Below are 121,896 nucleotides of genomic sequence, written 5' to 3'. Positions count from 1 at the left end.
ATGGGTGGGCAACCTGTGGATCTCCAATTGTTACTGAGGCTTGAAGCAGCCACCATGGTGAACAGTCAGGGAGCTATAAACCAGGTGTGAGGAACTTTCAGCCCTCCAGTTGTTGCTGAACTACAACTCCCATCGGCGCCCAACAAGTAGGGCCAGTGGCCAGGGATGATGGGAGTTGTAGTTCAGCAACACCTGGAGGGCCAAAGGTTTCCTACACCTGATGTACTCCATCAATATCTGGTGGTCCACAAGTTTGCCACCCTGGTCTTACACTTGTGATTTCTACATAAAGCCAAGAGTGGTACCTGTTCTCTTGATGGCACATTGCGAGAGGAAATGCCTAAGGTGTGACCACAAAAGCCAACAGCTCCTAAGAGCCCCACACAATATTTTTAAAAGTGCATACCCAGAGTTTTTCTTTCATTAAAAAAAAAGTTTTAAAAGTGCTTTGGAGAGAGAGAGAGGATAATAGATTTAAGAAACCCTTCACCACCCTCCTCCTTCTGGTTTAATGGCATTAAAAAAAAATCAAATATCCACCAAGTCCAACTTGGTCTGTACAGTCTTGCACCCCTTGTTGGAGTAGATCCGTTCGTCCTTTGGGAAGAAAGTCATCTCATTGGCCACCTTCTGGACCACTGACTCGTCAACAGGGTTGCCGCGGGAGACTATCTCTGCCCGGATACACATTTTCACATGCTTGTACTCCAAGGGAAGGAATGGCACGAAGTAATCAATGAGGTTCCGGTCGATAAGACTGCTGTGCCAGAGGCCGCCTGGGAAAGGGCAAAATTGAGAAGGTGAGTGGATTTGGGAACTAGGAGATATAACTGAACCGTGAGTCCTGCCTAGCAGGGGGGTTGCACTAGAGGACCCTCTGAGTCCCTTCCAACTCTATATATTTTTACAAAAATTCTGAGGTCTCAAATATAAATTAAATGTACAAGGCAAACACATACATAAGTATATAAACCATGTGTCTGAAACAGTACAGAAGAGGAATCCTGAAGCCATTTTCACTCTCCCAAATTGACCTCAAATATTTCTCTGCAAGGAGGAAGGAAATGGGAAATCCTTCCTATTGTCTTTTGCTTGCAAATCCTGCCTTAAGGGCCTATTTGTGACATGGGACTCAGGAACTAAACTATTAACCATCACAAAAGAATGGCCAGACTGCCCAGGTAATGCAATCAGTGACCATTATCAGGTATCCTGGCAGACAGGATTTCTGCTGTGTAGACCACCTCCTTCTGTGGTGTATGCATGTTTTTTTTTGGGGGGGGGGGTCTTTGGCTACAAGGTGGGCAATTTCAGAAGTCTATATAAGGGCTTGTGCACCATTGTTTAGGGTTCTTCTCCCTCCTGCGTGTGGTGAGTGGGGACCCTGTTGCAACAGTTTAATAAAGATCAGGCTTACTAGCCACTTTGCTTCTCAATATACTCTGGTTAGCTAATGGTTGACTGCTTATTTGTTTTTGTTTTTAAACTGAGAAGTATATAAATTCTAAAGAATACATCTAGCTCAGGATTGCCTACAATGACCGGCAGTGGCTCTCTAGGCATGGGCAGCCACTGCGGTGCCCTCAAAATGTTGTTGGACTTCAACTCCAATCGTGCCTGACCACTTCCCATGCTGGTTGCAGGGGCTTATGGGAGTTGGAGTCTGACAACAGTGCAAAGGGCTACAGATGGGATTCAGAACTTTGAGTTAGGAAGAATTTAAAAAAATCCCTTGCTTGATGAGGCAAAGAACAGCCAACGAAACTCACTGTTCTTGTTGTTGAAGACGCCCACGGATAACACAGGCTCCAGGTCCTTCAGCTGGATCTCCTCCCTGTCCTGCCCATTGCGCCAGAAGTCTAAGGTCACTCTGGTGATGAGGTCTCCCCCAGCATTACTGTCAGAAAAGCCAAAGGGGTGGGTGGGAGACATGTTAGGAATCCATATGCTTCATAATAGAACCAGCAATATGCATCCTGATTTTGTAGGAAACCAATCTATCTTAAACTTTGGAACTCGCTGCCTATTGACATCAGTCAGATGCTTTGGGTGCGTGCTAAAAACATTAAAAAAAAAAATCAGGCAAAGCCTATCTAGACATGTAGAATGCTGATATGTGGTGAGCCCCCCAACCCCACTTGAGGAATGTATGAAAAAGTGGTGAAGAGGGAAAATGCTAGAAATCATTAGGAAAGGGTTTGAAAATAAAAACCACCGGTATCGTAAAGCCACTAAATTAATTGATGGTGCAACCCTGCATGGAGTAGCGTGAACAGTTCTGGTTGCCTTGCTTCAAAAAGGATACTGGAAAAGCTTCAGAAAAGGGCAGCCAAAAGGGGATGGAGTGATTCCCCTATATGACGGATGCATTTGGGACGTTCTAGTTTAGAGAAAAGGTCAGTAAGAGGTAACATGGCGGAAATTTATAAAATTGTGCCTGGCACAGAGAAAGAGGATATAAAACAGCTTTTCTCCCTTTCTCCTGAAATTCAATCTTGTGGACATCCCATGAAGATGAATGTCAGGAGATTCAGGACAGATAAAAGAAAGTCCTTCTTCATGCAGCACATAAGTAAACCCAGGGATCTCACTCCCACAGGGGGTAGTGATGGCCACCAACTTGGACAGCTTTGAAACAGGATTAGGAGAAGGTAATGCTGTTGGTGGCTATGTTCTGCCTTCACTGTCAGAGGCAGAGTGCCTCTGAATGCCAGCTGCTGGAAACCACAGGAGGGGAGAGCTGCTGTTGTACTCAGCTGCTTCTGAGCTTCCCACTGGGGCATCTGGTTTAATCAGTTTAAAAGACTAGATGGGCCTCTGATGACCTGATCCAGCGCGACTCGTCTAATTTCAAATGTGACTGCAGGCAAAGAGATTCCCAACCTGAGAAAAATGAAGATTGCCCTCCTGTAGGAGACACCGTCAATCTGCTCGTAGTAGTCGAGAAAAGGCTTGATGGCATCTATGAGTCCTGGGTGAAGCTTGTCCATTTCATCAAATATGAATACCGACTTGGCGCAGGCACTGACGTTACCCCGGATCCACTTCTGCAATTGCTCCTGGACCAAAGCAGTAAGAAGAATAAAAGGTTCATCATACAGTTCTTCAGCATCAACCCAATTATGGAGGATGCTCTTATTTTAACATTTAAAAACCCTGGCACCCTACTTGAGTAATTTACCAATGAAACAAAGCAACAGTCAGACAGAGTGATCCTTGAGTCTAGGAGAGTGGTGGGATTTATGCCAGCTTAATGTAAACTGGTGTAAATTACCCTCATTACAAACTGCGCTCAGGAGGAGGGCTACTGCTGGCCCAAGCCTGGCAGAGGGTAAAACCACCCTTTAAAACAGAGTTTGACTTGCAACACACTTTTTTCACAGGATCACAGAACTGTAGAGTAACAACGTTAAATTGGTTTGCAAAAAAGATAAAACCATAAAAACAGGGGGGATATGCAATACATTATGATACACAATAAGTTAGGTAAAAGGACCCCTGACCATCAGGTCCAGTCGTGTCTGACTCTGGGGTTGCGGCGCTCATCTCGCGTTACTGGCCAAGGGAGCCGGCGTACAGCTTCCGGGTCATGTGGCCAGCATGACAAGCCGCTTCTGGCGAACCAGAGCAGCACACGGAAACGCCGTTTACCTTCCCGCCGGAGCAGTACCTATTTATAGAATAGAATAGAATAATAATTTTTCAATATACTTGGAATTTGCTTTGGCTACATTACAATGTAAAATACATTATACAAACAATAGTAATTTACAGAGCAAGAGCCGAGGCTGCCCTTCTCGGCACCCCTTAAGCTGTGTTGGTGAGTGTAGGCCCGCCTCCTAGGACCGATGGAGTTGGCCGGAGGAGGGAGCGGTCTTCCCAGACACTCACAGCATCAGCACTTTCACTACTTGCACTTTGACGTGCTTTCGAACTGCTAGGTTGGCAGGAGCAGGAACCGAGCAATGGGAGCTCACCCCGTCGCAGGGATTCAAACCGCCGACCTTCTGATCAGCAAGCCCTAGGCTCTGTGGTTTAACCCACAGTGCCACCTGGGTCCCAATAAGTTAACTAAAATTACACAATAAAATTAATACAATAAGTTAACTAAAATTAAAATCCACATCAACTTTCCAAGCATGTGAGCAGGTTTGGCTGAACAGGAATGTTTTTAGGAGGCATTGAAAAGAGTCTAGTGAAGGTGCCTGCCTGATATCAAGAGGCAGGGAGTTCCAAAGTGCAGGTGCTGAGCCACTAAATGATCAAGTTCTTTAAAATGTGGAATGGGTCTTACATGGCACCCGTAGTAGTGCCAATCCAGCTGATCAAAGCAGTCAAGTAGGCACATGTGGGGTAAGGTGATGTAGATAAAGTGGTCCCAAATTGTAACACTTTGAACATGGCCCGGTAGCAAATAAGCGACCAGTGCAGATCTCTGAGCACGTGTGTTATAATGCTGGCGAGGCCTCACTCCTGTCAGCAATTGTGCTGCAGCATCCTGAACTAACTGAAGCTTCTGGATCATGCATGAGGGAAGCTCCACACAGGGCAAACTGATGTAATTCGGTCTTGAAGCAACCAACCCATGAACTCCTGTGTCAAGACTTTCCTGGTCCAGGGATGGCCATAGCTATTGAACTGTCCACTGAAGTTGGCTGAGCCTCCAGTGACAGAACCGGATGCAGAAGCACCCCCAAACTGAGAACTTTCTCCTTCGGGGAAGAATGTAACCCCATCCAGGGTAGGCAACTAACCAATTTCTCAGACACGGGGGCTTCTTAACCACAGTCATATAAGGCAGCTCCTTCCATTCCTAAAAAAGGAAGCAGCTCCACAAAATCTCAGCTTTCACTTTCCATTCTTCTCCTATATTAACTCCTTTTACTGGAAGGCAAATGACCACTACTACTGGTTTTCGAGAGTGCTCAAAAGGCCATAGCAATAGGATCCAAAAAATCCAAAGTTTTATTTTTCTGGGTGGTTCTTCTCCTGCCCTTCTAGAATATTGAAAGCATTTCCAAATGAAGAACAAAGTCTCTACCTGGCGCAAGTCCCAGAGACCTCAGTTTCCCTCTGCAAGCTAGGATTCCCCACAAGCTTACTGTTTAGCATGCCGTGTACAACCCAGTGTTCCTGAGAACCCCTGTTTCATTTGAGTACCTTTTAAGTTTCTAACGCTCATGGATGCAAAAGTCAGGAAAAAAGCTTTCAATTAGTCAGGGGAATAGGGACACTGGAAAAGGAAGACAGGAAGCAGACCCTTGGTCCATCTAGCTCAGTACTGTCAACACTGACTGGCAGGGGCTTTCCAGGGTTTCAGGCAAGGACATTCCTAGACCTGGAGATGCCATTGGGGATTGAACCCGGGACCTTCTGCATACGAAGCAAGTGTTGTACCAGCGAGCTACAGCCCTCCCCCTTAACATAAAGTAAAATTCTAGTCTCAATAGATCTGATTAAAGAGCTGAATTCAATATTATCAATATTGCCCAGTATTGTCAACACTAACTGGTAGTGGTTATCTAGGCTTTCAGGCAAGGGAGATAATGGGGGTTGAACCTGGGACCTTCTGCATGCAAAAAAACTTAAGAATATAAGTGGAGTCTACAGGATGAGGCCAGTGGCCCACCTAGTCCAGCATCCCACCAGATGCCTGTGGGAGGTGCACCAGCAAGGTTTTTTTTTTTTTTAATTCAAAATATTTTATTTATAGGCTGTTCAACAAATATATACAACAAGCATTCCAACTTCAAATCATAATAAAAATGTTTCCAAAAAAGAAGAAACATTGTCGCTTATTGTTGTCAGTTTGTTAAGTTACTGTTCCTTTCCTTTCTGGTTACAAAAAGCAAAACTGCACTAATTTAAATGATGTTAGCCGTACATATCCTTTCATCAATCCATATATACATAACACCCAAAGGGAGAAAGAACAAAAAAACCAAAGAAAAAATAAAGAGAGAGAAAAAATCAAACACCCTCATCCCCCTCCCTCCCCCAAATACAACCTAAAAAAATAAAACAACAAGCATATTAGACCTGAGAAAAAAAACCATGTCAACCACAAAACTCAACCCTCTCGACTTCCTGTCAGTCCCACACGTAAAATTCTCTCTTACTCATGAGTGTGTATCAACATATCTCCTTATCTTTCTAAAACACTTTACTTCACTACCATCTCGACCAGTGCCCCCATTTCCCTTCAATCTCTTATTTTCTTTCTCCAAGGCTATTGAAAAGCTGGCATAGCTATCCTTCCCTTAGTGTACTTTTCAACATATATTTTATATCTCATCCAATTATCTAAAAATTTTTGCTTTGATCCCCCTCTTAAACTGTTAGTTATCTGGGCCATTTCGGCGAACTCTTGCAGTTTGTTATGCCACTCTATTAATGTAGGTGGCTCTTGTTCTTTCCACCTCTTTGAGCAAGGTCTGAGCACAACAGCAGCTCTCTGTCCTTGAGATTCCCAGCAGGTGGTATTTGGAGTGGAGGCAGCATGTGCTTCACCACTGAGTTTTATTATTCAGATATCTCAGTACTCTTGGCTATGCTGTACTACAGCCTTCACTAACCCAATGATAGCCAAATGCTTTCAACTACAGCCCCCATCAGCTCCAGCTGAAATTGAGAGCTGCCTCACTTGGCCCACTCTGTAAAACGGGGACAAAATAAGCCTAGAATCAGCAACACAAAGCCTTGCAAAAACACTCAACCAATTAAACTCTCACCTTATACAGTGCAATCTGGTGGTCGTGGGGGAAATGCAGTGTAGAAAGGAAAAGGTGGACATATTTGCTCTTCAGCCCAGCCTTGTGGATGTTTTCGGCAACAATCTGGCTGACAAAATTTTTGCCTGTCCCTGCCCAACCATGCAGGGAGAGCGCCAGGGGCTTCTTAGGGTTTGGGTTGTTGACGAAGCCAGTCACTGCCTTCAGGATCACGTCCTTCGCCAGGTGCTGTCCGAAAAGCTTATTGTCCAGATTCAGCCGGAGCGCTGCAGAGAAAGGCAAAGGTGGAGAGTGTTGATTTCAGAGAGGCACACTTGCGACCCTCAGTGTGGGTCCAGCGATTAAAGAGTGCCAGACTTGGGACCTGGGAGACCAGGGTTCAATTTCCCACTTGGCCTTGAAGCTCACCGGGTGACCTTGGGCCAGTCACAGCTTCTCAGTGTGACCTACCTCACGGGGTTGTTGTGAGGACTGAATTAGGAAGGGAGAACTGTGTATGCCACCTTGAGCTCTTTGGAGAAATATAAATGCAATAAATAAATAAACCTTGGGCATTATCCAGCTACAGTTGGGAATGTCCATCAGAAATCCAGGAGTGCTGCTGACCATCAGTCAGTGTAGATAATACTGTGCTAGATGGACCAAGAGTCTGACTCTTAAGGCAACTTCTTTCCTTAAACACACAGCACAACCAAATTGAACAACTCTATGGGGCCAAAACTACCTCCCTCCCTCCCTCCCTCTCTCTCTCTCTCTCTCCCCTCCCCCAACAAAAAACTGCAACTTCCCTATACCAGGGGGGTGTCCCTCTAGGGGGGCAGCCCTGCCTTATTTTTTGTCCTCTTTCCTTGCCTTTCTATGGTGGGGCTAGGGCTGCTACATCCTGCTTTTGCCCTCCCCCTATGGGGCCAGCCAAGCCCCCCTCCCTGCCTGCGGGTACCGGTGCCGTTGGGCCGCTCCTCCTCGCCGGGGCAGCACTCCACGAAGGCGCAGTAGAAGCGTGGCGAGGAGAGGTAACCGGTCAGCGCCGAGGCCGCCCCGATGGCGATGGTGGTGCTGATGGGCTCCAGCCCCGCCGATCCAGGCGGCCCCAAGGCGGCCACCAGCAGCAGGAGCAGCGCCGGCGGCTGCAAAAGCAGGCGGAGTCGAAGGCTCAGCAGCCGTTGCATGGTGGACGCCGCGCCGGCAAAAGGGCCGGCAATGCCCCGCGCTTTCAGCTACTGAAGCAAGTCCGGCCGCCCACCTTCGCAAGCACGGCGGCGGGGACTACAACTCCCAGCAGCCCCCGCACGGACCCCTTCCCTTTCCCGTAAGCCCCGGCGCCATCTTTGTTTGGGCGGAGTTTCCATCCTAGCAACCGCTAAGGACACGTGTTAAGCCAGTTTCATTGGCTGCTGCTTAGGGAGTTACTGAACGAGCACGTGGGTTGCTTGCTTTCGTGTGCATGTAAATACAATATATAATATAATAAAGCGTGTGTGTATAAGGTTAAAATATATAAACAGTGTAGTACAGTGCTTAAGAGTTGTTAAAGTCGGGGCGGGGGTTGTGACACCCCAGAAGTAGTGCCAAGTCCCCAGCACAGTCTCGACTCGAACTAAAGTCGGGACGATGATCCTGACCCTGCGCACAACCACGACACCTCCCCCAACTCCAACTCTTTCTTCTGAGAAATCAACTATTAAATGCATGCTCCAATGAAATACCATTGTTTTATTTGCAGGATGGGTTGAGCGCCCTCCTGCTGCCAGACTATGGAAGGAGGTTCATAAAATGTATCCATTCTGGTTTCGATTGCCTAGAAGTGTTACAAGGTCCATGAAACTCATGGGGTGGCCTTGCGGTGCAGTAGCTGCCTCTCAGTCTGACCTACTTCACAGGGTGGTCCTGGGGTGCGCAACAGAGAGGAGGTCCACATATGGCACCTTGAGCTCTCTGGAGATAAAATGGGATGTAAGTGTTACAAAGGAATAAATAAAACGATGTGTTGATAAACACTGTTACAACACAGACATTTTAAGTAAAAATGTGTGATATTTAAGGCATTATTAACATGCACATGTGTGTGCATCTCTGCATACTCTGTGTGTGAGTGAGAGACAGAGAAGAGTAATTGCTTTCAGATGCTTTTAATTGTAATAGTTTTAGAAGGTTTTTGCTTTGGGTTTAAATTTCCTACCTGTTCGCCATTGTTGGGCTCCTTGGAGAGGAAGGGATATAAAATCAATCAATAAGTAAATGAAACACATGATAAATAATGCTTTTTCTGGGGGTACTCAAGGGTACACAGTAGTGGTGCCTTTTTCCTATGTTGTAAGAAATTACGGTCTTTTATATATATATATATATATATATATATATATATATATATATATATATAATAATAATAAATGTTCGTAAGTGTTCCAAGCAAACAAGGCCACATGTCTGAGGCAGATAGGCCTCACACCATTTTGACTCTCAAAACTGACCAAATGTTACCAAATGGGTCTCTGCAAGGAAGAAGGTGTGAGAGAGTTGGGTTTTTTTTCCATTGTCCCAGGAATTAAAGGAGATTACCATCTCAAAGGAATGGCCAGGCTACTGAGAAGAGGCATCAGATAACGTCTTTTTCTGTGATGTATGTGTGAGGTTTCTGGGGGTGGGCTGGAGTCCTCCAAGAGGGATTTTGAAATGTCTTTATAAAAGCATGCCTGCATTGTTCTGGGTCTTTCCCCCTGAAAATCACCGCTATTGCAACAGCTTCAATAAAGATCAAGCTTACTAGCTGCTTTGCTTCTCAATCTTCTCTGGTTGGCCTCTGTTTTTTACTCCTACCAATGGAGAACCTGCAAAGGACTTTGCAAGGGCTCTTGTGTACCCCATAAGGAAATAAGGGCAGATTTTTTCTTATTACACCTAGATGAAAAGCACTGATGAAACACACACACAGAGAGAAATCTAATGTATTCTATTTGAATATATATGCCTGTGTATAATATATGTAGTATTTATGTGTGTGTTTATTAAACATATAATTTGCTAATATAAACACTATTAGCATGCATTGCAGACCATATATACACAGGATTGTATCCAAGCCCTCCCCAAAGCAGCCCCACTGAAATGATTCAAAATATTAATGTAATATTATTAATGATAATGTTTTTAGTGTTTCTTCCTTCATCTCACTGGGCCTGCTACCAAACCAGATGGAGCAAAGGTCCTGACCCCCCCCCCCCCCCAAGCACATTTCACCTTTAAGCTGTGTGCAAATTCTGCCATCCAAAAGCAAATATTGAGAAAGGCCTAAGTAAACTCTACTCAGGAAGCTCTCCAAAACAGCAGGGGCATTTGACAACCTCCCAAAGAAATACTACACTCGGAATGTAAAACCTAACCTGAAATAAAACCACCTTTCTTCACTCAGCAGGAAGGAGGAGGAGGGCAAAACAAGAATTAATTGCCATGGGCAGGCTCTAGCTCCATCGACATTTTGAGCTTTCAGCCACCATGGCTAACAGTGAAAAATGGCATCCCCGTCATCAATCTCACATGGAGGAAAGAGTTATCAACTGCTATCAGGTTCTTTCCCCACTCTCATCATTACCAGAAGTCATAGACATCCAATAAAGTTGAATGTTGAATGTTGGAGGATCCAGGTCAGATAAAAGGAAAGACATCTTCATGTCACACAAACTATGGAAACTCATTCCCATGGATATCCATTGATTGCCCTCTCCTCCTCCATGGATTTGTTCAATCCTCTTTCAAAGCCATCTGATTGGTGTCCATCACCACCTCCTGAGGATGGGAGTTCCATAGTTTTAACTCTGCACCTGTCAGGGACTGGGCAGAGGAGGAATGGTGGAGACTGCCTCCCCAGCCTGAGCCTTCTAGAGAAGAAGACAACCGTTCAGAATTACAACAGGGGTTTGAGGGAGGTCACAGCTCGGAGGCAGAAGAGGGGGAAAGCTGGGAAATAATGAGAGATGAGGAGGAAGAGGAAGCACTAGGAGGGCGACAGCTGATGGGCACAGTGTCTTTAGAAAGCATTCTGAACCCACACCCCTCCCAGAACCTGTCGAGCCTTGAAAGTAGGAGAGCAAAGAGCTCAGAAGCAGAGGGCCCTCAGAGCCACCTGTAGGGGAGATGATGATAATGACGAATGAGGAAGTGGGGGGAAAGGGGAGTGGAGAGTCATTCAGGACAACGCCATTATCCCAAGAGGCTATGTTCCAAGCATCTCTCTGTAAATACTGAATAAAAAGCAGGTGGTAATAACTTTTCCTTGTCTCGTATGTTCCTGGCAAACCGGCCGTGGGAGTTGCTTACTGCCACCTGACAGCACCACATGAAAAAGGACTTCACTTTCTTCACCCACACAAGGAAATTGCTGGCCCTCAACTAAACAAGGATAGGAATATCCTGGCATTTGCCACCAGGACAGGTCTTGTGCAAGAAGAGCACTAAGGCTAAAGTCCATTCTGCCCCGCATCGTCTCCTCACCCCCCCCCCAAATATTATCTGCCAGTCCTGACCCAAATGCTTCTGAGCAAAGAGCAATGCCCTCAGTGCCGTGAAGGGTCTGGGATGGATATGGATGGATTGGGGAGGGGGGCTGTTCTGTCTTCCAGCACTCTGGACAGCTCCCCATCTGTCACAATCTTTAGTGCATGTCCTGGGTCAGTACTGCGGAAAAGCTGCTTTGATGCCATCAGGACTGGACTTGGGGGGGCAGGACTGGACTTGGGGGGCACCCAACAGAATAAACAGGAAGGGTGGGGGTGGGCCCAAAGGCAACAAGTGCCAACACACCACAATTTGAAGCATGCATGATAATTTGGAAGGGGGCCTGTAAAACTGCTGGGGAGTGGCCATAGCTCAGTGGAGAAAAATTGTGTTGCGTTCAGAAGGTCCCAGGTTCAATCCCCACCATGGCTACTAGCTGTTGATAGCCTTCTCCTCCTACGTGAATATGTCCAGTCCTTTTTCACAGCCATTAATAATCAAGTGGTGGTCATCACTGATTCCTGTGGAAGGAAGTTCCACAGTTGGACTCTGCACTGCGTAAAGAAGTACTTTCTCTTATCTTATCTGAATCTCCCAACATTCTGCTTCATTAGATATCCACAAGTTCTAGTGTTACGAGAGGGGCAGAAAAAAACCCCTCTCTCCACTTTCTCCATTACATGCCTAATTTAATAAACTTCTATCATGTCACCTCTAACTCGTCTTTTCTCTACAGTCCCAAATCCCGCAACCTTTCCTCACAGGGGAGTCATTCCATCTCCTTGATAATTTCAGTTGCCCATTTCTGAACTTTTTTCAACTTTGCAATAGCCTTTTTGAGATAAGGCAACCTGAACCATGCACAGTATTTTATCAATGCGTTTTAATCAATGATTTTATGTTTAGTAGTTTGCTTAGGGTCTTTGAGTAACAAGTGAGTAATAATTATTGTTGTTGTTGTTGTATTGACGAAGAACTCCAGAGTCAGGTAAAATTACCTAACTTTACCACTGTTTCTTCAGTCCTCAGCACACTTCTTTTGGTTTCCTTGGTTCTGGGAAACTAATTTGAGTAGGCTCTGCTTTTCATGTTGCAAAGAAAGCTGATAGCTTGGAAATCAGATAGCATCACCCAGGCCAGGGATGCAAATCAGCGATCAGCTTACCTCTGGGCCATGCAGGTATATGAAGCAGCCGCCACTGCTTTTTCTGCGTGTTGAATGGATGCTGTGCTAAAGAGCCAGGTAAGAGGGAGGCAGAAGATGCTGCAGAAGCAACCAGGGGAAGGGGCACCTTAAATGCTTAAGACTTATTGGCGGAGGCTGGAATAATCTCAAAGCCAAGCCCCACAATGCCTGAAACCCTAGAGAGCCACTGCCAGTTGGTGTAGAGCAGGGGTAGGCAACCTAAGGCCCGGGGCCGGATGCGGCCCAATCGCCTTCTCAATCCGGCCCACAGGCGGTCCGGGAATCAGCGTGTTTTTACATGAGTAGAATGTGTGCTTTTATTTAAAATGCATCTTTGGGTTATTTGTGGGGCATAGGAATTCGTTCCTTCCCCCCCCCCCCAAAAAAATATAGTCTGGCCCACCACATGGTCTGAGGGACGGTGGACTGGCCCACAGCTTTAAAAAGGTTGCTGACCCCTGGCATAGACAGTACTGGGCTAGATTGACCAATTGTATTATTTGGTATAAGGCAGCTTTCCATGTCCCTGTTTAATTCTGTCCATGCACATTTATTAAGAACCATGGTGACTGGGATCTTTCTTCTTCTTTTAGAGGAAAGGCTGCTGCTGCTGGGTATTGGAGCATCAGCTTTGGACGCAGAAGATCCTAGCTCCAGTCCCCAGCATCTCAAGGCAAGGCTGGGAATGTCCCCTGCCTGAAACCCTGGAAAGCTTCTTCTGCCAGTCAGGGTAGACAACACTGAGCTAGGTGGACCAGAAGTCCAACTTGATATAAGGCAGCTTCCTACTTCCTATGTTCTCACAAACACCCCCCCCCCACTCTCTGTTTCTGCAGGTCTCCAAAGTGAATGGAGGCAGTGAGAGGAGGCTGCTCGCCACTGTGGTGCCAGCTTGACAGGCCAACCTTTTTCTGCCAGCATCACAGCTAACCTCCTCCTCAGCAGAGGGAGGAATTCTGTCTTGTGGGTTTAATCAGCCTGCCTACTTGGGTTTCAGGAAAAGGACAGCAACACACCAGGATAAAGTAACCAGTTTCTGATCTGTGCACCCTGGCTTCTAATTGCTACCTTGCTCTGTTTTGGCAGAGTGTGCCTGCTTCACCTCAGGAGAGGATCCAGGCTGTGGTGTCAAAGCAGATTTGTGCTGCAAAGTGACCTGGGGGTCTTGAGCAAAAGAGGCAGGTGAGAAGGAAGAGGAGGACATCAATAATGACACGGGATGGGGGGGCTTTGAAGAACTGCCCCCATGCCTTTGACGCCACATGCCTGGTCTGGAATCATCTCCACACAGTCATATAGGTTGGTGTGCATTCGCACGAGCTTTCCAGGCCTGGAAGGAGACCTTGGAGTCATAGAATCATAGAATTGTAGAGTTCAAAGGGACCCCCAAGGGTCCTCTAGTCCAACTTTGTGCAAGGCAAGAATCACAGCTGAAGAATCCCTGACAGATGGCCACCCAATCTCTGTTTCAAAACCTGCAGTGAAGGAAAGCCCACCATCTCCTGAGGGAGACTGTTCCATCATTAAAAAACAGTTACTACCAGAAAGTTCTTCCTGATGTTTGGTTGGAATCTACTTTCTTCTAAATTGAAGCTATTGGTTCAGGTCCCACCCTCCAGAGGATGAGAAAACAAGCTTGTTCCATCTTCCATGCAACAGCCCTTTATATATTTGAAGGTGGCTATCCTATCTCCTCTCTGTCTCCTCTTTTCCAGGATAAACATCCCAAACACCACCAACTGTTTCTCATAAGGCTTGGTTTCCAGACCCTTTCACATCTTGGTCACCCTCCTTTGCACACATTCCAGCTTGTCAATCTCCTTCATAAACTGAGGTGCCCAGAACTGGACACAGTACTCCAAGTGGAGTCTGACCAAGGCAGAATAGGGTGGCACTATCACTTCCCTTGCTTAGGACTCTATACCTCTGTTGATGCAGCATAAAATTGCATGAGCTTCTCTTGACTGGACCCATATAACTGCAAAGCGAGCACTGGGGACTTGGTCCCAGCTAGAGTCATCCCCCTAGGGAAAGCTGCTCACTCACTTTATAGCCCCCTAGGACCTCGTGATGGGCAGTGCCATCTGCTCCCCCTTGGTAGAAGTCTGGGATGTGACCAGCAAGCTGACGGTGGCCTCTGATTCCTTGGAACTCTCCAGTTTCTCCAAGGCCCAACCTCACTGTCACCACCCCACCTCCGAGGGGTTGCCCATTTCTTCATTCTCAGGTGGCTGCAAAGAAGAAGAAGAGGACTCTGTGGCTGAATCTCCTCTAGATGCTGCATCCACTACAACAGTGGCGAAGAGCAACATGACAGCCTAGTTCACAAGGGAGTAACAAAGACCCCTGCTGCTTGACTGAATCAAAAGGGCACCGATTTCATCCAGCATCCTCTTCTCACAGTTACCAACCAGATGCCCCAAAGGGAAGCCCACAAGCAAGGCACAAGCACAAGAGCCCTCACCTCTCCTGCAGTTTCCAGCAGGTGATATTCAGAAGCATTGCTGCCCCTGGCTGGGGAGGCAGAGCGAAGACTCTGTGGCTAGTAGCCAGCAATAGGCATCTAGCTTGGTGGTGTTGTAAGAATTTTAAGGTATTTTATTTATATATAATAATTGTTATTAATGTACCAAAACAAATAAGGCCACATGTCTGAAAACCAGCACAGGAAGACAGGCCTCACTCCCAACTGACCAAGTATTTCTTTGTCTCAGGAACAAAGGGGGGGGGGTTGCCCCTCCAGCTACTCAGCAGACCTCTGCCTGAGTGATAATCTCTGGCATCCTGATACCTGTGTCAGACAAAAGGGTGTGATTAACTTGGCTGGGAGATAGGGAAATGTATTTTTTTTATATATATATATGATTTTTATTATTTTTTACACTAAAATACTACAATAATCCTTAACAAACATTTTCATATATTTTCCATTTGGCTACCAAGCCGTGACTTCCGTCAGTCCCTTCAAATGGTTTTCTGAATTTTAACTTGATATTATACTTCTTTAATCAACCATTGCTTACATTTTCAAAAAAGAATTTCCCTTACTTTACTATCCTACTTACTTACATAGATAGGGAGATAGGGAAATGTAAATATCTTTTGTTTCACCTGATGGGTTTTTGGTGGAGGGTGAGAGGAGACAAGGGGGCAGGGTCCAATATGCTACCAGACCCTCCCAATTTGTGATGTAATTCTAATGTATGGAGGGGTGGTCTTGAGCTGGGGGGGGGGATTTCAAAAGTCTATATAGGAGCTTGCACACCTTTGTTCGTGGTCTTTTGCTTGCAAACACCCTGCTCCAGCAGTAATAAATAAAGGGCTACCGCCTTGCTTTGGGAGATTCTGTATCGTCTCTATTTATTCATAAGTGCTCTTGAGAGGAGGGGAGCCCTACTAAGGCTCTCTCTCCGGGTTCGTGGACTCCCTTCTGGGGTTGAACCTAATTTTTATTACAGTGGCCATCCAGGTTGGTGGCCATTACTGCCTCCTGGAGTTCCATAGTTTAACTCTATGCTTTGTGGAGGGCTTTTTAAAAACCTGTCCTCAATCTTCCAGCATTCCTCTGCATTGGATCTCCACCAGTTCTAGTGTTATCAGAGAGCGGGGGAAACCTTTTCTCTATTCACTTTTCCCACACCACACAGAATTTTATACACTTCTGTCATGTTGCCTTTTACTCACCTTTGCTCTAAACTAAAAAGTCCCAAATTCTGTTTCCTTTCCTCATAGGAGAGTCCCCCCAGCCCCTTGATCATTTTGTTTGCCCTTCTCTGAACATTTTCCAGCTCTGCAATATCCTTTTAAAGACAAGGCAAACAGAAGCAGCAAGATTCGAACCAGGGACTTATTGACGTGGAACTCGGTCTGTTCGCTGCTAAGCTATATCAACTCGGCTGGATGATTTTGGGCCTTGCTCTCCCATCCTCATGCAGCTGTGGTGAGGGGATAAACCCAGGCAAGGCTCTCCTGAATCTTGAGGTTCTGATTGCCTACTCTTTCCTTTTCTTAAGAGGTAGAAGCCAAAGTTACAGGTAGGTAGCCGTGTTGGTAGGTAGCCGTGTTGGTCTGCCATAGTCAAAACAAAATTTAAAAATAAAATAAAATTCCTTCCAGTAGCACCTTAGAGACCAACTAAGTTTGTTCTTGGTATGAGCTTTCGTGTGCATGCACACTTCTTCAGATACTTCTTCAGACACTTCGGTAGAATCCGAAGTGGATGCAATTTGAAAAGCAGGGCTTTCTCCAGCAGGTGGCAGCAGTAAGGAATGCAGTTTTAGGAACGGCCCCTCCTGTAGCTTAGTATTTTTTATTTTATTTTTTTGCAGCGTTGAAATCGATATCCATCATAATGCGATAATAAGGCATTCAAGAGAAGGGTTGGTAAAAGTAAGGCTTTTTGCTGAAAGCAAATTATCTATCCCTCTATTCATTCATCCTGCAATAGCCTGCCTTCCCTTGATATAAACACCAAGAGGGTGATTGTTCATTTCGTTAAAGATAAGCTAGAAAAACATGGTCCCAGGACAGGTTTAGCCAGGATTCAAAACAGTCACCAGCAGCTGCTGTGTGTGAAGCGGCAAGCACCATCCAGAAGGGGAGGGGCGGAAGTTAGATTGTGATCTACTGAGAGATGAGCAGATAAGGAAGCCGCTTTGTACTGAGTCAAACCCCCAGTCTGTTCAGCTGTTGAGCTCTGCATGCAGAAGCCCCAGGTTCAACTCTTAGACCTCTCCCAGCTTGGTTTGGAAGAACCCTCCCTGAGTTTGATGGACCAATATTCTGAATCGGTATCAGGTGGCTTCCTATGTGCCTATTCAATTCAGCCTTAGGTTCAGAAACATGAGGACTAAAATCTTGTTTTATTTTCTAAGTACTGTAGCTCAGTGGTGCAGCATAGCTTTTGCATACAAAATGTTCCAGGTTCAATCTCTGCAGTTTCAGGCAGGGATCATTCCCAGTCCTATTTGGAGATGTTGTCAGGAATTGAACCTGAGACTTTATGTACACCAAGCAGAAAGTCCTCATGGTTCAGATTTAAAGGCTGCTTTAAACAGGAGCACAGGAAGCTGCCTTACACAAAGTCGGACCATTTCCTCATCTATCGTAATATTACCTACACTGACTGGCAGGGGCTCTCCAGGTTTTCAGAGACGGTTCATTCCGAGTCCCACCTGGAAATGCTTTGGGTGCTGAACCTGGGGCTTCTGCGTGAACTATGCAAATGGGCGATACCCCAAACTGACTAGGGTTTGGGGGGCATCCCTGTGAAGAGGTAAATGTGAAATTTGCATGGCAAGCATCCCAGCAGCGCCCCTCCCTCTTCTTCTGTTTGGCTGGAGAAGAGGTACACGTGACAGCTTCCCACCCCTATATCAGAGCCTGCTATCAGAGCAGCTGGAGGAGTCCTTTGCTGAATGGCTGAGCTGTGTTTATCCTGAAGTAATCAGATATGTGGTTCTTCTTATAGGAAAGTTGCTGTCGTTCCTACTCTCAATCCATTCTAGTGGTAAGTGTGTTATTGGCTGTGATCCACTTGCTTCCCCCACCCCCACCCCCACCCCTCAGTCTTGGAATGCAACTTTTGTCTGGGAGCCAAGCATGAGGGATGCTTTCTCTGCTCCAGAATGTCACATCAGGAATTCATTTGCAAAACAAATTAGCATTCCATTCCAAGCCGGAAGCAAGGCAGTGTTTTCCAAAACGCTGCAATCTTGCAAACCCCCCCCCCCGTTTTATAACTGCCTTTTGTTTACCAGGGGCCACCCCCTATTTTCTGACTCCTCTCTCTTTTAGAGAGAGAAATTGTTCTTTATGTGTGTGTGTGAATTGTAAAGCTTCAGTGTTTTAGTTTACACCTTGGGGCCTCTGGAAGTTCAGTCTGGCAGTGGAGCTTTCCATTGTTGAACAACTGCCAAGTTCCCTGGGCTAGTTACGTGTTGCCCTGTTTACCTCTGGAACCACCTGCTGCTGTTGCTTGCCTCTTCCATCTCTTTGTCTGAGTGAAGGGAAAGGACTAAACATGTGGTCTATCTGTGCTATGCAAGTGGTATACGTTAAAGGCACGTGTTAAAAGTTTTACGGCTTATATTTCCACACTTTTCTTTGCTGCATGCTTGGCCATGTTAAACCTCTGCTGGGGTTCTCTCACCAAAGAGCACTTGCCCCAAACTTGGACCTTGGCCTTCCAATGGCTTTTTCCAATACCTGGCAGGGTTGGTGTGGGCATTAAATGAGGAGGGGGAGGACCATGGATGCCACCTCGAGCTCCTTGGAGGAACAGGTGGGATGTCTATGCATGCAATCAAGGAAGCTGGCCAGGTGTGGAAAGCACTCCTGCCCCTTTAACACCTAGGCAGAAGAGGACTTTTTTTCAGTAGGTGGGAAACCACACTTGCTGTAAGGTTTTCCTCCGCATACCTGTTAAAGGGGCAGGAGCTCTCTCAGCTGTTGGCTGCCAACCTACCACCGGCAGAACTGTAACTTTTAAGAACTGCCATCTAAGCTTGTCTTTTTCTTTCCCTCAATCCATATTCCCCCTTTCCTTATGTGTCATTTCCTTTTGGGATTAGCTGACTATATGACAGAACATGTCAGGATTGTATTGCCTGTTGGGTTCCTGCACCAAGTGAGGTTTGTGGTACTTGGGCCCTATGGGTGGGCTCTCTCCGAGGCTCTCTTGGTGCCCATCAGGACCAGTAGACTGGAAAGCAGGCAAGTGAGAAGAGTCAGAGCCAATGACAGGCAGAGTGGCTCCCTGATTGGTTGTAATTAAGGAGGCCGGCCAGTGCTGGCTGACAGAAGTTGATGGGGCAGAATGTTTCCCAGCTCTACCTGGAGATGCCACTGTGGACTGAAGCAGGGGCATTCCGCAAGCAAGGCAGGTGTTCTAGCGCAGAGCTGTGCACTTCCCCTTAAAAAAATAAAGTAAAATTCCAGTCCCTGTGGTTCTGAATAAAAATCTGAATCAGCACAGGAAGCTGAGTCAGATGGTTGGGTTCATCTAGCTCAGTATTGTCTACACAGACTGGCAGCAGCTGTCTAGGGTTTCAGGCAGATTTCTGGAATTACCTGGCAATGCCAGGGATTGAATCATGGACTTTATGCATGCGAGGCAGATACTATACCACAGAGCTATGGCTCTTTCCCATAAAATCATATTGTTGTCTGTTCCAGATCTCTGAGCGGCGAGAGACTCTGGGGGTACCACTGTTATGAGGACTAGAATCTTATTTTCATGGGAAAGGCCGTAGCTCAGTGGCAGATACAGTAATGTGTTTTGCATGCAGAAGGACCCAGGCTTAGGAGATACAGTACTATTGCCTGACATCCTGGTGAGCTGCTGGCTGTCACTGTTAGTACGCCCTGTTCAGCCCACGTTTTAAGGGTGTGCATGGGCTAGGCGACTGGAGCACCTTCACCAACCTTCCTATCACAGGAACGTAGACACAGCATTCCAGAGCTGTCAACCTTCCTTTTTTTTGCATTGGGAAACAGCGCTGGAATAAGGGAATTTCCTGTAAAAAAAGGGGAAAGTTGACAGCTATGCAGCATTCCCGGAGAACAGGTCCTGGTGCAGTGGACTCACATCTGCTCATTGTGAGCACCTCAAATGCAGCAGAGTAACGGAAGCAAAGCTGTGGAGGTTTTGAAGCATACCTAGTTTATTTCCAACAGTCACTACAAATCACTACAGACATGCATGAAAAGAGCAGCTCTCATACAGCCATATATAAGAGCGAAAACTTTCTGTACCAGAAATATTACAACATGTCTTGTCAGTTGCTTCAACAGCTGTACCTGTAACATAAGACAATAGAAACAGACCATTAATACATTTGGCATACAGAATAAGTTTGTTGTCTTGAAGTATTTTGCATTGAGACCTGGTGAAAACCACTCTAAAACCCTGAGGGGTAAGTTGAGAAACACTCAAAAGATTATCCTGAAGATGAGGAGCGTACAAGACATTCTTAATTGTAGCGTTAAGGCTCTTTAAAAACACAGTTCCATGAACCAAGCTTTTTTTAAAAAAAAAAAATTAAGAAAAATTTAAATCAATACATTTTGTCAATACTACAACCAATTACATTTTACCCCCTTTCTCCCCTCCCCTCCCCCCTCCTCCTCAGACTTCCCTCAGCTCACTTTTCTGATTTATTTATTCATATTGTTTCTGCATGTTATAAAAATTGTACAAATCCTTTCCCTGTTGGTTTATATTGTACTAATAATTTTTTGTGTGCATGTTTATTCAAAACCTGCCAGTGAGTCTGTCTCTTTGTTGCTTTTTCAAATAGTTTGTAAAAGGTTCCCATTCTTCGTTAAAGTCCCAGTTGTCCTTCTCACGTAATTTATATGTTAGTTTTGCCAGTTCCGCACAGTTCATCAGCTTTTCTTGCCATTGTTCCTTCGTTGGAATTTCTTCTTTCTTCCAGCCTTGTGCTAGCAAAACTCTTGCTGCAGTTGTAGCATACATTAATAGATTCTTTATTTTCTTTGGCAAATCTTTACCTAAAATCCCTAACAAAAATGCTTCCGGCTTTTTAACAAATGTCATTTAAAACTTTTTTTCCAATTCATTATATATCGTTTCCCAATATTTTTTTACTACTCTACATTCCCACCACATTTGATAAAAGGTCCCTTCTTTTTCTTTACTTTTCCAACATGTATTTGACCTGGTTTTGTACATTTTTGCCATTTTTACTAGTGTAATATACCATCTGTACATCATTTTCATGTAATTTTCCTTCAAAAGAGAACAGTCTGTGAATTTCAAATCTACCTTCCACAATTTTTCCCAGTCCTCAAATTGTATGTTATGTCCTATATCTTGCGCCCATTTGAACATAACTGATTTAACCTCCTCCTCTTTCATTTCCCATTCTAGCAGAATACTGTATGCTTTCTTCAATAGCTTCACGTCTTCCTCTTCAACCTCCTTTTGGAATCTAGAGATTGTATAACTAAACCCTTTTGTAATAATAATAATAATAATAATTAATACTTTATTTCAGCTATAAGCTCATACAAAACCCTTTTGTATTATCTTCCTTACACATCTCATTTAATTGTCTGTAATGCAAACAACTCTGAAAATATTCTTTAATTTCCTCATAATCTTTTAATTTCCATTTTCCATCTTGATCTCTCAGTAAGTCTCTATATGTAGGCCACTTTCCCTTTTTGCCAAGCGGTTTGAGTAACAAAGCTTCAATTGGTGATAGCCACCAAGGTGTTTTTTGTTCTATTGGGTCTTTGTATCTCTCCCACACTCACATTACTGATCTCCTAATTATATGGTTATAAAATCCTTTATGTACTTTCCCTTTCCCATACCATAAATATGCAGCCTCGCAGTACAATTTAAGATCTGGGAGGGGGGGGGCCTCGAAGCCTCCTCTTTCTTTTGTACCTGTAAGTATCTTACGTTTAATCCTTGGCCCACCCCAACAAACTTGGAAATATCATTTTGCCATCTTTTGAGGTAATCATCCTTAATCATTACTAGGACTGTCTGAAAAAGAAAGAGCATTTTCGGCAATACATTCATTTTTACTGCCAAAATTATTCCAAGTAGGGAAAGGTTCGTTCTACTCCATATTTCTAAATTCCTTTTTATCTCACACCATACTTTTTCATAATTATCTTCATACACATCTATATTTCTTGTTGTTAGCCACATCCCTAAATATTTTACTTTTTTGTGATTTTCTATCTCAATACTTTGCACCAAATCTTTTCTCTCTTCTTCTTTTAAATTTTCAACTAATAATTTAGTTTTATTTCTATTTAATTTGAATCCTGCTACTTCCCCAAATTCTTGAATTTTCTCTATTACCCTAGGGAGAGAATTTTTTGGATCCTCTACCGTGATTACTAAATAAGCAGCAAAGGCTTTCAATTTAAATTCCTTTTCCCCCAGTTTTTATCCCTATAATCTCTTTATCTGCTCTTATATTTCCTGCAAGTACTTCTGCTCCCTCCTTTCTCATAACATTAAAGTAAAACAAAAGATCAGTCGATTCTTGCAATGGGAGGGGTAAAAAAGCCAACGGTCACTGTAGGCCAGGTGTGGGCAGCAGCGGATCTAGGAGAGTGAAACCAGTTCAGCTGTATTGGGTGATGAAATTTGAGACCCCAAGGTCTGCCACTGGTGTTGGGACCCATGCCTGCTGGGGGTGATGGGAGTTGCGGTCCAGCAACGTATTTTGGGCCAGAGGTTCTCCATACCTTATATGCAGATTTATTTAAGGAACTTCCGTGTTGGCTGACTTTCTGGGAATCCTTTGCAAGCTGTTCCATTATAAGCCCTGTCTGTCAAAGAGCCCCCTAACCGCAGCCACGAAACCCCAATGCATTGCAGAGGATTTTCAGGCAGGGCAGTATAAGGCTAAGCTGTGACCCTCCAGGTGTCTTTGGACTCAAACTCCCATCATTCCTGGACTGTTTGCCATGCTGGCTGGGGCTGATGGGAGTTGGGGTCTAATGAATATGTGGTGGGCCACCCCTGACCTCAGGAGAGGCATCCCCCAACCCCATGAGGAGGGAATGCCTCTTAAATGCTCCTCCTTAGAAAAGGGACGGGGAGCATGGAGTCCCATCCACTTCTTGAGGTCTAAATGTTCCTTAGCTCTGTTAGAAGGCACATCTTGGGGTTGCTAACCTAATGTTGCTCTCTCTATGGGCATGATGTCATTGCCCATTGCCGCCCTCCATGGCCATGGCAGTGACAGATTTCAGAGAAATGTGACTTGGCCATGGCAGTGACAGATTTCAGAGAAATGTGACTTGTGTTAGGCATGTTTGCAGCCACCGCCTAGCCAGAAAGAATTTCACAAGTCTTGGTGATTAACCTGGAGTTTCTCCAAAAAAAGCCAAAAAAAAACACACCCCACAACATTCTTAAGAACATCACTGATTGCAAGCAACATGTTCATACCCTCCAACATTTCTCTGATGAAAATAGGGACATCCTATTCCATAAAAATAAGAAAAAGAGCTTTACTATTTATATTCCACGCATCTGACTGGGTTGCCAGTCGGGGTGGCTTTCAGCATATATAAAAACATAATTGAACATTAAACATTTTTAAAAATAAAAACCTTCCCTATACAGGGATGACTGGGAGGGTCAGATAGCTACATACCCTCCAACATTTCTCCGATGAAAATAGGGACATCCTAAGGAAAAGCGGGACATTCTGGGATCAAATCAGAAACCGGGACGGCTTCTGTAAATCTGGGATATCCCTGGAAAAGGGACACTTGGAAGGTGTGTATGTTACAGAACTCCCATGCTTCTAAATCTTGCCCGACCCCCTGACACTTAAAGGAGGTGGTGGTTAATCTTAAACCTGTGTGGTTTGTTTGCCTTAAGCAGTGATTCCCTGCTCTCTTTTCCTGATTTCCAGTCTATTTCTGGGCCCAAATCAAGGTGTTCACATTTGTGTTTAAAGTCCTAAACAACGTGGGCCACAAAGATCTGAGAGTTCTCGTCCTCCACCACCCTCTTGGGTGTTAAGATCAGCAGAGGGGGTCCTCATGGTAGTTCCACTGTCCTCAGGCATTCAGGATGGTTGCAGCCCCAGAGAGGAACTTATTTGTGGCAGCACCTAAGTTGTGGAACTTCACTCCCACAGAGGTGCATCTGGCATCTTCACTGGACAGTGTCCATCATATGTCAAAGACACCCCTCTTTACCCTAACTTTGGACACCTAAGAACATGAGAAGAGCCCTGCTGGATCAAGCCAATGGCCCATCTAGTCCAGCATCCTGTCCTCATAGTGACCAACCAAATGCCCATTATGGGATGTCCCAAAGCAAGACCTGAGTGCAACTGTTGTTCCCTATTATCTGGTATACAGAGATAGACTGTCTTTGAGCATGGAGGTTCTGCTATCACAATAGACTTCCATATGAGCAGCCTTACTAGATTAGGCCAATGGCCCATCTAGTCCAGCATCCAGTTCTCACAGTGGCCAGTGAGATGCCCCAATGGGAAACCTGCAGGCAGGATTAGAGAACAATAGCCCTATCTCTGCTCCTGTGTTATGAATAGCAACTGCTATTCATAAGCATTCCTGCCTCTGATCTTGGAAGCAGAGCATAGCCATCCTGGCTTGTAGCCATGGCATCTGGATTATAGGTTTTCAGGACCCACCCTCTTCTTGTGATTGTATCTTTTTAAAAACGGTTTGTAATACTGAATTTTAGGGACCCAGGTGGTGCTGTGGGTTAAACCACAGAGTCTAGGGCTTGCCAGTCAGAAGGTCGGCGGTTTGAATCCCTGTGACAGGGTGAGTTCCCATTGCTCGGTCCCAGCTCCTGCCCACCTAGCAGTTCGAAAGCACATCAAAGTGCAAGTAGATAAATAGGGACCGCTCCGGCGGGAAGGTAAACAGCATTTCCGTGCACTGCTCTGGTTCGCCAGAAGCGGCTTTGTCATGCTGGCCACATGACCCGGAAGCTGTCTGCGGACAAATGCCAGCTCCCTTGGCCTATAGAGTGAGATGAGCGCCACAACCCCAGAGTCGGACACGACTATACCTAATGGTCAGGGGCCCCTTTACCTTTAATACTGAATTTTAAATTCACCTGATGGTGAAGGGTGGGGAACAACAACTGCAGCAGCAGCAACAAATAAACAAATAATGTAACCTCTGAGTATAAATCCAAAGGGTTGCATGTTGCAATGCTGACTGGTACAGACTCCATCCAAAGAGTAGATCTGGTGATTAATGTTGATCCAACCCCTTTCTTACATGATATAATCTGGCACTAGTTTTCAGACCTCAGAAGGAAAACGAGCTCCAGATCTCTGTCTCTCTTTCTCTGTTTCTCTCTCTCTCTCTCTCTCTCTCCACCCCACCCCACTCTCTCAGGAAACAGCATCGATCCTTCACTTCCCATGCAGAAAATGATGGAGAATGAAGCCTTCGTGTCTTTCGTATTCTTTGGCACCCTTTTGGTCATAAAGATGTATGCTGTAGCCGTCATAACAGGGCAAGTGAGGCTTCGCAAAAAGGTAGGCAAGTCGTTCTTTTTGGCACTCGTGTGAGTGTAAAAGGAGTTTTTACTCTCCATGTGGCTTTTGAAAATGTCTGTCTTAACTTTTTGGTATTTTGCAGCAAGTTGTGATCTCATTTCATGCATTTAATAGGTGCTACTGTTTAACTTTCTCTGTCTTGCATCTGTTTACATTTTTTCCCAAACTGGGCTTTGAACACACTTTGCAAAAAAGAAAAAGGGAAACCAGAAACCAGGATGTGGAGTTTTATGAGAGACTTCCCAATAGGAATTTGATGGTTTGTTGTTTTTTTTTTTTTTTTTTTTGAGGTGTTAAGATAAAAAAAAACAGCTGATCCATCTTTCAGATTCCTCTATTTGAATATTTAAATCCTTGCTGTAGTAACTTTTAAGGCCCACCAAGGGACCAATGGTCAGTACCTGGAGTTCTTCATAAGTAATAGAGACCAGTGCTTTGCTTCTGTGACCTTGATTCAATTCAGTAAATTCAAAATTAGTCAGGGATCTAGTAGCAGGCATTTTAAGTGACTAATATGCCAATATATGGTGAAGTTGACACTCCTTGTAACTAATTTAGAACCAGGTCTCTTGTTTTTAATCTGATCTTTGTTCCATTGGAACAGGATTGCCAATAATGTAGAAGCCACACGATCCGAATGTGTTTTTGTGTTCACATGACAACTTTACGCAGAGATAAATCAGCCCCCTTAGAATGATGACCAAGGCGGAGTAGTGGTGAGCAGCCTGAAGAAAAGCATTGCTGAAAGCTCTTCCAAATCTTAAACGGGTCATATTTCTTCTGATTGGTGTGCAAAGTTAACTCCTTCAGCATCTGTGGCGTGCATTCTTTTCCCCCCAAGAAGGAGAATTTCAATTGCCTTTTGCAGTTGTAGTAATGATAACATCATTAGGAAATTTGCTGGGGAAATAATGACTGTCTACACATCATTCCACCTTATTAGTTGTTTTGCTATGCTTGCCCAGCATTATTATTGATGTTTGGAGGGGCACTCTTGAGTTATATAGCATTGACTGGGGATGAAGCAGTCTGGCCACCCTGAAACTTTTGCAGTGTTGAAAGCAGGATTGTGAATAACCACCTATGTACTATCCTGTGCACAGATCATAGAACCATGGAGACACCCCAAGTGTCATCTAGTCCAACCCCCAGCAATGCAGGACTTGCAGCCAAAGAAACCCTTGACAGATAGCCATCCAACCTCTGTTTAAAAACATCCAATGAAGGATTGTCCACCACCTTCCCAGGGAGTCCATTCCACCCTCAAACAGCTCTTGCCATCAGAAAGTTCTTCCTAATGTTTAGTTGGAATTGCCTTTCTCATCATTTGAATCCATTGGTTCAGGTCCTGCCCTCTGGAGCATCAGAAAACAAGCTTCAACCATTTTCCATGTGGCTGCCTTTCAGATACAGTGGTACCTCGTGTTACGTACTGTCCCCCTTATGAATGCTGCATTCTGCTAACCTGGAAGTAGATGCCCCTTGTTGCGACCTTTGCCCCGGAATGTGAGCGGAAGTTGTGCTCTGGTGGCATGGTGGGAGGCGCCATTAGAGAAAGCGCGCCCCATGTTACAAGCGGTTTCCTGTTACGAACGGACCTCCAGAATGGATTAAGTACATAGCACGAGGTACCACTGTATTTGAGGATAGCTATTGGGTCACTTCTCAGTCTTCTCTTCTCCAGGTTAAATATACCCAGCTTCCTCAATGTTCCTTGTAAGGCTTAGTTTCCAGATATTTTATCATCTTGGTCGCCCTCCTCTGCCTCATCTCCCAGCTTTTCAATATCATTCTGAAATTGTGGGCCCAGAACTGGGCACAGGATTCCAGTGGGAGCAGGGGAGATGACCAAGGCAGAATAGAGCAGTACTATTACTTTCCTTGATCTGGATACTAGACTTCTGTTGACGCAGCCTAGAATTGTTGCTGCCTCGCAGTGCAATATGTCTCTCTCTATATCAGTTGCTGGAAACCACAGGAGGGGAGAGTGCCTTTGTGCTCAGGTCCTGCTTGTAGGTTTCCCATAATGCACATATTTTGGCCACTGAGAGAGCGGGTGGCTGGACTAGATGGGCTACTAGCCTGATCCAGCCTGTAGTTCTTATGTTCTTAGAGGGACTTCTGCTTAGCAGAAGTTTGCGTGATGTTAAAAAAAAATGAGTTTGTTTTCTTTTTCTTTTTTTTAAAAAAGCTGTAGTTTCTTTCCTGTTCCCTAAAGGGAAGGAATGTCTTGTCAAGTACTTCTTGGAAATCTAGCTTTCACTTCTTGTTATTTGGGGGGGGGAAACTTGACTGATGTGTTCTGCAGTTACTGTATAGGTGGTTGTCTAGGATGCAATCAAACAAACCAGAACACAGCTGATCTCTTTTTGTACCCACTCCAGATGGTGCACAAACCTGCACTGTGTGTTGGGGGAGGGGGTGCATGGCCCCTGCCCACTTCCCAAATTACAAAGCGAATAGGGGGATTTTGTGGAGGTTTCTGCGTGCCGAAGTTGGATCGAGCCATTAACCAGGCATGGTGGCTCCCCAAGTTGTTTTGTAGAGTTGGGGGATAAAACAAATGTTCCATTTTTATGTGATGTCCGAATTTTAGTTTTTAGTTTTCAGTATAACAAAACCCAGCTAACTAGGGAAAGCTAACTGAGCTCAACCAGGATAGGAGTAGTGAAGTAGAAAACTGTTTGATGAACAGATCTAGATTTTAATCACAATGAACTATTTTCCAGGGCACTCTAATGATTTGGTGGAGGGATTAAAAATTATTCCCTCCCCCATGTGGATTATGCTGGGGGGGCAAGGTTCACCCCAACACCCCTTTCCCTATGCAAGTAAATGGAGAGACCTGTTTTCCAGGGAGAGGATGCAGAGTTCCCACAAAAATTCCACTGTGGAGAGTGGGCAGAAGCCCACCCTGCCAACAATCCTTGGGTTAACAGGGACATATCTGAGGAGCAGGTGACATTCCCCAGTCTTTCCTGACAATCTTTTCTATCTCCTGTTGTTCCTATTGCACCCGCTCCAAAACAATACAGTATTCATTGTGGGGGAACCATAAATCTGTATTGCTTTTGGGTGGGTGCTGAAGAGAGTGGTGTGTGTTTGCATATACAAGTCTCTGAAAATTGTGTGAGTTGAACCTAGGCTACTGTAGAAAGTCAGTCTCTGCACCCACTTTTCGCTCTGGCCAGGCCCACCAAAGGTATGCAGCCCACTGAAGATTGCCCAGGAGGGAATGTGACCTTCAGGCTGCAAAACATCACCCATCAGAGAGAAAGGGAAGTTTAAACTTCAGGGATTGTGGTCAATGCTAGTCCTAGAATCATAGAATCATAGAGTTGGAAGAGACCACAAGGGCCATCCAGTCCAACCCCCTGCCAAGCAGCAAACAACTTACTACTTAGAGTGGACTCATTGAAGATAATGGCCTACTTAGAGTAGACCCATTGAAGATAATGGCCATGACTAATTTAGATCTCTTAATTTCAGTGGGTCTGTTCTCAGTAGACTCTTTGTTTGATACCTGACCACTCCATCCAAGTTACAAGTGCTTTCCTGAAATGTTAGAAGTGATGCAAATTATCCATCAATAATTCACATTACAGTGGTACCTCAGGTTAAGAACTTAATTCGTTCTGGAGATCTGTTTTTAACCTGAAACTGTTCTTAACCTGAGGTACCACTTTAGCTAATGGGGCCTCCCGCTGCCACTGCGCTGCTGCTGCGCGATTTCTGTTCTCATCCTGAAGCAAAGTTCTTAACCTGAGGTACTATTTCTGGGTTAGCGGTGTGAGGGATCCTAATCCCCGATCCCTCCCTTTCGATATTTCCCCAACTGTGTCTCTCCCTAGGTTTCACTGACGACTAGAATGAATCCTAAAGTGTTCATATGGGAGATGTCTCTGGGGTACCTCAGTGCTTCACATTCGAAAACCTCTTGCCACCTATGGGATCTCCCTCCCCGGGTTCCCAACTACTGCAGTTTGCCTCACCTTTTTGGCAACTGCGTGGCACCTTTGGCTTCACTGCCCAGCCCTCTGTATGACAGTAGAATAAGCAAACCGTTTCCTCTTCCACAGGAAAACTTTGTTCTCTCCTCTTAGTCACACCTCTTAAGGCACTGATACACTGCCAGAGTCAATGAACGTTGAAACACATTTAACTTTATCGAGGTAACTTGAAAACATGGATGTCCAGGGTTATTACTGTTACAAATCTTCTTCTCATGTAATTCAGCTTTGTTACAACATAGCATTGGTAAAGACCTTTCCTCCCATTCCCCAAAGCCTAACCTCTCACGATCTCTCTCCAACCCTCTCACCCTCTAACCCTCCTGACCAACTGCCATTTCCCCCTTTAAAAGGGCGAAAAGCCCCGCCTCCTACGAGTGAGCCGCCAGTCACTTAGAGTGGATGTTAACTCCTAATACGCTGGGCTCCTGACCATACCCAGCCTAAGGGCTGATCCATTACAAGCGGAAGCGTCTGTAACCTGAGGTGTCTGTAACCCGAGGTGGTGTTGTTCAGTCGTGTCCGACTCTTCGTGACCCCATGGACCAGAGCACGCCAGGCACGCCTATCCTTCACTGCCTCTCGCATTCATAGAACTATTTGGTTACCGTATATGAATTGTTGCAAATAGTTGCAAAACAACTCCTTCAGCGATTTAAAGGGGGGGGTCTGGACAATTGTCAACCAGGGTTAGCTAATGGCCTTGGATAACTCCAGGCTTTCAAAATCATCCTTGTCATCATTCTTTTAAAAGAGCTTTCTCTTGGAGAGGAATTGAGATGCTTGTATTCAAAATAGTGAGCTGGCTTCCAATGGACACTTGCTAGTTTCCAAACAGTGTCTGTACATTCACCATTTTCAAAACAGATTGTTGCAACATCAAGGGCTAGGTGCTGGATCCTTTCAGGAATTGGAAGTGATCCAATGCCAAAACCTCTGCAATTGTGATGCTAGCAATGCCTGGAACTTTTAATGAAAAGGCAACCAGAAATAATCTAATCCTGACTATTTCAAATTAAGAAACCCAAAATGGTGGCTGTAAATGGAATACCAAAACAGGATGTTACTGCAGTTTCAGCTGTGGACTTATTGGAGGTGGTGGTTGTTTTAATATTCTTTTGGAATGTTTTAAAGAGCATGGCTTATGGAACCCCTTTCACAACCTGGGGTTTATTCATAAGAGAACTGCCACCTTGCATTAAGTGGTGCAACAAACCTGAGACAGTTGTGGGAAATCACCAGGCACAGACACAGCCATGCAGCCAGAGACGCTGGGTGGAATGTTTGACTAAATCTTCCAAAATGCTGATAAAAGCCTTCTGGAATGGGAATAAGCAGTCTTCGCTTTTTATTATACACTCTCTGTAAAGCTCATAATCTCCTGGAGTGGGGAAAATACTTTAAAACATCCGTCTTTGAACACAGTCTGAAGACATCTCACATCTTCTGTCTCTGAGGCTGAGTTACAAAATGAACAGAATTGAGGGCTAAAGCTTTGAGCTGGTTGGGGTTGCATATTTAGTTGCTCCCCCACCACACACACACACAGAGCCCCACACTTGTAGAAAGCTTGCAAACCAACTCAGCTTTTCCCCACATGTAGAATGCTAGAAAATAAGTCAGAGGCACCATCTGCATAAACTGGATCTTGCCGATTTGTAAAACCAGCTGGCGGTGTTTTTCGGAAATATGCTACTTCAACATGCAAGGGGCGGTGCAGGTTCACAGTAGGGATGGGAGAAAATTTCATTTCTGTTTGCATTTAAAAGCAAATCTACCTAATGTGTGTTTTACAAACAGTATGGGAACCAAAACACACCAGTCCTTTGAAATCTGCACATCTCTGCATTTTTGCAGTTTCCCAGCCAGGTAATCTGTCTGAAAATGCCCACATCTGGGGAAAACGTGCGAAAAATGCATATCTTCACAGAAATAATGTATCGAAATGTATCATATTGGGGGGGGAATATAAATATATGGGGAAATAAGCTTTGCAGAAAAGATAATGAGATTGACAAAGTTTCATGAAGAAATGTGTGTGTGGGGGGGAGGAATTCATATTAAAATGCCTGGGTTTTGAATTAGGCATACTTTTCTTCCAGTTAAAAAAAGGACAATAGAAACAAACATATTTGTTTGATGTTGTAATTCTGAAGTGGTTAGAAAGGATTTCTTGTACAGTTTTCCTTTTGGCTTCATGAAGCCTATTAAAAGTCCACGGGGGGGGGGGGATGCCGGGTTTTTTAAATGAGGGCTTTTAAAAGTAAATAAATAAATTGCTAGCTGATGTGTAAATGTGGAGAAGTGAGTTTAAGACAGGGGAAAAGAGAAACTTGGAGAAACCAACTATGGCATATTCACCCATCCCTTGTTGTTACAATTACAATTATTAATTAAATTTATTAGTCACTTTTTTGCCATGGCGAATCAAGGCAACTTACAATATTTGAAGCAAAAAACAACAACAACACGTGTATACATTCAAACTAGCATAAATTAAAAGACTTCTCATATTTAAAAAAATTCTGCACACTTGGCAAGCTGGCATATTGGTGGGGGGAAAGGTTCTGCCTCAGTCTCTCCCTGTTGCATGGAGATTGCCTTTCCATGTGGGGAGCGTTCGTGCACCAGCCTGCCTTCTCTTCTCTCCCCCATCCCTGCAATCATAAGGTGTGAGATCTGCAGAGGGCAATGCCAATCAGTGCTTTTGCACTCCCTGAAGGGGTTCTGCTGGGACTAGTTTGCTTCAAGTGTAAGCATTCCACAGTCTCCACCACTTCCTCAAGGAAGCTGGTAATTAATTTGAATGTTTTAGAGCTGAGATGACACTTATGACCCGAGGCTGCTCCTGGGAGGGGCTGGACCTTGGCACTTTCATGCCTGAAGTGTGAAGCTGCAGGCATCTTTTGTCAGATGTTCTGGAGCTGAGTTCATTCGCATAAAATCCTGCGAATAGGTTACAAGGCAGATTGCCAAATTGTGGTTTGGCACGCAAGAAACTAGTCCTCATGGTCTTGTAGGTCTTCCTTAGTAAACATAGGAAGCTACCAAATGCTAGGTAAAGATTATGCCTTGGCACCCTGAACAAACAGCAGCTCCCAGGATTCTTTGGAAGTGGAGAAGTCATGCTTTAAATGTATGGGTTTGTCGGAGCCCTCATCTACACCATTCATTTAAAGCAGTATCATATTATGTTAAACAGCCATGGTGTCCCCCAAAAGAAACCTGGGAACTGCTGTTTTTAAGGGTCTTAAAAGTTGTTAGGAGACCTCTATTTCCCCTCCCAGGATTTCTGCATCAATCTCTCTTCCCAGGGAACTTTGATAATTGTAAATCTGTGGGGTCTCCTGACGACTCATGGAATTGTAGCGTTGGAAGAGACACCAAGGGTCATCTAAGTCCTTGCATTGCAGAATACTGAGCTAGAGCATCCACAACAGATGGCCATCCAACCTCTGCTTAAAAACCTCCAAGGAAGGGGAGTCCCCACCTCTCCTGAGAGTCCTTTCCGCTGTTGAACAGCTCTTACTGCCAGAAAGTTATTCCTGATGTTTAGTTGGAACCTCCTTTCTTCTAATTTGAAGCCATTGGTTTGGATCCTACCCACCAGAACAGGAGAAAACAAGCTTGCTCCATCTTTCGTGGAACAACCATCCAGACACTTGAAGATGGCTATCATATTTCCTCTCAACACCCTTAACAGTTCCAAGGAGTCCTTAGGCAATGAAGCAAGATTTTAGTTCACGTGGCTGTGAATAAAGGGCTAGATTAAACAAGAGCCTAGGGAGCTGCCTTATGCCAAGTCAAACATGTTCCATCTAGCTCAGTATGGTCTACACTGGCTGGCAGCAACTGTCTGGGGTATCAGGGGTCTTTCCCAGCCCTACGTGGAGATGCCACGGGATTGAACCTAGGACCTTCTGCATGCAATGCAGATGCTCTGCCACTGAGCAGTGGCCCCTCTCCACAATTTGTGACATGAGCTCCTGGTTGGCTTGTGCAGGGACCCTTTTCTCCTGTGTGAACCTTGAGAGTTTTACTGATCCAGCAACCCTCCTTTGTGCCAATGGCTAGCCAGGCCACCCCAACTCTAGCCCAAAGACAGGATCCGCCCAAAGGGTTTTTGTTGCTCCAGGAAGTATGTGGTCTGTGGCCAGTGTGCATGGGGGAAGTAGCAAAGTAAAACAGAACCTTGCTCACCTTAGGGAAAGGCTCAGTGTAGCCAGAGATTTTTCTAACGGGTAGGCTTCACTCTTCATGGCTCCTCCATCGGAAAATGTATTTATTTATTTCCTGAAATGTATGCCCTGCTTGATTGTAAAACAAAACACAGTAATCTTAAAGCTATTTACAAAATAGACAAAGCAATAAGAAAAATTAATTTAAGACTTTTGAAAAAGTTAAAATAACAATAAACCAAAAGCAGGTTGAAATTTGCATCAGCTTTCGATTGTTTGTCTAAACAAAGCAAGTACAGATTCAGGTAGGTAGCCATGTTGGTATGATGCAGTCAAAATAAGTAAAAATAATAATTAATTTAATTTAAAAAATTATCCAGTAGCACCTTAGAGAACAACTCTAAGTACAGGAACCAAAACAAGTCCAGAAAAGGTGGCTGCCTGACATCAATAGGCAGGGAGTTCCAAAGTTTAAAGACAGGTATGACATGGTACCTGTAACAGGGCTAGTTCCTTAGATCAGGCACGTCCAACAGGTAGATCGTGATCTACCGGTAGATCACTGGATATCTGTGGTAGATCACTGGCAGATCACTGGCTCCCCCCAAAGAAGCCCAAAAAGTTTGGCTCCCCAAAAAAAAGCTCAAAATTTTTGCCCTGCACCCTCCAAAATGGGGCTTTCCTCCTCCCTAATAAAGTTCAGCAAATTTGACCTGAACCCCCAAAAAGGGGGTAGATCACTGCCAGTCTTTAACTCTGTGAGTAGATCGCAGTCTCTTGGAAATTGGCCACCCCTGCCTTAGATCAAAGCGGCTGAGTAGACGGATTTGGGGTAAGGTAATCTTGCAGGTGAACTGGCCGCAAGTTGTTAAGGGCTTTGTATACTGATAGTAACACCTTGACCTTGGCACAAGCGTGATATGCCAAAAGTGCCTTGCTTCTGTCAGCGATTGTGCTTTTAGCAAAACTGCTTACAATATGCGGGGAGATGCAGGGAGAAAGTTCTTACTATGAGCCTGTCACGAACTAATTAATCCTTGTCTTCCTCCAGGCATTTGCCAATCCGGAGGATGCTCTGAGGCACGGAGGTTTGCAATACCACAGGGAAGACCCTGATGTGGAGCGATGCCGCAGGTGAGTCTTAAAAATAAAAATAAAACTCCTCTTCGCACCATTAGGAGGCCATCTTTCCCTTGTACTTCAACAAATCAATTGCTGGCTCTGCTTTGCATGGCTAACCAGTGATGTAGATTTTGAAGCTGCTTTGTGTTGTTCCTTCCCTCTTCCCATTGGATTGGGTCCCCCTAGCATCACTGAGGACATATCATTGGTAACTTCACAGGCCACTCCAGAGATGTGGAGAAGTTTGGGGAAATGGGTGTGTGTGGGTTGGACAGATTCATGCATCCCGAGTGGAGATGGGGGTGAAAGTCATAGAATCATAGTATAATAGAATCATAGAATTGTAGACTTGGAAGGGGCCCTAAGGATCCTCTGGTCCAACCTCCTGCAATGCAGGATGTTCCAACTAAGCATTTAGTCACATCTAGTCACATTTAAAGTTTAGAATTCTGCCCTAGATGCAACAGATCACATCTCAATTTCCCTTAAGCACAGAAATTTTATATATCTGTTTCTATATCTACAGCATCTATCTATTTACAAACATACAAAGAATGCCAAAGGAACAATTCGCTGCTTGGCTTGACCAGGGAAAGACGCAGGTGGAACAGAACTAGTGTTCTTTTTCAGCAGGGGAAACCAGCAAATTAAATTGGCCGAAGGCAGGAGCACATCTTTAGTACTTAATGCCCAATTAAAAAACGCTTGCCACTTCTCAGAAATTGGATCTCTCATTCCTCCCAGAAAAGCTTCATTAGTTGTTGCCTTGAGGAGTGTATGGTTAATTCATCTACTAATCTACTTGAGGTTGATCAGCAGGGTTCCCATCCAATTTGGTGGCAGCTTTTTTAAAAAAAACAAAAAAAAACCTTTTTGTTCTTTTTTTAAAATAATAATAATAAAAAACCCAGTTACCATGAAAAACACAACTGTACCAGCACAGTGACACAGTCTTAGGGTGAAGAGAGCATAAAATATATAATGGTAAGGCTAAAACTATGTATTGTTTCAACCTACAGAACTTGTGGGTTGGTTCTGCTCAGAGTAGATCTGCTGAAACTTGTGGACCTAAGTTAGTTGTGCCCATTAACTTAAGTGGGTTTACTCTGAGTAAGACAAGCATTGGATACAACTACCTATATTTACACAGAGGTTATCTGGCATTTTTTGAGACAAAGAAAGAAAGAAAGAAAGAAAGAAAGAAAGAAAGAAAGAAAGAAAGAAAACAGATAATATTTTGGACTATTTTTCAAACCTTTTTTGGCTAGATTTATTTATTTAATTTGATTTATTGCCATTTATATCCTACCTCCCCCCCCCCAGGATCTCAAAGTGGCATATGTGGTTCTCTCCCTCCTCATTTAATCCCCACAACAACCCTGTATGGTAGGTTAGGTTAAGAGAGGCAGTGACTGGTCCAAGATAACACCCATTTTGCTTCCAGGTCAAGTGGGGATTCAATCCCTGGTCTTAGTCTGATACTGTAACCACTGCACCACGGTGGCTTTGGTTTGTACTGTTTTGCTGTTTGACTCCTGTCTCCAGATTGGTTTTATAGGTTATAATACAATAACACTTGGTAGTAAACAGAGGTTCCACTTGGGCTTGACCTCTCAAACTTAAACATTGATTTTTTTTTATCTCCCCCTTCACCCTAAGGTGGTCCCACAGCAGACTATAATAATTTAAACACTATATTAAAAAGGAATTACCGGTATATGTGATTTTACAATATAAAATCACAGATATAAATAAGGTGGGTCTCAAGTGTCTTAGTCCATAGACAGAGTCAGGGACTTCTTAAATTTGGAGAAAAGGCAAGTAAGAGGCAACATGATAGAAGTTTACAAAATTCTGTACAGCTTGGAGAAAGTGGGGAGAGAAAATCCCCCCTCCCCTCTCTCTCATAACACCACAACTCTGTGGGTATACAGTGAAGCTGAATGTTGGAAGACCCAGGACAGATGAAAATTACAGCACAGAGTTAAATTATGGAACTCCCTTCTGCAGGAGGCAGTGATGACCATCAGCTTGGATGTTTTAAAAAGAGGATTGGAGAAATGCATGGAGGAAAGGGCTATTGAGGGCTACTAGCCAAGAGGGCTGTGCTCCAATGCTTTTGAATACCAGTTGCTGGAAACCACAGGGGAAGGGGAGAGGGCTCTTGTGCTCGTATCCTGCTTGTTGCTTTCCTACAGGCATCAGGTTGGGCGACTGTGAGATGCTGGACTAGATGGGCCAATGGCCTGATGCAGCAGACTCTTCTTATATTTTTGACAAGCCGATGAAAGTGGCCTGAAGGACCCTCTTTGCCCACCCACCCCCCACAACAGACTCAAAGCGCTTGACACTTGCAGCCCTCGTTGTGTGATGGTTCAGTATCCAGACCTCTGAATCAAAATGCACTGCTGCAGGACTAGTCTGAACAGGAATATTAAGTGCCGGTGGTGTTCAGCTGGCCCTGAAATCCCCTTGAGAACATGTGATTGACTTGTTTCAAGCACCTGCGGGGTGAAGTCCTGTTTTGTTTCGTTTCTTTTGTAAAGGAAAAGAGGTGAAGCAGAGTTGACTGGGTAGGGAGGGCATAGCTAAGAGAGGGAAATGGTGCAAAAGCAGATTTGGGAGAGGGAGGAGCAGCTGGTCAAAGATGCAAAGGCTAATAAAGTTGTGGGCTTCCAATCCTACAGCCTTGGGAGAACAAGAAGGCTCAATGGCTCCATATAAAATTTCCCCCCTTAATCAAACTATGGCATTTGCAGCCACAAGACAGTGGTGATGCCAGTTGTTTTTTTAAGGCTGATGGACCCACTTGTGGAGGACACTGCTATTGGTGGCTACTAGCCATGATGGCCATATGCTACCTGCCTCTGAATGCCAGGTTGCTGGGGAACAAAACTGGGGAGAGTGTTGCTCAGGACTTGCTTATGGGCTTTCCATTGGGGCATCTGGTTGGCCACCGGGAGAACAAGGTGCTGGAACTAGGTGAGCCACTGGATTGTGGAGCTGGGAAGCACTGGGTCTCTTCACCCTGTGTTCAATGTGCTCCTAGCCACACTGAAAATTTGCTGGTCAGCCTAGGCAGCTGTCAATCCAGGCACCAAAAAGAAGCAGCAGCTTTGAGTCACCTAGTAGGTATATCACCTGTGGGCACTTTTGACAACTGTAGCAGCTGCCTAGCACCGTTAATTGATTTCTCTCTGTGTTGAGGAGGATTAAGTGCACCTTAAATACTTCCTGCTGCCAGGAACAGGCTGTCAAGAGTTGTGTCAGCTGGCTGACATCAATGGAGATCCTTCTGCTATGGATACTGTGCCTTTCCCTTTCATTGAGTGGTGATCCTCATCTGTCATGGAGAGGGGAAGGAAAAGCTCTGACCAAGTGAGGAGTGGCTGATTTATTTATTTTTAAAAGCTGGTAAAAGTTTCCTCCCCAGAACTATTGAACGTATGGTTATGAAGAGGAGAGGGTGTTTTGTGGCATAGGAAGGGCAGGAAAAGTGTTTCGGGTCTGGTGAGATTTACAACTCTCACTGTTTGCTTTGAGAATGAGAGCTGGCTTTGGAATGTAAGCAAAGGATTTGATGGGGCCTTTCACTTCCATAATCGGCAGGATACGACATGCTCTAGGCAATCACACTTCAAAGGAGTGGGCAGGGGTTCAGCTTTTCAGGAGGGTAACATGTAATTGCAAATAGCCCCCCTACCCCCTCCCAAAAAAAGACCCTTCATCCCCTTTAGGGATAGGGAAAGAAATTAGATTCGGTTTGCATGTAACGGCAGCTCTACCAAATTTTCACTGTCTGAAATACCACAGAATTAAAGAATTGTAGAATTGGAAAGGACCCCAAGGATCATCTAGTCCAACCCCCTGCAATGCAGGAATCATGCCTAAATAACCCCTGACATATAGCCATTCAAACTCTGCTTCAAAACCTTCAATGAAGGAGAGCCCACCACCTTCAGGAAATCTGTTCCACGGCTGAACAAGTGTTCCTCATGAGGCTTCCAGACCCTTGAGCATCTTGGCTGCCCTCTGCACACCTTCTAGCTTGTCAGTCTTCTTAAACACTATAGAATCATAGAACTGAAGAGCTGGAAGGGACCCAGAGGGCCATCTAGTCTAACCCCTTGTGATGCAGTAATCACAGCTAAAGAATCCCTGGCATTGGCCATCTAACCTCTAAAACTCTTCAGTGATATTATTATTATTATTATTATTATTATTATTATTATTATTATTATTATTATTTAATTACCTGCCATTCACCAGCAGGTCCCAGGGAGGGTTACAACACTTTAAGATTCAGAATTAAGACCATTAAAAACCTATTACAATTGCAGGATTGTCTGCCCTTTAAAATGTACACTTCTCAAGTTTTTGCAATGCCAGTTCCGCAGCCAAATAGTGTGAATTTAAACAATGCACATACAAAGGTAAATTGTGCTAAAATGAGTTGAATCAAGGGAAAATATAAATATGGCAGAAGTATGGTTTATAGACAGCAAGTATTGGCCAAAAATTGCATGTAATAACGTTCATATTAGGAAAAATTCACACTCCATTGCTGAGGACTTAAAAAGAAGGAAAAGCGTGTGCAAAATGAGGTGGAAATGTGGAGGGCAGCACTTAGGACTGGGGAAAAGAGAAACCAAAAGAAGGTGAAATTGACTGAATTCTCCTTCCTTGACCGGGGGGGGGGGGTTTACCGGTACATCTTTTGGAGAGCCACTGCTAGTCTGGGTAGACTGTACTGAACAAGAGGGGCCAGTGGTCTGACTCTGTAGAAGGCAGTGTCATATGTTCTTGTTTAATCTAGCTCCCTTTTCAGAACCATGAAAATTGGACTCATTCTTACTACATTTTTAAAGGACTCTGTTCAAACTGCAGCAGCATCTTCAGGAAGAGCCCCTGCCAGTCATTGTAGACAGTACTGAGCTTGATGGGCCAAAGCCTGGCTCCATATAAGGCAGTTTCTTATGGTTCCTGGACATTCATAATGTGTCTTGCATTCATTCATTCCTTGTCATGCAAGAGGGAAACGACCTCCTTGGTGACCCAGGGAGAGTTTTTAGTGACTGTTTCCCTTTAATTCTGTTGGCCCATTTCATTATGGATTTCGTTCCCCAGGGGGCTGTGTGCTTCCTGAAAGTTGTACCCTACAACCCAAGCCAACACATCAAAGGTTATTTTGCTGTTGTTGACTTTTAAAATAAACGTTCTAGACCCCCCCATCTCCCACCCCCACTGCAGCCCCAGACTTTGCCCTTAATCTGCACCGACCCTTGAAGGCAGGAAATTGTTCCATTGAGGTGTTATGGCTTGTGGCTTGACTTGTTTACGCATAATCCCATTAGCAGCCCTGGGTTGTGGCCAAGGTGTGTGCATACATAAATGCAGAAAGGCTGGGGGGGGGGGAAGAGAAAGGTGGGGGCTGAGGAGCCAGGAAATGGTGCAACCACGCCATTGCCATGGCAATGATCCCATCCATGTGCGTACATCTTGCCTTAATGAGGACACGGTGATTGGAGCCAGCTGCGAGGCTTGGGTTCCGTTGCCTGCTTTCCCTGAGATTTCTGCCACTGCAAATGACCACAAGCTTGTGTGCTATGTGCAGTTCTGTTCACCCTCACCCCCCCCCCCCCAACAAGGATATTGCAGGGTTGGAAAAGGTTCAGAAAGGGGCCACCGAAATGATCAAGGGGTTGAGCAACTCCTCTGTGAGGAAATCTTGCAGCATTCTGGGATTTTCAGCTTACATAAAATGTGAGTGAGAGGTGACACGATATAAGTTTATGAAATGATGCCTGGCATGGAGGAAGTGGGCAGAGAGAGGGGAAAAAGTTCTCCTCATCACACGAGAACTCATGGACATCCAAGGAAGCTGAATGTTGGGGGATTCAGGGCAGATAACAGAAAGTCCCTCATAGTTAACTGTTTTAAAGTCATCCACATTGCTGGCTGTGGAATGCAACTGAAAGCAATGCATCTGAATCCCAGTTGCTAGAAGCCACAGGAGGAGAGAGTGCTGTTGTGCTCAGGTTCTGCTTCCTGGTTTCCTGCTGGAGCCTCTGGTCAGCCACTGTGAGAACAGGATGCTGGAGCTAGATGGGCTATCCAGCAGCAGCCCCTCCTTAACGTTCTTAAACCCCACTCCATGGCCTCAATGGAGGCAGGAGGTTTGGGTGGGTGGGTTTGAGGGGAAAGAACTACTGAGGCAGTGCTGAAATGGGATGCAGCATAATTATATGTGCAACAGATTTTGCTACTCTCCTCCTCCTCACCACCACCAGCCAAAAAAAAGTTTGGGGAAATTGGCTCTTGTCTGTTTGCAGCACCAAATCAATTTATGGGAAGCCCATAAGCAGGACCTAAGTGATACAGCAACTCTCCCCACCTGTAATTCCCAGGCACTGGCATTCAGAGGCATATTGCCTCCAACAGTGGAGGGAGAACATAAAGACATAAACGGAACCCTGCTGGGTGCGGTTCTGAATGCATTTCCCTCAATGCAAACCTCCTGCCCGTGGGCCAATGGTGACCTACAAGGCCATTTGCCTCAATCCATGCCCACCTGCCAATCAGAAGACATCGCATGTAACATCATAAGGTGAGCCCTGCTGGATCATCCAGCCCAGGATCCTTTTCCCACAGTGGCCAGCCAGATTCACATTATGAGAAACCCACAAGCAGGACCTGAGTGCAGAAGAAACTCTTCCTGCTTGTGATTCCTGACTAACTGGGGTTCAGATGAATGCTGCCTCTGACACTGGAGGGAGGGAGAACGTAGCCATTGCGGCTAATAGCCCCGAAAGTCTTGTCCTCTGTGGTTTCATGTTTTCATTGTTGGGACTTAGTATGAACGTAGGAAAACAAGAAAAGCCAGCCAGGTGTGCCAAAGTGAAGCCCACAAACAGGACCCATGTGCAATAGCATCACTCTCCCCACTTGCAATTTCCAGCAACTGGAATTCAGAGGCATTGCTTCTTCTGACCAAGCTCACCCACTTCTGCCTTCTAGGCGACTGAAGATCATGCCAAGCCCCAGAGCATTCATTATCAGATTCCAAAAGCTTTGTAGACTACTAAGGTAGTCTACAAAGCTTTTGGAATCTGATAACGATTGAAGGAGATTTGAAAGATGACTCAGTTGAGGCAAGGTCTGAGCTGGTGACCTTCTTCTGGGGTGAAAAGTTGTGGTTTGGGAGTGGTGCCAGTAGAGGCTTTATTCCCGAACAGTCACTTGGGTGCGTCTTTTTTATTGTTATATAACCCTATTAAAACCAGCCTCGTGTTGTTCAACTGTACCTACCTAAGGTAGATTGTGCTGGAATTTCCCCCTTGTTCATAGAGCTTGTTTAGCATGTACCCACCAGTAGGCAGACATCTCTGGGTTGTTTCAGGGGGGAAATGGAACCTGCCCCCACCCATCTAGGCAGGTGTCAAATCCTCCCCCCCCCCAAAAAAAACCCCCAACATCTGAATGTTTTGTAAAATGTGTGCTGAGTTTTGTGGCTGCTGTTGAAAACACAATTGATATGAAGCCTAGATGGGCAAACATCTCTTCAAGATCGAGCTGGGAAAGGAGAGGGGGCCAGTTTACTCTCCAGCAAAAACTGGTGGTGAACATTCTTAAAAGAGGTTTTCCTGCTTCTTTTGTGGCCATAGCTCAGTGACAGAATATCTTCATTGTACCCAAGAGGTCCTGTGTTCAGTCCCCGGCATCTCCAGGTAGGGCTGGGAAAGACTCCATACCTGGAACTCTTGAGAGCTACTGCCAGTCAATGTACATAATACTGAGCTAGATGTACCAGTGGTCTGGTTTAATTTAAGGCAGCTCCCTATGTTGACACAGTGAGATGTTTCCTTCCCCACCCCCTACACTTTTTAAAAAGTGAGTGCAACCTTTTAAAAACGCTTGATAACTTTGCACTTCCGTTAGTACACGTTGTATACCTACTTCCACTAAAATAAGGATTCTGTATAATTTTCGGTGTCTCTCCCCCAAATTGTGCCCATGTTTGTAGACATAGACACATTAATCCAACTGATATCTGCATTCCAGACTTCAGTGAAATCCATCAAACAGGTCTGTTTGCTTTGAAAAGTGTCAATTTCTCCTCCCACCCTTAAGAATACAAGAAAATCCTGCTGAATCAGGCCGATAGACCACCACCTAACCCAGCATATTGTTCCCACATTGGCCAACCAGGTGCCCCAGTAGGCAGCCCACAAGCAGGATTCAAGCACAAGAGCAACTCTGCCCTCCTACGTTCCCAGCAACTGGAATTCAGAAGCACGACTGCCTCTGACTATGGAGGCAGAGCATAGCAACTGTGGCTAGGAGCCAGTGACAGCCTTCATGAATTTGTCCGATATCCTCTTTTAAAGTCATCCAAGTTGGTGACTATCATAGCCTCCTACAGGAACAAGTTCCATAGTTCAACTATCCACTGCATGAGTAAGTCCCTTCTTTTATCTGTCCTGGATCTTACAACATTCAGCTTCATGGGATCTCCACAAGTTCTGGTGTTACAAGAACTTTCTCCATGCCATGCCTAAAATTATATAAACTTATTTCTTCTCTTATGCACCTTTACTCTAAACTAAAAAGCCCCAAATGCCGTGATCTTCCCTCATAGGGGAATATCTCTATCCTCCACCTTGGATAATTTGGGTTGCCGTTTTCTGAACCTTTCCTGCTCCAAAATACCTAAATGATTATCTGGGTTCTCCCTCCCCCCTTTTTTTTGCAGGGCTCATCTCAACGACATGGAGAACATTTACCCCTTTCTCTTCCTCGGTGCGATCTACTCCCTTCTGGACCCCAACCCTACTGTGGCCCGGATCCACTTCTTGATCTTCTTCTTTGGCCGGATTGTCCACACCTTGGCTTACCTTTTGAAACTAAGGGCTCCCACACGTTCAGTGGCCTACAGCGTGGCCCAACTTCCCTGCATCTCTATGGCCCTACAGATCCTCTTTGCAGCTATCAAGTCCTGGTGATGGCTTTGATCTGAGACCTGAAATGGGTGGGAAATGAGATGGACAAGTGGCTTCGTTTGTAAGAGGTGGATAAGGCTCTTTCTTTTCCTTGCTATGGTCTGGTGATGTGCACTTCAACCTCAACCACTGCATCTCTTTGCCTGGATGGACTCTCAGTCATGTCATCTTCAGACTGGACAGTTTGCTTGGCGATCTCTCCTAGGAGGGGGAGGCAGCTTTCTGTTGCTGATGGGCGTGTGGTGCAGAGGTTCAGGTCCACAAAATGATAAATAAAAACACTTATTGCAGTAAAGAATATCTTGCTAGTCCCAAGCTGTCTATTTCAACTCTGGGGGATTTCACTTAGAACAGAACTTGGTGGACATGACTTCCAGAGGTGAGAGGTGGCACTCCAGAGCTCCTTATCTGGCCCTCCAGATTGTGTGGAGTACTGTGGGAAGGAGGGAGAACCCTGCTCTAGTTTGCATCTCGGGCTGTGTCTCTAGTTGATTCTTGGCACATTGTTTGGGGAATTAGACACAGCAGAACTTTGCTGGTAAGGAAGTTGTTCTGTGTTGAAGGGGAGATTAAAGGATAAGGAAACAGCCCCACCAAGGAGATACTGCAAGACTGAGCATATGGAATGCAATGTGAACTTAAATGCTTTCAGATTCAGCTGTGGGTGTAGATGATGCTCTGGCACACACAGGCTAATAGTATTAGTAGTCTAATAATAATAATAATGCAAAAAGTGATTGCACTAAGCACAAACCAGTACGTGTTTTAGAAAGTGAAAAGTGTGAAGTCTTTCCTTTTCTCTGTCCCAAATGCCCTCCGCAAACAGAAAAACCAACTTTCAGAGTGGGGACCTACAACAAGAGTAACACTATATGGGTAGATTTGACCAATCGGTTCTTAAGCCTCATTGCAAGGTCTTGAAAAGAGCTCTGCTGGTTCATGTGAAAGGAATGGGAATCCTGCAAACAGGACCGGAGTGCAATAGGAACTCTCAGTACTTGCAATTCTGAGCAACTGGCATTCAGGGGCATATTGCCCTCAGTGAATCAACCTTTCAGCCAGGGTCTGGTGCTCTTCAAATGTTTTGGGCTACAACTCCCATCAGTCTCAGTCAGCACAGCCATGTGATGCTGGGGCAGATTCATGCACAGCTGCGCAAACTAGGCGCTGATGGAAGCTGTAGTCAAAACAAGTTGGAAGGCAGCAAGTTGTCAGAGGCTGCCCTCTAGTGATACTTTGTGGTTATGTCAGGCAAATGCCTCCTCATTTTTGCTGTTCGCATCCATCTGTATTAGAAATCAAAGGACTACTCTTCCAGTTCCAGGGGTGAAACAAACCACTGCAGCACAGAAGTGACTCCCCTGGGGTTCAAAGCCTGGGCAATATGGTCCAAATGGAAGCAGAGCATTATTTTGGGCACCAGGAGTTGCCAGAAGGAGGCGTACAAGGGGCCATTCAATAGGGACTCCACTCCGGATTTGCGTAGGGTTTAATCCTTAGCCTTGTCTTCTCCCAAAAATATCCCGCAAGTTAGTGGAGGTTTAGGACCAGCATTTTCCTTCTCCAAGATGGGCTCCTTTCCCAGGTTGACGACGAGCCCCATCTGCCCCTCACTTGCCTCTACAGCACATGCAGAAACTGCCTTCTTGACCATGGGATGCACTATTGGTCTGGTGCACTAAATCTGCTGGAGCCTGTCTTTGCGTGCAGGGGAAGCCCCTAACACACTGAGGGTTTGAGACCCATGGGGTTGATGGGTCTCAGTGCCTCCTCATCTTTTAAAATACCTGTCCTGGAGCTCATCTTTCCAAGGAACTATTAACTGGTGTTTTTTTAAAAAAATTGTTCCAAACTGACCTGGGACGTGCTAGTGAAGGGCGAGTAGTAGTAGCAGTAGTAGTGGTGGTGGTGGTGGTGGTAGCAGCAGCAGCAGTAATAGATAGGGACGTGGGTGGCGCTGTGGTCTAAACCAAAAAGTCTAGGGCTTGCTGATCAGAAGGTTGGCAGTTCGAATCCCCGCAACGGGGTGAGCTCCCGTTGCTCCGTCCCTGCTCCTGCCAACCTAGCAGTTCGAAAGCACATCAAAGTGCAAGTAGATAAATAGGTACCACTCCGGCGGGAAGGTAAACGGCATTTCCATGCGCTGCTCTGGTTTCGCCAGAAGCAGCTTAGTCATGCTAGCCACATGACCTGGGAAAACTGTCCACAGACAAATGTCAGCTCCCTCGGCCAGTAAAGCGAGATGAGCGCCGCAACCCCAGTGTTGTTCGCGAATGGACTTAACTGTCAGGGGTCCTTTACCTTTACGGTGCAGTGATGGTGTAGAGAGTTGTAGCCATAGCTGTCAACCCTCCCTGCTGTTTCCCACTGCTATAATAAGGGAATTTTCCCCCCAAAAAGGGAAAGGTTGACAGCTATGAGTTGGACTAGGCCATGGGAAACCAGAGTTCAAATCCCCACTTGGTAATGACACTCATTGGGGGACCCTGGGCTAGTCACTGCCTCTCAGGGTTGTGGGGATTAAACAAGGAGGGGTGGAGAACCATGTACACCTCCTTGAGCTTACCTCCGAGGAAAATGGGGAGTATAGATGCAACAAATAAATAAAATTAATAATACTGCAGACAGGCCCCTTTCAGACTTTTCTTTGTGGGCCTACCAGTTATAATTTCCATTTGATTTTTTTAAAATATCAGCTTGCCTTTGAGTGGACTCCCCTGTCCAGGCTAAATGTGGCATCAGATATTGGCTCTGCCCTTCTCCATATAAATGCTCTCCAAGTTAGCGATATGAGTCACAACACAGTAGAAACACCAAATCACAGAGGTGGTTTGAATGTGGCATGTAGAAACCATCTGATATTTATTTTATAAGCATTGAATTAAAAACAAAACAAAAACAAAACAAACAAAAAAACAGATTTCACCAGCCACTATTATGTTCATGCCATCTCTGGCAGCCATTTTGAAACAAAGAGAGTTCCTTGAAACTCGTAGAGTTTGAAATAATTTGGAATCAAAACCACCCACATTTTGAGTTGGGGAGAAATTGCAGAACTGGGTTTCTTTCCTCTAGTTCTTCCTGGTCTGTGCTGCTTTGCAAATCTCTTCCACCACCACCACCACCCCCTTTTCCCCACCTGTTTTTTTTTTTTTTTTAATGCAAATGAAAATTTGACTTTTCATTATTTCATTTGTGAACATTTTCTTGAGTCTAGAAGTCTGGAAGCTCATCCTGGAAGCAAAAAAAAATCAGCTCATTACCAACCGGAATTTGCAAAGCTCAAACTCCTCAGTATCTCTTGCCCCTTACTTAGGCTCCTGCAGGCAGTGAGATTTCCCCCCTCTCCCTTCACTGGTAGGAGATTCTGTTCAAATTCTTTGGAGGAACAACCTGCATTTCCTCCTTATACACAATTCCATAGTCTCCAATTGCTACGAAAAAGCTGGGACCTTCACAAAAACCCTCAAGCTTCTCTCTGACACGCAGAGTCCCGAATTCCCCCAGCCAGCAAATGGGCACATGGACGGGGTATGAAATGGTTCAAAGAAAGTTGATTTGACCCATACCCCTTCTGCTTTTCTGTATCTCCTGTTGAGGGTCACACTGTTTCTCATTCGCCACCCAAGCCAGAGGTGAATGGCTGCGAGGCGACAAGGGCAGAGGCTGATTGGAAGGCAGGCTGGCATGTGCAAGTGGGACTCCACCTGTGCATAGCTGTCAACTTTTCCCTTTTTTTAAGGGTAATTCCCTTATTCCGAACAGGATTCCTCGCAAAGAAAAGGGAAAAGTTGACAACTATGCACCTGTGATTGGCAGGAATGAGGTGAGGGAGAGAGGCTGGTCATCATAAAGGGTGCCAGAGGCCTCTGGGAGAAGGTGGATTGGGGAGATAAGCTAAGTGAGAGAGAGGTGGAGCTGTGTTCACCCTGGAATAGTTTATAATGCAGGTCACTGGCAGCGCACTGCTAGGACCCTTCCACATTTCAGGGGTGCCTATCACCTCTCACCAGCTCCCCTATTTTGCACATCCTGCAGCCACTCTTACAACCACACAGTATACATACCATGTCAGCCACAAGTGTCTTTGTTTATTAAGGGTGACTAAGGCCAAAGCCGCACCATACATTGAAAGCACTATGAGACCACTCTAAGCAGCCACAGCTTTCCCCCGCCCCCAGCCAAGCAAACTAGGAGCTGTAGCTTGTAGCCACAAACCACTGCCACCAGGGAGCAGCATAGAGGACGGACAGCTTTTCTGTGGCAAACAGGTACACTCTGGTCTAGGGCTCCAAGATCTCTATGCATTTGAAGCAGTATTATACCACTTTAAAGTATCAAAGAGGGAATGACTGTTAAACCACTGGTTGATTGTATAGACCAGACCTAAAGAGGTTTTTCTGGAAATCACAAAAGGAATAGCATACCACCCAACATTCCTCAGGTGAAAATAGGGCTTCTCATTTTACATCTGTATACCAAATAGATTCTGACCTTCAATAATTTCCTGGGTTTAGCAGGTGGCTTCTCCCCTCCACCTTAGCATCCTTAAGTAATTTGAAATTATCAAGGTCTACCAACTGAGTTTAACAGCTAAAGGGGGGGGCAGGGAGTACCATGCACCACAATGTGCTTGAATGTTTCTTTATATTTTAGATTTCCTTATTTCAAATACATATCACTGATCATTTTTTTTTAATGGCTATCTGCTTTCTTGTTTATATTCAGTTTTCCTCTCCCTCCCTTTGCCTGAAGCAACACATCTTCCCCTTCTCACACATCTTTAGGTTAGGCTGGTTCTGCTATTAAATTGTTTACTTTGTATTGGTTCAGTTCTCTCTTCCTGGTTTGGGGCAGAATGGCTGCAGGCTGCTGACAGGGGGCTCCGGGGGCTTCATTCTTTGTGATGAGAGCTTTGGGGGTGCTTCTGCCTCCAGGGGTTGAATGTGGATAGAGGACAGTCTTGTGTCTTGGGGCACCCAATCCATTTAGCACTCCATGCCTCTGAGTCCTGTCCCTCCCTGGGACTCAACATCCCATCAACCCAATGCCATGCTCATCCTAAAGACACACACACACAAACATTTTTGAAAGCCAAAGGGCATGGACCTTCAAATGGCACACAACCTCTCTGGAAACCAGCAGAGTAAGCAGGGTATCTGATAATCTCTTACAGGATTCTGAGTTATTGTGAGTTCCCCTCTTATCTCCCAGAGGGTTTTTTTTTTTTTAAGGAATGGGGTGTGCGCATTTGAGCAAAAATGAAAAATGCAGCTTCTTTGTTACAGCAATGTTGAGTTGTTGTATACCCCCAAAATGTACACTTGTACCATGTGGGGCTGGATGAGTGAATACAGGTACAGCAGGGTTCAGAAACTTTCATCAAGTTCTTCTCTTTCAAAACTGCGGGTGAACAGCTCTGAACTTTTGATCTGCTGAGAAAAGAAAGGGTGAGGTAACTGCAGGGCGATTTGGCTTTACACTTCTCACATCTCCTCTGGAGGGTTTGATAGTTTCTCTTGGCCACCCCATCTGCTAAAATCAAACCCTGCCAGAGTGTCCCATTCCTTCATTCCTCAAAGCCAGTGAATTTACCAATTTGGGGAGAAATAAAGACATTGGAAACGCCTGTCTTCCAGAAAGGACGTGAAAGAGACAAAGGGCAGAGTAAGAGAGACAGACAACGTATGAAGGTGTTGGAGTTGCTGGAGCAAGAATCATCAAGGTCTTGGCTGCCCAGCGGGGCTGGACTTTGAAGCAGGCGGGGTGGAGATCCTGGCTGCAGGGGAACATGAGGCAGGCTTGCCTCTTCGGCACGACCCTGTGGTCAGTTCACAGTGGGCACCTGGTTCTGATGAAGGCTGAACTCTTTGGCTTTGAGGCGTAAGCTGGCAATGCTGTTGGCCATGTTGACCCCTTGGGTGGGCGTGGTGGGGCTGCTAGAAGTGTACGGAGGCACTGTGTTGCTGAGCCATGCGAGGTGGGGAGAGAGGGAAACAAAAGAGAGTTATAAGTCTTAACAGCAACTGTTGCTTGCTCAAGGCCACCCACCCTCTGCCCACGTCGCATCTCTCATCAGTCCTACTTCACATCAGATGTGTGGTGTTCCAGGGTTGGGGCAGGTGGGTAAAAAATGGGAGCTCTGTAGCCACTGATTCTTCTCACCCTTTGTGCTGTTTGGAACAAAAAATGCTGAAAGGAGGCAAGTTAGCCACTGTAGATGGGCTCTAGGGTTACTCTGGAGAAGGGGTGTGGGAAGCTCACCGAGGAGTCATTCTGTCTGCTCCAAAGCTAAGCATTTAGGAACACTGACAACACAACAGGCTTCTGTTTCAAGACGAAGGTGTGGAAGTTCTGTTACATTTTATGGAACTTCACAGAAAACTCTTAAGAAGATATTGGAGCACTCCAAACCATTTGAGCACATGTGTGCACAGAAAACAGCAGACCTAGCTGAAAGGCAACACATGGAGATCTGCAGTGATCAATGAAATGCACCCCTAATTATCATTATTGTACAATTACAACAGTAAAGGGGTGTGGCTGTGACTTTCTCACACTTCTGAATTTCCCCCTACACTACAGGTTCACACTTTCTTGAATGTTTTTGCTGGGCTGTAATATGTCTTGGATGAGCTCTGGTCATGGCTATTTGTTATCTAGGGGGAGGACACAGAGAGGTGTGTGACTGTATTTTTAGCAGTACCAGTAAAAAGATAAACCCCAAACTTGCTCCATGAGATCAGCATCTTTTTTCTGAATATGTTGTGGGAGGTTACGCATATCATCTCACACACTTTCATCTCAATCCATGTTGCATGACTCTGATTGTGTGCTTGCCTTCATTTGCAAGTTCAGTAACTGACAAAGCTATGCTGCTCTCTGAACTGAATTCCTCTACACTTCTAAATTCTGTTTCCCTTTGAAGTGGAGCAGCTGCATACTCTGATTTTAGACCATCTCTCTCCTCCTGCTCTCTTGCAAAATAAGCATTCTCTAGGCAACTGAAGCAACTTCAGTTTCCCTTCTTTTCTTGTCCCTGTTCTTGTTAGCACTTCTGTTTGAAAATGGGTGTGATTATATTGTTGCTAATCTGCTTCATAGGTCTGTGTAGGGAAATGGTCTGGGTTGTTTTCTGCACAGAAAGGAAAACTGAAGACTGCTCTGGACTTACCTGTATTGGGATGTTGTTGACCAGGAGAGATAGTCTGGGCTCAGGTTGGTTGGACGGGGGGCCATGGGTTGTTCGATGGCTGCATCTTGGCTGTAGGATTTGAGGAGTGATGCCGATCTGTTGGCAAGCATGGCCCTCTCATTTCGGCGAAATTTGGCCCTCCGGTTCTGAAACCATACCTGGCAGAGAGGAAGAATGCTAGGGTGTTATTTTAATCTGCAATTTAAGGAATATAATAATGAGTAAGAACACAAGTCCATTCAGCTCAATATTGTCAATACTGACTGGCAGCAGCAGCTCTCCGGGGTTTCAGGAAGGGGACATTCCCAGCCCTACCTGGAGATGCCAATGGGGGCTGAAGCTAGGACCTCCTGCATCCAAAGCAGATGCTCCAACACTGAGCTGCAGCCTTTCCTCTAAAAGAGGAATACCGGTAAATATTCCAGTCCTCATGGTTCTGAATAAATATGCATGGGCAGAATTAAACATGGAAATACTGAGTCAGACCCTTGGACTGTCTAGCTCAGTATGCTGGCAGTGGCTCTCTTGAGTTTCAGGCATAGTATTTTCTCAGCCCTACCTAGAGATGCTATCAGGAATAGAACCCGGGACCTTCTGAGAGCCAGTGTGGTGTAGTGGTTAAGAGCGGTAGACTCGTAATCTGGGGAACCGGGTTCGTGTCTGCACTCCTCCACATGCAGCTGCTGGGTGACCTTGGGCTAGTCACACTTCTCTGAAGTCTCTCAGCCCCACTCACCTCACAGAGTGTTTGTTGTGGGGGAGGAAGGGAAAGGAGAATGTTAGCCGCTTTGAGACTCCTTCGGGTAGTGAAAAGCGGGATATCAAATCCAAACTCTTCTTCTTCTTCTGCATGTACAGGAGATGCTCTACCACGGAGCTTGAACACCCACAACTTCATTCCGGTCCCTGTAGGTGTACATCTCTGGAGAAATGGTTGCCTTCAGCTATTCCCTTCTCCCTCTCACCTGCACTCTGGCCTCGCTAAGGCTGACTCTCCGTGCCAACTCCTCCCGGACAAAGGCATCAGGGTAGTGCGTCCTCTCAAAGACCCTCTCCAGAGCCTGGAGCTGGCTGCTGTTGAATGTGGTGCGGTTTCTCCTCTGCTTCTTCTTCCTCTTGGCAGAGCTGCGGGATGCACTCAAGCTCTCACCTGCTGGGGGACAAAAGAGAGGCAGTGATGACACCACAATGAAGCCACAAGAACAAAAGAAGAACCTGGTGGATCAGGCCAACAGTCTATTTCGTCCAGCATCCTTTTCTCACTGTGGCTGAACAGTTTCCTATGGAAAACCAGCAAGCAGGATCTGAGCTCAAGAGCCCTCTCCCCCAGTGCTATCAAGTATCCCGTTTTCCCCGGGATTCTCCCTTATTTTAAGCAGTTTCCCGCTGCTCTCCCTTATTTTTTATTTCCCTTAAATTTCCCATTTTTAATGGAAGCAGCTCCTCCCCTGTTGGCCAGGGACTGGGTGGGAAGACCTCGCCTACTTGGAGAGAAAAGCCTCAGCCCTCAAAGCAAGTGGGAGCCGTTTCCCGTGCTTACAGGGGGGTGTATTCCTCCCCCTGCATCAGCCCCTATCCGCTGCCGCCGAGCCCCTCAGCCGGCCAAAAGGGTTAGCTGGTGGGCGGAGCCTGGCTGCCTTTGAGCAGCTGCTGCTTCCTGTCCTGTTTTGATGGGATCAGACAAGAAGACGATGGGGCTTCATTGCGCGGAGCACATGGCTGCCCTCCTCTTTGCTGGCTGCCCTCCTCTTTGCTCTGCTCCAAGCCTGCTTGGAGTTTACATTGCTGCTCCTCCCACTTTTGCTTCTGGCTCCACCCACCACTGACATGTGACTGTCCCCGGGATAGGTGAGACTGCTGATCCCTTATTTTCAAATCCGAAACTTGACAGCTATGCTCTCCCCTCCTGTGGTTTCTGGCACTGGTATTCAGAAGCATTGCTGCCTCTGAATGTGGAGGTGGAGCATGGCTAGTAGCCATTGATAATCTATCCATACACATCACACCTGGGTGGGCACCTGGAGAAGAAAAAGCTTAGAGATGATATAATAGCCATCTGGAGGGCTATCACATGAAAGAAAGAATAGACTTGTTTCCTGCTGCTCCAGAGAGGAGGACTGTGGCAAACTGCAATCATGCCTCTCACCTGGAAGGCAATTAACTCCTTTATTCATTCTCCTATTTCACCACACGAGATAGGAAGTGCCTGAGCTTGCTCACTACAAGCTCAGACCACGTGCTTTTAAGTAGAGTTTGGATGGCCATCTGTCATGGATGCTTTAGCTGAGATTCCGGCATTGCAGAAGGGGGGTGGACTAGATTAGTCTTTGGTTCCCTTCCAGTTCTACTATCACATGATTCTATAAAATGCAGCCTAGGAAGGTGCAGTCCGCCAGAGAATGGTCCCTGGGCGTGTGTTTCAGTTTAAATTCTGTCCTGAAATCCTATACAGCAATTTTGCCTCCCGCTCTGTTATGCAAACATCTGGCTTCCATTTGTTCCCTAATGGCGGGAAAGAAAGTTATTTTGGAATTCACTTTAAAAAAAAAAAAAATGGAATAATTTTATGACAGCCCCTTTGATTTTCAGCAGGGTTGCCCCAGATTCTTCTGCTGTGTGTCAAATCTAAGTAGCTGTGATGTGGCAAAACGTTTTGCTTGCCTGGATTGCTCCCTAAGAGATGGGTTGGGATTGAGGGCACAAGAGACTCACTCTAAAACAGGAGGTGGGGGGCTCAGCCCTTGGGGGTGCATGCAGCCCCTCAGACCTCTCCACCTGGCCCTCAGAACCCTTCCCAGGCCACACCTTTCACTGCTTTGCATCCTCTCTGAGTGATTTTGTCCTGCAGGGATGTGTCTTTGAGCTGGTCATGCTTCTTGCCTGCCTGGATGGAGGATAGCATACCCCTCAGACATTCCTCAGATGAAAACAGGGACATTTCTCACTCTTCCGCCTCCCTAACTGAACCTACTCGACGCTCTGCCGGCAGAGCATTTCCACCACCCTGCACCTCAGAGCCATGCGTCACGTGAGGCTATGCCTCAGCATTGGTGGCACGTCTCTTCCTCCTCATCCGCTCTCCAGCAGCCGCTATGAGCTGCCCAAGAGAGGAGGCTGGCATTTAAGGCAGCCATGGAGAGGCAGCGGGGTGCTCCCTCACAGTCGCCACTGTCGCCCCAGGGCAAGAGCTGGGTCATGTTCACCCCCAAGCTCGGCGGCGGTGGTACTGATGGGAAATAGGGACATTCTGGGATCAAATCAGAAACTTTTGTAATTCCGGGCTGTCCCTGGGAAATCAGGACACTTGGAGAGTATGGGATAAAGAAAGGGGGATGCATGCAGAAACTAACCCACTGTGCAAAGGGCGAAATTCGTATTGGTTGCTCTGTCTGCTTTTGCCTCTGGCTCCTCCCACCACTGGCATGTGCATCCCCCCGACCAACCCACACCCTGGAAGGAAAATGTGGCCTTTGGACTGAAAAGGGTTTCCCACTCCTGCTCTAAAATAACTTGTTGATAATTTTCCTGCCTTCCAAAGCGAATAGCCAGTTCCAAGCTTGCCCGCCTGCCTTCCTGGGGGTGAGACTTTCCAACTCTACAGTTCTATTATTCCTCTGGCACCTCTGCTTTAACCCTTCCTTCTCCTCTTATTCGGCTTAGCTGAAGGGGTGGAAATAGCCTGGAGTGCATTAGCTGTACATACCACCAAAGAAAAATAAATGCAGCTCCTTTCTAGTTAGCTGTAACCTCTCTCTCCGAGAATTCCTTCCCCACCCCACCCCCTCGAAATAACAGTTATGGTAAAATGTGACCCAGAGGCTGCGGACATCTCTAAGCAAATAAATAGGCTTTATTAATTAACACAAGTTCTTAGCAGACGGAACCCCAGTTCGATTTCAGGTGGTCTGAATTAGCAAAAGCAAACAAGGTGCTTAACATGGATTTAACAAATTCACACTGACTCGGCCGGATTTGGAGGGATGTCCTTTGCCCAGAAATTGTTTGGAAAGGCAGGACCTGTCACTCACCCCTTCTCCCAGGTCAGTGGTCTCCTTCACAGCTGGGATGAGAAACCTGTGGCTCTTGAGACATTGCTCGACTCTTAATTCCCATCAGCCCCAGAGAAGCAGGGACAAGGATAGTGGGATATGTATCAAGATGAACCTTTCAATTTCATTTCTCTCTCTCTCTCTCTCCATTCTAAAGTTCAAGTTCTCCACATTTCCACTTCATGCAATTCGCCAGCATTTTAGTAATAATAATAAAAATATTTATGTATATATGCATGCATGCATGTATGTTTGTATTTATATGCTGCCCATCTGACTGGGTTGCCCCAGCCACTCTGAGCAGCTTCCAACAAATTGAAAACATTGAACACAGTCACACATTAAACATTAAAAAAACTTCCCCAAAAAGGGCTGTCTTCAGGTGTCTTCTAAAAGCCTGATAGTTGTTTATTTCCATGACATCTGATGGGAGTGTGAACTTACCCTAATATGCATTTTGTGTGTGTGTGTGTGTGTGATTTTGCCTAATGGGCACTTGTTTGCAAAGTGATTTTCTCTGATATAGTGCATATTTGCAAGCCATTTTCACAAATGAAGCCAGGCCGGTGAAGGGTGTGAGCTGAAGAGGCATCCCAGGGCCCAAACAGAGGTAGCTGGAGACCCCTCCAGGCCTGAGATTCTACACGCCTGCTCCAGCAATTTCCCATGGAAAAGGTGCCAGGACTGTTTCATGGTATATAGCTTTCCCCCGCTGCTTATGCTTGTGGAAAGGGAAAATACGTGTGATGTGCCACAGCTAACCTCAAGCGGCTCTAAGTGCTAAAGCTGGCTTTTGAGGGAAAGGAATTGGAAGTGCATAACAACTTGGACAGAAATCAGATACCTTTGCTCAGTAAAAAGAAAATAAACTCACAAACCCTGGTCTTCTTCCAAGTGTTACAATGGTTGTGCACCATCCCCAATCTCTGCCGAGCGGCAGAAAGATTTCGGGGGGTTCCAGGGTTGTGTTTCCATTGGGAAATCAAGGCACGGTGGAGACTAGTGTCTTTAAGAAATATGGTTTGTTGTTCACATATTTACACCTGGGTCTACTTTGGAGAGAGTTCAGAGTATTACGTGTCAAGAGGGGCTTGTTCCCCACAGCAGTCCAAGGCATCCTGCAAACCATCTCTGTGCCTCTGTCCCAGCCGGCCAAGATGGTTCTGCCCTCCACAGCACCCCCTTTCCCCCCCCCAACCTCTAAATTTCAAACAGACACATTTTTCCTGTAACTTCTCCCTCTCACCTCTACTCAAAGTTTAGGTAAAAGAGTGTCAGTGACTGGCCACTGTCAGATAATTGCACCTTGGACTCAGCTGCACCGGGAAAGAAAAAGCGCTTTATATGCGTTGCTTAAGCATGATAACACTGTGACAACAAATGGCGCTGTGGAGTTCCATTTTTGCTAACCCAGTTTCTCATGCAAAGCTTACAATGGCGTTTAACTGAAACGCTTCTTTGATGTGCTAGATCCAGCCCTTGATAGTCCTTCTCCCCAGGACTGCATTTTAAATCTAGTCTCTGGCATCTTCTCTTCTATGTTCTAAATATTATCTAAATGTTACCCATTCTCAAGTTTCTAACATTCCCTAACTCTAGCAGTTACAGGTATCCTTTCACCCCAAAACTCTTGCTACCCCAGATCTGTAACAAAAGTTTTGACCCATATGGCTACTTTCCATATGGCTACCTTACCAGATTTTTTTTCAATGAATCCAGGGACACTTTTCAACTTCAGTAGGAATGATAGGATTTTGTCGGGGGACTGATTTGTAAATCCGGAGACTGGTCGGGGGGGGGGGGACTTCTGGTAACCTTACTGTAGGGCAAAGGTGGGCAGTCTTCCCCCCACCCAGATCCATACCCAATGGTGGGCAAGACCAGAGCCGGAAGGGGGTGGAGACACACTCCTTTCCTCTATTTTTCTGCCACTTCCCTTCTCTCCCTCTTTTTTTCTGTTTCTGCCACTCCTTTTCTCTCTCACACATCCTTGCTGCCACCTCCCATCTATCTTGCTCACTTTCTTCACCGCCTCCTTTTTTCTCACACTCCCTTTCTGCCTCCCCCTTCTCTCTCACACTCAGGATAGGTTAAATTCCCTTCTCTGGTGCCAGGGCCCTAATCCAACTTCCCTCCCAGTGTCATGGGATCTAATCTCTGGCCTGACTCCTCTTATCTAGCTTGGCCCGTAATGAGCACACCAAGTCTCTAACGAAACATCTGTAAGAAATGTCATAGGTCTTTTATCTTCCTCTCTACCACCTAAATCCTGACCTTAATGTTCGTGGAGTGTTTTTTGTTGTTGTTGTTGTTGTTTTAATTGGTGAATTTGGAATGGGAAATATGTTCTTACAGGTTCTGGGTGCCAGAGTTTGTGGGTGTAAGTCACTCACAATTCTTGGGTTCAGTAAAAGTTAGAATTAATGAGGTTTGGCTAAATTATGCCCAACTCAATTTATGCTATTAAGCAGGCTAGTTTGGCAAAGATAGCTGGATGGGAGTCTTGGAAGAACAAATGCTGATGATGGCTGAACTGTTAACCCATTAACAGAGATTGGTGGAAATGGTGAAAGCCCCTCTGTGAACTGAGTAGTAAGCAGAGACAAAAGGCCAGCTTTTCAGGAGGAAGGGGGGAAATTGCACTGACATAAGTGTCATCTTTGCAAGCTGGGCGGTGGGGGAACCAGAGCAGGAGGTGAATGGTCTGTTTTATGCTGCAGAAAGGGTCAGATATGATGTTTGGGGTCTCTTGGAGTCCGAGGCTGCAGCATTGGGAGGAGGAGCACAACCCTCTTGGGATGTAAATGCTCTGCACTCTCTCCATCTAGATGCAGATTGTATGTTGTAGGTATCCATCTGTCTTGAGGTACAACGGAGTGGGCCTTGGGGGGGGGGTGTGAAGCCAAACTGCTGCATTAGCAGCACTGAAATGACCTCTCTGCAGCGCAAGCATGGCCAGAGTATACAGAGGTCCTAGGCTGACCAGACAACAAGACGGCACTCTCAGCTCCACTGATGTGGTCCAAAGGGAAGCAGAGCAATACATTTGGCACCAACTTGGCTACAGCAGTTTCCCAAAGGAGCCATACAAGGCGCCATCCAAACACCTTAGGGATTCTACTCTGGATTTGAGTAGGGTTTCCTCCTTAGCCCTTTCTCCTGAAGATGTCCCACAAGGCAGTGGAGGTTTGGGATCCGTTTTCCTTCTCCTAGAGGGGCTCCCTTCCCAGGTAGACAAGCCCCATCTGCCTCTCACTTACCTCTACAGGATATGCTGTATATATGTGTAAGTAATCCATATATCATAAGGACACTGCAGTCTGTGCTTTGCCTCTTTGTTCCAAAAAGTAACCCAGATCCTGACAAGTGCTCCTGGTACCCCTGGAATCTCACACTGCTCGGAGGTTGGGGTGGTGTGTCACACTGGTGTCAGAAGTGGGATCTGCGTTTTCTAGAGGAAAAGGGCTGAGGGCTAGATGTGCCTGAGCCGAAATGGAGGGAGAAACAGCAGCATTCATAGAGCAGGTCATGTTGGTGCTCCAGCAGCAGGTCCAGCAACAGATGCAGCAAGAAAACTAGCAGTTTTATAAAACAGAGCAGCAGCCGGCAAAGTGGCAGAGAAGCCTCAGTGGAGAGGAAAACATGACTCCAAGCAAGGCGAGTGCTCTGCCAGATGGAAAGATGCTACAAGTGCTGGAGGTGACCCAGGATTTAGGCACAAACTATTTTGAGCCTTGTATGAAAATGCTCAATCTAACTCAGGGTGGTCCTGGGGTATAGTATTATATTCCAAGAGAAATCACAGTACTACTTCTGGACATGGGGGGGGGGGGAAGCAAATTAATTCTCATTCTTTCTAGGTCAGATATCTGGCAAGGCGACGTTGTTTTGCCTGAAACCACATTCAGGCTGGAGCAGAGACAGACTCTCAGGTTTTCTTTTTCTTCACTTTATAGTTGTAAAGAATAGCTGCTTGTTGGGGTGGGATTCACTTGGTCTGTTTTTTATGGCGGACTGACTTCATCCAACATTCCCATACTGTACTTGTTTATGGATCTGAACATGCTTCCTGGTCAGATGACACTCCGCTCCTGATTTTGTGGTGTACTTTGAGCATGCAAAAAAGCCTGCACGAAAATATGTATTATTGCATAAAAGATGGACAGGAAGTGCATGGGTTTTTTTGTTTTGTTTTGTTTTACTGGCGAGTGCACCAGAAAGCATTGGAAAGTATGTTTTACATATAAACAGTACACAAAATGCACATGACAGAATGGCATGCAATGAAATGGGACAGAACAGGATGGAATGAGATGCAACAAAATAGAATGGGACAGTAAGAAAACATAATGGGTCAGGACATAATGTCCTACTACAAGATGCAACAGACCTATGTGTGCCATTGAGACCTAAACAGGATGGAATTAACTGCTCAGTCCATCCCTAACTGATTCTAGTATAGACAATCTTCTTACTTGGAAAAGAATATTCTCTTTCCGGGGGGGGGGGGGAGATCTACACTGATTGGGGGGGTGTTAAAAAAAACCCCGGTAATATAGCTCTCAATGTAATTTTCCATTGACGACAGATCACTGCTCTACAGCACCCTCTGGTGTCACATTTTTATAACACATTATTAATGTTTTAATTGACCATTGTAGATTAGTCCAATGTCTCCTCAAAAGTTAAGTCAGCATATAAATCAATATGGCTAACCTGATCCAAAACACCCACCCACTCCACTCACACATGAAAACAAAGACCACCATAGCCAACCACAAATGAAAAAACCACACCCTAGGCCAACCCCAACCTCTCTCACCACCAAAGGAACACAAGTGAACAGCAGAGAACCTGCACAAGCAATGCTGATATCAAACCCTACATATATTAAGTAAAATAGAAACATATATATTAAGTAAAAATAGAAACCCAACCCCACCCCCACCCATCTTCCCCCCTCCACCTTTCCACCCCTTTTCTTCCTAATGTCTCAACAAATGAAACTGATTTGTAAAAATGTTACATGGGGGAGGGAATACGAGAGAGAGAGAGACATTGCACATACTTTTGTAAATCAAGAAAATCTTTAATAAAAATACATTTAAAAAACAACAACAGGGCCTACTCCTAGGCAAATGGGTTTAAGAGTACTGCTGTCACTGAGGCTGGTAATGTGGAGCCTCAGGCCTGGAGGCCAGATGTGGCCATCCAACCCCCATCTATATGGTCCTCAGGACTCACTCCATCCCTTCCCCAGCCCAGCCCCCTCTCCCCCTTGCTGGCCTTGCTCTGCAAACCTCCTTGAGTGCTTTGGCTAGCTGGAAGGCATCCCTCAGTGGGATTACCGTATGCCTCTTGCTTGTCAGGATGGGGACGTGTGTTCATAGTAATGTCTGAATTCTCCATGACTTGAACAGTAGCCTATTTCACAAACTTAAAAGTAATGTTTGTTGCTCTACCTACAACTTTTTTTGCTTCTGGCTGGCTCCACCCACTACTGTCATGCAGCCCTCATAACGTTTCCCACATGGGAATGTGGCCCCCCCCAGTCTGAATTAAACAATTCCTCAACACTGATTTAGGAGCCCAACCAAAACAAAAAACTTTTCAATTTACCCAGGGATTTTAGCTGATCGTCTCTATCTTTTGGCCTTTCACATTTTATTTGCTGCTTGTTGACTTTGGATTGCTGTTGGGGGGTTTTATGCTTCACCCCCAATGCAATTATTCCTGCATTGCAGAAGTTAGACTGGATGGCCCCTGTTGTCCCTTCCAACTCTACAATTCTGTGATTCCATGTTTCCACCCATCCCCGGAATCTAAGCAGTTTCTCTAAATGCTTTCATGAAAGAAGAAGAAGAGTTTGGATTTGATATCCCGCTTTTCACTACCCGAAGGAGTCTCAAAGCGGCTAACATTCTCCTTTCCCTTCCTCCCCCACAACAAACACTCTGTGAGGTGAGTGGGGCTGAGAGACTTCAGAGAAGTGTGACTAGCCCAAGGTCACCCAGCAGCTGCATGTGGAGGAGTGGAGACACGAACCCGGTTCCCCAGATTACGAGTCTACTGCTCTTAACCACTACACCACACTAGCTCCCAATTATAATTATAAAAGGGATAATTATAATTATAATTATAAAAGGGATAATTATAATGACCTGTCTCCTGCTAAATAGTCCAGCAAGTTCATGCTACTGTGTTGAAAACCTGCTAAACCCACTAGTGCAGCAGAGGCAACTCTGCAGCCTGAGAAGTGGAGGCTTCCTTGAGTCAGGGAAGACAGAAGTTTTTTTATAAACAGCCCATTACTGGAAATCACCACTAGGAAGACTGACTTTACAGTAACGCCCTTCTTGTGGACTTCTCTGAAGAAGCATCTGGTTGGCCCCTGTGAGACTGAAGTGCTAGCCTAGACGAGCTCCTTTTGGACTGAACCCAGGGGCATGCCTTTTCCTCTGGATGTCTATTATGACAGCAGAACCTCCATGCCCAGAAGCAATCTATCCCCCAAATGCCAGTTGCTGGATTTCACAGGTGTTGCTGTTGTACTGAAGTCTTATTTGCAGGCTTCCCAATTGGGACATCTGGTTGGGTACTGTCAGGACAGGGTGCTGGGCTAGATGGGGCCCCATTCACCCTTATTCAGCAGCTAGGCTCTTCCCATGGAGGTCTATTGTGACAGCAGAACCTCCATGCCTGGAGGTAGCTTACCTCTGTATACCAGACGATGGGGAAGAACAACAACTGGATATTTTCTGCTGCACTTGGGTCTTGCTTAGGAGCTTCCCATAACAGACATCTGGTTGGCCACGGTCAGAGTAAGACTACATGGGCCCCACTTTGGCCTGATCAAACAACCAGCCTCTTCCTATATCCTTGCATTGCTGCCTTAATCTTGTGCCCATTCTGCCTACTAGGAGACGCCTAGCTTTCCTCTGTCCCATGCTTCATGCTTCCCCCTGACTTTGCTGCTCTGTGCTTCGTTGGAGGAGGGGGAGGAGGAAGCTCCCCACACACACACCCCGCCTGCAGCCCGCCCTCCACAACCCCGTGGCTTCCCATGTGCGTTCCAGTTTCCCTCGTGTGAGGCCTGGAGCAATTCAGATTCAGTGGCCGGGAAGGACGGCGCCTCTCCACATCTGGTTCAGCGCGAGAGGCTGGCGCCGGCCGTAGCCACAGACTTCAGTTGGGGAGAGAGAGACACAGACTTTAATAGGCTCGTACAATTCGCTTCCTCAGCTATCGCTGTGACTGAAAAGCTGCTTTGTTATATTTCAATTCTACACACACACACACACACACACACACACACTCCCTTTCGTGTATTGTGTGTGTGTGTGTGTGTGTGTGTGTGTAGATATATATATGTATGTACTATATATATATTCCAAGAAGGGTTGGAGGGAGAGAAACTGTGATGGCATTTCTGCAGGATGGATACAAGTTCCTGCTTTGAAAGGGGCAACAAGCATTATCATCTTAGCCTTCTCCAAGAAGATGGGAGGTGGGGGGGGGGGGTGTTGGCGGGGCGGGGGCGGGGGGGTGAGGGGACAGACACAAATGCCTCAGAATATTCTGCAGACGGAGAAGTTTCCCTAAAACCCATACCCTGCCAGGAGCCAAAGGCCACTTTAAAGGTACCAACTAGCAAAAATAGGGTTTGCTTCATCCGCTGTGCCCACACTGCTATCTGGACAATCCGTAGGAGAAATTAATTTATTTATTGCTTTTATGCCCCGCCTTTCTCTTCCATGAAGCTCCAAGTGGTGCACATGGTTCTCCCCTTCCTCATTTAATCCCCACAACAACCCTGTGAAGTAGGCCAGGCTGAGAGGCAGTAACTGGCTTCCAAGATCACCCAGTGGGAGCTTCAAGGCCAAGCGAGAATTGGAACCCTGGCCTCCCAGGTCCTGGTCTAACCATTGTGCCACTATACCACTATTCTAGCCACTATGCCACACTGCCTTTTATATATGGAGTGCTGAATATTGTTTACCTATGAACAGAGACATCAAAGAAGGCTTCAATCCGCTTGAATAGACACAGCAGAGTTCTGGCTGTTTCTAGGAAGTGGAGAAGGGAGCAGATTCTGTGCACCCTCAGAGGCATCAGTGACTCCTAGCCATTATGGTAGGGTTGCCAGGCCAGGGGCATCCTAGGCCCTGAAATTTCAGGGTCCAAACATGAGACCTAGCGATATCCTAGGTGATGGCATGGAGGTGGACTTTGGAGACTGTGGTTAATGGGGGGCAGCCCCCCCCCCAAATGCCTATGCTATAATTTGCAGCTCACTCCTGCATGCACAGTCTCAATAATTTATTAATTATTACTATTACTATTACAAAACACACTCTTGCCCATCTAGAGGTCAAGCCCCCCTCCCCCATGCTGCCATCTGGAGGGGGGGCAGGCGAACATGGAGACTTCAGGTGAAGCCTGGAGGTTTGGCAACCATATAAGATAGTCATGCTCTTCCTCCACAGTCAAGAGGCAATAAATGCTTCTGAATACCTGTTGCTGGAAACCACAAGAAGGGAGATGCTGCTCTTGCGTTCAAATTCTGCTTGTGTTACTCTTTTGCAAACCATGTTGCCTTTTGTTTGCTTTTTAAACAGCCAAGCCACATGTAAAATTTAATAAATAATTAAACTGAGATGAAAGCCTGCCGCTAAGGATGCCTAAGCTTACAAAAACTACAACTCCCATGGTTCCTTAGGGGAGCTACAGTTAATCTAGTTTGAGGCCTTCAACCTCAAAGTCCTAGGCTCCCTTACCATGTGACCACCCTGCTGGGCCAGTCTGTCTACCAGCCTAGGGGGGTTGAGAGGGTTAAAAAGTATACACCTGAACTTCCAGGAAAACAATGGCAGGTTTTATTATCCCCTGTTCTCGGTCCTGCAAGCTTTCCTTTCACCAAATGACTGCCCAACTCCCATTTTGGATTGGGAGGATGGGGGGGGGGGTTAGGGAACTTTTTCCACATGGTTTTAGACCCTCGTCTTTATTTTTCCAAATACGAGGTTCGTCAATGAAGCTGTCTGGAATCTTCGGATAATCTGGGTTTCTGTATTTTTAACTTCACACTCCTTCCTTTCTCCTGCCAATAATATCATGGCAATAAATTGTCCTGCCCAAATGAGCAGATGTTCAAACAAAAGAGTCCCACTCTGCTGGAACTCAACTTGGACGTTTCCTCCAGAAACAACCTAATCTTCCTGCCTCCTTTGATTTGCCCCTTTTTAATATTTTTTCTTCATTGTAGGGTGGGGTGAATTGTTCCCTTTGTCCATATTTTGTTTTTTTCAGAAGCCCCTTTTCTTTCAAATAAGTTTATTATGGCTATAGTTCATAGCTAACAATTAGTGATTCTGTCTTCCTCCAACCATCTCCAGGTTCTCATTGTGCAAAAAGAAAACTCTTTGTTCCCACCCTCCCTTCCTATCTGAACCAGGGGTGGAGAGCCTTTCTCAGCCCCAAGGGCCACATTCCTTTCCAAACAACCTTCCAGGGACCTCATAAAATCATGGAAACATAGAGTTGGAAGGGACCATGAGGGTCATCTAGTCCAACCCCCTGAAATACAGGAATCTTTTGCCCAACATAGGGCTCGAATCCACAACCCTGAGATTAAGACCCTCATGCTCTACATGCCAGTGGTGGCTGGTTTCAAGGATGCATTCCAGCAAGGAAAGAAACTACTCAAAGCAGGGCCAGTGAGAGTTGTGGTCTGAGAAGAGGGGACATGAAGAAGAAGAAGAAGAAGAGTTTGGATTTGATATCCCGCTTTATCACTACCCTAAGGAGTCTCAAAGCGGCTAACATTCTCCTTTCCCTTCCTGCCCCACAACAAACACTCTGTGAGGTGAGTGGGGCTGAGAGACTTCAGAGAAGTGTAACTAGCCCAATGTCACCCAGCAGCTGCATGTGGAGGAGCGGAGACGCGAACCCGGTTCCCCAGATTACGAGTCCACTGCTCTTAACCACTACACCACACTGACTATGTATTTGGATGCCTCTTATCATAACCAGATATGATAGTTCCTTAGGTCAATGAACTGGTTTCTGCCTGTGTTTAGGTACAAGCCAGTTAATAGGTCCTTTCAAACTGTGTTGATTTTGACCACTGATTTTGAAACAGCACAGACCTTTTGGGTTTCTTATAATTCCTGGGCGATGTTAGACGTAAAGCTGTTAGTATAAAATACTGTATAAAATCCTATAATCACTAGGGAAATAGAGAGGAAGACCTCTCTCTGATTGATACCTGGTAGAGCTACTGCCAGTCAAAGTAGGCAGCACTGGTTCAATGAACAAATAGTCTGATCTAGCACAAGTAAATGTCCTATGTTCCACACTGGACACTTCATATGAGTATGATTACAGTAAATGTCAAGCATGTGGTGAATGTTGACATTTGCTGGTTATTTTTGAGATGTTGAGGGATCCAGAAAGAGAAATCAGGACTTCAATGAAGGTCAAAGACAGCTTCATTTGGATCCCTTCTATGCCAAGGACATAAATGTCCAAAATAAGCTTTGTGGCACACCCATTTTTGACCTTTTTCACTGGTCCTATTACAATATATTGTTTAAAAAAAACCAAAAACAACAACAACAACAACAGCCAATGTCAACATCTCTGACTACAACTACAGTATATGGCAATTCCAGACAAATTCTGTTAACATCCAAAAACTCAGAGATACATAAATCAATGAATGCTGACATTCACCTAAATGTGACTTCATGAAAAGTGTGTAGGGATGGTCCTGTTCAGGGACATTCCATAAACAAGCCATGTACCAAGACTACTACAGTTTCAGTGCATGGTGAAGACCTTTTCGTTTCATTTATCCTGGGCAAATAACCTATATGAGTTTTAGGCTCTTGGTGTTCCAGATGATCATCAATATATATATGTTAATATTGTGTTTTGAAATTGCCAGCTCAATGAAAGGTTGCAGCTACAAGAACAACTCAGTGGTTTTCTTTTCTTAAAACCTAAATACAATGGACACTCACCTCAGAGTTCTATTAGAGGATCAAATACATACACATGTTCCAACTTTTCACTTCAAAGATCTGGCAAAATAGGCTCTTACCTATAGAAGCTCATGCAGCCATCAGTGAACAAGTGTGGTTCGTTGGTGCCCAGACAGACCAGCTGCCTGCCACTCTTGCCAGCCACTCGTTCACCTGCCCATCTGCTCAAGGATCTGGGCCAGATGCTACTGCCACTCACTCATCTGACCTCTGCCTCTTTCTGCTGCCTGCTCCTGGGCAGTGGCGAGGGCAAGAAGAAATGTGGTTTGGTCCACATTCTAATGTAAACCTTCATAATCCCCACAAAAACAGTATGTGAACCAACTTTTGAAAGTCGCACTCCAAATTCTGCAATGCAGCTCCTCACCCGAATAATATGTACAAAAAAGTGTTTGTTAAAATGCACATATTAGTGAAGATAACATCAAAACATACATTATGTGAAGGAAAATGGATGGCAGAGATGCATCTATCAGACAAATTTTCATGTGCAAAATGAGTACAGTAGGAGAAATTCACACTAAAATGCTGAACATAGTTAAAGAGTCCTTAGAACGATTCCTCAGCATTTTAGTGTGAATTTTGGAACTTGCTCCTGAAGGAGACAATGATGGTCACCAACTTTTAAAAGAGGATTAGAGAAATGCATAGAGGACATAAGGCTATCAATGGCTGCTAGCCTTCATGGTCAGAGGCAGTGAATGCTGCTGAATACTTGTTGCTGGATGCTGCAACAGGTCGGGTGTTGTTCTTGTGCTTGGGTCCTGCTTTGAGAACAGGATGCAGGACTAAATGGCACATTAACCTGATCCAGCAGGGCCCTTCTTATGTTCTTAACAACAACAACTCACAAACTGATGTGGGAATGTGAATAACTTAATTTAGAATGGGGGGGGGGGGAAACCAAGGGTAACTGAAATGGACCAACTTGCTGACAGCAGATTCAAAATAAATGTGGGGCAGCGTTTTGCTTTTTTTAGACCTTTGTGGGATTTCTCCTCCCCACCCCCAGCCACTGCTCACAAATGCACATGCACACACACAAACATTACTTTCATCTCTTGCACAGCCTATTGATTCTTGCCCATCCTAGGCATGCAACACTTGATTTCTGCTTCCTCTCTCTTCCTTGCAAATGACCTTGTTTGGCTTGGTTTGACTGTCCTTTGAACACAAGGGTCTCACTATTCACCTCTCTCTCTCTCCAAGGCAGGCTGGTGGGCCTCCTCCTTTTTCTCCTTTGTGATTAACTAGATCCATCTGTGGGGCTTTGCTGCTGCTGCTGCTGCTGCTGAGCTCTTAAATTCCACTGTGGTGATTGGAGGGGCTCAGGGTGGGGGGGGGGGAAGGAAATGGGTGATGGTGGGGCAAGGGGGTGGTGTGAAGATCTGCAAGCCCCCTTGGAAATCCAAAAGTTGTTTATGTCAACTAGTCTGGCATCTTAACCGCAGGAAATGAACTAAGCACACTTCGACTTCAAAATTCAACTGGGGTGGTTATATCTCATTCAAGAGTCATGAATTGGCTACTGCTGCATAATTTTAAGGACAATGCCAGGAGACATAGGAGCACAGTAAGCTGACGTCTACTGAGTCAAAACATTGGTCCATATAGGTTGGAACTGTCTGCACTGACTGGCAGTGGCTCTCTGAATGCAGGGGACATTCCCAGTCCTGCTTGGGGGTGGAACCTGGGGCCTCCTACGTGCAAAGCAGGAACGCTACTTCTGAGCACCTTCTCCCATAAAAACAAAACAAGACTCCAGTCCTCATGGTTCTGAATAAAGGGCTGATGTAAACAGGTGCATGAACAGACCATTGGATCCATCTAGCTTAGTGTTGTCTGCACTGACTAGAAACATGCAAGGCAGGTGCCATGGCCCTTTTAAAAAATATTGCCTTGGGGTGATTGTGCAGTGATTGCTGCTCAGCTGTTGCCAACTCTTGACAATCAATGCTTGTTTCCCCCAAAACCATTTCAAAGTACAAAAGCCTGGTTTGCATGGTAAAGTTTCCCCAACCCAACTCCTGTCTACCTATTATTGTCTGACTAAAGACCTGTGGGAGAACTGCCCACTTTGCCTTTTGGGTGCCCCCCAGACCACATTGCTTTTCAATATATTTCTGTCTCCTTGCTGACATCTTCAGCTGGAAGGCTGAGCCATCAAAAGCTTTCCAGGAGTTGCAGGTCAATCTGCAATTTAATCAAGTGCTCAATATTTATCCCTCTTAATACCTTATAACTTATTAAAGCCATAAAAAAAACCCTCCCCAGTTTTATTGGCCAGATGCTAACCTGAGAGAAAGCCAGATACAGGCAGGCCCTAATGCAAGGTTAAAGAGAGTAGATGATGTGTAAAAAGCCATGTTAATATTGAATTAATGTTTACAGCTCTCCTTATCTGCTGGAGTCTTTCTTGTTCTTTAGAAATTGGAAACAGATTGGATCTCAACTTCCTGTGTGCCGGAGGCCGCCAGGGGCTCAGACCTTCCCTCCCTTCTCCCCCAATATAATGCAATGGCTTCATTGTGTCCAGTTTCCTCTGCTCATGTATGGCAGGTGATGCGTTCAGATCCAGGGTTCAAGCTCACTCCCACAGGAAGCCTCAATGGCCACCAAGTTGGATGGCTTTAAAAGAGGATTGGAGAAATTTGTGGAGGAAGAGGCTATTGATAGGTAGTAGCCATGATGGAGGCTATGCTCTGCCTCCATGGTTGGAGTCAGTAATGTTTCTGAATGCCAGTTGCTGGAAACCACTGCTTGCTAGTTTCCAGTTGGGGCACTTGGATGGCCACTATGAGAATAGGATGCTGGCCTAGGTGGGTCCCCTTCGGCTTGATCCAGCAGGCTCTTGTGCTCATCTCTGCTGGAGCAAGCAGCTCACTTGGAGCTATCCGTGGTCCTGCGACCCATGACCTGCTTTGCTGTACTCCCTGGGGGCTCTGGCACCTGCACTACACCTCAGTTGAGCATGCATGCAGGGGGCAAATGGAGATGAGGAAATTCGTGCACTAGCCTGGAGTAGGTGCAGCTGTTGGGTCTGGATCAGGCCCAGTGCCTTCCTGCCATGATGTTTTGGACCAGCTTCTGGTCCAATGGACTGGCCCCTGCCTGCCCATTTCAGGGTTTTCAGCTGGATGCTACCGGTGAGTTCATTTGGCAGGTTAAAAGGAGAGTTCCATGCCAGTGGAGCACCACTGACATCACTATGCAGGCAAACCTCTGGTAGGGCCAGACAAAGGGGCATCTCTGCCCAGCTCAACCAACTGCTGAGCCCAAAAGCAGTTTGTTTTCCTCTGTTGGGGAAAGACAAACCAGTCAATTTCAGTTCCTCCCTTTGCTATGTTTCTGCACAGATTACAGTGAATAGATGTGAAAGTAGAATGGACTAGAGACAGATTCTCCATCTGTTCTTACCAAATTCCACCCTGCTGGAACAGGCCAATGGCATCCTGTCCTCACAGTGACCAGCCAGATGCCTATTATGGGAAACCTGCAAGCAGGATTCAAGCACAGGAATGCTCTCCCCTCCTGTGGTTTCCAGGAACTGGAAGCATTGGCTTCTTCCAACAGAGCACAGCCATTATGGCCAGTAGCCCTCATTATCCCTCTCCTCCTCCATAAATTTGTCTTACCCTCTTTTAATGCCATCTGGGTTGGTGACCATCACTTCCTCCTGTGGTTGTGAGTTCCACAGTTTAACTACGCCTCAAGAAGAAATCCCTTCTTTTCTCTGTTTTGAATCTTCCAACTTTCAGCTTCACTGAATGTCCATGAGCTCTAATGTTATGAGAGAGAGCATGTGTAGAAACTAGGCTATAATACACGGGTAAAATTTACTCAGCTGGCCGCTTTTGCTTCCAGCCCCACACACTATTGGCCTGAGGCCCTTGGAAGGTTATTCCAGAAAGAAATGTGGCCCTCAAGCTGGCCAAGCTTCTTTGCCCCTGATTGAAGACATAGAAAGTTTGTCTGTGGCTCGTGGGACATTGCTGTGGTCCCAGTTAGGCAAAGCTGTCTGAGATGCATAATGGGATAAGTGTATTGGGTGGTGGTAAGTGGTCAGGAGAACACATTGCTTAACCATCACTGTATAACAGGAGCTGTAAAATAATCTAATAAAGGATTTGTGTTGAGGGGGTGGTGAAGGCAAGTATGATGTCTAACAAGACTCTCTCTCTCTCTCTCTCTCTCTCTCTCTCTCTCTCTCTCTTACATGCTCCATATTTTCCTTCTGAAATTTATTTATTTTTTTCCTTTTCATAACCATTAGGCAATGAGGCAAACCCCAGCAGGCTATATTTTTAGCGGTTGCTGGTTTCATTAGCGCTCTCTCTCTCTCTCTCTCTCTCTCTCTCTCTCTATATATATATATATATATATATATATATATAAATGATTAAAAGCAGAAATCAAAATCTCTTCAATCCCTTGCACATGCTTTTCAATAAAATAATATATGTTCCAAACCGAAAGGACTGAGACTTAAAGAAGAGGAAGTCCAACAGGAAGGGCCACCACCTGGACTGGTTGTCAATAAGGAGGAAGGCAGGTGGGGGCTGGCTGAGGGCAGATTGAGGTTGGTGAGGCACTGCCCCACTTTTCCTAATGGACCAGCCTCCACTGGTAGATCAGATTAACAGTAGCACCAGAACAAGTGACAAGCAGAGCCAAAACTTGATTGGTTGTATCTAAGACGACAGGCAGGTGAGGGCTGGCTGAGGACAGACTGAGGTTAATGGGGCAGTGCTCCTTAGAGGAAATACACCAGTCTCCACTGTTCCTGTTTATTTGTCCTGAATCAATCGCCAATCAGTGGACCAGCCTCTCCACTTGTTCAAAAATAGGTCCATCAGCAAAATAGACCCCTCATACACCAGTGGACCCTTTCCCACCATTTTTAATCTTCCAGAAGAACCTGCTGCAGCTGTAGCTAATGATGCCCCTATACTGAGTGATAATGTTACATTTTCCCATGATGCTGAGGAGCACTCAATGTCCAGAGGGCTGTCCCTTTAAATTTCCCAGGGTGCCCCAGAGTGATGCTAGGCTGTGGTATCTGGGTACATTTCAGATGGCACAGGTGGCAGCCCTTTCCTCTCCTGTAGTTTCCAGTAACTGGTATTCAGAAGCATTGCTGCCTCTAACCATGGAGGTGGAGCCTAGACATTGTGGCAAGCAGCCATTGATAGCCTTATCCTCCATGAATCTGTCTGATTCAGTGTTAGAGCCATCCAAGCTGGTGGCCATCACTGCCTCCTGGGGAAGAGAGTTCCATAGCTTAATGATGTGCTTCATGAAGAAGGGACTTTCTTCCTGAAATCCTCCAACATTCAGCTTCTTTGGGTGTCCACTAGTTTCAGTGTTATGAGAAAGCATGCAAGGCAGATGCTCTGAGTCACTGAGTTATGGTCCTCCCTCTTCGTCTGCAGAGGGCCATCTCTTCATCTACTGATCCTGTCCATATACACTCATAATGGGAATGTTTTATTTAGTGCTGGGGGGGAAAGTCCCACAAATGCAAACGTTTGATGGTTAAAATAAATAAATGCTAAAAGTGGAAAGTTTCAGGGTATGTTTATTTGTAACCATCAAAGTCTCCACTTTTCTCCTACCCATTTTAAAAATGTTGGCGTGTTTGCATAAGATGCTAACTATAGCCGATTTGTCTGTGAGAGAGGGCTCATCCAGACTTCCTTTTGTGCCATGCTTTTCAGGCACAGGCCTGTGCTTTCCGGACCTAGGCCCCAGCAGCAGCTGGTGTTTAGAAGCATTACTGCCTCCCAACTTTGGAGGCAGAACATAGCCATTATGGCTAGTGGCCATGGAAAGCCCTCTCCACCATGAATTCATGAATTGGTATAATCCTTTTTTTTAAAGCCATGCATGTTGGTGGCCATCGGCGCCCTTCTGTAGCAGTGAGTTCCATTGTTTAACTATGTGCTGTATGAAAAAGCGCCTTTCTCTTTTCTATCCTGAATCTTCCAACATTCAGCCCCATTGGACAGCCACACGTTCTAGAGTTACGAGAGAGAGGAGGAAACATTTCTCTATCCACTTTCGCCATGTCATGCTTTATTTTATAAACTTATATCATGTCACCTATTACTTGCCTTTTCTCTTAAGCTGAAAAGCCTCAAATGCTACAAAATTTCCCCATAGGCTAGTCTACCCGCCCCGCCCGCCCCCATCATTTTGGTTGCTGTTTTCCAAACCTTTTCCCAACACACACACAGAAACACACACACACACACACAGAGAGAGAGAGAGAGAGAGAGAGAGAGAGAGAGAGAGAGAGAGATGGGCCGAATATCAGTGATAAAGATGAATGTATTGCCAATGATTTTGTTTTTATTTCAGGCCTTGCCAATTATCGATAAGACAGATTGTTTCAAAAGGTGGCAAAAGGACTTATCAAAATTTATCTGGCGGGGGGGGGACACCTTTTGAGGCTAAAGCTCATAAAAGAATAAATATGGAAGGCAATCGGCCAAGATATATTGATATTTTGGTTCAAGAAGGAGAAAATTATAAATTGAAATCATATGATCAGTTGAAAGGGAAAGTATCTGACTGGCTGCAATATTATCAGATTAATGAATTGTTTAAGTTGGATAAGAAGTATGGCTTTCAGTCAGAGAAATCCAAGTTGGAAACGGAATTGATAGAACCAAATCTATCCAGAATGTATAATCTATTGCTTGAGTGGCACACAAAAGATGAAATGGTAAAAACTGTAATGATTGATTGGGCAAAGGATGTAGGGTACAACATCATGTTAGAGGACTGGGAAAAACTATGGAAAACAGGAATAAAATTCTCAGCATGTAACAGTCTGAGAGAAAATGTCATGAAAATGATATATAGGTGGTAATTAACACCAGTTAAGCTGGCAAAAATTTATCATGGACAGTGTAATAAATGCTGGAAGTGTAAGCAAGTAGAAAGGACATTTTTTCATATGTGGTGGACGTGCCGTAAAGTAAAAGACTTCTGGGAAAGGATATATAATGAATTGAAAAAGGTGTTGAAAAACACATTTAGTAAAAAAAAACCAGAAGCCTTTTTACTGGGTATTTTAAACCATGAAATCCCAAGAGAAGGAGGAGTTTGGATTTGATATCCCGCTTTTCACTACCCGAAAGAGTCTCAAAGCGGCTAACATTCTCCTTTCCCTTCCTCCCCCACAACAAACACTCTGTGAGGTGAGTGGGGCTGAGAGACTTCAGAGAAGTTGCATGTGCATGTGGAGGAGTGCAGACACGAACCCGGTTCCCCAGATAACGAGTCTACCGCTCTTAACCACTACACCACACTGAGAAGATAGAACAGTCTTTATGTATGCCACAACAGCAGCAAGAATCCTACTAGCTAAAAACTGGAAGACAGAGGAACTACCAACGATTGAAGAATGGCAGATGAAAATGATGGACTATAAGGAGCTTGCTGAACTGACCGGGAAACTCCGAGACCAGAGGGATGAAGCGGTGGAGAAAGATTGGAAGAAATTTAAAGTATATTTAAAGAATCATGTTAAGATTTGTATATAAATATAAGCAGGAAGTTTAGATAGGCAGCAGATATAGAACTTAGATAAGATATAGTAACAGTTGAAGTAATGTTAAGGCTATTAGATAAGATAAGGTGACTAGATTATTAATATGAGAATAGAAAAAAAGTAAAGAAATTACTAAAGATGATTTGTAAGGAACGCAGAAGTAGAGGGCGGGAGGAAGTCAACCTACAATGATATAGGATAAAAAGGATAGAGAGAATTAAATATGTGTTTTTCTTTTTAGTGTATTGTGTTGTAGTGTTTTGTTTTTTGTTTTGTTTTTTTGATGTATGTAGTGTTTGTTATTGTACAATGTAATTGTTAAAAAGAACCAATTTTTTTTTTGAAAAACAAACAAACAATGCAACTGTGTTTTCTGCAGTGGATGGAGGAGATGGAGGAGGATTCCCTTCCAATGCCTCCATGTCAAATGCCAGTTTTTGGCTGGTTGTTTACCTTTCCCTCATCCTGACTATGAAAGGGAACAGCCCATAACAAATGCTAAGAGTGGGTCAGGGAAAGGTTGATCCTGACATCTGATGCTAATTTAAATATCCCAGGGGAATAATAAGTTGAGGCAGATGTCAAATGTGGAGAGTGGAGAGGTGCTCTGTGTTTGAGGGCTGTGGGGCTTAGGGCTAAGACGGGGGTCAGCAACCTGCGGCTCCGGAGCCGCATGCGGCTCTCTGACAGGTCTCCCGCGGCTCCGGCATGCCCCCTTTCAATGCCCTTTCAATAATAATTGGTTATCGGCAAAAAAGGGCCAAAAAAACCATGAATAATCCGTATCAACGTTGAACAGCTGGGCGGTCTTTCTCAGCCCTCTCGGGGTTCCCGAGGACAGACCCAAGATTGATGTCCACCTTGACCACTCCCAGAGAGAGGAAGCGACTTCTTCACACCAATAAGTGTGTGGGGAGGGCTGAGCTTTTACCACCTCGGCGTGCTGATTGGCAGGACAGATTGCCCGCCTTGGCGCATAGGCTCGGAGCCGGGGCCTTACCGCTGAGGTAGCCACTGAGGATGAAGGCGGGAGGCGGGCACGGGTGAGCGATGCTTCGTCCGGCCAATGAGCCGCCGGGATGCCTGTTCCTGTTTGAGGGGAACATGCCAATGAGGGTGGCGTTAGGGCGGGGAGAAGAAGGAGCTGGGCTTTGCGAGTTATCAAGAGAGAGAGAGAGAGAGAGAGAGAGAGAGAGAGAGAGAGAAGAGTCGGGATAATAAAGGCGGCGGGAGGTGGCGGCCCCTGTTCTGAGCGGCCCCTGTCCTGAGCGGCCCCTGTCGGGCGGAATCCTTTTCAAAGCGGCCGCGCGGAGGGCGGAGCAGGCGGGCCTGGCGTCGCCGTGACGGGAGGGCGGTGATGGTCGCCGACAGGATGAAGTAGAGCTGCTTTGGGGTGGCGGCGGCGAAAACGTCCGGGCTGCTTCTGAAACCTCCGCCAACCGGTGCTTCACCAGCGCTCGCTGCGGGCGGTGTACATGCCCAAGACGGCCCCAAGGGCGGCTCGGGGGCCCGGAGCCCCGAGGCCGGTGCGCTGCAGTGCCTGGCGTGATTTCCCCCCCAAAAAAACCTGTTTTTTGCTTTTTGGCTTTTTGCCTTGCTCTCCCACCCCCCTCTCTTTTTCTTCCTCCCCTCCTTTTTTAATCCAAGGGGAGAAATCCCATTTTTAAAACAAACGAAAAACAAACAAACACCCCCCACAGCTGCTGCAGCCACTCTATTTGAATTTTTATTATTACCCTTTTCTACCTCTATCCCCCATTTTTCTTTTCTCTTCCCCTTTTGTTTTTGTTTTCAAAAAAAAGGAAAAAGAAGAAAAAGATTTCCCCCCTTTATTTTTATTTTTTAAACTACTACATATTTTTAATAGATATTCACCCCACCCCACCCCCAATTTATATTTTTCCACCCCATTTTTCCATTCCCACCCCCCTTTTTCTTTCTTTATTAGTTCGCTTGCCAACCTATCTTAGAGAGGGACCACACCCCCCAAAAAACAACTTTGAGCTGAACCCCCAAAAACAGGGGTAATCACTGCTGAAAGTAGATCACAGTTTCTTGGGAGTTGGCCACCCCTGGTATAAGACATGTAACTAGAACAAAAATTTAAAAAAACCAAGCAAATAATTGTAATAACTACTGTAATAAAGCACTGCTATAATTATATATAATTTCCCTAAAATTTTGGTTTCATTCGCCTTTCTGTGCTGAAATGTCACAACCTGAACGACCATGGCTTGCCCCCCCCCTAGTTTTGATCCTGGGTACGGCCCTGAGTCAATGCAAAAAAGTAATAACTTATTCTTGTTGTTTTTACTAATTATACTTTGCATTGGCTCCTATACGTTATTTATTATTATTGCATTAAGGTAAGAAACAATATATGCAGCGTTATATTTGTTTTAAATGTCGCAATGGTTTTGCGGCTCCCAGTTGTTGTTTTTCCCTTTGGAAACGGGTCCAAGTGGCTCTTTGTGTCTTAAAGGTTGCAGACCCCTGGGCTAAGAGCAGGTCTTTATCAGCTGTCTTGGTACGGGTGGGTTGACAGGTGAGCAGGGATCAGCCTCAGAAGGCAACGGCTTTTCTGAATACTGGCTTAGCTCACCAGGGGCCCCTGGGGCTGGAGGTGGGCGGCTGCCATTTTAATTCCCCACAATGTCCCTTGTTGCTTTTGCAATGGCGCTGCCCAAGTGGAAAGTTCTGGTATTATTATTTTATTTATTTTATTTCACCCCAAAGGAGCCCAGGGCTGCAAACATATCTTTAACAATATCATTAGGAACCACAAGATGCAGTGATGGCCACCACCTTTTATTGCCCTATAAGCTGAGGCAAATTAATGGAGGGGAAGGTTATCCATGACTATCAACCCCAGAAGCTATGTTCTCCCTCCACTGCTGGGGGCAGTAAATGCTCCTGAATGCCAGATGCTGGGAACTGCAAGTGAGGAGTGAGTTGCAGTTGCGCTCAGGTCCTGCTTGTGGGTTTACCATTGGGGATTCTGGTTGGCCACTGTGAGAACTATGATGCCGGACAAGATGGGCCATATTGGCCTGATCTTGCAGCTAGATTCTTCTTATGTTCTACCTTTACTGTTGGAGACAGAAAGCCTCTGAATACCAGTTGCTGGGAACCACAAGTAGGGAGAGTTGCTGTTGCATTCAGGTCCTGCTTGGGTGCTTTCCACTGGGAGCATCTAGTCAGCCACCATGAGAACAGGATGCTAATGGTTTACTTAAGACGAAGAAGTTAAATCAGTGATGATACACTGGGCAAGAGATTTTGCTTATAATATACAAATTTCATCATGGGAAATGTTATGGAAAGAGGATTTGAAGTTTACGGCTTGCTGTTCGTTGAAAGAAAATTAAATGAGCATGATGTACCGTTGGTATTTAACACCGAGTAAGATTGCAAAAATGTATATAGAACCAGCTCAAATTTGTGCTGGAAATGTAAAATTAAAAAAATGGTACTTTTTATCTTATGTGGTGGTCCTGTGGAGTGGTAAAAGCTTTCTGGGAAATGATATATAATGAGTTAAAGAAAATGTTTAAGAAAAAAATATATTTAAAAAACAGAGGTTTTTCTGTTAGGTATAATATAATAGGAGGGGAAACTACCAAAAGAAAACAAAAGACTCTTTATGTACGCCATGAAGGCAGCGAGAATGCCTCTAGCCCAGAGATGGAAGTACCAACCAAAGAAGAGAAGCAGATCAAGCTGATGGAATACACAGAAATGGCAAGACTGATGGGAAAAATCAGAAACCAGGAAGACCAAGTATTTTTAAAAGACTGGAATAACTTTATAATATACTTAAAAGACCACTGTAGACAGTTAAAATCATTGGCAGGGATGCAATGACACTTGTAAAGTGAAATGAACTTTGGTTAATACGATTATATAATAGAGGGATAGGTAAAAGATGCGGGGGGGGGGGGAGAGAGAAAAAGATAAAATCTTTAGAATTGGAACCCACGGAGGGAGGGAAGGATGTCTGAAGGTTCTTCTATTTTTATGTTTTGGAATGGTTACAGTTACTGTGTATAATTTAATGTAAAACAAATTATAAAAATTATAAAAAAGAGAACAGGATACTGGACTAGATGAGCCACTGGCCTGCTCAAGCTGCTCTGGACACAAACCAGATTTCCCAAAGTTTACCTGGAGGAAATCTCCAATTTTGCAATTTGGGGAATGAAGTTGTTGACATCACCCAAGAAGGAAAATTCAGGTTTCTGTTAGGGAAGACTCTTCTTGCCTTTATGAGAGATCTTGTACGTTTATTCTGGAGTCTGTTGCTTAAGTGTGTGTCAGCCTTGTGCCACCTTTCATGTTAGGGAGGCCATGCCTCTAACTTGTACAAATAAATTTGGGGTGGTTGTGGTTGACAGCTAACCCTCCAGAACTCATGTGCTCTCAGAAGAAAGCATTTTCAGCTTGTTTTGCTAAGCTGATTTCTCAAGAATCTATTTCCATAGTGGTTTAAAATAAACACAAAGATCTAATTTTCTGCTCATTAAAGCACTGGGGGGTTTCCCCCTACCCCTTGCAAGGCATGCATAGTTGAGGTATGTGCTATTTTTCTAGGATGGTAGATAGGAAGGTTGCAAAGAAAAGATAGACAAGTTACAGATTTCTTGCTCTCTCTTGCATATCTCCAGAACGAGAGGTGTTGTAATGTGTTTGAGCATTGGAAAATTAAGGGCAGACAAAAGGAAGAACATCTTGACACAGTACTAGTTTCTGTGGAGAAATTGAATCCTGTTTGCTTTAAAAGAAGGTATGCAGGTGGCGCTGTGGTCTAAACCACAGAGCCTAGGGCTTGCCGATCAGAAGGTTGGCGGTTCGAATCCCCGCGACGGGATGAGCTCTTGTTGCTTGGAACCAGCTCCTGCCAACCTAGCAGTTCAAAAGCACATCAAGTGCAAGTAGATAAATAGGTACCGCTCCGGCGGGAAGGTAAACGGTGTGCACTGCTCAGGTTCGCCAGAAGCGGCTTAGTCATGCTGGCCACATGACCCGGAAGCTGTACGCCAGCTCCCTTGGCCAATAAAGCGAGATGAGCATCACAACCCCAGAGTCGTCCGCGACTGGACTTAACGGTCAGGGGTCCCTTTACCTTTACCTTTATGCAGTTTACACAAACTGAAAATTTGAAATCCTCTAAATTTTGCAGTGCAGTTCTCTGGCTAAGTAATATGCTTTTTTAAAAAAATGCATACTGTATATGGGTGGGGAGAAAGCATATTAAAATGCACTGCATTCTGTGGAATTATTTGTTTCTTTGCTTCAAAAACAAACAAACCTCAAAGTCGTTTACCAAAAGATGAAATAAAATAAATTACCAATAAGAAAAAAATGCAGTAATAACAATAATTTAAGACATATGGCAAAACAATAAAAATTATTAATAAACAATTAATACCAATAATTTAAGGCTTATGGAAAGTTAGAATAACAATAAACACATTAAAACTCACATCAATTTTCTAAATGCCCGGGTAAGCTTAGCTTTGAAAAAATGTTTTTAGCAGGTGCTGAGAAGAATACAGTGAAGGCACTTGCCTGCTGTCAAGTGGCAGGGAGTTCCCAAGTGTAAGTGCTGCCATTCTAAAAGACTGAGTTTTTACTAATGCAGAATAGGCACCGTGTGCCACCTGCAATAGTGCCAGTTCTGCCAATCAAAGTGGGCAAGAGGGCATATATGAGGTAAGACTCTCCCCCCAAAAATGCATATTAGGGGAAAGTGCATATGAGAAGAAATGTTCTCAATATCTGCCCAAATGAAACAAGAAGAAGTGGGCACTAGCAATTGAATGGCAATCATCCCCTTGTTGTTCCACACGATGGAGCTGTATCCAATGTGAATCCTTTTTCCCAGTAGACCCACTGAAATTAATGGACTCTCTAATCTGATACACCTGTTACAGTAGATAAATTATCTCGCTTTTCGTTTCCATATGGTCCTTGGAGGCCTTGGGTTCTCCCCCTGATCCCCAGCATCTAGGGTGGAGCACACCACTCTAGGCCTGGGTACAACTTTTAAAATAACAACAACAACAATATAAAAAACAACAACTAGCCACTGATATTCATTGCATCCCTATTAGAATGACTTTTCCTTCTAATAAACTGGGTCCAATAAATGGTCCAATTCAATGCAAAGGAACTATTTAGGACTAGGCTATTAGACTAGTGACTCTACACACACTCTTGCAAGTAAGGGCTCATCAACACTTTCACTTTACCTGTATTTTGATTGTATTGTGTCCCAGTTAATTCCTCTGTGTCCAAAAGCTTTCTTCGTTATTCCACGGCTATGTGCTTTGTGGAAATCCAATCTTGCCCACTGAAACGGACCTTATCAGATGCATTTAAAATCCAAGGAAATTTTGCTTAAACAAGCTTCAGTTCAGCTGGTATTAAAATCAGATTCTTGCAAGGCACAGCCACAGAACAATGAGAATTAACTGGGACACAATACAATCAAAATACAAGTAAAGTGAAAGTGTGGATGATCCCCGAATTTGACAAAGCACGAAGCACCAGATGCCCATAATGCTGTCAAGATGCCCCCTTAAAACCAGGCCAGAGTTTTGACCTCCCTCCCTCCTGGTCCCCCCCACCACCACCTGCATCCCACCTCCCCAGAGACGCTTGAGTAACAGCACTGGTTGAAAAAGGGCTCTCATGAAAAGCTGAGTCCCCCCTCCAGTGGCTAAAATTACCTTTCTGTTTTATCTTCTCAAGCAGTAAGGTCTGTTGCTAACAGATGGTTTGTGTTAAGTGTTATTTGTTAGTCTAATGAAAGGAGGTGAATAAGCTTTCAAGACCTCAACCCTTCTCCCCCTCCCACCCGCCTATAGGGTTTTTTTATATATATATACATGAGGGTTATTGCATTGTTCTGGGACTGAACAAGATCCTGGCCAGCAATGAATGGCGTTTCTGCTTTTGATTTCCTCCCCTTCACCCAGCAATCCCTGCACTATAATTTTTCAATCAAGTGAATTGCAGCAGCGAGTGAGCCTCTGTTTAATGTGCTGCACATCATTGGAGACGGAGGTAAAGGGGGAGAGACTTGAGTTCAAGCAAGTGAAACAGGACAATCATCATACATGTGGGGTTTAGCATAGGCACTCCATTTAAACAACAACAACAACAAAATTCATGGTCATTACTCATGAGGTCTATTTCTCCCACACCGCACCCTCCCACAAAATGCCTACTTAAGAACATAAGAAGGGCCTGCTGGATCAGGTCAATGGCCCATCTAGTCCAGCTTTGGATAAGTACAATGTCTGAGCAGAGCCTTTACCTCCATACTGATTTATGTGAGCACGCAGGAAGGGATCAAATTTGCCAATTAGCTCAAGCAATCCAAGAAAATTACCATTGTTTGGGGAACCAAATGTTTCATCTCCCCAAAATGTCAAACTGCATTCTGCCAAAAAGGGAAATCACTGCATCTACTCGCTGAAGTACTTGATTTGCTCTTCAAGTTTTGATGTGAGTGTTTGACCACAATTTTTTTGTTAAGTACCGGTATGTTAGCAGAATTCATACGATTTTTAGAGTTTCCGTGGGTCTGAAGAAGACAAGCACGATGCCAATCACTGAATCCAGTAGAAGCTAAAGCTGTGGTTGAGGTAGTTTGGTTAGAGAAAAGTTTGCACACAAAACAGTAGATTTTTTTCCTTTTGTGGGAGAATACACTAGCCATTCTCAAACTTAGTTTCTCCATTTACTTTGGTGGAATAGAATAAATCTAAGCGGAACCAGGCTTGGTTTTTGTATATTCGCTTTGAAGTGGTAAAAGATCCATCCATACCAATGCTGAAATTCCAATGGACCTTTCTCAATCCAGAATGATATTTCCTTGTTATTCATTATGGTCCATAAACATCTGTCATTATTGTCTCTGAAATCACTAGTAGCGTGAACAGTTGGTAATTTTGTGTCTGCGGTGCTGGGATCATTTGCTTTGTTTTCTAATTCTTGAAGACAGTAATGAACTTGAACTGCTTTTTTAGGGGTGTAACTATCTCACGGCATATTCCTTCAGTGCCTTGTGTTAGTTCTTTGACTGTAGGTCCTGTCACCTCATTGTCACTTTCTCCAGACATTTCTGTACCTGAACAGTTTTCCTTGAAGTTCTTGGGAGGCTGCATTTTGTAAATAAACTGGTTGTTCTTCCATCTGCTCAGACTGCTCCGTCTACTTGATTTTCTTCTTTTTGTAAACACAAATGTTCTGTATCTGAGGGGTTATGTACAGCTGTAGTTTGTTCCCACTCCTGAGAGTTTTTGGGAGACCCCTGCATTCCCCTCAAAGCGCTATAATTCCCAGAGTGGTTTAACAATCAATCCCTCTTCGTGGGGAGCCCTGGGAATTGTAGCTCAGGGAGTGTGAAATAGAGAGTCTCTCCGCTCAATTTTCAGTACTCTGAAAAACCAGTTTCTAGGATTCTTTGGGGGAAGCCATGACCCCTTGAAGTGATATGATACTGCTTCAAATACATAGTGTAGATGGAGCCTTGGAGAGCATCTCTTTGCCACAGACAAGCCAACTGTCCTTCATGCTGCTCCCTAATGAGCCTGAGCTTGTGACAGTGGCTTCTGCCAACATGGAGACACAGCCGCATTGTTGGCAAGTATCAAATAATGTCAACAGGGGCTTGGGCCCTGGATTTATAGGATCATGGGGTTAGAAGGGAACCCAAGGGTCATCTAGTCCCTGCAATTCAAGCTGGTGGCTCACTGGGTGGGGGCCTGAGGTGGGTGAAGGAGCAATAGAATCATAAAATTGTCACATTGGAAAGGACCCCAGGCATCATCTATTCTTCTAGCCCAACTCCCTGCAAGGCAGGAATCTCAGTGACCACCCATCATCTGCTTAAAAACCTCTAAGGAAGGAGAGTCCACAGCTTCCCAAGGGGGTCTGTTCCACTGTTGAACAGCTCTTACACTCAGAAAGTTCTTCCTGGTGTTTAGTTGGAATCTCCTTCCCTTTACTTGGATCCATTGGTTCGGGTCCTAGACTGTGGAGCAGGAGAAAACAAGCTTGCTCCATCTTCCATGTGACAATAATAAAGGTCATGCTTTTTTCTGGGGGTACGCAAGGGTACACATACCCCTAAACATTATGTGAATCTTTGTACTTTTGTCCATTTACTGTATTTATTTTTCCCGATTTGAACTATAAAATGGTGGTTTTCTTGAGTCAAAATGAGAGTGCCCCTAAACATTTTTTTTAGAGTTAAAAAAGCACTGAATAAAAGAATCATCCAAATATAGTCGTACCTTGCATCCCAAATGCTCCGGAACTCGGATGTTTTGGCTCCCGAATGCCACAAACCCAGAAGTGATTGTTCCGGTTTGCGAACGTTCTTTTGGAACTTGAACGTCCAACGGGGCTTCCACGGCTTCTGGTTTGCTGCAGGAGTTTCCTGCAGCCAATCAGAAGCTGCGATTTGGTTTCTGAACATTTTGGAAGTCGAACAGACTTCTGGAGCGGATTCCATTCGACTTCCAAGGTACAACTGTATAAGGCGAGCCCCCTCATATATATATATGTGTGTGTGTGTGTGTGTGTGTGTGTGTGTGTGTATACAGGTGAAACTCAAAAAATTAGAATATCGTGGAAAAGTCCATTTATGTAAGCAATTGTTTTCATTAGCTACTGGAGTTAAATATATTAGATAGACTCATGACATGCAAATCAAGATATGTCAAGCCTTCGTTTGTTACAATTGTGATGATTATGGCGTACAGCTGATGAAAACCCCAAAGTTGAAATTGTTAATTTGGGGTTCTCATCATCTGTACGCTATAATCATCACAATTATAACAAATAAAGGCGTGACATATCTCGCATTGCATGTCATGAGTCTATCTCATATATTAGTTTCACCTTTTAAGTTGAATTACTGAAAGAAATGAACCTTTCCACGATATTCTAATTTTTCAAGTTTCATGTGAGTGTGTGCGTGTGTGCGTGTGTGTGTGTGTGTATCCCCAAACCCTTAATACTTCCTCATCTTCCCAAGTTGATCAATCATCACACCCTTTGCTTCTTGTCTCCAGCAGAATTGCATCTGCAGGAAGCAAAGGAAGGCCATAAAATGAAATGAAACTGGGATGTCCATGCCTGTTTTGTTTTAGGATCACCATAAAAAGATAACTTTCCTAGTAAAAAGTTCCTTTTGGACTCCCCTTGCCTATCATCACGCTGTCTCCTGGAAATAGGAAGCTTTCCAGATGTGGGAAGCTGGGGGTGAGGGGTGAGGTGGACGTTAAGGGCTGGCCATGCAGGAGTGAGAAGGAGATGGGATTTGGTGGTTGGGAATAGAGTATTGGAAGCAGGAAGTTTAAATGGCATTTCTCCCTAGGATGGACTTCAATTAAAGAAACCAAAGTCAATTCATTTTATGCGTTTTAAGAACACGGGAATTTTCCCTGTACAAAGTCAGACTAATGAAGAGGCCATTGGAGATTGAACCAGAGCCCCTCTGTGTGTAAAGCAGTCACCCTATCACTAAACTACATCCCTTCTCCTTAAAACACAGTAAGATTCTAGTCCTCAAGATTCTGGGAAAAGGATGAATTAAACATGAGCACAGGAAGCTGCCTTATACCGAGTCAAACTCTTAGCCCACCTAGCTCAATATTGTCCACACTGACTGACAGCAGCTCCCCAGGGCTTCAGCTGTACCTAGAGATGCTATTGGGGAACCTGGGACCTTCTATATGCAAAGCAGGTGCTCTACCACTGAGTTACGACCCCTCCCCAAATGGGTACACAGGAATCTGTCCCATACCATTTCAGAATATTGAACCATCAAGCTCAGTATTATCTACACTGACTGTCAGCATCTCTGCAGGGATTCAGGTGTGCAGGGTCTTTTCCAAGACCTACTTGGAGATGTTGGGTATTGAAACTGGGACCTTATGCATGTTGTGCCCTACCACTGAGTGATGATCCTCTCCCTTAACAATTATTGGGGGTTTGTTAGTTGACGTCAGCTCTCTAGTCTCTATGCCACACTATGCAGGTGAGCCTCACAAGGCTGCTTGTGAGCTGCTGCAGAATACCAAGTGTGAATTGCTTTAAAAGTGCTAAAGTGCAGCTTATAATCAAGAGCCATGTCATCAAAGTCCTGGCTATGACCTATAAAGCCCTACAGGACTTCTTCATAGGAGTGATGGCCACCAGCCTAGATGGTTTTAAAAGACAAATTCATGGAGGACAGGGCTACTGACGGCTACTACCCACAATTGGCTATGCTGTTGCTCCACAATCATGATTGCTGGAATACTGATTGCTGGAAGCCACAGGAGGGGAGAGGGCTCTTGTGCTCAGCTCCTGCTTGAAGATTTCCCATAACTGGGTATCTGGTTGGCCACGGTGAGAACAGGATGCTAGACAGTGGAGCATAGGCATCAACTTGCAAGGGAGTTTAGGGGGCCGGCCGATGTCACACGTGATGTTGCAGTGTTGTGCGTGCAATGTCAGGATATCAGGAGGAGCCAGGGGGTGGAGCCGAACATGGCGGCAGTATGGCTTCAATAGCCACTGGTTCCTCCTCTTCCTGCCACTGCTGCCACCACTGGCTAAGGGTGCTGTGGCATGCTCGGCTCCACACTTGGCTGGGGTCTGCTTCTCACCTCCTTCCGCTCTGTGGCAGGAGGAGAAGGAGCCAATCATTGAAGCCACGCCATGCTTCCTCCGCCCTCCTGATCTTTTTAGACATTGCAGGCAGCTGGCTCCCTCCCAAAAATATTTGAAGGGGAGCAAAAGGGCTCAGCCACTAGGATTTGGCACCCCTGGGGGGGGGCACTGGCTTGATCCAGCAGGGCACCCCAATCAAGCAATGAAGGACCACCCCACCCCCAGCTTAAGCAACAAGCCTCCTTGATTTCATGTTTAAGAAATTCAAGATAACGTTTAATTTGCTGTCAGATCTGAGTGCAGAGTCAATGTAACATTATACGGCTGCTCTATCAACATTTCCAAGCTAGGGATAAATTAAAACTGGGGAGGTAGATGAAGCCCCACTCCACCACCCCCCGGCTCTAATTGGTCACAGATGCCCCTCAGAAACTGGTGAGGTGGATTTATATATATGCACAGATATCCCTGCTTTGCCTTGGAAAGAAAACATGTTCTTTCTGCTTCTTTATGGCTGTTGATCAGTGTCTCTTTCCATCCGCCCTCCAATCAACCTTGATTTATTTCCACGTTTTTGTGATCAGTCTCTCTTTGCCTCTCTCTCAGCTAGTTGATTGGGTGCCCAGGGTGGCACAGGCACCCTGTGCACATACTGCGCATGGCAGGGCGCACCGCCGGAATCCCACCACCCAAGCCACCGCATTCCGCTCATGTGCCCTGCAGGCCCATGTTGCTTTTTCAAGCAGCATAGCCTGCAGGGAGTCCACCTGCTGCCTCCCCCTCAGCTGGAGGGCAGCTGAGGAGGAGGAGGCGGGCGGAGACCACCCCCACCATGCTTTTGGGGCTGTGCGGCAGGGGCCCGAGCCACCACGTCATGCCCAGGAGAGACACTGTGGCTCAGGCGCACTGTGGGTCAGCGCTGCTCACAGGGCCAGCACATGCCTGTTGCATCCTTCTCAGCTGCCCTCTGGCGGCAGGGGGTAGGGTTGCAGCAGCTCAGTGCCCTGCAAGCACAGCCCTGGGGCCGCACTGCTTTGGGGGGTGGCGCACCATGCTGTGGGGTGCCTGGACTTGGGCGTTACCTTGGGTACTGGCATGCCGCCCGCAAGATAAATGCCACCCAGTGAACCCCGCCTTCTCCCACCCTCCGAGCTACACAACTGCACTCTCTCTCCCCCCACCACCACCACCTGCACCATCCTTCTTCAGGACAGGCATTTGGGGGAAGCAGGGGAACTGAGGCCCACTAATCACTGGCTTCTAACAGCAGCCCAGATCAACCCTTCAGTTGGGCATTCGATCCCCACAACAGCAGAGACTGATTTCTAGCTGCTGAAATCAATCCCTCCTTTACTTTTACTTTTAATCATATCAAAGAAGAATTACATGTTTTACCATCAGGGAGAAAAATTATTTCCTGTTTTTACCTCAAAGAAATATATTATTTTAATGGCCCCTTCACTTGTTAAGAGATGGAAACTTGGGAGGGGTAAAAGGCCTGGAACTCAGTCTTTTTCTCTCCTCAAATAGCAAACACCAAACAGGAAAAAGGAAAATGATGGATGGAATATGTTGTTACTTGGCAGGAGGGGACCCATTTCTTATTCTCTTGCCTGCCCAATTACTCCCCCCACTGCCAATGTTATATCAGAGGTCAAGGAAATAAAGAACTACGAAACTTTTAGAAGAGCTGAAGGCAGGAGTGTTTTTTTTTAGTGTTTCACATTTTACTATGTTTTAATATGCACTGTAAACCGCGCAGAGGAGCGGGGTATAAATGCTCTACCACTGAGCTACAGCCTGTCCTCAAGCATGACCTTAGGAACACAGGCAGTCAGACAGTTGGTGCATCTAGCTCAGTATTGTCTACACTGGCTGGCAGTGGCTCTCCAGATTTCAGTAGGAGGTCTCTCCCTGCCTCACCTGAACATAACGGGGACTGAACCTGGGACCTTCTGCATGCGAAACTGGTATTCTGCCACTGAGCTAAACCATACACAGCCCTAGGCATTGTTAATGGCACAACTACCACTTGCTTTTTTCTGGGGGTATTCATCAGCATCAGCATCAGCGTTTATTATTTGTACCCCGCCGATCTGACTGGGTTGCACCAGCCACTCTGGCGGCTTTCAGCATATATAAAAACAAAGTAAAACCTTAAACCTTAAAAAGCTTCCCTAAACAGGGCTGCCTTCAGATGTCTTCTAAAAGTCAGCTGTTTATTTCGACATCTGATGGGAGGGCGTTCCACAGGGCGGGCGCCACTACCAAGAAGGCCCTCTGCCTGGTTCCCTGCAACCTCACTTCTTGCAGGGAGGGAACCGCCAGAAGGCCCTCAGTGCTGGACCTCAGTGTCTGGGCTGAATGATGGGGGTGGAGATGCTCTTTCAGGTATACTGGGCCGGGACCGTTTAGGGCTTTAAAGGTCAGCACCAACACTTTGAACTGCGCTCAGAAACTTACTGGGAGCCAATGTCGGTCTTTCAGGACCTATAGGTTATACGGTCCCAGCAGCTGCTCCCAGTCACCAGTCTAGATGCCACATTCTGGATTAGTTGTAGTTTCCAAGTCACTTTCAAAGGAAGCTCCACGTAGAGCTCGTTTTGGTAGTCAAGGGTTTGCAGTACCAGCACCATTTCCCCTCTGTTAAAAATGTGTCACTCGCTGTAACAACTTCATGGTGAGTACTGGCACATTTTTTCTTTAAAAAAGCACTGACAACCACTGTTCTAAAACTTAGAGGTTCTGTGACAATTAAATGTCTCTCGCCAAACGTAAATGAACTGTGGAAAAAGTCTATGAATTGAAAGTGGAAATAATAGGTGTACTGTTCCCTGTTTATCTGTTTACTTTGTAACACAAAAAACCAATAAAAACTAATAATAATAATAAAAAAAACTTTAAAGTTCCATGAAGCTTTGGAAAGCCAAGAAGCTACAAAACTGCCATCTCTCCTTGCACAATTTGGTTATGCCACTGGGAGGAGTAGGGAAACACCTTCAGACGTCATAACCCTGCAATGGTGATTTCAGCTGAAAACAGATTTTAGAAGATGGGTAGTTCCTTCCGGTTTCCACAAAGTGGCATTTAGTGACCTGGTTCACCAGATCATAGGAAGCTGCCTTCTGATGATATAGACCATTGGTCCATCTAGCTCAGTATAGTCTGCACTGACCGGCAGCAGCTCACTTGGATTACAGACAGGGAATCTTTCCCAGCCCTATCAGGAGACACCAGAGTCTGGAGCCTTCTGTGTTCAAACATGTGCTCTGCCACTCTGCTATGACCATTCCTCTAAAAATAAAGTAAGATATTAGGCCCCACCGTTCCAAAGAGGAACATAGGAAGTTGCCTTATACCAAACTGGATAAATCAGGGGTCAGCAACCTTTTTCAGCCGTGGGCCAGTCCACCTTCCCTCAGATCATGTGGTGGGCCGGACTATTTTTGGGGGGGGCGGCGGCGAATGAACGGATTCCTATGCCCCACAAATAACCCAGAGATGCGTTATAAATAAAAGGACACATTCTACTCATGTAAAAACACGCTGATTCCTGGACCATCCGCGGGCCGGATTTAGAAGGTGATTGGGCTTGTGGTTGCCTACCCCTGGGATAAATCATCAAGCAGATGCTCAAGAAAGACTGGACATAGTCTAATTTCTGAAAAGCTGTGTCTAAGCAAACCCAGTATGAAAGCTGAAGACACAGGTTAAGAAAAGCGTGGCTGCTGGATCAGACGAAAGGAGGCTATCTAGTCCAGCATCCTGTTCTCACAGTGGCCACCCAGATGCCACAAGCAGGAGCCCCCAAGCAGTACCCAAGCCTCAGAGCCCTCTCCACTCCTGTGGTTTCCATCAAGGAGGATTCAGAAGCATTATTGCTTACTGTATCCAATGTGAATAGCCTCATCCTCCCTAACACTCTGCCTAATGGTGGGCTGCCCCTGATTACAGCCTCCAAGCATGGAGGCAGAGCATGGGCAGAGCATTGTAACTTGTAGTTTGTTTCATGGGAAAGCCCTGAAAACAGCTTGCTTCTAAAAAGAGGGTGCTATAAGTGTATCTGAATTATTTTATCTGCGAAACTTTAGAGTCACACCTTCTCGGGAGGGTACTCTGTGCCTAGTGGGCGATGAATTAATTTACTCTATTACTGTTTGGAGGAGGAGGAGGAGGAGGAGGAGGAAGAAGAAGATGAAGAAGAAGAAGAAGAAGAAGAAGAAGAAGAAGAAGAAGAAGAAGAAGAAGAAGAAGAAGAAGAAAGAAAGAAAGAAAGAAAGAAAGAAAGAAAGAAAGAAAGAAAGAAAGAAAGAAAGAGATTGGTGGGTTTCCTTCTCTTTTTTCGAAATGTGTGCAAGTTGTAAGGTAAAGGTAAATGGACGCCTGACCATTAGGTCCAGTCGTGTCCGACTCTGGGGTTGCAGCGCTCATCTCACATTAATGGCCGAGGGAGCCGGCGTAAAGCTTCTGGGTCATGTGGCCAGCATGACAAATCTGCTTCTGGCAAACCAGAGCAGCGTACGGAAACTCCGTTTACCTTCCCGCCAGAGTGGTACCTATTTATCTACTTGCACTTTGACGTGCTTTCGAACTGCTAGGTGGACAGGAGCTGGGACCGAGCAATGGGAGCTCACCCTGTCTGATCAGCAAACCCTAGGCTCTATGGTTTAACCCACAGCGCCACCCACGTCCCGTGCAGGTTGTAGCTATTCTCTAATAATTACAACCAGGCCCACAGGGAAATTAAGCCTTCTATTAGGTGTTCTAATGTTTAATAGGATGTTTTCATCTCACAGTGGATCTGGTTGCAATTATTTGCAGAATAGCTGCAGCTGAAATAGTGTTTTTAGCAGCACATGCAATCTGGAGAAGGTGGCTCTGGGTGGAGTGAAAGGGATGTGGTGTGCTGGCATGTTGTGTTTAGATACTAAGGGGGAAATAATAAATGGATAAAGCCCAAGCTGGTTGCAATGCAAACTGAGGAGCAAAGGAGGTCATTAGCATCATTCAACACTTTGTAAAGCTCTAGCATTTTCTAAATACTGCCCTGTATGTTGAAAGATGAAACAGTTCCTGCCTTCAGGCTAAAATTCTAGCAGGCACAACACAAAAGGAAATACGAATAGGGAGAAAAGAGGAAAACAAATGTTAGAGCAGTACCTCTTTCATTGTATTGGTGAAATCCTTTATTTTGGCAGGTGTTCATGAGCTTTTAAACTACATCCCTGTAGTATGGAGATCAATGGCAGGATAACAGGATTGATTGATTATTTAATTTCTATACCGCTTAATATATTAAATATATATCTAAGGAGTGTGCAGAAAACTGAAGCAACAACAAACAACTTAAAGTATTACAAAAATACACACTGACATATGAAAATGTTACATTAATACAAAGTTATTAATATATATAAATCAATATCAATTCATTTTTCTTCGACACACCTTCCCTCTCAGGCTCCAGGTTCTCACCCAGAGTCCAAACAAACTCTCAGATCACCTACAAACATCTCACGATGAGAAGAGTTCCTGAAAACAGCAGACATCACCCTAGACCAGGCACCCCCAAACTCGGCCCTCCAGATGTTTTGGGACTACAATTCCCATCATCCCTGACCACTGGTCCTGTTAGCTAGGGGTGGTGGGAGTTGTAGTCACTGAAGGTAATGGGGCCCTTTATATGTCCAGCTGTTTTTTGTGTTGAATATATGCTATATGGTAATTTATGGACCTAATAGGTATCTAAAGCCATTTGCACATAACAAAATATGTATTTTGTCAAAGTAATTGTTGAAGTTATCTTATATTTTGGAAATGTACATCCAGGTTTTTTTTCCTTTAAATTTCTGGGGGCCTGAGGGCCCTAAACTACAGCTTGTTTAACTTATACGTAAATCCGGCACTGGATGTGCCTCCCTTTGACCTCCTTGTAAGCCAAGCACCAGAATTTTGTTTGGACCGCTTCTTTTTTGCAACACAGATCAAAACATAAAAGGTAAGTCGTCCCCCCCCCAAAAAAAAAACCACAGAAATTTTCACAATCTAGAAAACACAATTAATGGCTCAACAGAGCATCCTCTCTGGCACAAAAATAAATAGTACACATAAAAACCAGCTCCAGAAATAAGAAGGAAATCCCACATTTAACCCCCACCCACCCCCACCCACCCACAAATAACCTGTTGGTAAAGTTGCTGCCTCTTAGAACATCAAAAGAGCCCTGCTGGGTCCATCTAGTCGATGGTCCATCTAGTCACAGAATTGTAGAGTTGGAGGGGACCACAAGTGTCATCTAGTCCAACCCTCTGCCATGCAGGAATCTTTTGCCCAATGGGAGGCTTGAACTCACAACCCTGAGACTAACAGTATCATGCTTTGTCAACTGAGCTAAGTCCAGCATCCTATTCTCACAGCAGCCAATCAGATGCATTAATAGGAAATCCCCAAGCGACCTTAATCCTAATCCTAAACCTAACCCCTTCACTTTTCAACACCAGTATTTTGATGCTCCCATCCCAAACACAATGACAGAGCCTAATTTAGTGGTATATAAATGTCTTAAAGAGATAAATAAATGACTTAACTAATCAATTAAAGCGATTCAACACCTAAAATTACTCTGCCGTCCATCGTTCTGTTGGGTCAGTGACTGGCCCAACACCATCCAGTAAGCATCATGGCTGAGTGGAGAGATCTTAACCCTGGTCTCTCAGGTCCAAGTGCACATTTAATCCCCACAACAACCCTGTGAGGTAGGTTAGGCTCTGATTAATTTACTAGCCCAAGATAACCCAGGGAGCTTCACGGCCAAGAGGGGATTCAAATGAATGCATGCCAATGTAGACACCAGTGAATGCATTTTTGGACACATTGCTTGGCTGGGGAACTGCACTGCAAAATTGGGAGAAGTACAAATTTCAAAAGATGGTGGTGTTTTGGTTTGCGTATGTGTGGGTTACAAGTAGACTTGCCATTAAACGCAAACTGAATCCAGTTTCTCCCCCATTCCAACTTCCTTGTAAACCTGCTTCAGTAGCATTCCAGATCCTTTGGGTCTTCTTTGAAGACCCTTCCTAGAACTCAGTAGGGATATGAATCAGGAATAATCACCGGTAATTTAAACATCTCAAGGGGAAACTCTAGCCAAACCAACCAAGAAGGAGCAGAGAGACGCTTGTGTCGATTTGCAAATGCGATTCTCCACCCACCCCCCTCCTTCTGAAGACAAGAGTTGAGACTTTAATTTCCTGCTGAGGCCTGCCTCGTGGAAAGAACGGAGCATAGAAGAAGATCCTATTGCAGGAGACTTGGATATGTTCCTCTAGAGACATCTTCCAAGGTGCCTTGATCAAACTGGGAGGGAAGTGGAAAGAACCTTTCCATTCCCTGCTCCGCGAACATAAAGACCCTGTAAAAGTCCACTTTTGTGGGTGTTTACAAGGTCTCTGTTCCCTCTCTTTTCCAGAAGGGCTCCTTTTCAATTTCTTTACGAGTTCCAGCTTCCTTCGCTCCCAACAGAGATGAAAAGTGGTCATTGATTTCATGAGCAAAAAAAAACAACCACAAGTTGGATGAGTGCTCCCTTCTCTCACCACCACAAGCAAACTCCAGGAGTGAGCATCAGCTCTGCCCTTTATCTTCTGGCGAGAGAAGGATTTGTGCAACTGATCCAGTGGGCATCCTCTTAATGCAAGTAAAAGGGTGGCTTGAAAAAGCACAATGCATAATTACATACAGACATTCCCTCCTCTCTCTCTCTCTCTCTTTCACCACACACAAAAATCCAAGCTGTGTGTTATGTATGGTATTGAAACCACTTCTGTGCCTCCATACCACATCCTTTGAAGTTGGCTACTCCTGGTCTGGAATGTTATTGTGGTTTTTCCAGCAAAGTGACAATGGAAAATAGCATTTTATAAAAAATAATAATGTTGTCATATATAGATATATAAACTCCAACAACTCGTCCTGGGATTACAAATCCAAAGCATTCTTCCTATAAGAATTAAGCACTGAGGTTTTATTTTCCTGGGCCAATTTTCACGGGAATTGCAAGATCTATTACAAGATTGTGGGGAGGGGGGGGGGGTCTCTACCTTCTGATTTCTAATGGAGCCATGTCTGAAACTCAACTGTCTAAAATCCGCTTAGATTTAAATCGAGGCAGACGCCGTATGTGGTTCTGCAAAAATGCTTGGGGGGGGGCTCCCCTCTGCTTTGTGGGGGGAATGTCAGTGTGATGGTGCAGAGGAAAGCAGCGTTGACAAATGGAAAGACCCAGTAATTCGGAGCAAATTGGCATGGACACCTCCTGTTTCTAAATACAGAAACACAAAAATGATTATCGGATTGTCATTCAATTAAATCAGTGGTTCCCAAACTTTTTTCCAACCCCCACCCACCCACCCCCCGACATTCTATACACTCTTTTGAGATGCCATTTTCCATCTATAAGCTGTTGCTTAAAAAAAAAAAGTATTTACATAAAAAATGATTCGAAAACCAACAAAATAAGCATATGAATTTTTGCACTGATTCATCCAGAGGACTTTTTCTCATCAATTAACTTGAACATCAATGAAGCTAAATGATTCACCAGCTGTTTGCTGAGGTCTGGTCTCCACACCCATACACACACAGGACCGGTGCTAGGGTTTCTGGCACCCTAGGCAAAACAACTTCTGCCGCCCCCTGCCGCCCGCCTGCCGCCCGCCTGCCGCCAAAGCCTGCTTTAGCAGGGGGTGGGGGGGTGGAGAGGCAAGCAGCAGTTTCTCCGCTGTAGGGGAGAAGCTGCTGCTCGCCCGTCTCGCCCCCCACCCCCCGCCAAAGCCTACTTTAGCAGGAGCCGGGGGTGGTGTAGGGAGCAAGCAGCACCTCTCCGCTACAGCAGAGAAGCTGCTGCTAGCCCGCCCCCCCACCCACCCAAGCCTGGCCAGCGCCCCCTCCATTTTGGCGCCCTAGGCAATTGCCTAGTTCGCCTTAATGGACGCACCGGCCCTGTACACACACACACACACACACACACACACACACAGGTTCTTGACTGCGCTGCAATCTTGGTGAGTAAACACGGATACAGAATCTAGACCGGTGGTTTTCAAAGTGGGTGGTGCTGCCCCCCTGTGGGGATTACCTGGGGCCACTAAGAGGCAAGGGGGTGACAGGGGGCACTGGAGGTGGGTGCCTCCAAGTTTGTTGAATGTGTGGTGTATTTATGATTAACCAGGCTAGAGCCTTGAGCAAAACACGTTCTTCGCTTCATGTGTAAAACTTTACTGCTCTTAACCACTTTCAAAGTGATTTCCTTTGGTCATGTTTGTATTTGTGATTCTGAGTTGTCACAAGGCAGCTGACTATTGGTAACAGATATTGATTGTCCTATTGATTGCAGAACATCTGTGATAGGTGAAGGTCTGTGCATGTTTGGTAAGTAGTTATATATAAATATTTTATGCTATAAATTTCCTTAAGTTTTCATTAGTAAGAATGTGCAAAAATATTTTTGCATGCAACATCTGGTATCACTGAATCAAGTTCATCGATTTTGTTGAATTAATTAAACTAATAGTTTCAACTGGATTGGGGGTGTGTGATTGTTCCTGTTTTGCATTTTCTTGTGTGTGTGTGTCTTCCTTAGTGGCTTGTGCAAACTGCTATTCTGAATAATGATCTTTAAAAGGCAGGGAGCTGAGGGAGGGGTGTATGGAACCGAGGGAGCGGTGGCCTGAAAAGGTTTGGGAATGGGAAGCACTGGACTAGACATTCAGATCCCTAGGCTACAGTGGGGACATGGTACCGTAGATAAGTTGCCGTCCCTTGAAATTATTTTTGCACACACCCCACACAAAAATAAGTGGACAATCTAGCTAAAGTTAGTCATAATACAGGCAGTAATCTTATATATGCACTTATCTGGGAGCAAGTCCCATTGAATTCAATGGTGCCTGTTTCTCAGTGGATATATATTAGGATTAGTTTGTAACCCTGCATTAATTTTAATTAAATTTTAACCCATCCGACAGGATTTGCCCCAGCCACTCTGGGCGGCTTCCAGCATATACAGAAACATAATAAAAACATTAAAACATTCAATACATGTATCAGATTGTAAATCCCAGTTTATACCGTGGGTCTGCCTTCTGAGTAAACATGCATGGAATTGCATTGCAAATCCTTCTTCAAGCAACAGAATAGAGTTTTGCCATAGGAAGCATCATCCTATTGATTTCTGTCAGCTGGCTCCAACCATGTCCTACTTAGAGGAGACCCACTGAAGCCATAGTTAGTCTCATGCGTACAGTACTTGCTTCAACAGGTTTACCCTGAATATGACTAATGCAACCCCATAGGGGGTTCATTGTGGCAAATGTGTAGGATTATGACCAATATATTCCAGATATTCACCCTCATTGTGTTGCCAACTAATAAAATGAATTGGAAGCTTATGGGAAATCTGAGAGTGCTGGTTTATTCCCATTTTTCATTTTCCTCAGCCTTCAGTTCAGTTTTTCACGTTGCCCACATCAGTTTATGATTTAAAAAAAAAATCCTTATGAGAATACGTCAACATTTTTGCTTGGCTTTCTCCTGACGCACACAATTTTGTATGCACTTTTGCCCAATGTTCACAATTTTGCAAACCAATTTCCCACGACAAAATGCATCTTGCATTTTTAAAAAACTAATATATGCATTTTTACGCACACTTTACTTAATATATACAATTTGTGGGGGGTACACCTTATTTGGTTGGGAATTTGGAGAAGTATGGATTTTGCAAGGTAGCTTTCTGGTGTACCATTTCAGAAAGTGTTAATTGGTAGGCTTACATTAAAAGTCCTATCCAAATTTGTACTCTGCCACTAATGTCCTTAATACGGTGAGTCTCTCTTGATTAGTGTTCCAGAACCATGTTGTTGCCATCAGTGGAACTTCCCTTCTGAATAAATGTCCTTAAAATTAGAACACTGATCCGACAATTGCTTTGAGTGGAGATTAATTATTTTATTTTAAAATATATATATAATGCTACATCTATAACACAGACAGAGACATACACACGTTTTCTAAAGAATGCATTTTTAGTCTTTCAGTGACTGATTCCTAGAGTCAACAACTTTCCCTTTCTTCTCCATCCTTCAGTCTAACAACAGAAAGACAAAAGCTGAATTTCATTAGACTCAAGAGGATTCAGAGTCAATTGTGGTAGACCCACAACGTGTGCCACTCTTTAAAGCCCTCTTACAAAAAAGAAAAGGAAAAGGGGCTTTAATAAGAAGAAGACATAGTCTAATTACCCCACAATCTAATTACCATGAAAGCAGTCCAGAAATTTCTCCTCGATCACAACATACATTTTATTATACCGAAATTGACTCTCTCACTCTGCAGGTTCCATTAGGACCTCTTTCCAGACTTCCGATGCACTTGCTCTGAATCATCACAAATAAATTTGTGGACACTCCTGAACTGGAGCCAAGCACTTTGATGGAGGCAAAATGCTTTACACTCCCACTGAAAGCGGCAGAACTTGATAATAGTGTTTTACGCGGGGTGAGCTGTATTCATGTGTTTCATTTTTTTAAAAAAACAAACCAAAATCAAATATTCTTTTCCAACCAGTGCCGCATTTGTTAGGAGAATACAGATCCTTCTGAGAATAAATGCAGTTGTCAGTTTCTCCCATAACAAAAGGTGCCCCAAGCCACCAATTTCCATCCTACTTCACTTTGAAACTTAGACCGATGCTGCGGTAGGTTCTGGCAAACCGATTGCAAATACGCATTAGTAGATTCGGGACAAGTGATTTTAAAAGTGAAGATGAAAAAAGACATCCTTAGAATGTACATCAGCTGATGCTCATGTCAGTAGGTAGTCATGCAGTTTATGGGACATATGCAATCAATATATTTTGGTTCTTCTGAACCTTGTCCTCTCACATTATAGGAATCCCAGGACCCTCATTCCCAAATGAAAAGACAGTTGCTGGCCTTGGAAGTCATCATAGAAGGGAGGAAGCCTCTAAAACAGGGGTCAGCAAACTTTTTCAGCCATGGGCCGGTCCACTGTCCCTCAGACCTTGGGGGTGGGGGGGCGGACTATATTTTGAAAAAAATATATATGAACGAATTCCTATGCCCCACAAATAACCCAGAGATGCATTTTAAATAAAAGGACATATTCTACTCATGTAAAAACACCGGGCAGGCCGCACAAATAACCCAGAGATGCATTTTAAATAAAAGGATACATTCTACTCATGTAAAAACACATTGATTCCCGGACAGTCCGCGGGCCGCATTTAGAAGGCGATTGGGCCGCATCCGGCCCCCCAGGCCTTACTTTGGGGACCCCTGCGAGTATAAACAGTTCCATTATGAAAGAAAAAACAATGGTCCTCACCACACAGTTTTAAAATGCATTGGGTAACAGGAGGCACTGGTCCCGTTAAATTTCCAAAGACACAACTGACTTCTTCTGATTAGAATTCAGATCTGCATCTCTTAAGCTCCCCAGGCTAGCTCCTTTCTCAGAAACCAGTTCTGAGTTAACTGACACACTTTTCACAAATTACCTTGGGTGGGGCTGGCGGGAAGGGGGGGGGAGCTGATTCAAGGCACAGTAGAGGTAAGAAATTAAGGAAGACACTAATTCACCCACTTCGATTATTTTAGTTTGGATTTTGCAACAAACTTCTTTTTATAAAAACAAACAAACAAACAAACCCAATTATTATCCAACACATGAATTCTTCCAATTAGCTGGTTGAAACATACCCCAGACCAAACCAAGCAAGAATGCTTGTGTAATCAACAGTAAGACAATTCTACTTAGTAATGGAAGGTAAGTTCCCATATATCGAATGCCGGCCTGGCCTTTTTGCTAGTCCACATTTGCCAGAGCCCTTATCTTTATTCCGCTGCATTCTTTGAAATGTGAAAGGCTTATTTCTGCTGGGAAGTACAGCTTCCTAAATTCAGTGCTAACGTACTCCCACATAATTGACACAGAACTGCGCCATTAAAAGAGTTGTGGAGTGTGCCTTTTCTTCTGTATGAGAAAGGAATCCATGCGTGCTTTTCTCCCATTACTAACAGAAGGGAGAGGAGTGTTGAGCTTGCCCTTTATCCTCTGAAGCAAAACAGTACACAGTGCAAGCATATAATACTACATGAACTCTGCTCCGGCTCTAGAGTAAATTTTATTATTATTATTTTATTTCATAAAAACTAATATGAAAAAAGATTTAAAAATGAAATTATCAATAAGGAAAATTAATGTTAATAATTTAAGACTTTCAAAAAAGATTGTAACTTTTTCGAAAGTCTCAAGTTGTTAACTACAGACTGAAAGCAAATTAAAACACACATCAGCTTTCTGAACATCTAGATAGGCTTGTCTAAACAAAAAAAAATATGTTTTCAGCAGGCACCAAAAAGACTACAGTGAAGGCTCCTGCCTAGTATCATGAGGCGGGGAGTTCCAAAGTAAAGATGCTGCTGCTACACTAAAATATAAAGTTCTTACAGGGCCAGTTCCACTGATCAAAGCTGTTAAGTGGGCACATAAGGGATAAGCCTTCCATGCATGCAGGAAAGAACAATGGTGGCCACCCACCACGACCCCGCGCCAAAAATATATGATTTCCGTAACCCCATCCCTGATCGCGCTCACGGTTGCATCATGTGCCTGCCATCAAGACAATGGTCTGGCTAAAGGCCTTCTCACACAGTACTTGAATGTACTGTACATCTGAACATCAAAACTGCCCCCCCCCCAGAAAATGGTTTGCAATTTGAGGTTAATGGGGAGAATAGCCTATATGTTTGGATATAATGTTGCCGTTATCTCTGCGTCTGCATGTTCCCTATATGAAAGCAGTCACTTCAGCTGATGGAGAGGCCCTGTAACACTTTGCTCAGGTCTTCTCAATTTGCTACCAAGTTCAATGTGTCCCTATTAGTAGTACATAAAGCCCTCAGCAACATGGGACAAGTTTACCCGACAAGTGCCCACTCGACTGCTTCAGTCAGTGGAATTGGCACTGTTACAGGTGCCACACAATACCAATTCTGCAGATGAATGAAACTGATATTTTGATGTGGCAGCACACAAACTTTGGAACTCCCTGCCTGTTGACATCAGGCAGGTGCCTTCACTGTTCTGTTCTTGGTGCCTACTAATTTTTTTTATTTTTTTTAGGCAAAGCCTACCCAGCTATGCAGATTGTTGGCAATTATTTTAATCAGGTTTTTATTTTAATTATTTTCAAATCTTTTAAATAATTGTTTTAACAGTTCTTACCGATAATTTGTGTGGTTTTTTTATTTAAAAAAATGCTTTGAGGGTTGGTTGGTTGGTTGGTTGGTTGGTTAGTTTGCTTACAATCAAGCAATATATACATTTTGTGAAATGAAATGAAATTATTCTCACACAGAGCATCCATTGCAAAAAAGGGGGGGCTGGTAAAAGGAGCTATTGGTGCCTAAAGGCTCAGGGGTGGCCCAACCAATTAGTGCCCACTTATTTATTATGATAAATGATAAATAAATATGAAATAAATATCTGAAGCAGTCTTTCTGGATTTCTGTTCCTAATTCTCAGGTCACCAAAGCACTGCAAATTTCACTTAACATTCGTTCTTTTCCTTTATATTTAAGTCTATAAGCTACAATTTCACCAATCCTCACCATGGCACCATTTAGCAGATCAACACTATTATTCTGGTTTCACAGACTGGGAAGAGGGAAGCCAAACTGAGTTGCAATAGGGTCCCACGTTGTGTAGGAAAAGCTGGGATTCGGGTCTAGGTCACTAAATGTGTCACCAAGGGAAAATGCACCATGCCCCCATGATCATTATGAGTTGCCATGCTTGGAAGGTCGCTTCTGTTTTCGTCCCAATGCTATTTGAACTGAAGCTAGGTTAGAAATAAAAAATTTCCAAAAGATATGGGGGGTGGGGTTTCAAGTTGGCTTCCTTCTTTGCCTATGAAAGAGGAGTTCCATCAAGAGAGCATCTGTTGTTCACAACCTGCTGTCATTTGCAAGTCGATCTCTTAAAGCCAGAGGAGCAACAGAGCTGGGCATTTGACTGAAGGGCAGACTATAAAGCCCACCAAAAATAAATACAATTAATCAATCCATTAGTCAGTCTAAAAAAAAGCATCTATGCAACACCCTTCAGCCTATTTTAGGATTTTAGGGCTGTGTGTAACCATAATGAATTATAATAAATGAGTAATAGGAAGGTGGTCCCTGCAGTGAGAGTTGGACATTTGGATCACACCTCTGCTAATGGGGGCCACTAGCTCAGTCTCAGTTGTCTCCTTTGTGAAATCGTTAGAAGAGTGATCTACATAGGAAGCTGCCTTATTCTGGGTGCAGCCTTCGTTCCATCTAGCTCAGAACTGTCAACACTGACTGGCAGCAGGTCTCCAGAGTTTTGGCCAGGGAGTCTTTCCCAGCCGAATCTGGAGATGTTGGGAATTGAATCTCAAACCTCTTGCATGCTAAACAGATGCTCTACTACTGAGTTCTGACCCTTTCCCTAAAAATAAAAAATTCCAGTCCTCACAGTTCTGAATTAAAGGTTGGTTTAATGAGAACACAAGAAATTATACCAAGTTAGACCAAGAGTCCATGCAGCTCAGAACTGTCAACATTGAATGGCAGCAGCTCTCAAGATCTTTAAGCAAGGGGTCTTTCACAGCCCCACCAGGAGATGCCATTGAGAATTGAGCTTGGGACCTTCTGCATGCAAAGCACATTCGCTAACACAAAGCGGCAGCCTTCTCATTACTTCACAGGGTGGTCATTTAAATGGATGGGGACACCCACAAGAGTCATTTTGACCCCATAATAGCAGTTGTGGCAGTTCCTATTCATTCAAATGGGTATACAGTACTTAAGCTAGATTGTGCACAACAAATTTATACTTCTGTCAGAGCTTTCAGGAGGTCCTTGAGAGCACAGAGCACAATGTATCCCAGAAAGAACCTCTTGAGATCTGAAACACATTGCTGGGCACTTAAGTCTTATGTATCCCAAATCTAAAGGGATGTTCTCCTGTTCAAACCCCATTGAAATGAATGGGGGTTGTTCCATATCCTTTTCATTTTTACAGGGCTCTCCACAGACTATTTTTTGGGCTGTGCAGATTGATTCCCAGGGATGGCTGTTGCACTTTTTTCATATATGACATTGAAAATGGAAAACAAAGAGATAACTTTGTTGTCGATGCAAATGCATGAGTATTGCTAAGCACAATGCAGGAAGAAGCAGAACCAGATTGCCGTAAAAATGGCCAGTCTAACCAGTGCGTCTTGCAACACATGCAGTTTATGGTGTAGTGGGGGGGGGCACACAAGTGTGTGCAAGCATGCTAAGGTGCCCCTGAAATTACCCTGGTAGCAGACAAATGCTTTCGTGCTCATGTCCTGCTTGCAAATTTCTTATTCTGTGAACCACCCTGAGACCCCCGGGTACAGGACGGTATATAAATTCAAATTATTATTATTATTATTATTATTATTATTATTATTATTATTATTAAAGCATCTGGTTGGCCACTGTCAGAACCAGATGTTACACTGGATGGGCCCACTTTAGCCTGATCCAACAGGGCTCTGCTTCCATGCCAGTGTGGTGTAGTGGTTAAGAGCGGTAGACTCGTTATCTGGGGAACCGGGCTCGTGTCTCCACTCCTCCACATGCAGCTGCTGGGTGACCTTGGGCTAGTCACACTTCTCTGAAGTCTCTCAGCCCCACTCACCTCACAGAGTGTTTGTTGTGGGGGAGGAAGGGAAAGGAGAATGTTAGCCGCTTTGAGACTCCTTTGGGTAGTGAAAAGCGGGATATCAAATCCAAACTCTTCTTCTTCTTCTTCTGCTTATGTTCTACAGGATGTAGAGGGCAATCAGTGGATGGCTATGCTCTGTCTCCATGGTCGGAGGCAGTGATGCTTCTGAATTCCAGTTGCTGGGAACCGCAGGAGTGGAGAGTTGCTCTTGTTGTAGAATCCTGCTTGTGGGTTTCCCATAACTGGCATCTGTGAGAACAGGATGCTGTATTGCCTAGGCCCCCTTTGGCCTGATCCAGCAGGCTCAAAATAATTATGATAGTATCTTATAACTAGTCATAAACCACGTCTAGCTCTTCCAGCTAAGGCCCTTAAAATTCTTAACTTTCTTACGAATGTCAACAATAATATTTTAGGCAGCTAAAATTAAGGACAGTTCAGACTCATCCTTCCTATGCCTGGGTATACTTGCAAAGGTGGCTGTAAGCATGTTCTCCAGGAGGAAGCTTCACTTTCTGGGAGGCCTCGGAAACCACCAGCATTAGAACAAAGTCCTTTAGGACTCGAGTTGTTGGGACCTGGACCCTCACCCGTGAACCATTAGCGGCAGAGTGTTGCGTTCAGGATCAAGGTTGTGCCTAGGTAGATGGTGATGATTTCAGCCCCAAGGCCCTTGAGAACTCATCAATAAACTATGGTCAAGCCAACTCAACCTCCCATTGGTATTCATGGCAAAACTAAGCAGTCTTTCTACCACCACCACCACTCCTGTGCTAATCTACCCCATCTGCCTTATGGGAAGCTTTCTGATGACATTTTATATATGCTCAAGTATTCTCACCCTTCACATTTTTGTAGGGAATGTCATTTGCCTTTTTTTTTGCAGGAACAGAAGATGTGTTTGGTTTCCAATACTGTTGAAATGTGTTGAATTTATATCATTTGTTTCTGCACTATGTTGTATTTGCCCTATGTTGTATTTGTGTACATCTGTTTATTCTTGCCTTGGGAATCTTTTTAGCTGAAAAGCAGCGTATAAATTTTATGTTTCTTGAAAGAAGGGAGAAGGGAGGAGGAGGAGAAGAAGAAGAAGAAGTCACCTTTAATGCCCGGGAATCTTCTTGGATGTGTGGCTGTTGTCATGATGTCACATTTCACATTGCTTATAATAGTCTCCATGGCATTTGCTCATGCACAAACATATTTCAGAGCATAGATGAACTACAAAAAGTCCTCTCCGTGACTTTAAAATATCTGTTTGCCAAACAAAACACCCACCATTTTCCCCAGTTTCCAAGGCCTGTGGGGAGGAAGGGAATCTATTGCTAACCACTGGAGCTGCTGGTCATTGAAATAGCAGGGATGTAAGATCAGGCTGATGTCCCATCTGGTACAGCATCCTGTTCTCACAGTGGCAAACTCAGATTTAATGCAAAGGGACTACATGCTAGGCACTGTGCAGGAAAGGATGCTGGTCCTATAAACCCAGACTCAGAGTGTGTTATTATGAAAAGATAGAAGAAAGACAGAGATACACACAGAGAGGGGGGGGGAGCACAATCCTGCAGGAAAAATTACAAAGTGCAAGGCCCAATGGAAGGAACAGGGCCCAACCGGATGCCCATTTCAATAGCGCTATTGCTTCCACTAAGGAAGATGCAGAAGGAACCTTTGCACACCTCACTTTATAGTGGATTTGGCATGGCTGTTGCACACAAGTTCAACACAGTATCCACACGATGCTGTTCTCATCAAAACACCACCTGTTATCATTTCATCATTTCATCTGTATTTGCCATTTTTGTGGAAAACCCAATAAATTATAAACAATAAAACTATGGGAAATTTAGGTGAAACAAGAAAGGGGGGAGGATATAAAGGATGGTGTTTTGATGAGGATGGCTTCCTGTGATCGCTGTGAAATTCTTTACAAAGGGCATGATCAGGCCCCAAATCAGCCATAAACGGCTCCATTTGGACCATGTCTACTCATAATAAGTGAAGTCCTCTTGAATTCAGTGGGGCTGACTCCCAGGTAGGTGCACTTTATGAGGAGCTGCGAGCAAAGCTGCCTGGGTGTGAAAGTGCCTGGCTGGCACTGCATTTCCTACCCATTTCACAGATGTTGGACGAGTTATGACACCCCTTCAAAAAGAAAGGCTGAGGACATCTCCTCTTCTTTCCTCGCCCCCCCAAAAGCGCTCACCTTCCCGAAGGGCGCCTCCTCCTTCGCTCCCGCTGCTGCCCCCAGAGGGGTCCGGCCCGCCCTTGCCGCTCTCCCTCGCCTCTGCGCCGGATTCCTTGGCTGCCCCATTCATGCCGGCGGCAACTTCCTCCAAATCCAGGAGGTGGCTGACGCTGAAGTTTTTCCGAGCCTGGGGGTTGTCCGGAGGGTCCAAAATCCGCACCGGGTTCGGGGCAAATTGTTTATCCATGCCGAAGGCTGCCACAGCGTCCATCGCGGAGGTGGGGGGCTCCAGGGCGCCTGCTGACCCCCCACCCACCCTGGCTCACCAGCACCCAGCACCCACAAACCCAGAAGGCTGCGAGCGATCCGGCTCTCTCTTGCCTTTCCCTCCCTTACCCTCCCCCCAAAAAAGTTCTGATGACCCCCGATTTGCTCTTCCTGGCTGTGGTTTCCCAGGGAAAAGAGATGGGAAGATCTCGATCTGCCTCGTGTCGACGTCTGGGAGACGGGAAACAGGGCGAGGGAGCGCTCCCCAAATTTCCCCTTGCTCAGCCTAGCCCACAAAACTCTCTCTGGCTTCTTCTCGAGCCGCTCAGAGACCAAAGTTTTTGGTTTCTTTTTCTTTCTTTCTTTCGCACGACTCCCCTGGCTCTGAAATTGACAAGAGGTTGGCCCTCCTTTGCTGAAACTGACGAAGCCTTCCTCCCCTCCCTTCTCCTGAAACTGACTCAAGAGGAGCTGCCCCCTCCCCTCCCTCTTCTGAAATCGACAAAAAAGTTTGCTTTTTAACAGACAGATAGACAGACAACCGCACACACCCCTCCTGCTCCTTAATTTTCTGTTTATCGGTTAGTCATCCCCCCCCGCCTTTTCCCCCCCTACAAGTTCTGTTTGGGAGGGGGGGCGTGTTCGGAAAAAGGACAACTTTAAACGAGAAAATACTTTGCCTACCTGAAGTCCCCACCTCCACCCCAAATAGAATCATAAAGTTAGAAGGAACCCTGAGGATCATGTGATCCAATGTCCTGCAGTGCAGGAATATGCAGCTGTCCCTTACAGGGACTGGCATTATCAACACCATGCTCTAACCAACCGAGCTATCCAGGCTGGTAGGTTAACTCCTAATTGGAGCGGTGGGTCAATGGTTGTTGTTGTTCAGTCGTTCAGTCGTGTCCCACTCTTCGTGACCCCATGGACCATAGCACGCCAGGCACGCCTATCCTTCACTGCCTCTCGCAGTTTGGCCAAACTCATGTTAGTAGCTTCGAGAACACTGTCCAACCATCTCATCCTCTGTCGTCCCCTTCTCCTTGTGCCCTCCATCTTTCCCAACATCAGGGTCTTTTCTAGGGAGTCTTCTCTTCTCATGAGGTGGCCAAAGTACTGGAGCCTCAACTTCAGGATCTGTCCTTCCAGTGAGCACTCAGGGCTGATTTCTTTAAGAATGGATAGGTTTGATCTTCTTGCAGTCCATGGGACTCTCAAGAGTCTCCTCCAGCACCATAATTCAAAAGCATCAATTCTTTGGCGATCAGCCTTCTTGATGGTCCAGCTCTCACTTCCATACATTACTACTGGGATGTTCAATCCTCAATGGCAACTTCAGGTAGGACTGGGATACATTCCATACCTGAAACCCTGGAGAACATCTTGCCAGTCACTGTAGACAATACTGGGCTTGGTGGACCAACGGTCTGAGTCAGCAGAAGGCTTCCTGGGTTCCTATGACTAGGTTCAGTTATTAGTGACAGGGTGGGGGGGGGCTTTATTTATTTATTCCTCCTCCCATCTAAACTGTCACCATTCACCCCTATGGAGAGAAATTAATTGTTGCTTTTGTGGGGAAGGTCTTCTATCCAGGTGCTGGGCAGCCTGGCTTTCAGGGATCATGGCAGGGTTTTCTGTCCGAAGTGTGTTTTTTGTGCTGAACAAAGAAACCCACTGCATTCTCCCTGCTTCTGTGGGTTAGTGTCCCCTCTTATCCTGCTCGGAAGCTTCCCCTTGCAGCATGTGGCTGCCTGCCATGAGAACAGGATGCTGGACTAGATGGGCCATTGGCATGCTCTTCTTCTGTTCTTCTGAACAGAAGCAAGGTTGCCCATTCCTGGTCAGAACTTCTCTTGCTTGCTACCTAGAGTTCCACGTAACAGATCTGCAGAACAAATGAAAGGAAAGGAAAGGAAAGAAGCGGTTAAGTGACAAGCATAAACATTATAGTGGATCCTTGGAAGCTCCTCTAAGAAGAAGTGTTTTCCACCAGGGCCTGATTGGCTGGTCCAAGCCTTGAATTTCACTTTGTCCCATGACTTTGTTGCTGTTTTTTAAACCGAGTGGGTTTTTTTTTAAAGAAGCAAGTAACCAAACCCACAGCACAGGATTGCAGTGACGAGAGGGATTTGTTCAGCCTCTGACTTCCAGACTTACTGGCTGGGATTCTTTCCAGCTACAGAACCAACATATTATATTTTCATTGGCAGTTTCTGGAACACATGAATTGGATCCAAAATGTTAAATAAGAGGCTCCTGTCCATAACAAAAATGACAACGGAATTGCCCCGTGATGTCAATTTTCCTGCAATGCTATATTTTAAAAACTTATCAGAGTTGCACCCTCTTCTCCTTTCTCCTGGTTACCCTTTGAAAAACTTGAAGAACCCAGAACTGTTTAAAAAAAAAAAAAACCCCACAAAGATCTGCTTTGATCATGTTCACTTATTTCAGTGACAGGCTTCGCAAACAATCTGTTTTGACAGGAATCCATGGAACCAGCTGAGATCAGAAACTGTAGGGGAAGTTGATCAATTAGTGATGGCTGGCCTGGTTCCCAATTTGCTTCCTGGGTGAAACACTCCTCTTATCTGGCTACCGTGAGTGGATCTGGAAGGGCTGAAACCAAAAGGTTTGCTCTGCATCAAAGCTCTGGATATTCATGGTAACTGTTGCATTTTCAGTGCATGGGCTTAGCCCAACTCCCTACTGTCTATGGTGGAATACACACACATATAAAAAAAAAACGCTATGAAAATGCTTTTTTTTAAAGCGTTTTGAAAAAATATTGAATTTGCCATAAGCTCACCATCGCCATCTAGTGTCACATTTGTATAATGCACTTTAAAAGCACTTAAAACGTTATATTTGCAGCTGTATAGCTGAGTCCTATGTCTGTGATGTTCAGTCAGAGAAGTGATTATCCCTTTCCTGATCAGCAATGGCCCACCCTATTTGAGAGTCAGCATAGCATGGCAGTTAGAGCATTGGACCAGGACCTGGGAGCTCAGGGTTCAAATCTTCACTCAGCCATGAACCTCACTAGGTGTCCTTGGGCTAGTTACTCACTCTCAGCCTAACCTACCTCAAAGGGTTGTTGTTGTGGGGATTAAATGAGAAGAGGGAGAACCATGCCTGTCGCCATTAGCTTCCGGGGGGGGGGTATAAACACAGTAAATAAGAGAGCTTAAGGATCACAGCATGAAATTTTGCCATGCTTAGCATTATTTTCAAGGAAGTAGTCTGAGGCAAGATGGAGGTCTTCTCACTAGTCATATACTTGTTTACTTACTTATTTATTTTAAATATTTGTTATATATATATATATATATATATATATATATATATATATATATATACCTGTGACTGTACTGTTTAACTGTACTCTGGTAGTTCCCCCACACTCAGAAGCCTGGGGGGCGGGTGGCCCAGGAGAGGGTCTTCTCTGTGGCGGCCCCTGAACTGTGGAACTCCTTTCCCACAGAGGTGTGCCTGGCACCTTCATCATACAACTTCCAGTGAATGCTGAAGATGCACCTCTTTATCCCGGCTTTTGAAAATGGAGGCATATGTGTTTAGGGCCCACACAGTGTGGTGTAGTGGTTGAACTGTTGGAGTAGGACATGTTCAAGTCTCCACACACACATATACACACTTGGCCATGAAGCTCACTGGGTGACTTGGGGCCCAGACACTGCCTCTCAGCCTCATCTAACTTACAGGGTTTTTGTGGGAATTAAATGAGGGGGGAGAACTATGGACGCCACCTTGAGCTCCTAGGAGAAAAAGGTGCAATTTAAATGCAGTAGATAAATAATAAATAATAATAAATATTCCAGTGACTGTAATCTGCTTTAACTGTTTTTAATTCTGAACTTGAAATCGTAACCTGCTCTGGGAGCTGCTGATGAAGAGTTAGTAATTAATAATAGCAATGATGATGATGATGATGATGATGATGATGTAGAGCTCTGTCCTGACTGCTGACTCCTGTAATTAAAAGCTGGAGAAGGAACATTTTCCAGCCTGACAGCCACATTCCCTTCTGGGGGAGGGACCCATGCCTGTGGTAGATGGGGCCGTCAAAAGTGAATGGAGCAACAGTAGGGTTCATTCCAGCTACGCAAAAACCAGAATTTCTCTATATACACATGTCTTCATCCTGAAGGGAACCACTGAGGGATGGGGCTTGGGGAGGTAGAATATCCTAGGGAGAATCTGAGGGCCATAGAGAGAGGACCTGAGGGCCACATATGTACCCCAGGCCTGATATTCGTGTATCCCTGTACTAAACAGTCCTGAAAGTGCATGAATTCTGAACATCTACCTGGAGGGTAAGGGATGAGTGAATCTGCCCATTTCGGATTTTTGCGGAGGGTTTTCAGTCTTAAATTTGGGTCTCCACAATCTCCATATCAGTTTGTGATTGATTGATTGATTGATTGATTTTAAAGAAAAAACCCTCATGAAAATCTGCCTGCATTTTCATGTACATTTATTCTAATATGCACAATTTTGCATGCATCTTTGCATGTTATTTAAATGAACATGTGCATCTTTATACACACTTTACCTGAGTATATGCATCTCAAACCCCACCACCACCACCTTTGCTCAACTAGAGAAGAGTGTTCCAAATTTCAGAAAAGTGTGAATTTTTGAAGGCTGGCTGAGTTTCGATCCACGCTTGGGAGTTGTAAACAAGGTAGGTTCACCTTTAAATGTGACAGTGCCAAATTCCTCCCTCATCCCATCACTACTGGTGGGGTAAGGACTTATGGCCACAGGACAGAGGTACCAAAGACTCCAGGGCTGACCTTTCACCTCCCCACCATCTTTTTAATTGGCTGAGTCTAGCCCTAGAGGCCGCCTCTTAACTGGGGTAACATCTTGCTGTGATTACTGCTTTTGAGAGCCTGGGGGCATTGCCAAGCTGCATCAGACAGGGTTAGAGGGGTGGAGAAGGGATCTGGGGGGGGGAAGGGGGGTGCCTTTAATGATTCAAGGCTGTCTTCCTGCCCATTTAACTGGGGTTGGGACGACCCTACAGTTATCCTTTATTATAACCCCTTCTTGAACCAACTTCAATCTGTTTCTCTTCCAGGAAAGTTGGGGTGGGAGTGTGGGGCTTGCCTCTCAGGGTGTGAAATAATTATACAGAGAGAATAATCAATGGTGAAACCCCCTAACCCCCTCAGGATCCCCTCCACTCTGGTGATTGCTGGTATTTCTAAGGTGAAATATGACCTTTTTATGATCAAAGAGGATCAGCGTTCCAAAGGATGTGGAGGAAAAGGGGGGGTGAGAGAATGAAGGTTGCGGGGGGGGGGAGTTTTCTTTCTCCCCAGTCCTAGCGGTCTGATAAAGTTTCTTTAGACACGCCAAGATTTATAGTGCGTTCAGCAGGGGTCCTTCGAATTACCCTGCAACTCTTTGCACATTTCAGAAAGGGGAATCAGAACAGTAAGTCACTCAGAAATTAACAGGCTTTTCAATAATGTCCCATGTTGCTCTCTCGCTCATATATATATATATATATATATATATATATATATATATATATATATATATTTCCTTCTAGTACTTAAGGGAGACCTAGAGGATTACACAATTTATATAGGATTAAATACATTTATTTTAAAGGACACACATATTGCCATTTTAAGAGATCCCAGTTGCCAGGCCTGTTGATTTTAGCAGCTGTTTGTTTTCAATTACGGAAAGTGATATACTCCTTTTTTAAACTAGAATGCTTAGATTTAATCAATCATCAGGATGATTAATTGATTAAAAGTAGAATGTACGGATTATCACACACAGAGAAAGAGAATGAATCTGGGGTTAACGACAAGCCTAAATGTGATATTTCTTAATTTATCATGGATCATATTCCAACCTTTCCTCAAGGTTGCACATGCAATTCCCTGCCATTTTATTCTCACAAAATGATCCTGAAAGGTTGGGTAGGCTGAGAGAGTAACTGGCCCGAGGTCACCCGGTAAGGTTCATGGCAGAGGGAGGAGTTTATTTATTACATTTTATTTGTTAAAATGGTATCCTGTCCTTCCTTCCAATGGAGCTCAAGGATCTGCACTAGGTCACCATAGTCCTGGCCCAAGACTCTAACCCAGAAGACACCCCCCTTTCCCCTCTCAGAGCTACAATACCCAGAGTGGTTCAACAATCAATCCCTCTTCCCAGGGAACTCTGGGAATCATAGTTCTGAGAGTAGGAAAAGGGGGTCTCCTAACATCTCTCAACACTTCAAACAAACTACAATTCCCATAATTCTTTAGGGGAAGCCAAGACTGTTTAAAAGTGGCATGATACTGCTTTAAATGTATAGTACACATGAGGTCCAAGCAAAACGATGTGTGAGCAATCCATAAATACCAGCAATCACCAGAGGAAGCGAGATCCTGTAGCGGATTCAGCATTGACTATTCTCTCTGCAAAGAAACACCAGTCTTGGAGGGGGCCTAGCATTTGCCTGCTCAAGAGAAATCAGTCCATCAATGCCCATCAATTTCAAGAGGTCTACTCTTGAGTTTTTGTTCTTGTTTGGCAGAACCCTAAGACAAGGTAGCCTTTGCCATTCTGGGGAACCACAACTTAAGAAGGATATTTACAAGCCAAAATGTGTGCAGAGGGAGGCAACCAAGATAATAGAGGGTTTGTAAGCCAAGCCTGATGAGGAATGATTGAAGGAGCCGAGTATGCTTAGCCTGGAGAAGAGGAGACTGAGAGGAGATATGATAGCCATCTTCCAATATCTAAAGGGCTGTTACATGGAAGATGGAGCAAGCTTGTTTTCTCCTGCTCTGGAGGGTAGGGCCCAGACCAATGGATTCAGGTTCATAGAATCATAGAATTGTAGCATTGGAAGGGACTCCAAAGGTAATCTAGTCCAACCCTCTACAATGCAGGAATCTCAACTAAAGCATCCATGGCAGATGACCATCCAATCTCTACTTAACAACCTCCAAGCAAGGACAGCTCTCACTGTCAGAAAGTTTGTCTTGATGTTTAGCTGGAAACGCCTTTCTTGTAAATTGAAGCCATTGGTTTAGGTCCTACCCTCCGGTGCAGGAGGAAACAAGCTTGCTCCATCTTTCATGTGACAGCCTTTTTGATATTTGGCTATCCTATCTCTTCTCAGTCTCCTCTTATCCAGGCTAACATACTCGGCTCCTTCAACCATTCCTCAGAAGGCTTGTTTTCCAGGCCCTTGATCATCTTGGTTACCCTCTTCTACACACGTTCCAGCTTGTCAATATCCTTCTTAAATTGTGGTGCCCAGAACTGGACACAGGACTCTAGCTGTAGTTTGATGAAGTCAGAATAGAGTGGTGGTACTACTACTTCCCTTAATGTGGACAATATACTTTTCTTAATGCAGCCTTTAAAAAAATGCAGCCTAAATCACTGCTGCATCACACTATTAACTCATGTTAAGCTTTTGCTCTGCTAAGTTCTACCTTGATCCTTTTCACATATATTACTGGCAAACCACACATCCCGCCATCTTATATTTGTGCAGCTAGTTCTTCCTGCCTAAGTGCAGAACCTTACATTTATCCCTATTGGTTATTCATTTTGTTAGTTTGGGCCCAGTTCTCCAATCTGCAAAGGTCATATTGAATCCCAATTCTGTCTTCTGCGGTATTAAGAACATTCTGAGAGTAAGAGCCGTTCAACAGTGGAACAGACTCCTACGGGAGGTGATGGACTCTCCTTCCTTGGAGGTTTTTAAGCAGAGGTTGGATAGATATCTGTCACAGGTGGTCCAGTTGAGAGTTGGGGTGGGTGATTCTTGGTGTCCCTTCCAACTCTACAATTCAATGATTCTATTATTTTTTTTATTATCTTCTCTGCATTTTCATGAAAACTTCCGTTCTGGTCTCATGGTGGGGCCACTGCCTTTTTCTTTTCTCAAGAAGTGTAACCTTGGTTTCCTTTCTTTGACTTTGTCTCTCCCACTTGGTGCCCCCCCCCACTCCATCAGTCTTGAGCCAGTTGAACTTTTGACCTTTTCTGTTTCATTTTCTGGAGGTTCTCCCTTTACGGGCAATGATCCAGGAGGTCAAACCAATAAATTTGCTTGATTTACACTAGGAGTAAAGTGAAGCCATTTATAAGACGGGTGGCTCCTTTTCTTTTTCTAACTGTTTTGAGAACAATGAGGATGTGGAGAAGACTGGAGATCACTGCCCTCGTGTGAAACCATAATATCATACACCTCTGGAGAGGAAAAAATAAAATAGATTTTGTTCCTGTCCTGGGGCTGACTTCTTTGAAATCCAGAACTTGCGGGCCACACAGTGACCTTGCATGGATTTTACTAAATCCTTGAGGGTTTAAATGGAGAGAAAAGGAAATGAAACAACAACAACAACAACAGGATACATTGAAAGTTAGTTGTACTGAAAGTGAGTTACCTCCACTGCTTTCAATGGGCTGCTTCCAATGTTAGTCCTACCCAGAATAGATCCAGTGAAATTCATGGGCATGACTCATTTAGGTGCGTTAATTGAACTGGGTCTGCTCTGAGTGGAATTTAGTTGGGTACAGCCCAACAGGTCAAAGACCCATAATATTCTGCTAGCATTAATCTATCACTAGTTGACAGACGCTTTGTTTTGATTTATTAACATCTTTCTCTCTCTCTCTTTCTCCAAGCAAAAGTAGATAATTGTTCCTTCCTTCCGCTTCCAAAGAAAGCAAAAGCGGCAAACCTCCTTGAACCCCATTTCTGCTGACAGGGCACCCCAGAGCGCTACAGTAGCCCAAACATCAAAAAGGGAAATGTTACATTTTCTCAGCAGGGCATAGTTTTTGCCTCATGCCTTGTTTTGATCTCCTGCTCTGGCTGAATTACTTTCTCCTGTTGCTTTGGAGCACTGGAACCAGGGGAGGTGGGTCAGCCCTTTCAAACAGGGATTCACATCTCAAATCCCAAGGAAGGCACTGATTACAGTGGACGCTTAGGTGGCAAACGTGATCCATGCAGGAGGCACGTTTGCAACCCGCAGCGTTCGTAACCTGCAGCGCCGCGTCTGCACACGCGCGGGTCGCGCTTCAGCACTTCTGCACATGCACAAAGTGTGATTTAGCACTTCTGTGCATGCACGAGCACTGAAACCTGGAAGTAACCTGTTCCGGTACTTCCGGGTTTGGCGCGGTGCACAACTCAAAAACATGCAACCCAAAGCGTCTGTAACCTGAGGTATGACTGTATATGGAAGGCATTGGTCTAGCCCAAGGCTCTTATTCTTCTGCTGGACCAAACAAAAATATCCATTTAGTCATTAAAAACACCAGAAGAGCCTGGCTGCCGGATCAGCCAAAGGGGGCCCATCTAGCCCAGTCTCCTATCCTCACAGTAGCCAACCAGATGCCCGTTGTGGGAATCCCACAAACAGGATTTGAGCACAACAGCCCTCTCCCCTCCAATGGTGTCCAGCAACTGGTATTCAGAAACATTTACCGGTACTGCCTTTGACCATGGAGGCAGGACATAGCTATCATGGCTATTAGCTATTGATAAGTGGTGGTTAGATGCCACCTGGTCTTTATTGAGCATCCTTCATATATATATATATATATATATATATATATATATATATATATATATATATATGATTTGTTAGTTTACCAAAATACGTGCAATGTCTCTTTTTCAAGTTGTGCTTTCTACAGATCAGTTTCATTTGTTGTGAGGTATTAGTGTTGCATTGGAGGAGACTCTTGAGAGTCCCATGGACTGCAAGAAGATCAAACCTCTCCATTCTTAAGGAAATCAGCCCTGAGTGCTCACTGGAAGGACAGATCCTGAAGCTGAGGCTCCAATACTTTGGCCACCTCAGGAGAAGAGAAGGCTCCCTGGAAAAGACCCTGATGCTGGGAAAGATTGAGGGCACAAGGAGAAGGGGACGACAGAGGATGAAATGGTTGGACAGTGTTCTCGAAGCTACCAATATGAGTCTGACCAAACTGCGGGAGGCAGTGGAAGAAGAAGAAGAAGAAGAAGAAGAAGAAGAAGAAGAAGAAGGGGAGGAGTTTGGATTTGATATCCTGCTTTATCACTACCCGAAGGAGTCTCAAAGTGGCTAACAATCTCCTTTCCCTTCCTCCCCCACAACAAACACTCTGTGAGGTGAGTGGGGCTGAGAGACTTCAGAGAAGTGTGACTAGCCCAAGGTCACCCAGCAGCTGCATGTGGAGGAGCGGAGACACGAACCCAGTTCACCAGATTACAAATCTACTACTCTTAACCACTCTTAACCACTACACCACACTGGAAGACAGGAGTGCCTGGCGTGCTCTGGTCCATGGGGTCACGAAGAGTCGGACATGACTAAATGACTAAACAACAACAACATTAGTGTTGCATATAGTGTTATGTTAGGAAGAAAAGAGGGGGAAAGAGGAATGGTGTATGGGGTGGGGTGGAAATGCTTCTGTTCTTCTACTTAGTGTATATGTGGGGTTTTGTGCCAGCATCACTTGTGTGGGTTCTCTTACTATTTGCTTGTTGTATTTCCTTGGTGGTGAGAGAAGTTGGGGGTGGTCTAGGGTGTGGTTGGTTGTCTTTGGTTAGCTGTAGTGAATTTGTTTTTGTTTGTGAGTGGGGTGTGTGTGTGTGTGTGTGTGTGTGTTTGGATCAGGTTAGCCAGATTGATTCGTATGCTGTCAGTAGATTCTTCTTGTTGTCTTGTTTGGTTGTGTATGTGAGAAAGGGGAACCACATTGGCGTGAAGGCATCTTATTTTGTTTGTCCCCTTGTCAGTTTCAGTTTATTGGTTAGTTAGTTTTTTCTAATAAGGCTGTTTCCCATACTATTTGATACCATTGGTCCATGCTTACTCCTGACAGGTCTCTCCAGTGTCTGGCTATGATGCTTTTGGCTGCTGAGAGTAGGTGGGTTATGAGCTCTTTATGATGTGAGTGAGCATTATTATCTTGGAAGATGTTCAATAGGGCCAGTTCTGGGGTTGACTTCTAATACAGTACTTGCTTAGTTATTTTGCATGTTTCTTGTATGATTGATATCCAGAAGAGTTGGATTCGGGGACATTCCCACCACATGTGGAGGTATGTGCCTGTGGAGCATCCTTATTTGTTTGTCCAGAGGTTATATGAAAAGTATCATGCATCTTGATTTGCTTACACATTTTATATATTACAGTACGTCTTCCTATTAACCATCTCTCACTTTTCTGCTCATCTCTGCCCATCACCTTCCTTAGCTCTGCTTTTCCAAGTGGATCTGTTGCAGTAGATGTCAAAAGCAAGCTAAGTTCCTTTTTTAAATTTAATTTTTATTAATTCATTTTGTTTAACAAAAAAGAAAAGAAAAAAGTAACAAAGTATTACAACTGCTATTATACAATATTACTGAATAAAAGTTAACATCCCACATAGTCGTATCTGTATCTTATTGTTTATATCTTAAGAGAAAACTAAAAGAAAAAAAAGAAAAAAAATTAGAAAAAGAAGGAAAAAAACAAAAACAAAAAAACCAGCCAGGCATATAATTAGATAGTCCATATATCCACTTACTTATACATACCTATATATACCTAGACTCTCTTACCTACATATACATAACAAACTTAACTTGACAAAAATTTAATTTCACAAATCAGACTTCCTGTCAAATCACCATGCGTCTACCTCTCTTATTATTGAATGTAAATCAAACAATTCTACTTCGTTCAGATATTTTCCAGTACATTCCGCCATATTATATATCCATCTTTCCCCAACTCTTTGCCTTTCCTTTAGCACTCAAAAGCTGGCATGGAAGTAAAGTTGTTATTATACTTTTGGGCATATTTCTTGTATATATCCCATTTTTCAGCAAATTTTTGTTTAGATTTTCCTCTGAGATTATTAGTTAGTAGGGCCAGTTCCTAGCATGCACTTGAATCCTGCTTGCAAAATGTGGCATTTGGAAGGCACCAGACACTCCTTCCTTCCTTCTTTTCCAGTCCCCCACTTTAAAAAAAACCCTAAAAGCCCCCCCCCCATCACCTTGTCTGATTGGGGCTGTTTTTAATTGCACCTTTCAGGGGTTTGATTTAAAGGCAAAACCAACCTAATATGTGCTTCCTAAGAAAACATGGATTGTAGCCAATGCTACTCTGGTCAGACCCATTGAAATCAATGGGCATGACTCATTTAGGCCAATAATTTCAATGTGTCTACTGCAAGTAGGGTTTCATTGGACCCTCTGCAAACCAAAACACGGATGATCCTTCAGAATTTGTGTTTTTCTGAATTTTGCAATGCAGTTCTGCAACCATGTAATATTTATCTCCCCCAAAAAGTATTTTAAAAAAATGAAATAATTCACATGCTGCTGAACTGCAATCAGCTCTAGGCAAAGTGCACATAAAATGCATGTGATTAGTGTAGAATAACATACAAAAGTACATTACATTAGAGAGAATCACTTGCAAAATTGCATATAAAAATGTGAATAGTGAGAAACATTAGCATTACAATGCTGATCAATTTCCATGAAGATAATTCACAAATTGATTTGGAGTTCAGGGGGAGACCTGATCTTAAGATGGGAAAAATGAGAAGCTGAGTGAAGTCGAAATTGTCAGAATTGCCCATTCCTATCGGACACCTTCTTTGGAACAAAAATGGACACATTTGCTCATGCCTTATCATTCCCTACACTATATCTGCCAGGGAGGGAGAGAATTGTGGTTGTTTTTGGAAATGGGGCAACTTAAGTGAGAAAACACAGATATTTGCAGGATATGTGGAAGCCACAAGATTGATGGGAAGGCTCTGTTTCCTTCTGAAAATAAGAGCAAGTCTACATGTGACATACATCAGACTTCAAGTGGCAGAATCTCAATCTGATTGCCTTTCAAGGTGTTCTAAGACAGTTCTCTTTTGGAGGGTGTGTGTGTTGCTGCAAGAGAGGCTTAGGCTAGCCTCGCCCATCTCAGGATGTTTTCTTCCAGGGAATGAGAGGAGGGCTTCCTGATGGGTGGAGTGCCGTGGAGCCAATGATGAAAGGAAAAATCTGGTCACGGAATCCTATATTTGGAAGGAAGGCTCGCTTGTGATTCTGAATGTCAGATGAATTGCATTTCTGTCCAAAAGAGGGCAGGAGGAAGCCGTGAACAGTGATCATAATATCTTTGCATCACAGTACTTGGGGCTTGTTTTTGCATCACAATATGTACCGGTATATATTCAGGCTAAGGTTGCCAGGCCAGAAGCACCCCAGACCCTGAGATTTCAGGGCCAGGATTTCAGGTTGCCAGGTCTGAAGCAACCTGAGACCCTGGGGCTGTGCCTGGTGATGTCACCTGAGGCCCTTCTATGTGTCCCACCTCCCCAAGAGGTTCGGAGGGTGGCAACAAGAGAACAATGCTTTTCTGTGGTGGCTCCCTGATTGTGGAATGCTCTCCCCAGCGAGGCTCACCTGGCTCCATCATTACATGTCTTTAGATGCCAGGCAAAAACATTCCTTCTTACCCAGGCCTATAGCTATTAAATAATCTATGGCCTGTGAAAGTGTGGGGGAGAAGAAGAAGAAGAAGAGTTTGGATTTGATATCCCGCTTTTCACTACCCGAAGGAGTCTCAAAGCGGCTAACATTCTCCTTTCCCTTCCTCCCCCACAACAAACACTCTGTGAGGTGAGTGGGGCTGAGAGACTTCAGAGAAGTGTGACTAGCCCAAGGTCATCCAGCAGCTGCATGTGGAGGAGTGGAGAGGCGAACCCGGTTCCCCAGATAACGAGTCTACCGCTCTTTAACCACTACACCACACTGGCTCCCAGGAGAGGACTGTTATTATGATTATTTTACTATCATGCTGCCTGTCAGTACACGTCTTACTATGTTTTTCTTAGGTTTTTATCATTGATTTTTCATAATGTGTTTCTAATGTTCTACGCTGCCCTGAGAACTTTCGATAAAGGGCAGTATATAAATTAAATAAATTACTTTTATTTTTATTATTAAGAACCATTAGGACTAGAATCTTGCTTTACTGCTAGGGGGAGAGTCATAGCTCAGTGATACAGCACAGAAGGACCCAGGTTCCATTCCAGGTACAGCTGGGAATAACCCGTGCCTGAAACCCATGGCGAGCCATTGCTGCCAATCAGTGTAGACAATACTGAGCTAGATGGCTCAATAGTTGGACTCAGTGCAGGGCAGATTCCTATGCTTTCTACCTTGGTTGAGCTCCTCGTCTCCCCTTTAGCCAAACTGTGTGTTCTTTGCAGAAAAAATGGCTCCACTGCCTTCTCTGCACACACACATTCCTTGCACCCTCCCCTCCCCACTCGCAATTCTTTTTTCTCTTTCTTTGCCATGGTTCTGTGGTTCTGCTGTTTTCCTCACCCCACCACGTCCTCTGTCCCTCCTCGATTTCCCCTTCAACAACGAGATGGGGTGTGGGGGGAGAGAGAGAGTGTATCAAAGCGGGACATATTGGATCCAGATGTGTGCTCTTGTGTGCGAGCCTTCCAGTGATTTAATTAAATTTCCCCAGACAGCCAGGAGGGGTTTCTTAATGATCAAATTTCCCTGGCTCTCTTCCTAAAATGCCCTCTCTTTCGTTCTCTCTCTCTCTCTCTCTCTCTGCCTCCCTGATGGATCGCCAAAATGCATTTTACTCAGGCCCAAACTGTCTTCAAGTTTGCAATTCTTGCCTGGGGCCAGAGAAAACCGATAGGATCAGGATAGTAACCTCCTGCCCAGCCCTTTCTGCCCCGCTATTTCTGCATTTGTAAGGTGAGCTGGGTTATTTTGCATGATAATACCCTTCTTGTTTCACTCTGGAATTCAGAGTATATTTCCTGGGGTGGGGTGGGGGGCATGGCATGGAAGTACATGGGTCCCTAAAGACAGACATGCATCATTTCATCCCCCCCCCCCTTTTTAAAGGGCATTGCATGAAAATGATGCCTGTTTCAGAAATACAATGCACATACATATCACACAGAAAAGAACATCAGGAGACCCTGCAGAATCAGGGCAACAGGTGTCCATATAAGTGCAGCATCCTGCTCTCTCACTGGCCAAAAAGATGTGCTTTATGGGAAACCTACAAGCAGGAATTGAGCACACGAGCCCTCTCCCCTTCTGTGGTTCCCAACAGTGGCATTCAGAAGCAGTTTTGGCCCAAAATGGGTGTGGCCTACACTTCACTCAGGCCAATTTCCACACAGAAGCACACAGGTGCACAAATCCTTTGCTTATCAACTGCTCCATCACCTCTCCCCACTAATCAAATGATATATCTGATGACTAGTGATGGGGGGGGGGAGAGAGAGAAGTTCAATTCTGCTCACATTTGAAGGAACCAAACTAATTTGTGCTTCCTGAAGCCACCTCCTTTGAATGCCCTAATTTTTCAAGGCAGTTCACCAGCCAAGTGTACAGTGGTGCCTCGCAAGACGAAATCAATTCGTTCCGCGAGTGTTGCCGTATAGCGGAAATTTCGTCTTGCGAAGCACGGCTGGAGGAAGCACGGTTTTACGAAAAAGCAAAACCGCAAAACGTTTTCGTTTTGCGAGTCACGGCCAGAGGAAAATTCATTTTGCGAGTCACCCTTTCGTTAGCGAATGCCTTTCGTCTAGCGAGTTTTTCGTCTAGCGAGGCATTCGTCTTGCGAGGTACCACTGTATAAAAATGTATATGTTAGGAAAAAGGTATGCCTAAACATGTGCGCACATACACACACACACACACACACACACACACACACATATATATATATATATATATATATATATAACACAACACACCAAAAATGTATTACATTAGGGGGGAAATTATTTGCAAAAATAGTGTCCATCAGGCAAAAAATTAGATGCAAGTACAATGGTACCTCGCAAAACATTTTCGTTTTGTGGTTTTTTTCCTGTAAAACCACGCTTCCTCCGACCGTGCTTCACAAGATGAAATTTCCGCTATATGACAACACTCGCGGAACGAATTAATTTCGTCTTGCGAGGCACCACTGTATATGAATGTGAGGAGAAATTTTTGCTGAAATGCTGGCAACAACAAAAAGGGCAAGCACAGTGGGAATGCGGAGAGCTGAATTTATGACTGGAAAAATGAAAAATGGAGAGAAACCTAAATTGACATTTGCACTGATGACCGATGGAAGATTTCCCTCCTAGAAAGTTAATAACGGCTTTGGAAAGGGAGCACTTCCCAGCCTGGGAGGAAAGGGTTAACCCATATTGATCCAGAGCAGACCCCAAAGTATAGTTAGCGGAGTAAAAACTTAAACACAATGCAGGGTTCCTGAAAAATAACTTGGGAGGCAACCAACCTCATCCAGTAGGCAAATAAGCATAATGGTCACAAATCCATATTCTTCAGGATTGGCGCAGTCCATAAGAATTCCATTTGCAGTATACTTTAAAAACTTACACTAAGACTAAAACCTTAACACTTAAGCATATTATGTACAAAACACCACACCAGAAGAGAGACAGAAAGTGAAACCCAGGCTCCTTCTGGCCAATTATTATAGTCTGTATGGCCTGGACAGAAAAAGATAACAGAACCAGTTTGAAACAGCTGTTCAGCTTCTTTGAAGTTATAACCCAAACATCAGGAACCTTCTGCCTGTTTCCAGGCAGAATAGAAGCTTGCTGGTTAGCTTGAAACCTCCAGCTTGCACCAGCTTTTTTCACACAGAGAAGCTTCCAGAACCTTCTTGAAATCATAGAATAGAAAAGATCTCTACACTTTAAACCAATACTTTCTGTAACAAAATATGCCAACCTGACACCCTCTCCTCCCCAAACCCCATTTCTTATGGTATGGTCCTGATACTGTAATCACAATCAAGGTGACAAATCTGGCATGTTTCAAAAATTAATTTATTCCTTCAGGGATGTCAACAATGACAAAGCTAGAATAAGTCAGCTCTCCCTGTCATTGGCTCTTGCACCACCATACCCTCCAACATTTCTCTGATGAAAATAGGGATGTCCCATTCCCGAATGATAATTCTACTATTTATACCCCACACATCTTACTGGGTTGCCCCAGCCATTCTGGGCAGCTTCCAACATATATAAAAACATTACAAAACATTAAACATTGGGGGGGGGGGGAGACTTCCGTATGCAGGATTGCCTTCAGAGAGCCAGTGTGGTTAAGAGCGGTAGACTCGTAATCTGGTGAACCGGGTTCGTGTCTCCGCTCCTCCACATGCAGCTGCTGGGTGACCTTGGGCTAGTCACACTTCTCTGAAGTCTCTCAGCCCCACTCACCTCACAGAGTGTTTGTTGTGGGGGAGGAAGGGAAAGGAGAATGTTAGCCGCTTGGAGACTCCTTCTGGTAGT

The 121,896-nt window shown here is 44.9% G+C and overlaps 3 protein-coding genes across 5 annotated transcripts; 1 reads left to right on the top strand and 2 right to left on the bottom strand.

Moving 5' to 3' along the window:
• Window positions 1-485: 485 nt before the first annotated feature.
• Window positions 486-7,915, bottom strand: TOR1B (torsin family 1 member B). The gene is made up of 5 exons (XM_033137593.1): window positions 7,672-7,915; window positions 6,732-6,997; window positions 2,884-3,059; window positions 1,770-1,897; window positions 486-776 (listed from the first exon to the last, which is right to left on the bottom strand). The coding sequence occupies exons 1-5, from the start codon at window positions 7,898-7,900 to the stop codon at window positions 529-531; spliced, it is 1,047 nt and encodes a 348-aa protein (XP_032993484.1). The 5' UTR covers window positions 7,901-7,915; the 3' UTR covers window positions 486-528.
• Window positions 7,916-17,782: 9,867 nt separating this feature from the next.
• PTGES (prostaglandin E synthase) lies at window positions 17,783-44,069 on the top strand. The gene is made up of 4 exons (XM_033138026.1): window positions 17,783-17,917; window positions 25,297-25,439; window positions 34,700-34,782; window positions 43,523-44,069. Exons 2-4 carry the CDS (start codon window positions 25,323-25,325, stop codon window positions 43,770-43,772), a joined length of 450 nt encoding a protein of 149 aa, XP_032993917.1. The 5' UTR covers window positions 17,783-17,917; window positions 25,297-25,322; the 3' UTR covers window positions 43,773-44,069.
• A 2,887-nt stretch (window positions 44,070-46,956) lies between these two features.
• Window positions 46,957-104,644, bottom strand: PRRX2 (paired related homeobox 2). 3 transcript variants are annotated; one of them, XM_033137801.1, is made up of 4 exons: window positions 104,299-104,644; window positions 51,930-52,114; window positions 50,944-51,122; window positions 46,957-49,204 (listed from the first exon to the last, which is right to left on the bottom strand). In XM_033137801.1, exons 1-4 carry the CDS (start codon window positions 104,549-104,551, stop codon window positions 48,973-48,975), a joined length of 849 nt encoding a protein of 282 aa, XP_032993692.1. In that variant the 5' UTR covers window positions 104,552-104,644; the 3' UTR covers window positions 46,957-48,972. The 3 variants fall into 3 exon arrangements, with proteins under 3 accessions (XP_032993692.1, XP_032993693.1, XP_032993694.1); XM_033137802.1 differs by having other exon boundaries at window positions 48,459-49,201; XM_033137803.1 differs by having other exon boundaries at window positions 49,136-49,735.
• Window positions 104,645-121,896: the final 17,252 nt, after the last annotated feature.

Source organism: Lacerta agilis, chromosome Z (assembly GCF_009819535.1).
Source record: "Lacerta agilis isolate rLacAgi1 chromosome Z, rLacAgi1.pri, whole genome shotgun sequence".
NCBI lineage: Eukaryota > Metazoa > Chordata > Lepidosauria > Squamata > Lacertidae > Lacerta > Lacerta agilis.
The sequence above is the reverse complement of the archived record's forward strand: the minus strand, read 5'-3'. Positions and strand labels throughout refer to the sequence as shown.

Bases quoted from the DNA above. Each gene is read 5' to 3' on its own strand.
- TOR1B (XM_033137593.1), bottom strand. From the start codon at position 7,900: ATGCAACGGCTGCTGAGCCTTCGACTCCGCCTGCTTTTGCAGCCGCCG. The intron at 3,060-6,731 runs GTGAGAGTTTAA...GCTTTGGTCCAG, and splicing joins ACCAGATTGCACTGTATAAG to GAGCAATTGCAGAAGTGGAT. The intron at 777-1,769 runs GTGAGTTTCGTT...GCCCTTTCCCAG, and splicing joins CGTCTTCAACAACAAGAACA to GCGGCCTCTGGCACAGCAGT.
- PTGES (XM_033138026.1), top strand. From the start codon at position 25,323: ATGCAGAAAATGATGGAGAATGAAGCCTTCGTGTCTTTCGTATTCTTT. The intron at 25,440-34,699 runs GTAGGCAAGTCG...GTCTTCCTCCAG, and splicing joins AAGTGAGGCTTCGCAAAAAG to GCATTTGCCAATCCGGAGGA. The intron at 34,783-43,522 runs GTGAGTCTTAAA...TTTTTTTTGCAG, and splicing joins GATGTGGAGCGATGCCGCAG to GGCTCATCTCAACGACATGG.
- PRRX2 (XM_033137801.1), bottom strand. From the start codon at position 104,551: ATGGACGCTGTGGCAGCCTTCGGCATGGATAAACAATTTGCCCCGAAC. The intron at 52,115-104,298 runs GTGAGCGCTTTT...GTCCCCCAGCAG, and splicing joins AGGAGGCGCCCTTCGGGAAG to GTGAGAGCTTGAGTGCATCC. The intron at 51,123-51,929 runs GTGAGAGGGAGA...CCTCTCTGCCAG, and splicing joins TTAGCGAGGCCAGAGTGCAG to GTATGGTTTCAGAACCGGAG.